The sequence below is a fragment of the Misgurnus anguillicaudatus genome, chromosome 23 (genome assembly GCF_027580225.2).
Source record: "Misgurnus anguillicaudatus chromosome 23, ASM2758022v2, whole genome shotgun sequence".
NCBI lineage: Eukaryota > Metazoa > Chordata > Actinopteri > Cypriniformes > Cobitidae > Misgurnus > Misgurnus anguillicaudatus.
Window position 1 is genome coordinate 29,154,188 of NC_073359.2, and position 136,110 is coordinate 29,290,297.

General features: G+C 37.7%; 2 protein-coding genes, 1 long non-coding RNA gene and 1 other non-coding gene across 19 annotated transcripts; 2 read left to right on the forward strand and 2 right to left on the reverse strand.

Moving 5' to 3' along the window:
• Positions 1 to 9,656: 9,656 nt before the first annotated feature.
• Positions 9,657 to 11,350, reverse strand: LOC129430286 (uncharacterized). Its single transcript, XR_008639487.2, has 2 exons — positions 10,374 to 11,350; positions 9,657 to 9,873 (listed from the first exon to the last, which is right to left on the reverse strand). It is a non-coding gene; the product is annotated as an uncharacterized lncRNA (long non-coding RNA).
• Positions 11,351 to 53,849: 42,499 nt separating this feature from the next.
• Positions 53,850 to 54,779, forward strand: LOC129452953 (uncharacterized). The gene is made up of 3 exons (XR_012365902.1): positions 53,850 to 53,965; positions 54,297 to 54,340; positions 54,428 to 54,779. It is a non-coding gene; the product is annotated as an uncharacterized protein (transcript).
• A 1,385-nt stretch (positions 54,780 to 56,164) lies between these two features.
• Positions 56,165 to 111,441, reverse strand: LOC129452723 (myosin IXB). Of its 16 annotated transcripts, none has more exons than XM_055216737.2 (44): positions 111,132 to 111,441; positions 98,978 to 99,874; positions 85,785 to 85,879; positions 82,037 to 82,099; positions 81,671 to 81,770; positions 80,007 to 80,107; positions 79,771 to 79,900; positions 79,569 to 79,658; positions 79,374 to 79,490; positions 78,997 to 79,131; positions 78,780 to 78,901; positions 78,559 to 78,700; positions 77,144 to 77,339; positions 76,614 to 76,689; positions 75,591 to 75,683; positions 74,740 to 74,853; positions 74,028 to 74,067; positions 73,361 to 73,477; positions 72,884 to 72,964; positions 72,669 to 72,779; positions 72,425 to 72,544; positions 71,720 to 71,869; positions 71,455 to 71,612; positions 70,302 to 71,291; positions 70,048 to 70,111; positions 69,172 to 69,291; positions 68,587 to 68,705; positions 66,895 to 66,989; positions 66,639 to 66,817; positions 66,357 to 66,464; positions 66,017 to 66,187; positions 63,258 to 63,299; positions 63,065 to 63,176; positions 62,724 to 62,797; positions 62,444 to 62,636; positions 62,169 to 62,297; positions 61,972 to 62,077; positions 61,004 to 61,135; positions 60,669 to 60,792; positions 60,481 to 60,528; positions 57,932 to 58,047; positions 57,680 to 57,807; positions 57,531 to 57,580; positions 57,187 to 57,326 (listed from the first exon to the last, which is right to left on the reverse strand). In XM_055216737.2, the coding sequence occupies exons 2-43, from the start codon at positions 99,812 to 99,814 to the stop codon at positions 57,534 to 57,536; spliced, it is 6,285 nt and encodes a 2,094-aa protein (XP_055072712.2). In that variant the 5' UTR covers positions 99,815 to 99,874; positions 111,132 to 111,441; the 3' UTR covers positions 57,187 to 57,326; positions 57,531 to 57,533. The 16 variants fall into 16 exon arrangements, 15 of the variants coding, with proteins under 15 accessions (XP_055072705.2, XP_055072707.2, XP_055072708.2 ...); XR_008647224.2 differs by having other exon boundaries at positions 57,252 to 57,326; positions 57,668 to 57,807; XM_055216730.2 differs by lacking the exon at positions 57,531 to 57,580 and having other exon boundaries at positions 56,165 to 57,326.
• Positions 111,442 to 115,208: 3,767 nt separating this feature from the next.
• On the forward strand, positions 115,209 to 118,059 carry s1pr4 (sphingosine-1-phosphate receptor 4). The gene is made up of 2 exons (XM_055218324.2): positions 115,209 to 115,305; positions 116,232 to 118,059. The coding sequence occupies exon 2, from the start codon at positions 116,352 to 116,354 to the stop codon at positions 117,513 to 117,515; it is 1,164 nt and encodes a 387-aa protein (XP_055074299.2). The 5' UTR covers positions 115,209 to 115,305; positions 116,232 to 116,351; the 3' UTR covers positions 117,516 to 118,059.
• Positions 118,060 to 136,110: the final 18,051 nt, after the last annotated feature.

The window sequence follows — 136,110 nt, forward strand, 5'->3', positions numbered from 1 at the left end:
TTGGTTGCCTCCCTGGATTTCCAAAAAAAGCAAAAAAGAACATTTACTTAATGTCTTTTTCAAACTGGTATATATTTGTAATGCTTCAGGTGTCTGATAAACATATTCCACATTAAAATATTGTGCCAAGTTTTTTATTTAGATTGGAATCAATTTGAAACTTAGAGCAATAAGTGTGGTCGAAAGTTAATAACTCTGAAGGCCTTCAGAAAGTCCAGACTTAGCAAGCCCAAAATACAAAAAAAGCTGTTTGGAGTAATCCAGTGCCACCCTGTATCAGTGCTGGCCCCATCTTCCCAGCTTCTCTTTTTTTGCAATTGATGCATGCTAATCATCCTCAAAAAAGAGAAGAGTGATATCGATGGTGAGTCTGAAAAATATACTCCTCTACCAAGTTTGAAGCTGCCTTGAAGACATTAAGGAAAAATAAAATCAACACTGTTATACTATAATAGCTAATTGGCTAGTTGGTGATCGTTGCTAATCATGCCCAAGTCAAAGAAACACAAGGAAGAAAATAATACTGAGTCTGAAGAGTTTAATCCTGCTACAAAGAAATCCAAGAGAGATGATGGTGTCAAATAATAATAATAATAATAATAATAATTTGTTACATTTATATAGCGCTTTCCGGCAGCACTCAAAATGATTTACATATGAAAGGGGGATTCTCCTCAACCACCATGTGCAGCATCCACCTGGATGATGCGACGGCAGCCATATTGCGCCAGAACACCCATAACACACCAGCTTATTATTGGAGAGGAGACAGAGTGATATAGCCAATTAGTATGGGGGGATGATTAGTAGGCCAACGGGCAAGTTTGGCCAGGATGCCGGGGCACACCCCTACTCTTTTTCGAAAGACATCCTGGGATTTTTAATGACCACAGAGAGTCAGGACCTTGGTTTAACGTCTCATCCGGAGGACCACACTGATGGCCATGTGAGAAGGACTAGTTGGATTCAACCCAGGAAGAGACTGACAACCGGGTTGTTCTGTACTTGCTGTATGCCGCTCAACTGGGCCACAATGTGGCTGTGGTGAGGACTGCAGACACAGATATTTTCTTCATCCTCCTACACCACGCCCAATCCGTCCCGCTGACCATCTACGTCGACATTGGGATCGGAAAGCACAGGCAGATCCTAAATGTCAGCGAACTGGCAGAATGTAAGGGGGCAGACTACTGCACAATACTCGGCCTCTACATCTTCACAGGGAAAGCTTTACAAAGGGAAGGTTGGGTCTCTGAAAAAGCTGCAGAGTAATCCAAGTACCATGCAGCCTTCAAGTGAGTTTTTTCAAGGCAGATATTCTGTAGCATGTAATGGCAATCACACACAGCAAAATCCCCGGTGTTAAATTAACACCGGCTCGGTGTTTATATGGGTACCACCAGCAGGGTGTTAAAAGTAACACCGAAGCAGTGTTAGAGTTAATTACATCCTTAAGCAATCATTTGAGTGATAATTTGATTACTGAAGACACCTGACGACAACGAGCCGAACCACAACCACAACCCCCAGCCACTTAGACAAAATCAACCGAAAAGACATCTCTCTTATTACAAACCAGACTGACTTTTGTATACTTTGAAATTGTTTGGTCACCATTATGGTGATCTGTGGTTCCTTTAGTTGGGTGGTTTGACTCTTGTTTCTGTCTTCGAGATCTTTGCAACAGTGTTTACTGAACACATTATTTGTTGTAAAGGATGTTAAAACAAAGTTTATATAGTTTTTATAACAGAGATTGTAGATTTAATTAAGTTGTTTACACAGTCAAAAAATTCAGTGTTCATAGAAAATTAGATGTTGATCAAATATATTATTCTCTATTGGACATCAGTACCATAGCTTTCAAAGCTTTTCAAATTGTATTGTTAAATACTTGCTGGAAATACTTTTTTGCCTCACGTGCAGATATCATGAATCACCCCACTAATCGGAATCATGGTGACAAACATAATGTTGCAAAGCATGCTGTGATCCACCATAGTATAAAACTCATGACTCCCATCATGCATTGCAACATAAATTATGTCACCCTTGTTGCGATTAATGGGGTGATTCATGATATCTGCACATGAGGCACAATATAAACTTTCCGGCAAGTATTGTTAACAATAAAATTTGAAAAGCTCTGTAAGTTAAAACCAATAGAGAATATATATTTGGTCAACATTTTATTTTCCATGAATACTGAATTTTTTGACTGTGTAAACAATTTACTTCAATCTACAATCTCTGTTATAAAAACTTTATAAACTTTGCTTTAACAACCTTTACAACAAATAATGTGTTCAGTAAACACTGTTGCAAAGACATCAAAAGGAAAACAAGAGTCAAACTGCCCAACTAAAGGAACCACAGATCACCATAATGGTGACCAAACAATTTCAAAGTAGACAAAAGTCAGTCTGGTTTGTAATAAGAGAGATGTCTTTTCAGTTGATTTTGTCTAAGTGGCTGGGGGTTGTGGTTGTGGTTCGGCTCGTTGTCATCAGGTGTCTTCAATAATCAAATAATCACTCAAATGATTGCTAAAGTATCTAATTAACTCTAACACTGCTTCAGTGTTACTTTTAACACCCTGCTGGTGGTACCCATATAAACACAGAGCCGGTGTTGATTTGGCACCGGGGATTTTGCAGTGGTTTTTTACAGATGCTAGGACACATTTCTCAATACATAGGTCACTTTTGCAAAACTCTTCACACAGTTCTCCTAACCAACTTTCAGCTTGGCAAAGCAGTTCATTTCACATTGAAAATGCACTAAAACTACCAAAACACTTTATTCAGGTCTCAAATCAACTCATTCTTCCAGAACACTAGCAAATGTTGACAGCCAACAAACACACTTTGTCACCCACAAAACAATGACCTAAAAAACACTAACAACATGTAGCATCATACATTGTTTTCTTGTGTAAAACAAGGACACATCTCTGTTTATAATTCACTGCGATATATGTTACTGGAATGAATCAGACATGATGCAGAATTCTTCAATATTTTATGTAGTTTATTTTTTATTTTTTGCACTGAGTAATTTCAGAATACAAGAATTTGTATACACACCATCCACTGATACAGATACAATAGTAATGCTAATCTACTCGGTCTTCAATATTTGGCCAATTGTTTTAATAGCATTAAAATATTACTGTAGAAATGTCTTATTCAGTTTTGTATTACAGTTTTTTACGATTGCTTACACACTATAATTAATTTTTTCCCACAATTATCAAAACCTAACACTCAAGAAGCAAAACACATGGCTGGATTTGCACAACTGTAAGCACATTGTCAGCTTCACACTATTTGCAAAACCTTACACACAGTGATTTGCAAAACATTAAACACCCCAGCTAGAAATAAAAAGTTCTAAGAACGTTCCCTGAAAGTTCCCGAATGTTCCCAAAAACATTCTGCCAACGTTAAAAGCGGCCAGTTTTTTTAAGTTCTAGGAACGTTTCTGTTGTCTGAACGTTAGAGTAATGTTACATTTTACCATTTTTAAACATTATGACAATGTCATGTTTTAATGTTCAAACAATGTTTAAAACAACAACTGTTTATTATATTGACTTGTTTAATTGTTATGTAAATGATAGAGAAACATTGCATTTTATTATTTTATAAAATATTATTTCTGAATGTTCAGTTTTCTACAGCAATATATTTACTGAACATTCAGAAATAATGTTTTATAAAATAATAAAATGCAATGTTTCTATATCATTTACATAACAATCAAACAAGTCAATATAATAAACAGTTGTTGTTTTAAACATTATGTGAACATTAAAACATGACATTGTCATAACGTTTAAAAATGGTAAAATGTAACATTACTCTAACGTTCAGACAACAGAAACGTTCCTAGAACTTAAAAAAAACTGGCCGCTTTTAACGTTGGCAGAATGTTTTTGGGAACAGTGGGAACTTTCAGGGAACGTTCTTAGAACTTTTTATTTCTAGCTGGGACTCCGCCTCTGGTAATGCATATGTAGAATTTTTTTGTCCCTCTAAAGATTGCAACGTCTTCACCCTCTGGGGGAAGAGGAAAGCTCCACAAAAATGATCAAGATCAATACTGTAAACTTTTTTCTGTTCTATCATATTTTGTTTCTACTTTACCTCCTGTTGTCAGGGAAAAACTGTTTTACTGAAATGCTTTTGAATGTGAACATTGCTGTACATGTGGACACACAGACAATTAGCGTATAAACGGTGGATTGCATGTTTTGCATGCAAATACCTGTAAAACTGAAAAAAGTCTATGCAGTTTTCGTAATGTCAACAATAGCCAGTATTTTGAAACCTGGTGTACTTTAATTGATTGCATGTACCTTGTAAAGTGAAAATAAGTGTTATTCTTTGAAAGAATAATTTCATTTTGAGTCAGATTTCCAGTGTTTTGGTAAAGTTCGTGTGTGCAGAGAAAGATGTGTTCTGTTTTGAAATGAAGAGTTAGTAAATATTTAACTAAATGTGTTTTTGAGAAGAAAATTTAGCATTTGGCCAATTGTGTTTTGTACACTGCAAAATCCCGGTAGTTAAAGGGGTCATATGATGAAAATGTTAGCATTGCCACCCTGCAGGTGCGAGCAAAAATAGGTCATTGAAATTTGGCTTTCATTATGATGTCATAAGGATATCTTATTAGAATAATACCGCCTCCTTAATCTGAACTCTCCAACCACTGCACTGCCGTTTAGTGCAGAGAGAAAGAGAGAGAAAAGAAGGACTTGACAGCACAATTGAGTTTGAATTACAACAAACCACCATCATTGTGATCAGTGTTTGAACTTTATCCGCTCATTTGCATTTTAAAAAACACACCCAAAACGACACATTTTTGGACTTGCCAGCACAATAGAGTTTCAATTACAACAAACCACCATCATTGTGATCAGTGTTTGCACTTCATCCGCTCATTTGCATTTTAAAAGACACACCCAAAACGACACATTTTTGCTCAAACCTACAAAGTGGCAATGCTAACATTTTCATCATATGACCCCTTTAAATTAACACTGCTCGGTGTTTATATAGGTCCACTCTCCAGAGTGTTAAAAAAGTAACACCGGAGAGATTTAAAAGCAGCAATCTCTGACTTTATTCTCTCTATCACCATCTCTGTTTGAAAACTGAAATTGCATTTTAGATCTTACTTGTAGAGATATTTTTTCTTATCTTGGAATTAGATGTTGGCTGTTTCATTTAAAGTCACCATTATTGTGATCAGTGGTTGTTTTAATTGGACTTTGAGTCTTAGTCTTAACTTTTCAGCTTTGTTGGCTGTTATAATTACATGTGTTTAAAACATGTTTGTTGTGGGCAAAGAGGAAACACTAATGCATTTCTATGGTTGTTAGGATATACTTTCAAATAACACTCTCTTTAAAAATGATTTCTTCAGTGATTTCTTACTAGAAGTGTTTATTTCTGTTAATAATATGATTCTGTAGTATGAAATCCAGCCATCTCAGCAGTCTTTCATTCTGAACCATTTTTAAACACTGACACTTACAAATTAACTGCTGCATAATGTAGACACACAAACATTAAGAATCAGAGTATAAATCACAATGATGGTGACAATAGAATGAAAAGCTTCATGCTGCAATGCATGCTGGGTATCAACAAATTACATATCTCATCCAGGACTCCCAGAATGCACTGGGACATGAATAAAGAATGAACTTTTTTACCATTTCCTTTGTCACCATCATTGTGATTCATACTCCGATTCTTGATGTCTTTGTATCTACATAGTTCAGCAGTTATTGCTTTATGTGCACACTATCAAAATCCTTCCGAAAAACAAACTGCTATGAGAGTTCTGGACCTTAAACTGTAGTATTTCATTATTAACAGATAAAGACACTTTTGATGAGTGAAGAAATCTATATTAATAAATCATTAATCACTGTTCATTTAAATGTTTATGTTTGACATTATATATTAACCATCAATATTCAATTACACAATTGCTTTTTCTTTGCTATAACTTATGTTTTATACACACTAAAATATAGCAGTTAGAAAAAAACTAACAAGTTAACAGTCAAGAGTCAAGTCCAACTAAAACAACCACTGATCACAATAATGGTGACTTTAAATGAAACAGCCAACATCTAAACCTAAAATAAATCTACAAGTAAGATGTAAAATGCAATTTCAGGTTTCAAACAGAGATGGTGATAGAGAGAATAAAGTCACAGATTTCAGCTTTTAACTCTCTCTGGTGTTACTTTTTTAACACTCTGGGGAGTGGACCTATATAAACACAGAGCAGTGTTAATTTAACTCCCGTGATTTTGCAGTGTAGGTGTGAGTCTGTGTTAAGTGTTTAGAAAAAGTAAAATGGGTAAGCGCTTGTTAGCGATTGAAAAAAACTGTATTATTTTTATTGAAACACAATTACAAAAACATAGTTATAAAATGTATACAAACGTGCTTTTATTTAACATATATTCTTGTCTTTATTTAAGACAAAAAAATGTTTTACAAATGAACAAATTAATGTTTTTCTATAAAAATGCAAAACAACATTGGAACAAAACACTGTAACTATTACAGTTTTTACGATTGGTTACACACAAAATCTTTTCATGTCACACGATTTTTGAAAGCTCTCACTCAAAGTGCAAAACATGCCAAATCTTTAAAACCATGAGCTATTTCTCAGCCTTTGACTCAGTTTTCAATTGCATAAAACACTTTTTTCAAAACACTACACACAATTCCCTACCTAAAACACAAATATCTATGTGGAAGTGACTTGCTTTCCTTTTTCCAAACACAGCCAATCAAAATGCTACACTTATTCACCAGATCACACAGACACACTCCTCACATGTGCAAACACTAATTGGTTAACTGATCACTAACCAATCACTGCTTTACTTTACAGTAGTATAGATAGGCCTATAAATAGGTCAAAGGTCACATTACCTGTTTTGGCAGTCTGCACCCCACCCCCTGCCCATTCCTGGGCCGGGACCCCACACACAATTTACTGTATTGTACTGTAAAGAATATATTTTTTGGTTTACATGTTTATAGTTTTGTTCTATGCTAATGTATACAACAGTAATGTTTGGCCTAATAAATATTTTCTGTTTCTACATTGCATTGTCGTTTCCGTTGTACTTCCCAGCCAGCAGTGCTTGGTGGGCAAAATGTAGGCCCCATATGGGCTTGCAATATGGGGCCCAAGCTGGGCTTGCACCCGGGTTTCATGCTGGCCCCATCTGACTTAGCCCACATGAACCTTCTGTAGAAACTAAAGTCAATGTGGACTAAACCAAAGTCAAGTATGGGTGTGGTTGGGTTGAAGAAGTGATGAAGTTAATTAGATAATGAAGAGATGAACGAAGTGATGATTGACCATTAATGATAAACACCTGCTGTTAATAAACAGAATCACTAAAGAAAGATGCACAAGAAAAGAAAAAAGACAAAATACCAGCAGAACCACAACAACTACAAAAAATAAATAAACATTTCTTGGTGGAGCTGATGTGGACTGCAGAGTCCCCAGTGTTAAATTAACATTAACACTGCTTAGTGTTTATATGGATCCACACTACAGAGTGTTAAAAAAGTAACACTTGAAGCATTTTACATCTTACATCTTACTTGTAGAGTTATTTATTGGCTTGGGTCTGGATGTTGGCTGTTTCATTGGGGGTCGCCATTGTTGTGATCAGTGGTGTTTTTGGTTGGACTCTTTGCTGTTTTTGACTTGTTGGTTTCTGGTCGCAGTAACTTGGTGTGTTTAAAACCTGTTTGTTATGGCAGCGAAAGAGACAGAAGTGTCCAGTGTGATTCTATGGTAGCGGCGGCCGCGGCGGTGGTGGTGGTTAGTGTTGATTGTCATGTAAAAAAACTGATGCTATTTTAGTTTGCTTACCAAAAATATTTTTCTGTCAGTAATGTGATACTGAAGTATGACATCTGGCACTCTCATATCAGTTTATCATTTTAAAGAAAGTTGAAATACTGTATACTTCAAAATTAACTGTTGTCTAATTTAGACACCCAAATATAAAGAATCTGAGTATGAATCTCAATAATGGTGACCATAAAATGAAAAGCTTCATGCTGCAATGCATTCTGGGTATCAACAAATCTTATCCAGAACTCCCAGAATGCACTGCAGCATGAAAAAAAATCATGAACATTATGGCATTTTTCTTTGTCACCATTGTTGAGATTCATAATGTGACACTTGATGTTTGTGTGTTTAAGTTACAGCATGATTAATCTAAGTACACATTGTTTCAAAATCTTCAGAATGACAAACTGCTTTGAGAGTGCCAGATATCATACTGTAGCATCACATTACTGAGAGAGACCAATACACCTGCTAAATGAGCAAACACTAAATGAATAAATACATTTTCTAGATGGTCAACACTACGTATCAAACATCATAACAGAATTGCAACATGGTCTCTTCTTTACCATAACAAATATAACACACAAAGTTATAGCAGGCAGAAAAAAATAAACAAAGAGTCAAGAGTCCAACCAAAACAACCAATGACCACAACAATGGCGACTTCAAATGAAACATCCAAACCTAAAATAACTCTACAAGTAAGATGTAAGATGTAAAATGCTTCAAGTGTTACTTTTTTAACACTCTGTAGTGTGGATCTATATAAACATTAAGCAGTGTTAATGTTAATTTAACACTGGGGATTTTGCAGTCTACATTAGCTCCACCAAGAAATGTTTATTTATTTTTTGTAGTTGTTGTGGTTCTGCTGGTCTTTTGTCTTTATTCTCTTCTTCTTCATCTTTCTTTAGTGATTCTGTTTATTAACAGCAGGTGTTTATCATTAATGGTCAATCATCACTTCTTTCATCTCTTCATTATCTAATTAACTTCATCACTTCTTCAACCCAACCACACCCATACTTGACTTTGGTTTAGTCCACATTGACTTTAGTTTCTACAGAAGGTTCATGTGGGCTAAGTCAGATGGGGCCAGCATGAAACCCGGGTGCAAGCCCAGCTTGGGGCCCATATTGCAAGCCCATATGGGGCCTACATTTGCCCCACCAAGCACTGCTGGCTGGGTTGTTACCCCTCTCAGCAGATTACTTTCACTGTAGAACATTGTATTGAAATGTAGATATAAGCCTATAAAAGACCAAAGAGCTTTAGATTTAGAACAGCAGTACATGGTATATCCAAAAATGTATTATTATGAAAGAAGTGTTTGCCATTTGATGCAAATGCTTGATTTTGACACACTGTAAAAAATAAATTGTTGGCTCAATGAATTATTTTTTAGTAACTAGTTCCACAGAAATTTTACGTTCACTCAATTTCTGTCACCAAAGTGTTAACTGGATTGATGTTTTTTAGTTGGCCCAAATTTGACTCAAATATAAAAAAGTATGTTGGCTCAATTAGCTTTATAGTTCATTCAACTAAAATGTTTTAATCAGTTGAATCTTTAAAAACTTACAGCAAAGACTCTGTCAATTTAAATTTAAGTATTCACTCAATGTTTTATGTGTTACTTCAATTAATATTTATTATTTGGGATTTTTTTAATAACATTTTTTAACTATTTATCAAATAATTTATGCTGGTGTTGTAAACAAAATAATTAACTTCAGTCACATAAAAACAAAAGCTTTTTATTCACTTATTCACTTATCATACAGACTGAACATACAGAATTAAGTCTTCTTTAAATAGAGGGCATAAAACAGTCCAAAAAGCCTCCAAAGTCAGTCAGAACATCTCCAGGGCCATTTAGGAGACTTTCCTCAGCCAGTCCAAGCGGAGACTGTCTCGCTATGTCTCGGGTCTGCCTCTCACATCATCTCCGCTCTGGTTTGATAAACAGAGGAATATAAACACACACACATACATAAATAACATGTTTAATATAATAAAGTTTGACGGTGAAAGACTTTATTCCCTAAATAACGTTAATGTTAGGCCAAATTTCCCTAAGACATCACACATTAAACACTATTGGGCGGTTTTCGCGGACAGGGCTTTTCACTGACTAAAATAACTTACTGACATCTCTTAACATATGAGTGCTATTGTTTTGTCTCAAAATGCACGCCAGTATTGTATTATATAAGGTTTGTTTGTAAAAATGTCCCAATTATAATAAAGACCGAGTTCTAAACTCTGTCCGGTAAACCAACCCTATAACGTTATCCAGGCTTTTTATCTTAACTAAAATAGCTCCACTTCGGTCACATAACATAACACACTTCTAATATATCTTTACAAAAATATAATTACAAAAACGTCGAGTATTTGCGTCTTTGCCAATTAATATATTCTAAAATTAACATTTAATTACAAACACTTACCTGACGTGAACTTGAGAAAACGGCTGACTTGTGTGAATCAGTAAGTGATTCCAGCTGTTGCGTGCGGATTGATCTCAGATGAAATGACCTGTGATCCAGATCCTTCCGAGTTAAAACATTTTAAATTCAAAATACACAGACGCACGTGCATACATACATACATACATACATACATACATACATGCACACGCGCGAGCACGCGCGCGCGCACACACGCACGCGGGTACACACACGGGTATATTTAGAAGTTTTAAGATTGTTATGATATTGGGACTATTTCTCCACTCGCACCTTCAGCTCTGAAGTTCAAATTCACAGGCAGTACGCAGCCCAGTTATAACAAATGTGAAAGATATGAAATATCATTCAACAGCGATATCATTTAAGTGCAATCCTAAAATATGATTTAAAACATACCGGTAAACCTTTTATTATTAAGTATAAGAAATTAAAATGAATTAAATCGCATGTTTAAACGCCACAGAGATATCAGAGCCAGCAGTCGATTTCTGATGGGCTTGCCGAGGCGAGGCTGCGCTGGGCGGGGTGTGAGCGCTTAAGTGTCTGTGATTTTCTGGAGCTCTTCTCCGTCCGAAAGTGTCCGAGCACATTTTTAAATATACGCTATCTATATTAACCGACCGCATATTTAAACTTAAAGCACATACATTCACGCCTGAACAACTCTTAAAATTACATTTTGTTACCAAATAACAGTAATATTATGAGCATTTTGTTGTCAGGAAACATAGCTGTCATAAGTCCACATATTGACCAGATTTGTCTTAATTAGTTCAGTCAACATAGCCATTCCGAATGTTGACTGAATTTGGAAATAACTATTCACTTAATGTTTTAAACACAGATTTATCTAGACTTAAAATAATATGTCTACTCAACTAAGCCCAAACAAGAAAATTGGTTTAACTTATATATTTTTGCCTTTCCAACATTTCATTAATTGGATTTTTTACAGTGCATGTGTTTGTGGCATTTTGAATGCAGTGTTGCATTTTGAAGGAGTTGTGAGCTACCTTGCATTTTGTATGTGCAGTTCCGAGAATTGTGTGCAGAGTCCCGAAAAATGGAGACTTAGTTTAAAAAGGTGTGTAAGCAATTGGTAAAAACTGTAATGTATTTATTAGCTTGAGGTGAAGTCTTAACTTAAACCATGGCAAACGCGGACAGACTTAACCCAACTACTAAAAAAAGCAGTTCTCATACAGTCGGTGTTCTTTGATCAATAAGGCCAAACAAACTTTGTATAAACCCTTAAAATGGAGGTGGTACCTTCACAGGGGGCGATTCCCATACAGTAAAAATATATAATTTTCAAATATAATTTTAAACATATTTCAAAATATGCAAAAAATTGCCAAAAAATATATGTACTGAAAATATTTTTTGAAATATGTTTACAAAAAAATCTTTTTCACCAAATATATATTTTGACCATTTTTGTATATTTAAAAAATAAGTATTTGAAGAATTCACGTCACATTGGAAGAAAAACTTTGTATGATACCAAACTGTAGGTGTAAAAAGATTCAATTTTAATAAAAAAAATTCACCTGCAAAAATCTACTTATATATATTTGTTTAACATACATACATTTATACTCATACTTTATACATTTTATATCAACTTTTATAATTTGTCCAAGAAAATATATGTTTTGTTGTATGGGTTGTAGAAATGTGCGTTTGCCCCTGAAATATATTTTAAAATATGTGTTAATATATAAAGGTTAAAACTAAATATTTTTTAAATTCAAAAATGTATTTAATTAAGCTTTAATTTCTACAAAATGTATTTAGCATATATTTAAAAATATTTTTGGCCAGAGAAATGTATTTTTGCTGTATGGGTCACGATCTCCCTTCTCTGTTCAGTTGTTGATAGTGAAACTAAAACATACTTTTAGGGGACATAGTAAGCAAATTGAGACGCAGGCAGAAGATAAACTGAATGAATAAACACAAACATCACCTGAAACTCATCTGAATACAGCTGACAGATATGAGTGATGTTGAGTTTGTATACACGTTTTGTATCATATCATGAAAGTCAGACTTTTTCCATGTTTAAGTGCTATTATTGGGTCCCCAGTGCTTCTATCATACTAGAAAATATGAGAAAAAATAACAACTCACTAATTTAGTTTTGGTAAACTATTCTCTACAAGCACGTGAAAAAATAGCTCATTGAAATGTGGCTCCCCTAGTGATGTCAAAAGGGGATCTTATTGTAATAATACCACCCCTTAATCGGCACTGTCCAATCATGACACTGCCATTTAGTGCAGAGATCAGCTCATTTGCATTTTAAAGGACACACCCAAAACGGCACATTTTTGCTCACACCTACAAAGTGACACTTCACATACGTACTCGCAGGACACCAAAGATTTATTTTTTTTATCTTAAAAAAGTCTTAAAAACTTGGAAACCCGCAGCTACTTCTAGGCAAGAGAGTCAATTGTATTTGAATATAGGAAGTTATATAGACTATAACAATGCTATTTAATCAGGCGTAAACAAAGCACAAATCACCTTCACATCACATAACTTTTTCCCCTCACATTACATAACTATACAGCTCTTTGAATGTGCAGGCTAGGGTAGGGCGTTGTTATCACAGATCAAAGTCTAAACGAGCAACTAAGAGGAAGGACATAATACAACTACAGGCAACCCACAACTAACCAGTAATCGTAGACGTAAATGTCGTTTTGAACATTATACACCATGGACCATACGACAGCGTTTTGTTGTAAAGCTGCATTTCACACACACTACAGTTTCAGCATAAACCGGTAAGTTGCACGTTTGCTGTCTCGTGCCATTCTTCCCGAACGCGTTGGGATTTCATGTGCGTCTTCCGTAAGTCGTATTTGTCGACCGCATACGTCATAGAGGATTATTATTATTATTATTACAGAAAAGCAACCCTTACATTTTATGGTAAGAATTAAACTACGATTGTATGTATTATGTTCTTAACTGAATGGCGTATGCCATATGTCGCCTTGGGGTTCTAAGCAGGGCAGGACTTACCAAGGTGTAGGCCCCTGGGCTTAAATAAATTTTGGGCCCTACACTCTCAGAATAAAAGGTACAAAAGCTGTCACTGGGACGGTACCCTTTAAATGGGTCCTAATATTTACCATTTAGATACAGATATAGGTACATTTGTACCTATTATATGCACTCTTTAGGTACAAAGGTGTACTATTTGAAAGGGTACCACCTCAGTGACAGCTTGTGTAAATTATCTTCTGAGAGTGCACATACAGTAAACAACCTGAAATAAAAAAGATATCATAGAACTATATTATAGGGAAGTATAGGCCTATTGCTAGGTTATATTAGGGCATTCAAGTAGTTTTTACAAACAAACCTTGCAAAAAACATTACTGGTGTGTGTCTTGAGACAAAACAATGGCAATGATATATGCTAAGATATATCACTGCAAGATGTGTTTAAATTAAGACAGATCAAACATGCATTTTAGTATTGGACTAGGATAAGACCAGTCTAGGAAACTGCCCCTATATCTCTAAAGCAGAACATAAACCCAGTATAAAATTAAATCATGTATTTTTTGGGATGTCACAAATCCAAATTAATCGTGCACATTAAAAAATACCCCATAACAGCATTTAAAATTTTTGTGGTAGACTTAGCTTGATAAACAATGTCTTGATAAACATTCACCTTACACACCATATAATGTAATGTGCCCAGATAGCATGCAACCATTGAAACAATGTTAACAATTGTTGATTTGTCAATGTTAATACCATTGAATCAATATCAGGTTTGCACCCTCCATTAATATTGAAAAAATATTGAAATTTCAACAACAGTGTTTGCTTTAGTTGGGCCCTTGACTCTTGTGTTTTAATGGCAAGTTTTCTTTAGCTGCTGAAGCAGTGTTTTAAAATACATCTGCTATGGCAAAGAAACAAAGATTGAATGTTATCAAGTAGCTTAATTCTTATAGATATACCTAAATAATATTAATGAAATACTGTTAAAGTTGTGCAAGAAATGAATATTACAGTACTAGGTGGAAGCAGGGTCAGGTCTGTTATTTTGAGAATTATAAAAACACATTAAGAAGGTTAAAGTACTGAATCTATCTCTGACATCATGAATCGGTCTATGAATCTCATCAATGGTGACGATCAACAAAAGAAAGCGTCATGCTGGGTATCATCGTAGTACTAAACTAATTTATGACTCCCAGCATGCATTGCAGTTGATCGTTTTACCTGAATTTGTTTGATGATTGTCACCATTGTTGAGATTTGTAGGATGAGTAATGATGTCGGAATGTGTCAGCATTTTTTCTGTTTGTCTTGTCACAGTGTATTTACAAACCAAAACAATTATAATTGTCAAAAATGGATCAACGTAATCATGTAAAGCTGCTTAATTTTATATCATCTTGACATCTTCACAAAAAGCAATCGGTTTCAACTTAACTTTGAAATACATCTTTCTTTACCAATGCACATGTGTTTCCACATAAACACATACAAACACTAAAGAAAAGAAAAGAAAAAATTAACTTAGTTATTGTCAAGAGTCAATGACCCAACTAAACAAACACTGATCACAATAATGGTGATCTGTTGCAATTTCAATATTTTTTTCAATATTAATGGAGGGTGCAACATGATATTGATTCAATGCAATTAACATTGGCAGATCAACGATTTTTAACATTGTTTCAATGGTTGCATGCTATCTGGGGTGTAAACATAATCAACAAGTGTATTTTTTGCATATATACTTACTACACTGCAAAATCCCGGGAGTTAAATTAACACTGCTCAGTGTTTATATAGGTCCACTCCCCAGAGTGTTAAAAAAGTAACACCGGAGAGAGTTAAAAGCTACAATCTGTGACTTTATTCTCTCTATCACCATCTTTAGTTGAAAACTGAAATTGCATTTTAGATCTTACTTGTAGAGTTATTTTCTTAAAGGGGACATATTATGAGATTTTTTTTAAGATGAAAACTAAGTCTAAAATAGGTCTGAGCAAAAGTGTGCCGTTTTGGGTGTGTCATTTAAAATGCAAATGAGCGGATGAAGTGCAACCACTGATCACAATGATGGTGGTTTGTTGCAATTGAAACTCAATTGTGCTGTGAAATATTTTATCTCTCTCTTTCTCTCCCTACTAAATGGTTGTGCTGTGGTTGGATAGTGCAGATAAAGGGGGCGGTATTACCTTATTCTGACATCACAATAAGGGCCAAATTACAATGACCTATTTTTCACATGCTTGCAGAAAATGGTTTACCAAAACTAAGTTATTGGGTTGATCTTTTTAACATTTTCTAGGTTGATAGAAGCACTGGGGACACAATTATAGCACTTAAACATGGAAAAAGTCTGATTTTCATAATATGTCCCCTTTAACTTAGGATTAGATGTTGTCTGTTTCGTTTAAAGTCACCATTATTGTGATCAGTGGTTGTTTTAGTTGGACTCTTGAGTCTTAGACTTAGCTTTTCAGCTCTTTTTTTGGCTGTTATAATTGCATGTGTTTAAAACATGTTGTTTTGTGGCCAAAGATGAGTCACTAATGCATTTCCATGATTATAATGGTTGTTAGGATGTACTTTCAAATAACACTCTTAAAAAATAATTTAATTAGTGACTTCTTACTAGAAGTGTTTATTTCTGTCAATAATATGATGTTGTAGCATGAGGTCCAGCCATCTCATAGCAGTTTTTCATTCTGAACAATTTTAAGCACTGACACTTACAGATTAACTGAAATTTTATGTAGACACTTAAACATCAAGAATCAGAGTATGAATCACAATGATGGTGACAATAAAATGAAAAGCTTCATGCTGCAATGCATGCTGGGTATTAACAAATTACAAATCTCATCCAGGACTCCCAGAATGCACTGCGGCATGAATAAATAATGAACTTTTTTACCATATTCTTTGTCACCATTGTTGAGATTCATATTCCGATTCTTGATGTCTTTGTATCTAAATTGTTCAGCGGTTAATGTTTTCGTGCACACTATCAAAATCCTTTAGAATGTCAAACTGCTATGAGAGTTCTGGACCTTAAACTGTAGTAATTTAATATTAATAGAAAATTATGCTTTTGATGAGGGAGGTCAAACTATATTAATAAATCTGTTCATTAAATGATTATGTTTGACATTTTGTTTTATTCAATCATACAGTAATCTTTTCTTTGCTATAAAAATGTGTTTTAAACACACTAAGATATAGCGGTTAGAAAAAACTAACAAGCTAATAGTCAAGAGTCAAGTCCAACTAAAACAACCACTGATCACAATAATGGTGACTTTAAATGAAACAGACAACATCTAATCCTAAGTTAAGAAAATAGCTCTACAAGTAAGATGTAAAATGCAATTTAAGTTTTCAAACAGAGATGGTGATAGAGAGGATAAAGTCACAGATTGCTGCTTTTAACTCTCTCCGGTGTTACTTTTTTAACACTCTGGGGAGTGGACCTATATAAACACTGAGCAGTGTTAATTTAACTCCCGGGATTTTGCAGTGTACTACTTACTTTACACTTTATTGTCCCCTTAGGGAAATTTTTCTTGGGCAGTAGTGTATGCTGCATCTTGACGTTTACAATTCACATATCATCTGACATTCGCATGGATATGTAGTTACATATACAGCATCACAATCGCACAATCCATGTTCCACTTCATCATAATAACCCCTTAGTTAAGGGATTCGCAAGAAAACCACCACATGGTCTCATAATAATAAAAACTAAAAAAATCACCTAAGCCACCTTACAATCAAATAACATCATGATCGATCATATATACCACCTCATTATCACACAGTTAATAGCCCCTCTATAATCACATGATTAAATCACATATACCACCCTATAATCACATGATTAAAAAAATCACATATACCACCCTATAATTACATGATTAAAAATCACGCATACTATTGCTTTTCAATATGTATTGAGTGTTTTATTCATTTATTTAATTTTTACTATTACTTATTTTCTTTTCATTTTTGTCTTTTTTATCCAGTTTGTTTGAATTTACTTTAATATAGTTTTCTATTTGTTTTTCTTTCTTTCTTTTTTTTTCTCTTTCCTGTTTTTGCTCTTTTGGGGGGTGGGTCAGGGTTTAAAAAAAAATCTTGTTCATGATTCTCCTGTATATTTTTGTAAAAGGTCAATAAACAAATAAAATAAATCACGCATACAACCCTATAATCACATGATCAAAAATCACATATACCACACTGTAGTCATATAATCAAAAATCGCATATACCACCCTATAATCATATAGCCTAATACAAGTGGTGCAGTGTTTGAAAAAGAAAAGATTTTAGGATGTTATTTAATAATTATGACAAGACCATCATGTAATATTAGACACCAAAAACTAAAGTGGAGAAGATGGTCATTAATTAATTTTTGCATCTGATATGAACATAATACATTAAAACCTTGAACATAGATATAAAAATGAAAACTTTTCAGAAGTTTAAACTGTGATTCTGTTAAGCACAAGCAAACATGCTGAGAGAGGTAGGCTAGCTACTAGTGGATTATATCAAAAAGCATCAGGACATCAACATGGCCATAATTTAGTGCATCCTCACCTCCAGATGAAGTAATAAACTGGACTGATTTAAATGTTGACATAATCATATGTGCGTTGTTAACTCTCCGGATTTTGTTATGTTTTGTAGCTCTGCTCCACTCTTTCAATAGGCTTTATGCCCAGCTGCACTACTTCCTGAACTTCAGCCAGCTCCCCGTCCCCTGCCCGCCACCACCGGACAAACCGACCAATCCAGGCGTGCCCGACCTCAGTAGTCACAACAACAATAATCAGACACACCTGGATCAGTTTGTCCACGGTAGGGTACATGCCACAGATCTGGTAGCTGTGTTGAAAAAGTTGATAAAGTCAACTTTTTAAAATAACTTTCTCTGTCTGTGTTGCTTCACTGCTAATTCTTGCCATACATCCGTTGCCTAAATGCATACGCATACGCTGCCACATCATCATTGTGTACAAACAGTAAAAGCACCGAAATCCTGGCCAGGACGCGTCGGGGAAGAATGGCATGTATGGTCACCCTAAATTATGTATGCATTCACAGAAATATTGCAGTAGGCCAATAGGTATTAAGTATAATAAACTTCAACAAATTTATACAAGCTGTAGTGAACTTCATCATAAAAACGAACTTACAGTATTTACTTCTGCATGTAGGAATGACACCGACATTAACAGGGTGTTTAGCTATATTGAAAATTAAAATAAAATAAAAAAGTGCATTTTAAATCCATCACAGAAACATATCTGCACGCCATCAAAAATGATATCAACATAATTTATATTTTTGTCCTTCTCTGTTGTACCTTTGTTTACAGATGCTGTTTCATCTTTGTACTGTTAATAATACGTACAGGTAAAAGCAACATATTAATGATAACACCTGTTTTAAAGCAGTTCAATAATACAAACATGTAAAATGTTGTGTAATATTAAACCTGTGATCATCTTTTTTCTAGCTTCTTCACCACATGAAGGTGTTGAAGGAGAGTCCATCACTTTGCCATGCAGTCACACAAACGTTAAACTTACACGCAAAAATCTTGTGGTTCACTGGAGACACAATGACATCAGGAACGTGCATGATATTATTCAGGGAAGGATTTCTGTACAGGAACAGGACCCGGTGTATAAGAACAGAGCATCTGTAAAACATGAGGAGTGTATTATGGGTAATTGCTCTCTGACACTTACCCAACTTCGGACTTCTGATGGAGGAATGTATTTGTGTTACATTCCCGCCATGGGACATTTCCAGAATGCAGAATTGATCATCAAAGGTGTGTGGCATAAATCTTTTTCAATCATTGTAAATACAAAAGTTTTTTCTATGGTAAATAAACAAGGTTTAAGTAATGTGTGCACATGTATATAGCATAATGAAAAGATATAAGGAAACCAAACACTTTGTTAATAATTGTGTGTGAGTGTGTGTGGCGATCAAAAGTTACCTGGCCTACACCCTGCAGAGTTAAAAAAAAAAATGCTGAAAATTTTGAAAAGAGGAATTTTAAATAATAACGTTTGTTTTTAATTTAGTCCTGGCCTGAACAAGTTACAAGAGAAATGTTTACAGAAAGTTTGTAGCACATAATTCCAAAAAAATAACCCAGTTCAACAGTTTACATTCACCTGATTCATAATACTGCACTGCACAAAGTCACCTGGATAATCAATGACATGTTATGGTAGTTGTTTAAATGTCACGTTCTTCCTGATCCCATTTTTTAAACTTTATTTAGTGTGTTATGTCGCTGTTAGAGCATAAATAATACCTGTGAAATGAAAAAGCTCAAAGTTTACTGCCAGGCGTTATATTTTTTTTACATAAGTACCCTTTCAAAGCCTACAGCGAACAGCCTGTTTGGACTACAGCCCTCTAATTCCCGATTGAAGGACGTCAATAGGTATAGAGGGTATGCATTGATGTCACTTTTCCACGTGACCATGCCGGAGCACGCACTGTTGAGTGGCAAAAGTGCAACTAATTGGCTGGTTTTCAAAGCGGCTGCTGCGAAAAAAGCCAGTCAAAATGACTATTATCAGCTTAAATTGAATTTAGTTAGACTTGATAGCAGAGGTGGAAAATACTTAGTTACATTAGTTACATTTTTAAAGCATCTGTGCTTTATTAGGGGGTTTGTATTAGAAAAAACATTACTTCACTACATTCTAAAGCATAGAATCATACTGTATTCTTTTATATTGCATATTTAAATTTATTTAATACCTAATTACATTTAAATTGTACAAAACCCCTAAGGGGACATGGAGCAAAAATTAAATAAAGTGAAACTTTCTCGTGCACACGTGAAACTATCGCGCAAGCACGCGAAACTAAACAATTTAAAGGGGTCATATCGTGAAAATGTTAGCATTGCCACTTTGTAGGTTTGAGCAAAAATGTGTCGTTTTGGGTGTGTCTTTTAAAATGCAAATGAGCTGATGAAGTGCAAACACTGTTCACAATGATGGTGGTTTGATGTAATTCAAACTCAATTGTGCTGTGAATTATTTTTTCTCTCTTTCTTTCTCTCTGCACTAAATAGCAGTGCTGTGGTTGGATAGTGTACATTGAGGGGGCGGTATTATTCTAATAAGATATCCTTATGACATCATAAAGAAAGCCAAATTTCAATGACCTATTTTTGCTCACACCTACAAAGTGGCAATGCTAACATTTTCACGATATGACCCCTTTAAAGGGGACATATTATGAAAATCTGACTTTTTCCATGTGTAAGTGCTATAATTGTGTCCCCAGTGCTTCTATCAACCTAGAAAATGTTAAAAAGATCAACCCAATAACTTAGTTTTGGTAAACCATTTTCTGCAAGCATGTGAAAAAATAGGTCATTGTAATTTGGCCCTTATTGTGATGTCAGAATAAGGTAATACCGCCCCCTTTATCTGCACTATCCAATCACAGCACAACCATTTAGTAGGGAGAGAAAGAGAGAGATAAAATATTTCACAGCACAATTGAGTTTCAATTGCAACAAACCACCATCATTGTGATCAGTGGTTGCACTTCATCCGCTCATTTGCATTTTAAATGACACACCCAAAACGGCACACTTTTGCTCAGACCTAGTTTAAGACTTAGTTTACATCTTTAAAAAAATCTCATAATATGTCCCCTTTAAGCTGCCACTATGAAAACCAGTCATTTCGTTTAATGTTTTGCCACTCAACAGTGTGAGCTCCGGCGTGGTCACGTGGAAAAGTGACGTCATTGCATATCCTCTATATGCGCAACTTATTTCCACATTCAAGGTGGTCTTTATTATCCCAGAGGGGCAATGTTTTATGCAGCAAGCAGATAGTCAGGGCTTCAGACTAACTTTTTTCACTAGGAGCACAGTGGCCCCCAACTGAAAATATTAGGGGCAAAACCACCGTAAATCAACATGCTAACCAAATATTCACATTTCTACTAATTTCCACTGTAATAAATACTTTGATGATAGATGCAGAAAGTACCATGTGCTGTTTCAAATTCAGTGTCACATCACAAAAAAGGGTCAAATTTACTGGTCGCACATGTGCGACTGGATGTAAAATTCAATGGCACACTCTCAAATTTTGGTGGCAGTCTGGAGCCCTGAGAGTAATATACATAGACATAACAACAACATAAAAGCACACCAAACAGTAAACATATGAACAAAAAACATATAAAACAACATAGTAAGAGTACAATAATAGTAAGTCAATCAAACAATCAATCAAGAGGAAGTGTTCAAAAAACTGGTCACAATGGGTATAAAAGAGCTCTTATATCTATTTGTCTTACATCTCTTGGACACAAATCTACGGCCAGACAGAAGCAGTGCAAACTCTGAACACAAGGGATGACTAGAAGCATCTAAGATTGACCAGGCTTTTTGATTGCTCTATTCCTGTGCAGGGAAGGAATGTTAGCTAGAGTAGCCCCAGCAATCTTACCACATTCATTAACTATGCATTGGAGATGGTTTTTGTTCTTCAGAGATAAAGACCCATACCAGCAAAGAAAAGAAAAAGTAACAACAGATTCAATAAAACAACTATAAAACACCTTCATAAAAGTGCTGTCCACATTAAAATATCCAAGTTTACGGAAAAAGTACAAACGTTGGTGGGCTTTCTTACACACATTATCGACCTGAAGCTCAAATGTAAGTTTATTATCAATCACAGTCCCAAGATATTTGTAATTCTGAACAGGTCTCCACAGCCTGACCATTTATAAAAACAGGGGAAATGACATCATGTCCCTTCCTAAAATCAATGATCATCTCTTTGGTCTTACTGACATTGATATCTAAAAAAGATGAATTGCACCAGCTAATAAAATCTGACACCACAGGGCCGTGGTCCTGATCATCTGAATTTAAAAGAGACACAATGATGGAGTCGTAAGCAAACTTAAGTCATCTTGGATGTTGACTTTGGCACATATTTGTATATAGAACAAATAAAAGAGGCGAAAGGACACAGCACCTGTGGTGAGCCAGTGGAAGAGATAAGAGTATCAGATAAAACATCATTGACCTTTACACGTTGACAGTTAAGAAGTCCATCAACCAGCATAAAATTCCCAGGTCAATGTTATGTGTGCTTTTTAAACTTTCCGCTAAAATGTGTGGCTGAATACAATTAAAAGCAGAAGAGAAGTCAATAAAAATAAGACGTACAAATGTCTTAGTCCCCTCTAAATTGGCATATACCATATTCAATAAAGTGTATAGTGCATCATCAACCCCCCTGCCTGACATGTGTGCAAATTGGAGTGGGTCCAGATCCCCTCTTACAGTATTCAACAGAAAGTTTTTCACAATCCTTTCAAAAGGCTTCATAGCTAGAGGTCGACCGACATGGCTTTTTCTCTGGCCGATGCCGATATTTAGAAATCAGGGCAGCAGATGGCCGATATGTTTGGCCGATTTTCTATATGTACATAATAATCAAAATGTTCTCATCATTAGCAAATATTTTAGATGTAAAAATGTCACTTTAAGTCAAAGTATTTTAAAAAATTATGACTGGTCTTTCTGAAGAGTTTTACAACCTCCTCTGCACCATGCATTTATCAGACACAGATCTTACCTGACACTCTGCTGTCATCATCTTTGATCAGTTTTTTACCAAACGTGTAAGTCAAATGGATATTTTTCCAAAATATTTATCATATTAAATCTACAGTTTGTGTTTGTTTTAGATTCCTTTGAAGTCACCACTATGGTGATTAGTGTTCCCTTTAGTTAGGCTTTTGTCCCTTGACCTTCCAGAACTGACTCTGCTCTTTTAACATTACAACAGTGTTTTTGCTTGAAGCAATTACAACTTGTTTGTGGCTTGAGGAAGGAGAATTGTCTATGGTGTCATATAAGCTTAGTTGTTTTTATGTTATGCTGCCTAACATTTTAATATGAAATGATAAAAAAAAGATTAAAGAACTTAAATGTATAAGAGTGACACTCTATGCTGACCTAAAGACACACTGTATTGAATAAGATTGCTGTAAATGTGCAGGCTGTGGTTTTTGCTTCAGAGACATCAACACTTTGGATACAAATCTCAACAATGGTGAGAGTAAATGTTAAGAAAGAGTTTTCTGTCCTGGTACCCAGCATGCATTGCGGCATGAAGCTTTGTTGTTGATTGTCACCATTGTTGCGTTTCATAGGCAGATTGAAGTGTCCCTAAAGGTTACGGACAATGTTTTGTAAATCTACGGACAGTGTTCTATTAATCTACAGAATGTTCAGTTTTTGAATAAACAGAAATGTTTGTAAACATAACGGAAAAGGTACCGGTAATTTTCTGCCAGGACATTATCCGTTTTTCTACTGATTTTTTTTTAGAGTGCAGCTAGAAATAAAAAGTTCTAAGAACGTTCCCTGAAAGTTCCCAAATGTTCCCAAAAACATTCTGCCGACGTTAAAAGTGTCCAGTTTTTTTTAAGTTCTAGGATCGTTTCTGTTGTCTGAACGTTAGAGTAATGTTACATTTTACCATTTTTAAACGTTATGACAATGTCATGTTTTAATGTTCACACAATGTTTAAAACCACAACTGTTTATTATATTGACTTTTATAATTGTTCTGTAAACATTGCATTTTATTATTTTATAAAACATTATTTCTGAATGTTCAGTAAATATATTGCTGTAGAAAACACAATTCACTTATTAGGTTTAGATGTTGATGTTTTGTTTCATTTTAAGTCACCCTTATTGTGATTAGTGTTTGTTTTAGTTGGACTCTTGACTCTTGACTCAATGCTTGCTAGTTTTTTCCCTGGTTGTGTTAACTTTGTGTTAATGCACCACATTTTTATGAACATGCAAAGTTAGTAGTGTAATTCTGTGGTTGTTGGTACATAATGGTAAAGATCATAACCTAATTCATTTACTAATCAAAAGATTATTTTCTGCCAATAATGTATATTAGATCCAGCCCTTTCACAGCAGTTTGACATTAAGGAGAATTATAAACTTTGGACAAAAATATTCGCTGTTTAATTGGTATGCACAAACATTAAGAATCAGACTATGAATCTCAACCATGGTGATAAATAAAATTGTTAAAAAAATCTTTTTTATCCATGCTGCAGTGCATGCTGGGAGTCCTGAATGAGATTTGTAATTTGTTAATACCCAGCATGCATTGCAGCATGAAGTTTTTCATTTAATTGTCACCATGATTGAGATTCATACTCCGACCCTTGATGCCTGTGCATCCCAGCTATACAGCAGATATTTTTGTCCAAAGTTTCTAAAACTCCTTAATGACAAACTGCTGTGAAAGCACTGGATCTCATTTACATTTTTGACAAAATAAACTTTTGGTTAATGAATTAGGTGATGATCTTTACCACCATGCACCAAGCACCACAGAACTAAATTATTAACTTTTCATAACAAATGTGGTGCATTAACACAAATTAACACAACCAGGAAAAAACTAGCAAGCAGAAAGTCAAGGGTCAAGAGTCCAATTAAAACAAACACTAATCACAATAAGGGTGACTTAAAATGAAACAAAACATCAATATATAAACCTATAAGTGAATTGTGTTTTTTACAGCAATATATTTACTGAACATTCAGAAATAATGTTTTCTAAAATAATAAGATGCAATGTTTCTCTATCATTTACATAATAGTCAAACAAGTCAATAAAATAAACAGTTGTTGTTTTAAACATTGTGTGAACATTAAAGCATGACATTGTCATAACGTTTAAAAACGGTAAAATGTAACATTAACGTTCAGACAACAGAAACGTTCTGAGAACTTGAAAAAAACTGGACACTTTTAACGTTGGCAGAATGTTTTTGGGAACATTGGGAACTTTCGGAGAACGTTCTTAGAGCTTTTAATTTCTAGCTGGGTGATTGTGCTGACAGTGGCGTCTTGTGAGTTTAGTGTTGGGAAAGATCTGTTGTTTCAACCGTTCATTCGAACGAATCCTTTCAAAGGAGTCAGTTCGCGAATCGGACGCGTGGTGTTGTAATCCAGGCTGAGCAGCGCAAAACTGTAAACAAAGTGTTACTGTAACAACACGTAAAGCATTTCCTCGGTGGATATGATTTGGTCTTCCGACCTTTCGCCATCGAGTCAGTTTTGTTTTGAGTAATAAAAGCAGGGAGACAGTTTAAAGACAGAAATCGTTTGCGCGTGGCTCTGCTCTCTCTATCATGCAAACAAAGATCATCATCATTCATTAATCAAATGAAATGAGCCTAATCTTTGCACGGACAGTGCACCGCGTATGGCAAGCCGTTTTAACTTTTATTCATTGTGTTCTTGATATCAACAATTCAATTTTCACTAGTTAGAATTGTAATTCTTGATATCAGATATTACATTTCTACTAGTAACAATGTTAATTCTTGATATCAACAATTACATTCTTGAAATCAACAATTCAATTCTTGATATCAACAATTCAATTCTTGATATCAACAATTAAGTTATTGATATCTGTAATTGTATTTTCACTAGTGAAATGTTTTCACTAGGCTGCCATTCAAATTCAATTGTTGATATCAAGAATTACTGGGCCAACGTTTCGCCAGTAAGCCTACGATGGCCCTGTATGGGCATAGCCTAAGGGCCCCGCGCAGGTTTGCTCACTGGCGAAACGTTGGCCCCTTAGCGCTGGCCGGGCAGCCCTCACTTAGCCCCCAGGAAGTCCTCATACAGCAAAATCCCCAGAGTTAAATGAACACTGCTGGATGTATATATTGTCCCATCTTACAAAGTGTTAAAAAGTAACAATGAAGCAGAATTAAAAGCTCTGTTATCCTCTTTCTCAACATCTCTGTCTGAAACCTAAAATTGCATTTTACATCTTACTTGTAGAGTCATTTTCTTACTTAAGGTTGAGATTTTGTTTCATTTAAAGTCACCACTATTGTGATCAGTGTTTGATTTAGTTAAACTTGACTCTTGACTTGTCCAGTCTTATGATTGCTATAACTTTGTGTGTTTGTTATGGCAGAGTGCAATCGTTTGGCGGAGATCAGTTCAGTAAATAAAGTCTAAACATCATCATATAAGAACTTATGTATCAATTTATTGTTTGCACACTTATCAGAAGCATCTTTCTCTAGCAATGTGATACTGTAGCATGAGATCCAGCTCTATCATCATAGCAGTTTGTCTTTCTGAAGAATTTTGAAACACTGACACTTAAAATTAACTGCTCTGCAATGTAGACACACAAATATCAAGAATCAGAGTATGAATCACAATGATGGTGACAACAAAATGAAAAGCTTCATGCTGCAATGCATGCTGGGTATCAACAAATTACAAATCTCATCCACGACTCCCAGAATGCACTGCGGTATGAATAAATAATGACCTTTTTTTTTTTTACAATTTTCTTTGTCACCATTGTTGAGATTCACACTCTGATTCTTGATGTCTATGCATCTACATTATACAGTGGTTAATGTTTATGTGCAAACTATCAAAATCCTTCAGAATGATAAACTGCTATGAGAGTTCAGGACCTTACACTGTAGTATTTCATTATTAAGGATGCTTCTGATGAGGGGGGGAAACTATTTTAATAAATCTGTTTATTAAATGATTATGTTTGACAATGTTTATGTATCAACCATCAATATTCAACTACAATTGCCTTTTCTTTGCTATAACATGTGTTTTAAACACATTTAGATATAGCAACCAGAAAACACAAGCCAATGATCAAGAGTCAAAGTCCAATTAAAACAACCACTGATCACAACAATTGTGACTTTAAATGAAAAGGCCAACATCTTAACATAAGTTAAGAAAATGACTCTACGAGTAAGATGTGAAATGCAATTTTAGGTTTTAGACAGAGATGTTGAGAAAGAGGATAACAGAGCATTTAATTCTGCTTCAGTGTTACTTTTTAACACTCTGTAAGATTGGGACAGTATATACATCCAGCAGTGTTTATTTAACTCTGGGGATTTTTCTGTATGAGGACTTCCTGGGGGCTAAGTGAGGGCTGCCAACGTTTTGCCAATGAGCAAACCTGCGTGGGGCCCTTAGACTAGCCCTAAGTGGGCCCATAAAGGGCCATTGTAGGCTTACTTGCAGGGACCTGGGTAAAAGTCCACTCGCGAAGTCAGAAAATTGCTGAATAAAATCCTTACTTGATCTTGGAGGCCGATATATTAAAGCACACACAATAGGGCCAGTATCCAACCTTATTTGAAACAATTGCAGTTCACAGCTGGAGAACTCTTCACCACGCAGAATCTTGCAGTTAGAGGTGTTTTTAAATAAAGATGCAAGGCCTCCTCCTTTTCGCCTTACAAAATCACATGTATCCGCCTGAAGTTCACAAGCGTGTTGGATTGAACGCAGCTTTTATCAACCATTGATTGTTTTTCGGAGTTTTATGTAAGTAATCTAAGTATTCTTGATAAGTATGCGTTCAAAATAATACTGGTGCACACTGCACACGCGCTTACAAGGACTATCTCGAAGGAGGTTACTCAGTGGTAGTGGGGAGGGAAATGAAATTGTAAATATTTGGAAACTGCTCAATCCTCCAGAGTTGCCGACGGCAGCTTTAATTACAGTAGATTGCTTTCTGTTCTCTATGCTCTACGCCAGTGTTCTTCACTCCCAACCCTGGAGAGCCGGTGCCCTGCAGAGTTTAGCTACAACCTTAATCAAACACACCTGCAAGCTAATCAATGTCTTCATGATCACTAGAAAATCACAGATAGGTGTGTTTGATTAAGGTTGGAGCTAAACTCTGCAGGGCACCAGCTCTCCAGATTGGGAGTGAAGAACACTGCTCTACGCTGACCAGAGGTGTAAAATCCATGTGCCAGGAGTAAAAGTCCTCTCCAGTATTTTGTTCCAATCACCTGGATTTGCTAATTAGCACAGTTTTTCAGCAGGAGGTGACCTCCTGACTCATTGGTGTTTTAAGCCCTCAACGAAGCCTTCAAGGCAGCGCTGCCTGGAAGGCTCTCCCTGTGCCCCGAGCGTTTCAGCCAATCACAGCACTGGTGCTAGATATTAAGCCTCAGCGCAGATATGGTAAGATAGGAATGTCACTGTGTTTGAATTCAGCTCAAAATGTTTTGAGCGTTTAAGGCAGGGGTGGGCAATTCCTGGTCCTGAGGGCCAGTGTCCCTGCAGAGTTTAGCTCCAACCCTAATCAAACACAGCTGAAAAATCTAATTGAAGTCTTCAGGACGCGTGATTTTTTCCCCAAACCAGTTCAGATAGGAGTTTTACTTAAACATGAGCTCAGGGGCAGAAAGAAATTTGATTGGTTCACAAAAATGACCAATGAAAGTCCTCAACCGGAGCCTTCAAGGCAGCTTCTGCAGTGAAGCAGTTCGAGCTCACCGTTGGTCAGGTGAGTAGCGCAGATGGTTAGATAGGAATGTGACTGTTTTGAATTCAGCTCGAAATGTTTCGAGCGTTTGGGTTGCGTGTTGCCGCGTTTTCGCGTGTCCGTGGCGCGACTTTCTTTTTCGTGCCGGTTTCACGTAATGTTTACTCAATTGTTTTTCCTATTTTCTTACCATTGTCGTTTGGGATTGGGGCTAGAACAACTTTCTGTTACGTAAAATGACATCCAAACCCAACTCTAACCCCAACATCAAGTGAAAGCAGTTTAAATTTCTGACAAATAAATGTATAAACCACTGCCATTCTAACCCAAACCCACCTTCATCCTCGCGCGAAAACAGTTTAAAAATAAAAAACCCCCACAAATCTAACCCCAATCCCAAACAACAACGGTTTGAAAAAAGGAAAAAAAACCGAGCAACCACCACGTGAAACTGGCACGAAAAAGAAAGTCGCGCCACGGACACGCGAAAACGCGGCAACACGCAACCCAAACGCTCGAAACATTTCGAGCCGAACTCAAATAGTCACATTCCCATCCAACCATCTGCGCCACCCACCCGACCAACGGCGAGCCCGAACCGCCCCACCGCAGAAGCTGCCCCGAAGGCCCCGGTTGAGGACCCCCACCGGTCATCCCCGTGAACCAATCACACCTCTCTCTGCCCCTGAGCTCATGCCCAAGCAAAACTCCCATCTGAACTGGTTTGGGGAAAAAAATCAAGTCTTCAGGACTGTTTGCAAATGACATTCGGGTGTGTTTGATTGGGGTTGAAGCTGAGCTCTGCAGGACTGTGGCCCTCGATGCCCACCCCTGGTTTAAGGGATGTGTTACTGCATTTTCACATGTCCGTGGCACAAATTTTTTTGTGGCAGTTTCATGTATTGGTTGCTCAAGTGGTTTTCCTATTTTTTACATTGTTGCTTGTGATTGGTGTTAGAACAACTTTCTGTTACATAAAATGACATCCTCACCTTAACCCCAACTTCTGGGTTATTGTGATAAATAAACATATAAACCAATGCTTAAAATGACATCCGCATTTATGCCAAACGCACCGTTATCCTTGCACGATACAATTTTAAAAATCAGACGAAAGCCACAAATCTAAGCCCCAAGCAACAATGGTAAGAAAATAGAAAAACAATTGCACAACCACTACATGAAACTGGCACGAAAAAATTCTGCTACGGACACGTGAAAACGCAGTAACACGTTCCTTAAACGCTCGAAACATTTCGAGCTGAATTCAAATACAGTCACATTCCTATCTTACGATATCTGCACTACTCACCCGACCAACGGCGAGCCCGAACCGCCAGAAGCTGGCGGAAGGCTCAATATCTAGCACCAGTGCTGTGATTGGCTGAAACGCTCCGGGGACAGGGAGTGCCCTCCAGGCAGCGCCGCCCCGAAGGCCTCGCCGAGGGCCCAAAACAACAACGAGCCAGGAGTTCACCTCCCGCTGAAAAACTGTGCCAATCAGCAAATCCAGGTGACCGGAACAAAACAATGGAGAGGACTTTTACTCCTGGCACATGGATTTTACACCTCTGACGCTGACATGGTGCTGTTTTCATACTTGAAACCTTTAGGAGCTATCAAAGATGAAAATAAAAGATGTCCAGTGAATATGCTCATTAACATCTTAAACTTAAAGGAACAGTATGTAGGATTGTGGCCAAAACTGGTATTGCAATAACAAAACTTGTGGCTAAAACTGGTACTGCAATCACACAACTAGTGGCCAATACACAAAATGACAACATAAACATCAGTTGAGGGCTGCAACTCCACTTTTTAAATGACAATATCCTGGCCAGAACACTGTTGTCAGTGTTATAAGTATTTGAAATGAAAAAGATTTTTAATGTCTAGTGACATATCAGGGCCATTTTATGATTAATTGATATACATTTCTTACATACTGTTCCTTTAAGTAAATTTTTTTTTTACTTTTTTACTTATAGCTTTTGACAAAGGGATTTTCTTCTTACATATATTCAGATATTACATAACACTCATAATACTATGAATAACAATAACAAGCTACGATAGCACATACCTGCAACTGGAAGCGATCGACCCAGTTTTCCGGTTTGGTCAGTTTTCCCAGCTGTTGGTTCTCCGCCCACAGGAATACATCAGTCGCCACTTACCCTAAAACAGCTCTGCAAAGCTAAGCTGCTATCGAATCACAACACACTAAACAAGCTACACCAGGGGCCCGTACCATGAAAATGGTTAAACAAACTCAGGGTTACAGGATTAGTTTCAGGTTGACAAACCAAGCCAATGTGCAGGCCTTGTTGGTAAAAGCTATTTTCATGGTACCCAAAACCCAGGATTTGCACAAACTTATCCTAAACAAAGCTGGCTAACCAACTAAACCAGCTTCATGGTATAGGCCCCAGGGCTATTCAATTAGTTTGTTGTGGGGGCTAGTTCATGAAAAGCATCTCAAATGAGGGGCCAGAGATATATCAGTGATGATGAATACATTTTCCTACATTTAAACATACTAATGTTATATTTTGAAACTGCATAAAAACAAAATCAGTGCATTGTACAATAGGCTTTTTCTACAAAAATGTATTTTGAAACTGCATTCAACAACATTAGTGCATTGTTAGATGTCAAAGTAGGCTTTTTCTACATCCAGATATGTTTGTATTTTGTATTTTAAAAATTGTATAACAACATAAGTGCATTGTAAGATGCCCAAGTCAGTTTTATTCTACATTTAAATAGGTAAACAAGATCCATATCAGAGAATTTAACTCATTTACTCACTTCAGTGCACATAACAAAAACGTTTATAATATGGAACATAATTGTTTTATGCTGTTTTTGTCGAAAACTAATTATTACAGTAGCCCTATTTAAACCACAACAGCCATCTTAATTATCGGCAAACATTAGGCTACCTTCTAATAAGACAAAATATGTTTTTGCGCAAGAGTGAAATCAGGTGTATGTTTGTCAGCACGATACGCATACAGTGATGCAGGTGCTGTGAGCAATGGGCGACTAACTCTTACTCGTTTTAATTGTATTCTTGTGTGAGAATGATGACTCGCATAAAATTTGTCTGCTTTGAATTTTGGATAAACGGCAGGATCTTTTGGTCTAGTTCACAAAATCGTTTCACGAGTTTCCTTTATTAAGACATCTAACGTAAATGTCATTGTGGATAAGCATAAACATATCAGACAACAATTGTCGCAAAAGGCAGTGTTTTTAAGTTGGAAATACAACAAAATAAAGTTAAAACAGCCATAGAGTACGGTTTCTTAACTCACCACAGTCAGCAATCGCGTCTTGAGACGCGGGCACGAACGGGGGAGGCGATTGCGTTGAACTTGTGGACCAAAGTGCGAATATAAACACGTGACACAGCTGCTCACACCAGTCATGTGACTCGCGCTCTGCAGCTCATGCTGTAGAAAACAGACGCATGCGCATCAACTTTTACTGTAGGGCCCGTTGTCTGACTTACTAAATTTATTCTAGAGATGTCTTTTTTACAGACTACATAAAGGGCCGGATCAAATTACCTTGGGGCCCGGGTTTGGCCCACGGGCCGCCAATTGAATAGCCCTGAGCTACACAATCTGAACTCGTTAGGTATTCCTGAAGGAGGGACTTCATAGAACAAGGAAGACATCAGGCTGTTTTTAGGACAGTGAAAACAGCGGTATAGAGTTAAGTAAATTGTGTGAAAAAAAAAATTTACACGTGAAACATGAAAACATGTTATATTGTGCACTGGTAAGATAATCAAAGCTTCAAAAACACAGGAAGAACAGGACCTTTAAAGGTTTCTGTTACAAACTTTCTGTAAACATTTGTTATGCAAAATGACTTTTTCAGGGCAGGACTAAATTAAAAACAACCTTACATTTTAAAATTCCTCTTTGCGAAATGTTCTGCAAGGTGTATGTAAACTTTTGATCGCCACTGTATATATATATATATATATATATATATATATATATATATATATATATATATATATATATATATATATATATATATATATATATATATTAACATAACTTGTATCTTGTTTTTTATTAATTACATTTTTTTTTGCTTCAGCAAAAAAAACCTTTCAGAGAAGATGGTGTTACTCATTTTAGAAGCCATGGTACAGAGACAAGACCGAGTCTGATCCTCATTTCTGTTTTTGGATTAATTCTGCACTTTATTTAGTTATTTAAATTGTCTGTTCTACTGCACGTGAAGACTGATCCAGGATGCAAGCCTACAAATCAGTTGTAAATTTGTTGTTAATCTAAATTTTTGTTAATGTAAATGTTTTATACACTACAATGTATGTGCATATGCAGATTTAGTGATTTGGGGGCTCAAGGCGAAACCATGTGTCGGGGCCCTAACTATGCACCCTTTATGCAACCTTTACTGTTTTTTTCTATCTCTCTCATCGCTATCTCTTTTTTCCTCTAGGTTACATAAGTTTCAACCCCCAATGAGGTTGAGATTACACACAGCAAAATCCCCGGTGTTAAATGCACACTGTGGGTGTATATATAATCCACTCCCAGATGGGTGTGTATAAAGACCGGTGTTAAAGTTTAACACTGAAGCAGTGTTAAAGTTAATGAGATAATGAAGTGATGATTAAGACATTAATGGTGAACACCTGCTGGTCATTCTGTGTCAAATTAACTAAATTTTCCTGGATTCCTGGAGAAAGTAATACTAAAATTATGAAGAAAGACAAAATGCAATAGATGAATACAGTGAAATCCCCAGTATTAAATGAACATTGTTGGGTGTATGACTCCAAAACCTGCAATCTTTCACGTTTGCCTCTTTATCATCATCTCTGTTAAAAAAACCAAAACCACAACTTGCAGCGTTATTTTCTAAACCGGGATGATAAGTTTAACTTCTAAAGAGCTGTCAGAACAAAATAAAAGCATCCACACACATGATTTAGTAGACAAATCTTCTTTCTGACATGATGTAATCACAGAATGTATCACATTAAATCTTAAGTTTGTGTTTGTTATGGGTTCATTTGAAGTCACCATTATTGTGATTAACGTTTCCTTTAGTTAGGCATTCTTCCTTTAACCTTCACTAAACTCATTTTCCTCATTTCCTTCAATTGTAACAATGTTTTATTAAGACTGTTTGTTCATTGCTTGATGTAGAGGGAAAACTTTTCATAGCATCTGAGTTTGGTTATTTATTTTATTTTTTACCAATCATTAAAACATTTGATCATAAATAAATGATAATACAATGCAAATACAAAAATGCTCTATGAAAGACACTGTTCTGTAAGACTGCTGTAATGCTTTAGTTTTTTTGTCTTTTTTTTTTGCTTAAGAGAGACATCATAACTTCTGATACAAATCTCAACAAGGGTGACAGTAAATGGTAAGAAATTTGCACAATTTTGTCATGTCACAATGCATGATGGGATTTATAAATGAGTTTTCTACAATCCTGGTACCCAGCATGCATTGCGGCATGAAGCTTTGTTGTTGATTGTCACCATGATTGTGTTTTATAGGCTGATTGTTGATGTCTCAGTGTGTCGACTGACACCACAGTTTAGATTTCGGTGAAAAATATTAACTCTTAAGGCTATATGGATTTCATGGGGTAGACCAAATATAAAATTATACACTTATATACGGTGATTATTTTTTTGTATGAGATCATTGAATCGCAACACTTATGTTTTCATAATACTTAACATTGTAACAGTTCTAGACTTCATTTCTCTCATCTTTCTCTGTTCTAACAGAAGTGTTTAATAAACACACTGCCACAATGAGCAGAAAAAAACTAACAATATACTTTAAGACCCAAGTACCCAACTAAAGGAAACACTAATCGGAGCAATGGTGACTAACTTTATTAACCAGATTTACAGCAGTTGTATCGAAGTTATCCATGTAACTCTGCAAGCAAGTTGTAATTTTAGTTTTCAAACAGAGATGATGATAGTGTTTATTTAACTGTGGGGATTTCATCTATTACATTTAAATATTTTGTCTTTCTGCATTATTTTAGCATTACTTTATCCAGAAAAAGAGTCATCAAAATAAAACATTAAAGACAGGGAAAATTGATTGAAGTTGATTTGACACAGAATGACCAGCAGGTGTTCACCATTAATGTCTTACTCATCACTTCATTATCTCATTAACTTTAACACTGCTTCAGTGTTAAACTTTAACACCGGTCTTTGTGCACACCCATCTGGGAGTGGATTGTATGTGCACCCGCGGTGTGTGTTTGACACCGGGGATTTTGCTGTGCAGTTTTTCTGAATTGCTAAAACACTACACCCCAATCTCTGAACCAAATTCATAGTGGCCTAAACCCTTTTGTCAAATCATGCACTCTTTTTGCAAAACTCTACACTCTTAAAATGAATGTGTTAAATTAACACATCTTGTGTCTAGTTAAGGACAACACATCTAGTGTGTTGTCCTTAATTTAACACATCTCTGTGTTATTTTTGGAACAACACACTTTGTGTTGTTTTAAAACATCTTGTGTTGTCCCTTTTATATTTTATGAACTTAAATGACACTTAATGTGTTAAAAACAACACATAATGTGTTAAATAGTTTAACACAAAGCAATGTCCCAGCTAGAAATAAAAAGTTCTAAGAACGTTCCCTGAAAGTTCCCAAATGTTCCCAAAACCATTCTGCCAACGTTAAAAGTGTCCAGTTTTTTTAAGTTCTAAGAACGTTTATGTTGTCTGAACGTTAGAGTAATGTTACATTTTACCATTTTTAAACGTTATGATGACAATGTCATGGTTTAATGTTCACACAATGTTCAAAACAACAGCTGTTTATTATATTGACTTGTTTAATTGTTATGTAAATGATAGAGAAACATTGCATTTTATTATTTTAGAAAACATTATTTCTGAATGTTCAGTAAATATATTGCTGTAGAAAACACAATTCACTTACTAGGTTTAGATGTTGATGTTTTGTTTCATTTTAAGTCACATTTATTGTGAGTAGTGTTTGTTTTAGTTGGACTCTTGACACTTGACTTTTTGTTGTTTTAAACATTGTGTGAACATTAAAACATGACATTGTAATAACGTTTAAAAATGGTAAAATGTTACATTACTCTAACGTTCAGACAACAGAAACGTTCTTAGAACTTAAAAAAACTGGACACTTTTAACGTTGGCAGAATGTTTTTGGGAACATTGGGAACTTTCAGGGAACGTTCTTAGAACTTTTTATTTCTAGCTGGGGTGTTAAAATTAACACATCCAGGGTGTGTTAATTTTAACACATTGCTTTGTGTTAAACTATTTAACACATTATGTGTTAATTTTAACACATTATGTGTCATTTCGTGCTGATTTAGAGTTCATATAAATAAAAGGGACAACACAAGATGTGTTAAAACAACACAAAGTGTGTTGTTCTAAAAATAACACAGAGATGTGTTAAATTAAGGACAACACACTAGATGTGTTGTCCTTAACTAGACACAAGATGTGTTAATTTAACACATTCGTTTTAAGAGTGTAAACACAAACTTCTCACTAAAACACACATTTCACACTGCAATGCACTTGTTTTATAAATGCTAAACACAGGCAGGCAAAAGTTGAACACAACTACAACACCGTTATCATCGAGTAAACACAACAACTCAAAATTCTACACACTTTTATCTAATGGTATTGTTTACCAATTGTGTGGATTGGAAACAGTCTAAAAAAAGGACACCAGAGACGATGCAATTGGCAAAAAAACTGGACAAAAATTGCAGTTGGATTGCTGACTTTTTACAAAATACTAGTGCTGCTTACAGTAATATTGAAAACTTACTATTACTTGCAGTACACTCTTAAAATGAATGTGTTAATTTAACACATCTTGTGTCTAGTTAAGGACAACACATCTAGTGTGTTGTCCTTAACACATCTCTGTGTTATTTTTGGAATAACACACTTTGTGTTGTTTTAACACATCTTGTGTTGTCCATTTCATTTATTTAAGCCACAATCTACACGAAATGAAACACAATGTGTTAAAATAACACATAATGTGTTAAATAGTTTAACACAAAACAATGTGTTAAAATTAACACATCCTTTCTGAGAGTGTACTTACATTAAAGTATTCACTATATTCACTGAACTAAACTTGTGATTACAGTAATAAAGATTTTTAACAGTATTTGTCAAGTGTGTTGTTATGTACAATAAACATGGATTTTTCTGTAAGCAGATGTCCTGGATGTTGTGTTTTCCATTTTTTAAGGTAGTGTCTGATGGTGCATTTACACCAACCGCGGTAGAGGCGTGAAGCGCGAGTGATTTCAATGTTAAGTCAATGTGGAGACGCGTTGACGCGCGTCAGGAGGTCCCGCGGCGCGGAAGAGGCGTTCGGCGCGGAGCGGAAGACGCGTTTCCGCCTCATTCGCGCGTGAAGCTCGCGTGAAAGGCGCGAATTGAGCGTTGTGCGCGATACGTGCGAATAGTGCTTTTTGTGCATCTTGTGTTTCACGCGAATTTGCGGCTGACGCTCGAGTTGAAAAATTTGAACTTTGGCGGAATTTCGCGCCGCGTTAACCAATCAGGAGCCTGCCTGCTGCTGCGGTGGCAGCCCCGCCCGGAGTCACTTGCTCAAGCAGTCACTCGGAGCTATATGACACAAGTTGTTATTTCTATAGAGGAGACAGGAATAAAAAGGACCTCGCTTGGAAGAGTGTCAGTAAGGACTTTGGGCAACCTGGTAAGTTGTAGTACACACTTCACTTTTGAGTCACGTGACGTTTATCGACCCGCGCCGTTTATTTTCCCCCTATAGTAAGGTTACCCAATACAATCTGGTAACTGTCTTGATAAATGCAAATCAACATCAGTCATCTTGCAAACAGACACTCGCACAGCAGTTGCCCCTCCCACAAGAAGCGGATTTTGCCTCGGACGCGCGTCAATGCTTGCTTTTTCCGCGCGTCTACTCCGCTCTACACGCGCGAATGCATTCAAAGTGTTCAAGCGGCAAACTAGGCGCGGTAGACGCGATTTTGACGCCCAAAACACGTTTGGTGTAAACCCTGCATTATGCAGTGGTTTTCAACTCCAGTCCTCGGGCCCCCCCTCCCAGAAAATTTTAGATGTCTACTTTTATGAAACACCTGAATCCACTCACCCAGCTAACAGAAAAAAGTTCTAAAAACGTTCCCTGAAAGTTCCAAAGGTTCCCAAAAACGTTCTGCCAACGTAAAAAGTGTCCAGTTTTCTTGACGTTCTAATAACGTTTTTCTGTTGTCTGAACGTTAGAGTAATGTTACATTTTACCATTTTTAAACGTTATGACAATGTCATGTTTTAATGTTCACACAATGTTTAAAACAACAACTGTTTATTATATTGACTCATTTGATTGTTATGTAAATGATAGAGAAACATTGCATTTTATTATTTTATAAAACATTGTTTCTGAGTGTTCAGTAAATTTATTGCTGTAGAAAACACAATTCACTTATTAGGTTTAGATGTTGATGTTTGTTTCGTTTTAAATCACCCTTATTGTGATTAGTGTTTGTTGTAGTTGGACTCTTGACTCTTGGCTTTTTATTTGGTAGTTTTTTCTCTGATTGTGTTGACTTTGTGTTAATACACCATATTTGTTGGGAACGTGTGGGGTTGGTAGTGTGGTTCTTTGGTGGTTGGTACATATTGGTGGGGAACATCGCCTGGTTGATTTGCTGGTCGGAGGTTTGTTTTCTGTCAGTGATGTAAATGAGGTCCAGCGCTTTCACAGCGGTTTGTCATTGGGGGGTTTTGGAGGCTTTGGACAAAAGGTGTCTGCTGAAAAATTGGGACGCACAAACATTAAGAATCAGACTATGAATCTCAACCATGGTGACAAATAAAATAAAAATAAAAAAATCATTATTTATCCATGCTGCAGTGCATGCTGGGAGTCCTGAATGGAATTTGTAATTCGTTGAGACCCAGCATGAATTGCAGCATGAAGTTTTTCATTGAATTGTCACCATGATTGAGATTCATACTCTGATTCTTGATGTTTGTGCATCGCAACTATAAAGGGGATATTTTTTGTGCAAAGTTTCTAAAACTCCTTAATGACAAACTGCTGTGAAAGTGCTGGATCTCAAACTTTATTGACGGAGAACAAACTTTTGATTGGTGGATTAATAACGTGATGAACTTTACCGTTATGTATCAAGAACCACAGAATTGCACTATTAACTCTACATGTTCATAACAAATGTGGTGTATTAACACAAAGTTAACACAACCAGGAAAAAACTAGCAAGCAAAAAGTAAAGAGTCAAGAGTCCAACTAAAACAAACACTAATCACGATAATGGTGATTTAAAACGAAACAAACATCAACATCTAAACCTAATAAGTGAATTGTGTTTTCTACAGCAATAAATTTACTGAACATTCAGAAATAATGTTTTATAAAATAATAAAATGCAATGTTTCTCTATCATTTACATAACAATCAAATGAGTCAATATAATAAACAGTTGTTGTTTTAAACATTGTGTGAACATTAAAACATGACATTGTCATAACCAGTCGCGTAGCTATGGGTGGGCCTGGGTCCACCCACCTGTCAGCCAGGCCCACCCACCTGCCTATCCAGTAAAGCCTAGTTATCCTAAAGAGTAAATTATGTTGCATTTATCACTATACTTGACCTATAAAATAAATATTACAATAGCAAACAATAGTTTTAAAAAATAAGAAATAAGTTAATTTTGTAAATAGTAGTGCAATAAATAGCGCATTTCGAACAGCCTCCTGGCCCCTCCTACACTCCACATCATAGAAATTAACGCCCGGTTTAAGGCTTACACGTAAGGAATAATGAGAGCTGCGCTGCTTCATTGTCTTAGAATGAAGGTCACGAAGACCTTCGGTGAGAAGACTTTATTACAGCTTGATGGTGCACCCTTTAACATTACCGTTGAGGTTTCTGAACCTGAGGTGTTTGTTCAGCAGCTAAAAATGGAAAAGTCTTTGCAGATAACATTTGCGCCCATGAGCCTTCTGGTCTGAAAACGATGTGTGTTGCGCATAGTTGGTGCTTTGCTATTTTGAGGCAAATAAAATAGACTAGCCTACGCCACTGACCAACTAAAACCTGCCAATGGAGAAATATTGCTTTTGTTATTTAATGAGCGCATACGTGCCTATAAACGGCAACGCGCATTTGCGCCTATAAACGGCAACGTGCATTTGCTTATCACATGGATGCGCAGCAGCACACAAACGTTTAAAATATGAAAAATCAAAGGATAAAAATGTTAGAATGTTTTAAAGATTATTATTGTGTGTCTTGGACATAAATGAGGCCCGATTATGAGACGTTAGAAGGCGTAAAAACCTGCTTCACCTGTAGCCTGGTAAGTAATTAAATGTTTTGCTTTAAACAAATGCAAATATTGCATTTATTTAGAATTTTTTTAATGCTACCCCAAAGATTTATTATATATGATGACTTTGTACCTGTGGATATGATGAGATGAGAACCGTTTTTATGTTATGCTTAAATTTCAAAACACCCACAGCGCTGTTCTAGTCTAGCGTTTATAAATGATTTATTGTTACAAATAAACTATTTTTAAAGTACAACCCTTTCCTTGCATATTTGTAAATTATTCTTTGAGATTACCTATCATGTAGGCTATCCATACATTTACAATAATTAAAAGCCTGCTATTTTTACTTCCATGACTGAAAGAAAACGACTTTTAAAGGTTTAAATGAAGAATTTCGTTGCAAAACGAGAAAACTCCGTTTTTAACATTTTTGTCAAATTATTATATGTTATCATGTTATTATTTTGTTTTATGGTGCTACTTAGCTGTATTTTTTAAGTTATGAAGGTTTAAATCAAAACAAACCAACCGCAGTTGAATTGATATTAATTGGAATGCACAACCAAAAAACGAGATTTCTTTTGCAACAAAACTTTTCAAATACCAACAAATTAAGCTACTATTTAAAGTATTTTTAAAGTAGGCCTTAAGCTTTTCTTGCATATTTGTAAACTATTCTTTGAGATAACACGGATCATCTGGGCTATCAATACATTTACAGCAATTAAAAGCCTGCTATTTTTACTTGAATGATCATGACTGAAAGAAAACGACTTTTAAATGTTTTAATACCAAAGAATAACAATTTCATTACAAATAAAAACAACGCAATTTTTTAATATCAATCTTAAACTGGTGGTCTTCTTCCTCTGCTCAGTTTTTTAGTTTACAAATTCTGCCAAAATATGGAATCGGGATGGCGCAAGCGCAACTGCCTTGTAAAGGAGATGACACTCTTATTGGTTTATTGCACATTGCGCTTAGATTGTTAAAATAGGGCCCATACAGGCTTTTGTTCTTATTAAACGGTGATATATTGAAACTGGTGAAGTTGTGTGTTTGTATATTTTGATAACAGATGCTTTTTTGGTTAAGGCCCACCTGATTTTCTCTGGGCCCACCCACATTGTAAATCCTGGCTACGCTAGTGGTCATAACGTTTAAAAATTGTAAAATGTAACATTACTCTAACGTTCAGACAATAGAAAAACGTTCTTAGAACGTCAAGAAAACTGGACACTTTTTATGTTGGCAGAACGTTTTTGGGAACCTTTGGAACTTTTTTCTGTTAGCTGGGTGAGTGGATTCAGGTGTTTCATAAAAGGAGACATCTAAAATTTTCTGGGAGGGGGGGGCCCGAGGACTGGAGTTGAAAACCACTGGCCTACACAGTAAAATCCCCGGTGTTAAATAAACACTGTTGGTGTATATATAATCCACTCCCAGATGGGTGTGTAAAAAGACTGGTGTTAAAATTTAACACTGAAGCAGTGTTGAAGTTAATGAGATAATGAAGTGATGATTAAGACATTAATGGTGAACACCTGCTGGTCATTCTGTGTCAAATTAACCTTAAATGTAATAGATGAAATCCCCACAGTTAAATAAACACTATCATCATCTCTGTTTGAAAACTAAAATTACAACTTGCTTGCAGAGTTACATGGATGATAAGTTTAACTTCGATACAACTGCTGTAAATCTGGTTAATTAAGTTAGTCACCATTGTGCCGATTAGTGTTTCCTTTAGTTGGGTACTTGGGTCTTAAAGTTTAGTGTTTGTTTTTCTGCTCATTGTGGCAGTGTGTTTATTAAACACTTCTGTTAGGGCAGAGGAAGATGAGATAAATTAAGTCTTAAACTGTTACTATGTTAATTATGATGAAAGCATAAGTGTTGTGATTCAATGATCTCATACAAAAAAATAATCACCGCATGTAAGTGTATAATTTTATATTCGGTCCACCCCATGAAATCCATATAGCTTAAGAGTTAATATTTTTCACCGAAATCTAATCTGTGCTTTCAGTCAGACACACTGAGACATCAACAATCAGCCTATAAAACACAACCATGGTGACAATCAACAACAAAGCTTCATGCCGCAATGCATGCTGGGTACCAGGATTGTATAAAACTCATTCATAACTCCCATCATGAATTGTGACATGACAAAATTTTGCTAATTTCTTACCATTTACTGTCACCCTTGTTGAGATTTGTATCAGAAGTTATGATGTCTCTCTTAAAGGCGGAGTCCACGATGTTTGAAAAACGCGTTGGAAAAGGAGACGGGCCGACTACAAAAACACACTTATAGCCAATCAAATCAAATCAAATGCCTGGTTGCGTATGTGTGGGGCGGGTCTATCAACAGAAGGTCCAGATTCTATTGGGGGTAGGGGCGTGTTTGTTTGGAATTTATTGTATCATTTATTTATGATCAAATGTTTTAATGATTGGTAAAGAATAAAATAAATAAACAATCTCAGATGCTATGAAAAGTTTTCCCTCTACATCAAGCAATGAACAAGCAGTCTTAAAGGGGGGGGTTTAATGGTATTTCAAGCATTCTGACTTATTAACACAGTTATAGAGTTGTTTCCTCATGCTAAACATAGGCAAAGTGTCAAAACCGCAGTTGGGCGTGTTTCAGAGTATTTCTGTGCCGAATGCACTTCACCAGGGTTCGTACAAGTTTCGGCTAGTTTTTTTCGTTTACGGTTCTAACTGACGTTTCAGGGGTTTTCGATACGTATCACTTCTTTATATGGGCTTCCGCCAGAAAACTTTCCCCGGAAAACCCCGCCCAGCCGTCAGTCAGCGGGAGACGCTAGAGCTTGCTAACAGCTTATCACGCCACTCAGCTTTGTTTAATTTCAAAAGTCAACAATGGCACAACAAGAAGTGTGTTTTTGGATGTAAGGAGAAGACATCCAGCCTTATGGAAACAATGGATATAGTTTATTATCCGGATTAGCAGCAGAGTTTTGCGTGTGTGTTTGATGCTGTGGATTTTCAGAACCGGGTCATGACGAGTTAACACGTGGTAAGTAAGACTTCTGTCTTATGTTGGAAATAGGCGCGTGGATATTATATAAATGACACGAACATGTAGTGAATCATCAGTTAAAACAGTGTTGTATAGTGTTACATGACTCGTACTCGCTCCTCCTGCGGTAGTAACTCCTCCTTCTTCATTTTTTCGTACGTTATTGGAACGATTCGGTAAAGCTAATCTTTCTTTTATAAATCTGATTAAACTAAAGACTCTTCAGAGATATTAAGGATGTCATACTACTCTATAGGTACTCCAGATTAACATCAGAAATGCAGAAACAGCGTGTGTTACGTGAGCTTTAATAAAACAATGTTACAATTGCTAAAAGAGGAAAATGAGTTTAGTGAAGGTTAAAGGAAGAATGCCTAACTAAAGGAAATGTTAATCACAATAATGGTGACTTCAAATGAACCCATAACAAACACAAACTTAAGATTTAATGTGATACATTCTGTGATTACATCACGTCAGAAAGAAGATTTGTCTACTAAATCATGTGTGTGGATGCTTGTATTTTGTTCTGACAGCTGTTTAGATGTTAAACTTATCATCCCAGTTTAGAAAATAACGCTGCAAGTTATAATTTTAGTTTTTTTAACAGAGATGATGATAGAGAGGCAAATGTGAAAGATTGCAGCTTTTGGAGTCATACACCCAACAATGTTCATTTAATACTGGGGATTTCGCTGTATTCATATTGCATTTTGTCTTTCTTCATAATTATACTTCCAGGAAAATTTAGTTAATTTGACACAGAATGACCAGCAGGTGTTCACCATTAATGTCTCAATCGTCACTTCATTATCTCATTAACTTCAACACTGTTTCAGTGTTACATTTTAACACCAGTCTTTTTACACACCCATCTGGGAGTTGATTATATATACACCAAGCAGTGTTTATTTAACACCGGGGATTTTGCTGTGTACTTAACTGAAGCTGATGTATCAGTGCGGCTGCCATCTTGGATGGGTCCCCAATATGCCACCCACTTTTCTTACTACTGAGGAAGATGTATCCCCAACTACAATAATCATAACTTCCCAAATTTTTATAGACTTTTCACACGTAAATAATGTTTTATTACATATGACGTATTTATGACGTATTATTACAGTGTAATTAGGGTCCAATTATTGATTTTATGATTATTTAATGCACTGGACTGTAGAAATAGGATGATATATGCATATGTATGTGTGTGTGTGTGTGTGTGTGTGTGTGTGTGTGTGTGTGTGTGTGTGTGTGTGTGTGTGTGTACCTGGTAATTATCACGTTGTGGGGACCAATTGTCCCCACAAAGATAGGAATACCAGTGTTTTTGTGACCATGAGGAAACAAGCTTATAAATCACACAAAATGATGTTTCTTGAAAATGTGAAGTAGTAGAAGGGTTTCTGTGATAGTTGGGGTTAGGGAATGGGGTAGGTAAGAAGAATGGAATATACAGTTTGTACGGTATAAAACGCATTACGTCTATGGAATGTCCCCATATAACAAGGAAACCAGAATGTGTGTGTGTGTGTGTGTGTGTGTGTGTGTGTGTGTGTGTGTGTCTTATGTGCTGTTCCTGCTTATGGATGCATCATATATGGTTACTGGCAGATACAGAACTCGCCATGATTAAAAACTCTCCCCATGAGCCTTTATCTCACTGTTAGTATGTGGCTTTGAAGTTAACATGTTTAATTATCAGATTAAACTTGAAAACCTGCAGCTACCTTGATTTCTATTTTCAATTTTATATATTGGCTACAATATCGGTGTCATTTAATTTAGGTGTAAACAAGGCACAAAACGCCCTCACATTACATAACTTTTTCCTTACATAACTACAGCTTCTCCTGGCGGGCCGTTGTCATGACAGATCACAGTTTAAAACGAGCCAATCGTTGCGTCTGAAACCGCCTACTTCCATACTATATAGAGGGTATGCACGTGACGTCACCTTTGGCAAAAGTGCCTGCGGTTACGCCCACTGAGTGGCAAAAGAAAGCGCGGCAGCATTTGAGTACAGTGTGAAGTCAGCGAAAACATGGGGAAAACACATCTAAATGGGAAAAAGCTGTTGTGCGATAGACTGTACTAACAAATTAAAAAGAATTCGGAGCTATTGTTTTACTGACTGCCAAGAAACATCGAAAGGAGAAGTAATTCGTTCATTCCAACGTCCACAGAACACAGGTGGGTTGATAAGTTGCTAGGGTCACCAATCAGAGGTTTTACTTTCTACTTAAACATATTTTTTCAAGTATTTGTATTTTATCCGTGTTTTTCTTTGGAAAACATACATTCCAAAGCATATTATCATAATTTTTACTCTATTACATTTCATAAATACAAGTGTTTGTTTTACATTTACTACCCACATAGCAATGTTGTTCCAGCCCAGCTCCGGCCCACACAACCAGTTTTCCTCGGCCCACATACAACGAAGAATGACGGCCCTTCAATGGCCCAGTTCTGGATTACAGACAATAGCACATAACTGGCCCAGACCTGGGCCAGAACAGGCCCTACAAACAAGCATATGATGGCCCTTGCAGCCCTTACTTAGCCCCCAGGAAGCCCTTATGCAGCAAAATCCCCAGAGTTAAATAAACACTGCTGGATGTATATATTGTCCCAATCTTGTGCACTGTTAATAAAGTCTAAACATCATCAACTAGAAAACATATGTAATCAGTTAATGTTTGAACACTTGAAGCATCTTTCTCTGACAATAAAGTGATACTACAGTATGAAATCCAGCTCTCTCATAGCAGTTTGTTGTTCTGAAGAATTTGGAAACACTGACACTTGAAGTTAACTGGTTTGTTATGTGGACACACAGGCGTCGAGAATCAGAGTGTGAGTCACAAAGATGGTGACAATAAAATGAAAAACTTCATGCTGCAATGCATGCTGGGTATCAACAAATTTACAAATCTCATCCAGGACTCCCATCATGCACTGCAGCATGGATAAATAATGAACTTTTTACTATTTTCTTTGTCACCATCATTGTGATTCGTGCTCTGGTTCTTGATGTTTGTGTGTCTGCATGGCACACCGGTTGATTTTGGGTGTCAGTGTTTCAAAATTCTTCAGAATAACAAACTGCTATGAGAGAGCTCGATCTCATACTGTAGAATCACTTTATACATTTTCTAGTTGATGATGTTTAGACTTTATTAACAGTGCTACCACCATCAAAGAATTGCTTTATTGTCTTTTCCCTGCTGTAAACATCAAGTCTTAAAACACAGAGTTAAAGCAGTCAAAAAACTAACAAGGGAAGAGTCAAGAGTCAAGCCCAACTAAAACAAACACTGATCACAATAAGGGTGACAACAAAATCTAAATCTGAAGTATGAAAATGACTCTACAAGTAAGATGTAAAATGCAATTTTAGGTTTCAGACAGAGATGGTGAGAGAGAGGATAACAGAGCTTTTAATTCTGCTTCATTGTTACTTTTTAACACTCTGTAAGATTGGGACAACATATACATCCAGCAGTGTTTATTTAACTCTGGGGATTTTGCTGCATAAGGGCTTCCTGGGGGCTAAGTAAGGGCTGCAAGGGCCGTCGTGGGCTTGTTTGTGGGGCCTGTTCTGGCCCGGGTCTGGGCCAGTTATGGGCTATTGTCTGTAATCTAGAACTGGGCCATTGTAGGGCCGTCATTCTTCATTGTATGTGGGCCGAGGAAAACTGGTTGTGTGGGCCGGAGCTGGGCCTGAACAACATTGCTATGTGGGTAAGTACATTTACATACTTTTACTCAAGTAAAAGTACACAATTTTAATGTAATTAGGTATTAAATAAATTTTAATATGTAATTTTTAAAAGAATACACAGTATGATTCTATGCTTTAGAATGTAGTGAAGTAATTTGTATTTGTATTTATTCCGATCTCCATTAGCTGTGAAAACACAGCTATTCTTCCTGGAGTCGATACTTCACTACAAAAACATTTACATGAATAATGTGACAAAAATAACCATAATACAAACACAAATTCATAACATCAATAAAAACAGCACATAAATACATACTCACACCCAAACTCATACATCCACACACAGGACCTAGTTTATGTTAGAGTAATAACAGAGAGATACGCTTACTCATTGCAATTCGTAGAAATTTTTGTGATAAATAATACTATAAAGAATCCCATTTTCTTATTTTGAAACATTTGAAGCACTTCGATATAGGAAGCAGCATCACAGGACCAAATCTCAGGACAATAGTCTAATTGTGAGAGTACAAGTGTTTTTCTTCTTAGGTGTTATTGGAATAAAAGAAGATGCCTCTTCAGGAGGACTTTAAATTGTTGTTTGCTATTTGCATTAATAATTTCACTTGGCAATTTGTTCCAAGAATACATGGATCTGTATTTTACAGTATTTTTTCCGTGATTTGTTTTTACTTTGGGTAGTTTGAATCTGCCCTCTATAGCATGTCTGGTTTCATAATTATGCTCGTTATAACTAAAACATAACTCCCGATAAAGCACATTTGGTAATTCAGATACTACAATATTTCTTGTCAGATTAAGCAATGAGGCTTTAAATCTCTCTGTTACCTTTAACCAAGACAACATAGCGTGCATCCAATTTACATTTGTTCTATACAGACATCGAAGAGCACATCGCGCTGCCTTGTTTTGAACCCTTTGAAGCACTTTGATATGAGAAGCAGCAGCACAGGACCAAATCTCAGAACAATAGTCCAATTGTGATAGTACAAGTGTTTTTATAACATCTGCCACCATCTTAAAAGGCAATAAATGGGAGCACCGTTTAACCATCACAAGACTTCTGCCCATCTTGCGTACAACAGTGCGGATGTGTTTGGACCACAACAGCTTGTTATCAAGTTCTACTCCAAGAAGTTTAACCTCTTGTACCTGCTCGACATTTGTATCCTTCACAGTTATACACAATTTAGGCTCATCCAACAGCATACATCTGGTTCCAAACACAATACTTTTTGTCTTTTCAATATTTAGTGCTAACTTATTATTTATGATCCACTCATATACCAATTTTAATTCTTCCACTAAAACATTTTGAAGTTCACCAATTGTACTTTGTGAAGAATAAATTGTTGAATCATCAGCATACATAGATATTTTTGCTTTTTGTAACACTAAAGGCATATCATTTGTGTACATAGAAAACAGTATGAAATGTAATGTTTTTTCTAATACAAACACCCTAATAAAGAACAGATGCTTGAAAAATGTAACTAAGTATTGTCCACCTCTGCTATCAAGTCAAACTAAATTTAATTTAAGCTGATAATAGTCAGTTTTACTGGCATTTTCGCAGCACCTGAACGTATATAATATATATAATAGAATATAATAGAATAAAAATTATGATAATGCTTTGGAATGTGTTATCCAAAGAAAATCACGGATAAAATACAAAAACTTGAAAAAATAATTTTAAGTAGAAAGTAAAACCTCTGCTTGATAGTGACTCTAGCAACTTATCAACCCACCTGTGGTCTGTGGTCGTTGGCATGAACGATCAACCCAGCTAACAATTTTTGGTTCCCAGAACGTTCTGGGAACGTTAGCTCATGGTTCCCAGAACAGTTACCCTAACGTTCCCTGCTGGTTCCCCAGGAAAGTTTTCTTGACGTCAATAGAACGTTCCCCGTTTTGAGAACGTCCTCATAACCTTGTGCGAACGTTAGGGCAATGTTCTCCTAACGTTGCGCTAACGGTCCTCTAACGTTGCGCTAACGTTCCCCTAACGTTAGCTTAACGGTCCCACAACGTTCTGATAGCGTTCCCCTAACCTCTATATTGTTATATGCCTATATGCAAATAGTCAAACTAAAAATGCTAAATTAAAGTACATAACTATATAAATAACAACCTCTATATTGTGATATCCCTGAATGAAAATAATCAGACTAAACATCATGTGTTAAACAGTGTTTATTGTTCAGAGAACATGAACTGGAGCTTATTTTTAATTAAAAAAATACCTCAACATCGCATATTGTATTTAGATAACATTGTACAATATATAAATAATGACTTCAAGATATAGAGGACATAAAACAGATATTTATTGACAGATAAATATACACTTTACAGATCTTACCATGCAGTTAGTCGCCAATCCGTTTTTAGATACAATATTAAAAGCTTTTCCCTTACATCATATTCTCTCCATAAGCCGTGTCAAATCGACCGGAAATCGTTAAAATATAGTTTTGTTCACACATATTGAAGTTAACGTTATAAAATGAAGAAAGAGGTAAAATGATTAGCTAAATAATGTAGTCTTTGAGGTTAAAAAAAGACAAATAAAACATTTCAGTCAGTTTAACGAATCTTACCAGAGCAGTTAGCCGCCTAGCTGTATTTCTCCTTTCGGTGCTTTGTCCGTAAAATGATAGCTCAGAATTCTTGTTAAATCTGTTAGTACAGTCTATCGCACAACAGCTTTTTTGCATTTCGATGCGTTTTCCCGGTGTTTTCGCTGATTTCACACTGTACTCAAATTCTGCCGCTCTGTCTTTTACCACTCAGTGGGCGTAACAGCAGGCACTTTCGCCGAAGGTGACGTCACGTGCGCCAGCCGAACTTTGCCACGCCCGCAACATTATAGTTAATTGTACCTCCAGCGTGCGTGTGCAGTTGAGTTCTGTTGGCTGCGACCTTCTAAGGACATATTTTAAAGCCGCAGTTCCACTGCACACGACATAAGGAAACGACAGTCGGAGTTCGCCCCCTAGTGGCAGTCGTAATGAAGTTTCAGTGGGAAAGAAGCTCATTCCAGCGCAAGAGGCTTCATTCTAATGGTGCGTTTACACCAACCGCGGTAGAGGCGTGAAGCGCGAGTGATTTCAATGTTAAGTCAATGTGCAGACGCGTTGACGTGCGTCAGGAGGTCCCGCGGCGCGGAAGAGGCGTTCGGCGCGGAGCGGAAGACGCGTTTCCGCCTCATTCGCGCGTGAAGCTCGCGCAAAAGCCGCGAATTGAGCGTTGTGCGTGGTACGCGCGAATGGTGCTTTTGTGCATTTTGCGGTTCACGCGAATTTGCGGCTGACGCTTGAGTTGAAAAATTCCCAATGTTCCCAAAAACATTCTGCCAACGTTAAAAGCGATTCGTTTTTTTAAGTTCTAAGAACGTTTCTGTTGTCTGAACGTTAGAGTAATGTTACATTTTACCATTTTTAAACGTTATGACAATGTCATGTTTTAATGTTCACACAATGTTTAAAGCAACAACTGTTTATTATATTGACTTGTTTGATTGTTATGTAAATAATAGAGAAACATTGCATTTTATTATTTTATAAAACATTATTTCTGAATGTACAGTAATTATATTGCTGTAGAAAACACAATTCACTTATTAGGTTTAGATGTTGATATTTTGTTTCATTTTAAGTCACCATTATTTTGATTAGTGTTTGCTTTAGTTGGACTCTTGACCCTTGACTTTTTGCTTGCTAGTTTTTTCCCTGGTTGTGTTAACTTTGTGTAAATGCGCCACATTTGTTATGAAAGTTAATAGTGTAGTTCTGTGGTGTTTGGTACATAATGGTAAAGATCATCACCTAATTAATTTACTAATCAAAAGTTTATTTTCTGTCAACAATGTAAACGAGACCCAGCACCTTCACAGCAGTTTGTCATTAAGGAGTTTTAGAAACGTTGGACAAAAATATCCGCTGTACAACTGGGACGCACAAACACCAAGAACCAGACCACGAATCTCAATCATGGTGACAGTTAAATGAAAAACTTCATGCTGCAATGCATGCTGGGTATTAACAAATTACAAATCTCATTCAGGACTCCCAGCATGCACTGCAGCATGGATAAATAGGGTTTTTTAAGGATTTTTTAAAACAATTTTGTTTGTCACCATGGTTGGGATTCATGGTCTGGTTCTTGATGTTTGTGCATCCCACTTGCACAGCGGATTTTTTTGTCCAAAGCTTCTAAAACTCCTTAATGACAAACTGCTGTGAAAGTGCTGGATCTAATATACATTGTTGCCAGAAAATAAACTTTTGATTGGTAAACGAATTGGGTGATGATCTTTGCCATTGTGTACCACAAACCACAGAATTACACTATTAACTTTTCATAACAAATGTGGTGCATTAACACAATGTTAACATAACCAGGAAAAAACTAGCAAGCAAGAAATCAAGTGTCAAGAGCCCAACTAAAACAAACACTAATCACAATAAGGGTGACTTAAAATGAAAAAAAAAACATCAACATCTAAACCTAGTAAGTGAATTGAGTTTTCTACAGCAATATATTTACTGAACATTCAGAAATAATGTTTTATAAAATAATAAAATGCAATGTTTCTCTATCATTTACATAACAATCAAACAAGTCAATATAATAAACAGTTGTTGTTTTAAACATTGTGTGAACATTAAAACATGACATTGTCATAACGTTTAAAAATACTCTAACGTTCAGACAACAGAACTTAAAAAAAACTAATCGCTTTTAACGTTGGCAGAATGTTTTTGGGAACATTGGGAACTTTCAGGGAACGTTCTTAGAACCTTTTATTTCTAGCTGGGTAGTCTCGCGTAGTCAGACCTTGTAAACCGGGTGACTTCCGACGGCACGAGCGAAAGTGACCGTTGGCGACCTTATGGATGTGTCCAGCGACGCGAGAAAGTTAAGAAAAGTTTAACTTTATGCAAATGTCACGTCATCCTTCTCTCGTCAGTTACTGGCGTGAATGGTACTCATTTATGACAAGCAGATAAAGAGACGGGCGACACACAGATAACATCGCCGGCTAAGCCAACAGTCTGTGGGTGTAACGTCTGAGGCTGAGACTTCTGGTCGGAGCCTGACTCCACCCACTGGCAATATTTGAAAAATGCAAAGTGGGCAGACCCAAACTGAGATAGAGGGGACGAATTGAGCTCGTAAACATTTTTACACCATATATTGTAGCATTGAAACCCTTTATACCCAAATGTCAAAAAAGTTACTCAAATCAATGAACAGCACTTATAACACTCCATTCTTACAGATAATTAAATTTAAAAAGTTGGTTTAGGGTTTAGTTACTCTTTAGTAACACCCTGCAGAAATTGGATAATGCTGAAAAATTTGGAAGCAATTTTCAGGGCAGGACTAAATTAAAAACAAACCTTAATTTGCAATAAACCACTTAATTGTACAAAATTTTCAACATTTTGCAAGATGTTTGTAAACTAGGGCTAGATTAATCGATAACAAAAAAGTTTTGTTTTGCATAATTTATGTGTTTGCACTGTATAATCATTTATATAGTATAACTAGTCGTTTGACAGGTGTTTTGTTTATTTTTCGTAAAAGAGGAGGTTTGACTTTGAAACTGCCCGAATTTGATTGGTTCTCATCTCTGCTGCAGTCGGAGCGACTGATACGGAGTTGTCTCACCTAGCACTTTCCATACTAATAATATATTGGATTTTTTTTAAGACGTTCGTGCGGCAGACAGACGTTGATATGCATCAGCGTTTTATGCTCAATTCTTTTTTAAATTCATTTTTAAAGCACCTTTTGCCTTTTTCATCATCATCAAACAATAACTCATCGTATTTGAGGAATCACGGCTTGAAGATTTTTGTGGTCAGATTAATTTTACTAGCAAGCCTTCATCCGACTGTTAATAAAAATATGATTGGTTCAGTAACTTTAGTTTAAAATCTATTATTTATATATTATTTATTTTAATATTATTGGATGATCTAATATTATTGTATGAGTATGAAATACTTATATACGTATTATATCAATTTATTTATATGCATATGTACTTATATTAATATGATTGGTTCAGTTTGAAATTCATAATTTTTTATTATTAAATAAAATAAATTAATTAAACGATAATTGAATACCCCCCCCCCCCCGTCCTGAATTTCAGCCAATCTCATACGGTCACCCTACTTTCTGGTGAATTTCCCAATTGTTTTAACAACCTTAAGGTTCCGGTTGTAGAAATTTGGCAAAGTATACTATACTAAATACTTAAGTATAAGTGCAACTTACCTGTATATGCTGAAAGGTCCATGTCTAATGTTTAAAATGAGATTTTAAAAACACGTACCAGATATTTAAAGGTCTGTCGGTGTCCGCCTCTTTTAACTTCCATCGCTAGACGTTAAAGGCGGAGTCCATGATGTTTGAAAGCCAATGTTGATATTTGAAATCACACAAACAAACATGCCCCTACCCCAATAGAATCTGGACCTTCTGTTGATAGACCCGCCCCACACATACGCAACCAGGGATGTCGGTTAGTAGACACGCTCCTTACTGCTGATTGGCTATAAGTGTGTTTTGGTAGTCGGCTCGTCTCCTTTTTCCAAAGCGTTTTTCAAACATCGTGGACTCCGCCTGTGTCTATCCAATTGAGTGCAGAGCATTTTTTGTCCTGCTTCGGTTGAAACACGCCCCATAATAACTGCCCAATGATGTGACTTAACGTCTAGCGATGGAAATTAAAAGAGGCGGAGCGCGGGACATTTAAAACAGACCTTTAAATATCTGGTGCGTGTTTTTAAAATCTAATTTTAAACATTAGACATGGACCATACGACAGCGTTTTGTTGTAAAGCTGCATTTCACATACACTACAGTTTCAGCATATACCGGTAAGTTGCACTTTTGCGGTCTTAATTATGCATGCATTCACATAATAAATACTGCAGTATACTTAAGTATTTAGTATAGTATACTTTTACAAATTTCTACAACCTGAACCTTAAGGTTGTTAAAACAATTGTGAATTTCACCATAAAGTAAACTAACTTACTGTATTTACATCTGCATGTGACACCGACATCAACAGTGTTTAGCTATTGGTGAAAATGAAACTAAGAGTGGATTTTAAATTTAGCCGTTGGACCATCACAGAAACAAATCTGCACGCTATTGTAAACTATATCAACATATTTTATATTTTTGTGCTTCTCTGTTGTACAGATGCTGTTTCATCTGTGTGTTTTTACTGTTAATAATAAGTACAGGTAAGAGCAACATATTAATGATAACACCTGTTTTAAAGCAAATTAATTATACAAACATGTGAAATAAATGTTTTATCTCTTTTTTAGCTTCGTCACACAAAGTAATAGAAGGTGTTGAAGGAGAGTCCATCACCTTGCCATGCAGTCACACAAACGTTAAACTTACACGCAAAAATCTTGTGGTTCACTGGAGACACAATGACATCAGGAACGTGCATGATATTATTCAGGGCAGGATTTCGGTACAGGAACAGGACTTGTTGTATAAGAAAAGAGCATTTGTTCAACCTGATGAGTGTATGAAAGGTGACTGCAGTCTGAAACTTACCCAACTTCAGGCTTCTGATGGAGGAATGTATTTGTGTTACATCCCCGCCATGGGTGTTTTCCAGAATGCAGAACTGATCATCAAAGGTGTGTGGCAGAAATTGTCTCTAAAGAGTAACCAACCCCTAGTCTCGCGTAGCCAGACCTTGTAAACCGGGTGACTTCCGACGGCACGAGCGAAAGTGACAGTTGGCGACCGTATGTGTGTGTCCAGCGACGCGAGAAAGTTAAGAAAAGTTTAACTTTATGCAAATGTCACGTCATCCTTCTCTCGTCAGTTACTGGCGTGAATGGTACTCATTTATGACAAGCAGATAAAGCTGAGACTTCTGGTCGGCGGAGCCTGACTCCACCTACTGGCAATATTTGAAAAATGCAAAAAAGTGGGCAGACCCAAACTGATATAGAGGGGACGAATTGAGCTCGTAAACATTTTTACACCATATATTGTAGCATTGGAACCCTTTATACCCAAATGTCAAAAAGTTACTCAAATCAATGAACAGCACTTATAAAGCTCCATTCTTACAGATAATTAAATTTAAAAAGTTGGTTTAGGGTTTAGTTACTCTTTAGTAACACCCTGCAGAAATTGGATAATGCTGAAAAATTTGGAAGCAATTTTCAGGGCAGGACTAAATTAAAAACAAACCTTAATTTACAATAAACCACTTAATTGTACAAAATGCTCAACATTTTGCAAGGTGTATGTAAACTAGGGCTAGATTAATCGCATACAAAAAAGTTTTGTTTTGCATAATTTATGTGTTTGCACTGTATAATCATTTATATAGTCAGTTAGATTTTATATTTATAAATAATAAACAATTATACATAACATTTTTCCTAAATTCGTACATGTATGTGTGCATTTATATATGCACACAAAATATTTACACACAGTACACACACTTGCAAAAACAAACTTTTACTTTGTATGCAATTAATCTTTTGACAGCCCTAATGTAAACTTTTGATCACCACTGTACATTAAACATAACTAGTCGTTTGACAGGTGTTTTGTTTATTTTTCCTTTTCTTTTCTTTTATCATTTATTTTTTATTTTTTTGTTTGCAGGTAGATCTTTCAAAGAATACAGAGCTGATCCGTTAAGAAGCCATGGTACAGAGACAAGACCGAGTCTGATCCTAATTCCTGTTTTTGGATTTATTCTGCACTTTATTTATTACTTAATTTAAATTGTCTGTTCTACTGCACATGAAGGACTGATCCAGGAGCAGCTATTATATTTTGACCAAGTCTACAAATCAGTTGTAAATCTGTTGATATTGTCTGTGTAAATATTTTTATGTATGTACATATGAAGAGTTTCTACCTTTATCAATAAACTTTGAATCAACTACAAGCTTCCAATATTATCTGATGCTGATGTATTATCCCTTATATTGTACACTTAGTCATTTGCAAATACATACAATTAAAACCTTGAAAAAAATCCAGTTAGACTTCTGAATGGGACACATTAAAACACACAGTTTTGCGGCCAGTACAAATTGTATTGTAAGAAAATAATTAGTTTGTTTCCTCCAATAAATGCAAAAAATGTATCATTGATGACAACCATACTAACAGACACGTACAGTCCAAGTGACGTAATAATTTACATCATACCCATCCAGACAGCATTCGTTCCTTACTTTCCAAACATGACAACAACAGTTGACTTTAGTATTTAATACAATCGCTTTGCCACTAACTGCGTTTATTATTCTCAACAGACATCCATAAAAATCTCAAGTGTCATATCGCTTGACGAAGCATCAGAGTTTAAAACTATTTATTCTGAAAAATTCAGTTATGGCATTTCGTCCAAGAGGAAAGTGGCTTGTGCTGCGTCCTTTCCCCGCACATGTCCGAAACTGGTCCAGAGTTTTCATGCAGAAACTATAAGAACTAGAGTTTAACAGTCGGATGAAGGCTTGCTAGTAAAATTAATCTGACCACAAAAATCTTCAAGCCGTGATTCCTCAAATACGATGAGTTATTGTTTGATGATGATGAAAAAGGCAAAAGGTGCTTTAAAAATGAATTTAAAAAAGAATTGAGCATAAAACGCTGATGCATATCAACGTCTGTCTGCCGCACGAACGTCTTAAAAAAAATCCAATATATTATTAGTATGGAAAGTGCTAGGTGAGACAACTCCGTATCAGTCGCTCCGACTGCAGCAGAGATGAGAACCAATCAAATTCGGGCAGTTTCAAAGTCAAACCTCCTCTTTTACGAAGGCAACGTCCGGGTTTGAGAAACGTCGGGTGACGTCATTGTGGGTCTTGAGCTCCTTTGTGTCGGGGGCCGCAGAGGCTGCGGTTGGGGACTGGAAAAAGAGTTCGGTTCCTGCCGCGATGTAAAGGGACTGGATGCTGTCTTTGCGGCGGCCGGGTTGCTCTCGAGGCCGGACGAGGGTCAGAGACTGGGCTTTGCGGGGAGGGAGGGACTGTACAGCCGGGTGGCACAGGAGTCCTGGTGGCAGTTTGACTGTTCCAGGGATGATGGGGTAGCGACGCTGGAGCTGAAGCCTGAGAGAAGATAGCGAAAGGAGAGATGAGCCATCAGGCCTCGTGTTGGCTGCCTGGACCGGGACAGAAGATGTAGGAAGGCTTGGTTTGGACAACCTTGGCACTAGCTTTGTATGTCCTATGATAGGAGAAAGAAGCAAATCAACCCCAAAGCAGAAGACCAGAGAAAGCAAGAAACCCCAATGCGGAAATCTGCACATGCTTCAAATTAAAGACGACATGCAGCATGTCTTCGTCAATCACCGCAACCATGCATATAACACAAGCACGCTCAGGCTTTTGGGCCGACATGCACATGGGTTGGGTTAGATTAGATGGTAACCTGTTACACCGCCACCTTCTTTAAATGCACCAGAAGCGACCCATCCAGACCTGCGCCACACACAACAGGACCCAAACATGGTTGACTACTGCAGAAGAAAGAAAGGAGATCGGTCCGAAATGAAAAGGAGTCTGTACCTTAATACTGACCTTCCGTGTCCGGACAGACACCCCGCTCATCCAGCAGGCTTTCGGAGCTCTCCGAAGCCTCCGAGTCCAGGTTCTCCTGGTCTGAACCGGGCTGTTCTAGTTCAGGCAGCCTGCACGCCAAGTCCTCTCTGTAACACAGATAGCAGCCAATAAAAACAAGCCTTCAAGGTTCAAAACAAGGTTTTTGGTGCACATCACAGCCATGGCATATTGATGTCTCAAAGCATTGTTGTGGACGCTACATCTACTAACTTTTCCTGCTTGATTGATTTGATCCGCTCCATCAGGTTTATCTCCGCTTCTGTATCCGAATCCAGAGGTTCATTCTCAGGCACCACACGAAGGTCGGACGGCGGCTTCTCCCGAACCTAAATCCCGAACAGACGGCAACTTTTATTCAGATGAACACCTGAAGTCTTCCCTCTTACAAAAGTTGCAGGAAAAGGCTAACATGGTACTCAAGCTTTGGGTGTTAAGAAGTGTTCTCTCATAGCAATCAAAACTGTTTGGGAAAGACTCAAGATGGTTCCAGTTTGGTTAGTATACTAAGAAATAAGGAATGCTACATTCTTGACCACAACATGCCGAGAGTGCTAATAAAGTCAGAATATTCTGGAAAAGGAAAAGTTTAACCAGTTCGGACCATCAACCACTTAAATGTGAGTAAAGTCAACATGAAACACCTTTCATAACCAATTTAACATTCGTACTGGTGCCATATTTCAAAAGGACACAAGCAAAAAAAGTGGAACAGGACTTGATTTCATCCATTAGGAATGAACTCAGAACTAAATGTGAGTCTGCAGTGGATTGTGGAAAATTTTGTCACTTTCACTGACTATAAAGCTGAATTTTCATGGCCTATGCCTGAGAATGTAGTGTACACTGTACATTTATAAAAAAATTGTTAAAATGCATAAAATTAATAAACAATGCCAATAAACGGCTGTTTAAATTGTAGTCTCAGATGAAATCAGTGGAGGCTTGGACCCGGAAACGACATTCCTTACGTCACAACAAGCGGATAACATTTCGAGAAACGCAAATAAAAATTTAAAGTGACAAACAAAACCCCTGAAATCCATGACTTGGACAAGAAAATAACTTTTTAATGTTTGGAATAGACCTTTTAAAATTCCATGATATTCCAGAAATTCCATGACCCGTGGGAACACTGTATCTGCTATGATGAATAACGAATCAGTCCTTCCAGAAAAATGCGGGCAAAAATCCTTGATCTTGTGGCACGTTTTCTAAAAAAATGTGATGAAATATATGGGATATTTATGCAATTTTATGCGATGAAATTACGGGAACTTGCCAAAATTGTGAGAACTTGCAAAAACAGCTTTGCAGCTTTTCATTGATGTTCACGTTGCGTAATTACATCACTTCCTAACATTCCCATGACAATGGGGGACATGGCTGTGCATGTGTTAAGTAAATGCAACATTTTTCAACTTTATGCTAAGATATATATGACTTTTTGCTACGAAAATGCAAGAATTATGAAATCATGCAAGCAGAAATCTGCAATTTACGCGGCGAAAGTGCGGCGTACCTAAAAAATGTGGCCTCCACATAAAATATGCAGACTTTGGCTGATTATGCATTGAATCATGCGATCGCATAATCGCGTTTTTCCAGAGGGACTGACTAATGGTTAACTAGTGGTTATCAAATACCTAGAACAATAATCTTAATATTAGAATTTGCATAAAAAAATGTATTGATAAAAAATATTGACAAATGGTATCCAGAAAAAAATGTGCTGATGAATCGTGCATAAAAACAGATTACCGCATTTTCCAGACTATAAGTCACATTTTTTTTCATAATTTGGCTGTTCCTGTGACTTATAGTCAGGCGCGACTTAATTTTGACATATATGAACCAAAAGACAACATTACCGTCTACAGTCTAATATGTACAATCGCGATAGTCTAATATGTATTTATGTAATTCAATGAATTCAGTGACATGGAATGACGAGCCTGCGAACTTGATGCTCAATGGCTTGTTCGGTTAATTTAGCCTATTGAGCCTTCCAGGTATGTTCAGTATGCTATTGTGTATCGTGTAAATAACTGATAATCTTACGTTAACGTACAGATATCTATTCAGCCTGCTGTTTTGTCGGCTATTGTTTAGTTGAATAACTTACCTTTGCAGATTAAATGTCTGTTCTTAGGCTTGGATTTTGTGAAATATTTTTTTAAATAAATACAACGTGTCGTCCATTGCGACTTATATACGTTTTTCGTCTTCATGAAGCATTTTTGATTAATGCGACTTATACTCCGGAGCGACATATAGTCTGGAAAATACGGTAGTATTAAAAAGTAAATAGGGTCTATTTTGATTTCATGTTGACTTACTACAAAATAACAAAATATTTGCATTTAAAGTTCAGAGGTCTTCATGGTGTGCATTTCAAAGCTTTGTACTACTCAAACAATCAAAGAAATAAACAAACTTTGACTGTTTAGTGCAGGTTGTACTAAGCTTTTAAGTAAAATAACTTACCATACCAATTTAGGAAATAAAAAAAAATCACCTACTGGTCACCAAAAGTCAAATTTTCATAAAATTTTGAAATTCACACCACCTTCTCCAAAAACACCACCCGCACACATCTACACCAACAACATCCACCCGACACCGTACCGAACGTCTACATCTACTGTGATATATGATGCAAATGCACGTGCAGTGTTAGTATTAGTGGGTAACTTGTGAGGTCTACACTGCATGCACACTGCAAACCACACCGAACTCCAGGAGTGACATACTGTACGTACCGGCACTTCTTTGTAAGGAGAGATAAACCTGAGAGGCAAATGGCAGCACTACAGGGAGATAAAATGACAAGCAAACAAAGCTTAACCATGATGTTACACTCTTCATGTGCCTTGGGAAAAGTCACCGTTTTGACCGTCGCATGAAGGCAAAATTTTGAAATAACGAAAAGACATCGATCTTAGTTTACCGTGTTCTGTCTTTTGAGTTTTAGTTGATTTACAGCCAGCGCCTCTGCGTACTCCAGCTGTTCGATCTCCTCCATTTTCTCGTTGTATCTCCGGATCTGTTCATTAAGAAGCATCTCTACACAACTAAACAAAGAAAATAAAGATTGTTGAACTACTTTATTATAACAAAACTTTCTTGAATTCATGTTTGTGTCACTCCCGTACCAATAAACCAACTTTAAACAAGAAATATGTATGCATTAGTTCAACCAATCAAAGTACACTAAAATGGGATTAAAGGTTTAGAAGTGGAGTGACACCCAGATTTAGCTGCAATGTGAACAGATGATCTCACGTTGTGGTTTTGGCGACATCCTTCATGCTCATAAGCGGGTCGGCGCTGTCCGGACAGCGGAGGATGCAGGGAGCGAAAACGATGGCCAGAGAGTTCGGTGTCATACGATTGCTTTTTTCTTCTTTCGCGACCCTGAAGAGCAACACAAACGTTAGCAGACGAAAATAGACTTATGAGGTGTCATGAAACATTTTGATAAAAAAAGTGAATGCGAAGTAAGAGTATCAAAATAAGATGCCAATACAAACATCTCTTAACGTATTATTTTGCACATGATTTTAAATGACATCATAAAAACAATTTTGTTGTTTTTTCCACATTTAAGGGGAAAATTGTCATTACCGCAACGTGTCCATGACTAGATTTGGGTTCTTTGACATGGAAATATTTATAATTAAAGTATCTAAAAAATAAAAAGCTTCAGTGCATGTTATACTATAAACATTTACAGTAAAGAAACATGTGGTATTGGATGATCATTGATAAATGTAGAGACAACAATAAGGAATATAAATGTGTCCAAGACCAATTTTCTCATCCTCCGCAACAATTTTCAATAATTGTTTAAGCACTCAATGAACTAAAATTTTCAAAAAAAAATTGTTGGAAGGGACATAATTGACTTTGACACTCAAGATGGCTACCAGGTAAATAGTTCTTAATTTTTCTCTCCAGATGAAATTTTGTTTGTCATAGTACCTAGACAACTTTTTAGTTCTCATTACCGAAACATGAGTTTGTTGCGGTAATGATCATTTTTGATAATGATAATCTAAAAAAATTAAATAATTCTATAGAAAATATTTTTAAATCATCTAAAAATAATGGTTATACTAAGTTCAGACCTTAATCTTATATGTGCAAATATGTGTTTTTTAAAAATTCTGATGCTGGACACTTTCTAAATCTGGATTTCGTGAGAATCACCCCAATGTGCTTTTCTGACATGTTCGTGAACTCATCCGTACCTGACAAGATGGAAAATGAGTCTCTCCAGGGTGTTGAAGTTTGCTGTGGGAAGCTGCTCCAGGACTTTGTAAATGGCGAGCAACTGTTCCTGCTTTTCAGGCAGTTCTGCACACACACAAAAAACACACAAGTGTGTTAATACAGAAACTCAGAGGTAGTACCGTAAAAGCAGATGAATGATGGGGTAGATACTGACCTATAGCCCGGAGGAAATCGTTGTAATGGGTGAAGGTCATAAGAGGTTCAGGTAACTCCCTCAGCCACTGTTTGACCAGACCTGTGATCGCATGGATGGGGTAATCCTCCAAACACACAAACTCCGGACCTTCACAAACACACAGTCATTACACAACCGGGTTAGGTTACTACTAGCAAGGCACAACTGATGGCACAGGACCTTTAAATGGATATAGGTTAGTCTTTGGCACATTTAACCCTTGTTAACACATTTTATTTGTTCCCTCAACTTACCCATTTCCAACAGCTGGTGTAGTTCCTTCATGCGATTGGCTGAGCCGGACTTTCTGTAAATGCCCTCGGTGTACAGTCCATTCATCTCCACGTGTTCCAGCATTATCTCTAACACGATCGGTACAGGCGCCCTGTCGTTGACCAGGTGACATACGCGCACACCGAAGTGATGCGATCCAGGCTCGTCTTCACACTATCCAACAACCAACGAGTACGACAATCACGCACATTTACTCCAAAATGCTTGAGATTAATAAAATAAATCAGATTAGCTTCTTACCTTTTTGGAGGAGAAAGTAGAGCAGTCGATGATGATTTTACAGATACATTTCTTATGACAAACCATTTTGCAATCTGAAATACAAAGAATGGATAACATGTTTCATTTAGCCTGAATATATCAAGGTATAAAATAAATGTTTATCACATATATATTATAAAATAATGTAACAGGATAATCATGGTTCATGTGTGTTTGTGTAGTGAATTATTGCATTAAACCATAAGTTAAACATTACACATGTTTACAAGGAAACATCTGTACAGTAAACAATACGGTCACTACTTGATGTCTAGTTTAAATTTGTGGTCGTGAAGTGACAGCACATGACAGATACTCACAGCTACACATGTAGGCCTTCTCCATACCCCAGATGTAAGATGTGCACTGGTCACATGACTGCATGATGTTCACTTGATAGTGCGAAAACACGTGATCCAGCGGGCTCTCCAACTAAATTTAGACAAACTGTTAATACTTCCTACATCTCAGATATGATGTAGATTATACGTGATGATTGACAGAAATACTCACACTTTTGCTTTTCTTTCTCCTCTTCTTACCACTTTTGGGGGGCTGCGACAAAATTTAAACAATGTAAGTGCATTCAAGAAGTGATACGTTAATAACAGCTGGGTTTACAACTTATACATTTTAGATAAACCTTTGATTGTAAAATTTTCTGATATGATTTTTTAAATAGATTTAATAGTTTTATTAATTTATATTTTATTTCTATACATTTTCTTTTTTAATTATTCAGGTCACTTTAAGTTGACATTCATTCATTCATTTGACTGATGCTTCGACTCAAAGTGAATTCAACGACTTTTTACACTGCAAAAAAATCTTAGTATTTTTGTCTTTTTTTCAGTAAAAATTTCTAAACAATTTTAAATTAAGATGCCTTTTCTTGATGAGCAAAACGACCCAAGAAAATAAGTCTAGTTTTTAGACCGAAAAAAATCAAATTTAAGTGAATTTGTGCATAAAACAAGCAAAGAAATCTGCCAATGGGGTAAGCAAAAAATCTTGAACATTTTTATGAACACAAAATTCAAGAAAAATTAGCTTACCCCATTGGCAGATTTTTTTGCTTGTTTTAAGCACAAAATCACTTAAATTTGATATTTTTGTTCTAAAAACTAGATTTATTTTCGTGGGTCGTTTTGCTCATCAAGAAAAAGCATCTTAAATGTAATATTTTTTAGATATTTTTACTGAAAACAAGACAAAAATACTAAGAAAAATTTTCTTGAAAATCATTTTTAAATTCTTATTATTTTTGTCTTGTTTTCAGTAAAAAATTCTAAAAGTTCTTAAATTTAAGATGCTTTTTCTTGATGAGCAAAACGACACAAGAAAATAAGTCTAGTTTTTAGACCAAAAATATCAAATCTAGGTGATTTTGTGCATAAAACAAGCAAAAAAATCTGCCAATGGGGTAAGCAAAAAAATCTTTAAAAATTTTTCTTAAACACAAAATTCAAGAAAAATTTGCTTACCGCATTGGTCGTTTTTTGATTGTTTTATGCAGAAAATGACTTAAATTTGATATTTTTGGTCTAAAAACTAGACTTATTTTCTTGGGTCATTTTGCTCACAAAGAAAAAGCATCTTAATTTAAAGGGATACTTCACCGATTTGGCATTCAGCTTTGTGTCTGTGGAAGCCCGGCAGTGTTGCTGAATGACCATGTTTCCCTCCATCGTTTCCCCCTGAGAGGGGAGGTATCTGCATTTTGGTTCTGCAAAAAAAGTCCTCCGATGATGCAAAAATCGTCATATTACATCATCGGAGGACCTCTTTGCAGAACCAAAATGCAGATATCTCTCCTCTCAGGGGGAAATGAGGGAGGGAAACATGGTCATTCAGTAATACTGCCGGGTTTCTACAGATACAAAGCTGAATGCTAAATCGGTGAAGTATCCCTTTAAGAATTTTTTGATATTTTTACGAAAAAACAAGATAAAAATACTAAGAACATTTTTCCTTGAAATTTTTTTTGCAGTGTATCCGTATGTGTTTTTCTGGGTCTAATCACAGCCGGGATCGAACCGATGACCTTCTCTCTACCAATTGAGCTACAGATATTTTTCTTTTTATTTGTTTGCTGCACTGTAAAAAATATCACTCAGATCTGAAATTAACACCCACCAATGGACGAAAAGCAAATAATAACTACACTGTTAAAATTCTTTGTTAAATTTACATTTTTAAGTTTCAACTTGAACTTACAATTAATTACAACTTTCTTGACTTAGTCAAGAGTTGCTATAAATGATAAAAAAAAATTAATAACTTAAGCTAATTCAACTTTATTTTAATAATTTATAGCAACTCTTGAATAGTCAAGAAAGTTTAAATTAATTGTAAATTCAATTTGATTAAACTTAAAAATTTAATTGCAACAAGTTTTTTTTACAGTGTAGTTATTATTTGCATTTTGGCCATTGGTGATTGTTAAAGAGCACCTATTTCATTGCTAAAAACAACGTTATTTTTTGTCTTTAGTATAATACAACATAGTTAATGTCGCGCCATCTGAAAACAGCTGTTGGCAATTTAATACTAATCAAGGAACCGGCATTACTGACGTGATGCGCGTGGTATCGCATGCGATTTATCGTGCAGCCCTACTCCTTACCATGTTTGAAAGATTCGGTTGCTAACAGGAGTTAAGTTACAGGCTGTGAGTCAAAACGGGATTAATTATGATAATGTCGGTCTTCTCTACATAACCAATCCCAAAAAGTAAACTGTTGCCTACAATCCGTGTGTTTGTTGTAGTCCAAGAAAAGAGATAACTTGCGTCATCGTTTACTTTGGGGTTTGTACCTTTTGCATCTCGTTAACATGTACTAATACACACCTACACACCAAAGGAAATGTAAAATCGTGAATCGGACAATAGGTGCTCTTTTAAAATGTAAGCGCAACAAAGATTTTTTACAGTATAGTAATTATTAGCATTTTGGTCATTGGCGATTGTTAATTTCAGATCCGCGTTCAACCTTCAAAATCAATTAAAGGCGGAGTCCATGATGTTTGAAAGCCAATGTTGATATTTGAAATCACCTAAACAAACACGCCCCTACCCCAATAGAATCTGGACCTTCTGTTGATAGACCCGCCCCACACATATGCAACCCGGCATTTGATTTGATTTGATTGGCTATAAGTGTGTTTTGGTAGTCGGCCCGTCTCCTTTTCCAACGCGTTTTTCAAACATCGTGGACTCCGCCTTTAAGCGAAAAAATTAGACCGTGAATGTCTTGTAGGTAAACATTTACCTTGGTTGGTTCAGCCTCTTCTTTTTTGATCTCGGCTCTGATGAACCCGTCCAGAACCGACTGGAACAGATTGACCACCAGCACCACCTCTCCTTTCTGCTTCTCTCCGGCCAAACTGATCACTTTTTTCTGATAGCAATTCATCAAACCCTTGTAAGCGATCTGAGGTTTCTGCAAGAACAAATCAATAACATTAGATCAACTACATTTTGACATTTTTCAAAATCCGGCGCTCTTTAAACTTATTGCTAGGGTGGTCATCAGGGATTTGTTATCTTTTAATAAAAGTCTACATGAATATGTTACGATATAGTTTGATAGGGTATGTGATTTAACTTACAGGTATTGAATACATGTTCTTGATGAACTCTCTGAACTGCATGGTAGCGGTGATAAAAATGTGCTCTGTTCCCGATAACTGCTTTCCACGCGAACGTAGGTCATTCACCTGCACCGCAAGAGACAGAAGATCCAGTATGAGCAAAACCCAAAGTCAATAAAGCATTCACTAAAACTATCTTTTGTTACTTTTCTTCGGCTTTGAATATCCATTCAAACACCTTTATAACTATGAATGTCTACAAGTGTCCAAATACTTTGTAGCGTCACTGTATTTAGAGACCTGATTGCCCAGAAACTCGTCGAGGTGGCGCAGCTCGTTGGCATTGGTTATCATGCGGTTTAGCGAGGCGTTCCACTGCTCAGAGGAGCGTCCGGCCAGATGACTGATCTTGATGCTGGGCATCTGACCCGACCGGGTGGAGTGAGGCTTCGGATTATGCGAGCGTGATGGTAAGGTTGCTGCGAACGACAAACAACAGCATGTAAACGAGAAGTATTTTAACCGTGATGAAGGAATGCATGTGACAGATATGTACCTTCCTTCACAACCAAGCTTAGGTCTTCTTCTTCAGGCGTCTGAGCTTCCTTATGCGGACGTATCTTCAGGATCTTTTTGAAGAAGCCTGTTGTCCTGTAGACAAATTATATGAAAAACACACATTTGAAACAAAAGCTAAAGAGGCTTATAAATATTTATTTTAAACTACGTCTGTCAATCAAATGTTAATCTTAATATTTAAGACATTACTTAAGCAACCTTTATGTGACATGCATTGAAAGGTAAATTCTTGACCGAAGCCAAATTTAATGAAATTGTTTTTGCACAAGTTACATTTTCAGAATGTGCTTTTTACCATTTTTGACATTCCAGTAGAAATTGCAGGAAATGTTTAATAATTTCTCTTATAGGATAGCTATCCGACTCGTTAAAGGGGACATATCATAAATATTTGACTTTTCCATGTTTAAGTGCTATAATTGGGCCCCCAGTGCATGTATCTACCTAGAAAATGTGAAAAAGATCAACCCAGTAACTTAGCATGTGAAAAAATAGGTCATTGAAATTTGGCTCCCCTTGTGATGTCAGAAGGGGAAAATACCGCCCCTTAATCTGCACTATCCAACCACAACACTGCCATTTAGTGCAGAGATCACCTCATTTGCATTTTAAAGGACACACCCAAAAACGGCACTCAACACTTACAAAGTGGCAATTTTAACATGCTATAATAACTTCTCTGTGGGGTATTTTGAGCTAGAACTTCACAAACGTACTCTACACCTAAGATCTTAAAAAAAATAAAACCGTTTCAATTACTTTCGGCCACATAAATGCATCTTGAATAAAAGGATATTAATCCGATCTTCTATTCCTGCACAAAATGCAAATACACGGTTCTTTACTCCGCCTTAAGAAACAGAACTGTTGTGACAATTTATGCAACAGTCTTGTTATGTAAATTTATTCTGTCTTTTTACTAATTTAGCAGAATACAGAATAATTTCGTCTGCCGATCAATTTCGTCTGCCGATCAATTTCGTCTGCCGAACTATTTCGTCTGCCGAACTATTTCGTCTGCCGAACTATTGGTGCATCCCTAACTTTATGTAAATAAATTATTTCTTTACATGAGAAACATCACAGATTGACAAATTGTTGGGAGGTTACATCAACCATGACTCCTCTATCAAAAATCCACGGAGAACAGAATTTGAGGAATCTCTCTTATCCCACAGCAGAAGCTTTGCATCTATATAAGGGAGTGAGGAACCACCGCCAGACGTCTGATATATGAGGGTTGCTGATGTGAACCAGGGCCAGTGTTTTCCCACAAGCCCTGATTCACATATCTCTATGACTACAGATAAGACTTACTATCGTTTAAGGGTGTTGAGCAGCGGTGGCCTAAAAGGTTTTAGATAGTTAGTCTTGCTTGTGTGGGGAGTTTACCAGATAAGATAAATCAAAAACTTCCAAAAATAACCTGGGAGGTGGGGTCAAATGAATATAAAGGTTGTTGCCATAGAGCAGAGTGTGGTCCTGTTGTACACGTGTAATGTAAAGTCTTGCCTCACTGTGGTGCATTACAGTAACACCTTTGGTCCTCCAGGGGGCGACAGAGTTTCAGGTATAAATGAGCCTAAACTGACTGCAACTAACTTGTTTAGCAAGATTCTCTTCAAACTTGCTTAGCTAGAAGCAGAAGTTATGTATGTTTTGGCTTTACCTCTCAGGAGTGGAGGGCTGAATCGGCAAGACGTCCTGGTGGGCGTGACTGTCATGGCTTCGCTCCTTTAACGTGCTGTTCTTTGCTCCATCGAAAGAGTTCTCGATTCTGGCCGGCTTCTGTATCAACATTTATTAACACAACAAATGTTATTGTTTAAACAGCAGGAGACTGGATTTTAGCCATTTCTTTGTGCTGAAGATACATTTGCTGGAAGCTTAAGTAGCGTGCACATCAAATTCGATAAATATTAGAATTTATTGGCAGTTAAATAAATAAAATTAACAGGATGATTTTTGCAAAAATTTTAATTATATGAAGAGCCCATCACCGACGTTGAGTTAACCATGCACCCATGAAATTTACCTTATTAAATTTATCTTTAATTGATGTTTTTCATTTAAACAGAAAAATAACAATTAAGACATGTGTGTATTAAAAAATGAACTGCAACCATTTTATTTATTCAGAAAAATACAGGACTTTAAGCGTAGTTTTTCTTCACTCATTAAAGCGTTAATTCCAGCAGCAGCCCCCACACCATAGCTTCTGCCCAACATCTAATGTCAGGCAACGATACGACACCTGCAGTGGACTCGTGGAAGACAAAGTCCACAAATCTGCGTCCTCCATTTCAACACTTTTAATCGGCAAACAGATTCGTGCGAGGGCATATCGCTTTTTGCGTCTCGGGCGACTTTTGTCCTGAATCAGCCAGAGAAGCAAAATCACATTTAAGTAAAACTGAATCCTCAACAAAAATTATAACTGGAAACGGGACATGACTTTATTCATTAGGAATAGTCTGCAGTAGAGTGGAGCCAATATTTTACATGTACAAAATAATATATAAATAAATATAAATATTAAAGGTGCCCAAAATAGTCCTCTGCTATTAACAGTTACCAAGGGGGCTATTTTCGTGTGCTCCGTAATATCATTGCGCTCCTGCAGCAAAGTCCTTGATTATTACGCCAGAATGAGAGTATAGTTCCTAGCCATATCGGCCTAGAAAATCCCAACTTTTAATTTTCTGTCGGTCTTAGTACACAATGTTACTACAGAAGAGTCAAGTTTTAAATAGGAAAAATATCAAAATTCATTTTTTAGCTCAATGCTAATGGTCTAATCAGATTCAATGGATTGTGCTAAGCTATGCTAAAAGTGGTACCACCAGACCCGGAGATCGACCGAAATGATGATTTTTTTTTACTTTAAGCAGAACTTTATAAACATACACTACCAAATATTTAAAATAGCAAATGCGATTACCTGGTTAAGCCAATTTAGCACTCAGATCAAGAATCAAGACAAATTTACCCCATGGGAAGCTTTGCTGCATTACCTTTAAACCCAAAGCTGTGATCAAATCGGCCAAAAATAAAAACAAACAGCAAGGTACAGAATCAACGCATTCAAACTTCACCATGTTGTAAACCAGCTCAACAAACTCAGTATTACCTGTGATGGACTATCTGCACCTATCCTTGACACGTCATCTAGCGACACAGAGATTCCTCGATTCCTGAAGAACAGTGAAAGAAAAGTGTCATTTTAATGGACGTGTGTCCTACATCAACTGACTACTTGATAAATGCACTTCAACATTAATAAATCATTTGTCAATTTTATGATGCTTTAGTGCGCTTTAGTTCATAAATCATGTAGTAAAAGTCAGAAATCAAGTATGTATGATGAACACTTGAGAGTCATACTGGAGAGTTTTCATGTTCCTGTCCTCCAGACTGCGAGGTCCCGCTATGAGGTTCTCCGGTTGAGTGTTGCTCCTAGAAGGTTCCTTTCTCTTGCTGGCCTCTTCTTTCGCAGGAGAAGGTTTGCTGATGGCTGGGTCACCGTAGCCGTTTCGACCAGGTGCAGAAGCAGGGATGTCTAGGGGTAAGGTGGAAGGCCGGACAAGCTCGTCTTTCTTCACCTTGTCACCCTTCCAAGCCACGAAGGTGTACTGGTCCAACTCTTTACTGTCTGACCGCTCCTTCAACTTGGTCTCCGATTTTCCGGGACTCTCAAGAGTTTTGCTCTTGAAGGATGTATCTTCTTTTATGCCCGAAGCCGCCCGCTGGGTTTCTCTCTGATTGTGTTCTAGACCCCGTTGTCTCCTTTGCTCCCGCTTCTCTAGACTTTTGGAGAGCGACGGAGCTTTGGTTTCAGGTGGTTTAGCTTGTGTACCTTCTTCACTGGGATGTGGGGATTTGTTCTCGTTCTGCTGCTGCTGGTTCTTCTGGACCTCAGGCTGAGGGCCAGCCTCTAGCCAAGGAATCAATTCTGAATCTTTTTGCTCCTTTGAGACCTGGGCTCTGGCTGTATCTTCAGTCTTAACATTCACAAGGGTCTTATTATTTTGCTCTTGGACTAGTGTCTCATTCTTGTCAGGCCGTTGGCCTGATGCTTTTACAGTTGGTTGCTGTAGTGCAGGCTTCTCTTGCTGTTCTGCAGCTTGACGTTTAGCTTCTAACGCAAGCCGAGCTGCGTTCTCCTCAGCTTCTTTGGCACGCCTGGTTGCCTCCTCTGCCTCTTTGACTCTTCTGGCTTCCTCTTCGGCCAATTTTGCTTGTCTGATTTCCTCTTCGGCTTCCCTGGCACGCCTCGCAGCCTCTTCTTCTTCTTTCCTCCTTCGAGCTTCCTCTTCCCTTCTCCTAGCTTCCTCTTCCTCCTCCTTCCTCTTTTCTTCCTTTAGGAACTGGTACCTACGATAACCGAATAACAAATTTAAAAGTGAACGTTTCATCAAAGTGAAACTGTGTTTAGTAAACAACCCTTAATTGTCAGTCAATATAGGTATTAATAACAAGGAAATCAAAGCTTTTTAGGAGACATCCAACATAATGGCAAATTACTTGTAGCCCATACCGTTTTCGAGCCGATTGGCCTCTTACAAGAGCCTGCAATGTTGTGACGGAAGCTCGTGTTTTTTGATATTCCTCTCTCTGTCGGCAACCTCGCCATGCTGCCTGGATCAGAACCGCCGCTCTGTAAAATTTCTCTTTGCGGTACCTACGCCACGAGCGCTGTAGACGAGGTCAAAGCAAGGTTATACACAAATGCAAATGTGTTTCAACATCTTAGACAACCCGGAAGTATCTTTAGCACTTTCCAACGTAGATTTTTGATATACCTGGATCAAGACGGCTGCTTCTCTCATTCGAACGAATTCCCACCTCTGCAGTTTAGCTCGAAACCAGCGCTGCAAGAAAATGATTTTGTGCATGACATCCTTATGCAAGATGTCCTGTAGCTTTTGCCTTTCAAGCTCTTTCAAGTACACCTGGAGAACAGGAACATGAACAATGTGAGACCAAAGAGCACAAAACTTCAGAAGATATTAAAGGCACACTCCACTTTTTTTGAAAATATGCTAACTTTCCAGCTCCCCCAGAGTTAAACATTTGATTTTTACCGCTTTGGAATCCATTCAGCCGATGTCCGGGCCTGGCGGCACCACTTTTAGCATAGCTTAGCATAATCCATTGAATCGAATTAGACCATTTAGCATCGCGCTCAAAAATAACAAAAATAGCAATAGAAAATCGCAACTTTTATTTTCAGTCTTAGTACATGATGTAACTACAGAAGAGACCAGTTTTAAATAGGAAAAAATAAAAACTCTTTGGTTATTTTTGAGTGCGATGCTAATGGTCTAATCAGATTCAATGGATTATGCTAAGCTATGCTAAAAGTGGTACCGCCAGACCCGGAGATCAGCTAAATGGATTAAAAAACTGTCAAAATCAAATGTTTAACTCTAGGAGAGCTGGAACATGAGCATATTTTCAAAAAAAGGGGGAGTGTCCCTTTAAAGTACTAGGAAAAGAAATCAGACCTTGGTTTTTCCAATCTGGTAGGTAGTGTTGTCAAAGCCAAGCCTGTGCAACAGAGACGATATATCCTGCAGGGATGCATTGTTCTTCGGTAGCAACACACGAAACTGCTCAATGAACTCCTATAATGCAGAGAAAGACCTCGGTTTATTTACACGTCTTTTGATGGTATCCTTTTTTAAAATGCACTTTACAGTGCATCACAGACTCGCTGCTGATACGAAGGGTATCCACAACAGAACATACCTGAAAAGCATATTTGGCTCCGTATCCCGAGCGTCTGATCCGCACCGTCTCCAGCATGCCCGTGTAGCGCAACTGCTGTAGGATGAGAGCCTCATCGAAACACATTTCCTTCTGCATATCACACACAGAAATAACACTCATTATCAGGAAAGGAGTCCTGTGCATTTATCATGAAGTAAATACAGTCAATTTAAACTGATGGTAACTTTAGTAACCTTCTCAGCATTGGAGCGGAGGCATCGGATGAAGAAAGGTTCGGCTTTTCCCAACGTCTCCAGCAGCTTGCTCAGAGATGTCTGCATGATATAGATCATAACATCAATCTGACCATTTCCAGAAGAGATACACAAGTAATGTTTTCCACCTATGCTATCCATTTGTCTGTCGAACACGGCATGATACTTGGGTTTGAATGTTGGTGCTTCAAAATAGCTAACATCAGGTCTTTCACATAATTTAAATTGTTTCATCTCCATTTCAAAATCTAGGAACCTGATTTTTGGTTGAACTACCCCCTTAATTTTCATAAGTGTTATGATGCAGCAGAACCAGTCGGCCATCTTTGAAATTAACTTCACATCTAAAGCACAACTATGATTCCTAAAAAGTTCCCAACATGAGCAGCTCACCAGACCTGTGGAACACAAGGTTAATCACGAAGGCTAATTTAATTTTGTGAGTGTTTTTATTACTTGAAACTGGGCACTGATGCTGGGAGGGCGTTTCTTCTTGTGGAGATGAAGCAGAGACTTGGTCGTGCGGTCGTGAAGGCCAACTACGAATTTCAGAGATCGAGAATCCAACAGGTTCTGCCCAAGACACACAAACAGAAAACAGCGAGTGAGTCAGACATACTGAGACTTTCTTTTGCCACTCGTTTGCATTGGATACATGACGGCATGGAAAAACTTACTCCGGTGGGAGCTACTGCGGTAGAGCCTTCAAAACATTTACCCAATAGCGCACATTTAAGGGAAAGTCATAAACAAACGCGGCTGGACTTTACGCTTTCGCAAATGTTGATGGAAAGGAGAGCATACCAGCTCTGCTGCAAATGCAAACATGCTAAAGGTGCTTTAAGTATGCAGAAAAATCCAGATGCAAGACATCTGCCACAGCGTTGCCTCTTTAAAATGGGTGTGGCCTGCATTGTTCCAGCCAATCAGAAATGCGAAATTTAGACAACATTGTACCTCAATTGGTCGAGTATTAGCATTAGCTGTATAAAAAGTAATGGGTTCAAATCCCATGCGATACAAGTCGCTTTGGATAAAGCATCTGCCGAATGCATAAACGTAACCGACACGTCGTTTGTTTTAATTAAACTAGTCGGATGAATCCATCAAATGAAATTCTCACCTTAGGAATGAGTTGCTTACTCTTGGGGCTCTTGTTCTTCCTGTGGAGGAGAAAGAGGAGCATTGACAGTTTGTTAAGATATGAAACGTCTGCATGCGGCGTGTTAGTAGAGTGAATCATGCGACGGCCAATTGGACGCGAATAACGGCACCTAAACGCTAGAGATCAGCTCTGATGTGTGTTATACAGATGGAAATTCCTAAAAAGAATTTCAAGCGTGACTCCCAATTTAAAAAAAAAGAAAGAAAGGACAAAATTACAGATCAGTGAAGATTTAAAGCAAGCTTCGAGCTTGAGTATAAGAGGACACTACGAGTGAATTAGCCTTCGTGGTCTATACAAGCAATAACAACAGCTCATAAAACATTACAGACTTGACATGTGGGCCTCGGGATCCATTAAGCCCATGCGGCACGTTAGCATATGGATATCATTCCGAGCTAGCGTGCTAATTAAGCTCACACTGTTTTTAGCTCATAAAGTTTGCGTTGCTGTACCATACGCCGCTAGGAGCTCCAGGGAGTCATCTAAATACGCAATTGCAATACTTGTTAGATGGGTATTATTAAAAGCAGGGTTAACAAGAGCTTGGGTTATGCGGTAAATGGCAAGCGCAGCCGACCGCTAACGCTACTAATTCGGTAATGGCTCTAAACTAAGCTTAGCAAAGAGCTCGTGACGTCATGGATCCTGCGCCGGCGTTCGAACTCACTGGAGGGCGTGGCGCGGGAACCGCAGGCGACCCCAGGACTGCAACAGCTTGCGTGGATCTTCTCCATCCAACTGCAAGTCTTTAATGGAGTTGATGATTTGGGCATGCATGTCCCTGATTCAGCCCCGAGAAGAGGTGCGTTGTGGGAGAAAGGAGGAGTGAGATGGAACAGGAAAGGAACACCAATAACGTTGTTAGGGATAAACAAAAACCCTCCACCAAAATAAAGGAAAGAATCCAACTTGAAGCGGTTCGTCCTAAACGCTCCGGCGTTGTTTGTCCACCCTCATGTCTTTACAAACCCGCCTGATGATTTTTTTTTGTGCCGTGTAATGCAACCAGACAAATTCTGAAGAGTCATTGTGCAACTTTTCTTAAAACCTGAAAAACATGCATGATGATTCTTCAGAAATTGTCTTTTATTATTCAACCACGCGAGTTTGGACTGACATGAGGATGTCTACATGATTGGTTATTTTCGGGTGAAGGAGTCCTTTAAGAATCATGCTGGTGTTACCTAATGGTGTGTTAAACTGTGAGTGGGCTCTCGGCTTTGTGAAGACCCTTATCATGCACTGCTTCACTTACCGCAGGGATCAGAACTATAGGTCAGACGGGGTGGACTCGCACGGGGGTTTAAAAATTGCTTAAAACTTCATTCCCAACGTGGATTTACCATTGCGGATTTTTCAAACAAACCAGGTTTAATGCAAACTCTTAAAAAAGCTCACGCTGACAGTTTGGATCGTAAGTGTGGTATTCGAGTTCGCTCTAAATACCAGAAACCCAGCATTCCCGGACTGCCAAGCTCTCCCCGTCTGACCTCAACCGTTCCTCTTCAATCCACTTACTTTTTACTCTCATAACTAGCAAAGATGTCTTCAAAAACCTCTAGGGGGCGCTCCTCTGAGTGATCAAAGGAGAAATCAAGCATAGGGGCATGGCTGTAAGAACAAACACCACACACACAGTCACTCACGAGGCGAATGCGGCCAGCAGGTGCTGATCTGTGACCATACCCGGTTTTTACATAAAGAATACTGATCACAGATCAGGAACTGTGGGCAAACCCTTGACAAACACCTGGGAAGAGCAAAGGGACCTTGCAGGCAGCTATTATCTGTAGCTTTAGATATAAAACGCCAATAATGACAGGATCTAAAAATCTAACTGCAGTGAATCTCATAAAAAATAAAAAAATTCTTGCAAAATCAAAAAATAAGAAATTATATTGTTAAAAAAATTACGTTTTTAAGACCATTAAAAGTTTTGCGCTATAATGTAATATAATATTAGTAATATGTTATTTTAAGAGGGTTAATTATTATTGATAATTTAATATATAATATTTACTAATTAAATACTTAATCACTCAAAATTCTTTTAAAAATTAAAAAACATTATTATCGCTATTGTTATTTTTTTACTCTATTTAATACTAATAAAAAATGTTGCACTCTTATTTAATATAACATTAACAATATATTATTTTACTTACTACTATCTTGACACATAATATTATTAATTCATAAATAAATATTCTCGCTACAGAAATGCATAAATACACTTATTGTACATTTATTGTTATTTATTTTATTATTATTTATCTTATTTATTTTCATTATACCCATGTCTTTATCCAAAATATAATTTCATCGTTTTGATTTTGAGTGAAATATTTTATTGAGATTCATGCAAATGTTAAATGGTAAAATAATGGTGGTTTGACTTTGACTGTGAGAACCGGCCTGCAACGTGCCTATTGTGGAGAGCTTGGTCACATGATCACCTGCCACACAAAGGCAACGGAAGCACAGGAAGAGATCAAGTTCCGTTTCTTTCCTCTAATCGCACCAACCGAGTCCAAAACTTACCGGTACATCTTCTCGATGGGCACGTTGGATCTCTGCAGTTCCCCGAGGGGAACCCTTGAGTTTGGTCTCACTACACCTGTGGGTCCAAAAACCAACAGTTATGACAATTTTAGTTTAATGTAGATGCAAATGGTAACATTGTTGTAAACCGTCTACAGTTGTCTTTTGTAAAGTTGAACTACTTCTTAAGGCAAATAAGTAAGTAATACCCGTGGGTGGAGTTTGCCCTATATAAACTGCGTTATTACACTTATTGTGTTAAACTTATCAACTTTGTCACTGTGATGACAAAAAGTTAAGACTTGAAACAGACACCATACAACTGTACACAGATGAGATCAATTACTCTCACTAGTTTGATGTTATAATATTAACCACACTTAATAGATCTGTTTATACATAAAAAATACACTTCACTTTTAATCTCTTAATCCTATGCGTCACTGAAGAGCTTTTGCACATGCCGGCTTCAAACAACAACCTCCAAAGTTCTGGATTAATCTGGAGCTAATCTAAAATGTTTGGTTTACCCGCAGTCTTGGCAGCCCACCGGCGGCCGGCCTCGTTGAAGGCGGCCATTGCGCGGACGGTGGCTCGAAGGATTCCCCAGCGGAACATCGCCACTGGATCCATCCCGATCAACTGCCGGACGTAAGCACGATCGCTGCTACGGAGGAGAGCCACGATATCCGGACGCATGTGATCTGTATTCTTCTCACGGAAATCCTGTCATACGTGAAGGTTACAAATAAATGAAAGGGGAATGTGAAGGTTAGGAGGGTCATACTAAAAAACGGACAGCTTTTGTGTCTTTTATTAATGTGCATTTAAAAATGACTTGAATTGCTGAAAATGTATAAAAAACAAACTACTGTTACTGTCAACCCTTTTACTGTTCCGGTCAACCCTTTTACTGTACTGCCAACCTTTTACTGTTACTGTCAACACTTTTACTTTCAACACTTTTACTGTTACTGCCAACCTTTTACTGTTACTGTCAACCCTGTTACTGTCAACGCTTTTACTGTACCGCCCATACTGTTACTGTCAACACTGTTACTGTCAACACTGTTACTGTCACTGTCAACACTTTTACTGTTACTGCCAACCTTTTACTGTTACTGTCAACCCTGTTACTGTCAACGCTTTTACTGTACCGTCAATACTGTTACTGTCAACACTGTTACTGTCAACACTTTTACTGTTACTGTCGACACTTTTACTGTTACTGCCAACCTTTTACTGTTACTTTCAACCCTGTTACTGTCAATGCTTTTACTGTACCGTCAACACTGTTACTGTCAACACTGTTACTGTCAACACTGTTACTGTTACTGACAACCTTTTACTGTTACCGTCAACCCTGTTACTGTCAATGCTTTTACTGTTACTGCCAACCTTTTACTGTTACTGCCAACTTTGTTACTGTTTCTGTCAACCCTTTTACTGTACTGTCAACACTGTTACTGTCAACACTTTTACTGTTACTGCCAACCTTTTACTGTTACTGTCAACTTTGTTACTGTTTCTGTCAACCCTTTTACTGTATTGTCAACCCTGTTACTGTCAACACTTACTGTTACTGTCAACCCTGTTACTGTTACTGTCAACCCATTTACTGTACTGTCAACCCTGTTACTGTCAACACTTTTACTGTTACTGTCAACCCTTTTACTGTACTGCCAACCTTTTACCGTTACTGTCAAAACCCTGTTACTGTTACTGTCAACCCTGTTACTGTCAACCCTTTTACTGTTACTGTCAACCCTTTTACTGTACTGTCAACCCTTTTACTGTACTGTCAACCCCGTTACTACTTTTCTGGCCTATTTCTCAACACTTTTGTCCAGTAGACCATTTAAAATCTAAGACAGGAAAACTAAAATAACCCCTTTTCAAAATGAACACCGAACAAACATTTAGGCTCTAAAATGTGTGCCATTACCTTAATCTGGTATTTGACCTTCCCAGCGAAATGCAGAATGACAAAAGCCGGTTCCATCACTGGAGTCGCCACAAAGTACTGGTTCTGCTGGTGCTGCTGTTTGAACTTCGCCAGTAAGGTTTTATCAGTGGCGTGAGGGAAACTTAAAAACAACAGCATTTGGTGTGTTAACAAACCCCTAAAACCTCACAAATATTCTCTATAAAAAGAAAAGATCATACTTGCTCTCCTCGTCGAGTAAATAGAGAAGCCCAGTTGGTTTTTTGCTGATTAAGTGAATACATCCAACATTATCGGTGTAGTCAATGTTGTGCCAGGTAATGCCTTCAGTCTGATACTCCTCCTGCAGGGGAAACCACATGAAAGACCATCACAAACCAAAAATTATCACAGGGCAAGAGTTCAGGAAACCATATGGAGGTCAGAGGGCCTACTAACCTGTTCAAGTTTAAAAATGTGCTGGTTGAAGTAATACTGAAGTTGTTCGTTGGCGTAGTTGATGCAGAACTGTTCAAAGCTGTTGGTCGGGAAGTCTTCAAAGCCGAAGATGTCAAGCACGCCGATAGACAAACACTGCATTGATAAGAAATATAAGTTAAGTCCTTAGTTTGGGGTGGGACTGACAAATAATAGCAGATATAAGGCATTTTTCAGTTCCCAGACAGCAGCCGAAGTCGGCAGATCCGGTGCTGCTCTGGCTCGGAGTCATCTGCTGTCTGGGTTGTAAACAATTCTTTTCACAATTTTGTGCATAATTACTAATGGTCAAAATGTGTAATTTAAGAAAAATGTAAAATCTGCACTCAATTCTTTACCGAAACCTCCTCCTCCATATCTTTCTTATTCAGCAGAGCATGATTGATGCGCAGGACGATCCAGTCGAACAGTGCGCTGTACAGGGACTTGGCCATCGAGTCTCGTGCCGTGATCGCCTGAGGAGATGTCAATCAAGTTAGCTTCAAACATCTGGACGATTGGGCTATAAGAGGTATAAGAGCGAACGGTCATACCTCACTGTGACTGTACGGCAAAATTAGCTTGTCGTTGACGGTCACCGTTTTCCTCTTGGTGAGAGCCTCCACCAACAACTCCATCTTAACCTGAGTATACCAACACAAAGCTTTAGAAAATACACCTTGATCTGATATAAACCACAGTTTTTACTACTTTAACATCAAAGGTGTTGAAGAAGTTGATGAAATGGTAATTTACTTTAAGCAGGTCTGAAAGGGTAGAAAGGACCTCTGGAGGTCCCACATCCAAGCCTTCTTCTCTTCCTGTGGACTTCTGACTGTACGTCACGTTACCCAAATATAAGATGGCCGACAGAACGGAAAATATCCTACAGGAAAGACAACAACAAACTGAACTTCTCTGACACTTTATTTAAGTTAACACCCAAGTTTGGGTGTTTTTGATTGATGGGATCCTACGAATAAGCTGCTCACTGTCTCTTTGTGGCCGGTAGAAAACCGACCATCTCCATGGCCTGTTGTAGTCGCTCAAAATCGTGTCGAAGATCATCAGCATCTTCTATCGTAAAGTTTTCCTGCAAGGAAAAAACAATTGATGTTTTAAACTAAAATCCAATATTAAACAAAATAAATAAATAAAAAAAAACAGTCGAGTGCGGAACATTGGTAGTTTTTCAACAAATGTCAAGATAAAAAGGTAAACGAACCTGCAATTTTACGTTTTAAACTGAGATGGTGATATAGCTGCAAAAATGTAGGATCACAACTTTTAATGTTTTTTTTTATTTCTAAAGCATGCAGGCAGTGTTTCTGCATGGTAAGCTGATTATCAACTTGTCCAACCTGATAGACCATCATACACCATCAACAAACAAGCTACCAGCTTTTCAAGACGTATTTTATATGCTGGCCACATCAACCAACCACTGATTATCAGGCATACCTACCAATTACAAATTCAACGATTTGCGCAAGTAGATACCTACAAAGTCAACGCGAAGACGCGAATAGACGGTATAGACGCCTATAGACAGGTATCAGGGTTCCCACACCTTAGTTAACTTCAAATTCAAAGACCTTTCAAGGACTTTCCAGGTCCAATACCCTCAAATTCAAGGACTAAATGTGGGGAAACATTTCAAGTGAGAGCAAGGTTACATCATGTTATCTTTTAAGATACATTCTTACAGTTCCTTTTCAAGGGAACTCGCGCTGCGTCACTGCGGTGACACTTTGGGGACGCCTCCAGGGGTAAGTGCGTCTGAATGTGTATATCAAATTCAACGGTGAGGCTTAACGACAAAGACAGGGTGACGCGAGAGCCAGGAAGTATATCGCTATCTAAAATATTGCCAAAGATGGCGTTACAGGGACGCAGGAAGTATGGCAAGGGAGACGCAGCGTCTCGTTCCCTTCTCAGGGAACAACAGTTACATACGTAACCCGAGACATTTTCATGTGTCAAACACAACTATGCAAAAAAGCATTTTGGTATGAATCAACATTCGCATACAGAAGATATAAGCATTTAAAGTGAACAGTTTGGCAAGTGTGCTTAAAAAGTCTAGAATTATGATGATATTATCCTACACTACACAGGGAATAATATGGATGCTACTCATCTTCGCGCAAGTTGAAAAAATTAAAATGACACAAAGTTAAATCCCGCTAGTAATCTAGAGAAAGGAACATGACGCTTCGCTTTTGGTGTGTATGCATTAGGCCAGCCAATGAACATGCTGCAAAAATAGCAATGCCATGTCTACCAGTCCCATAAAAATTGGACCTTATATCATATTTGAGTGTTTTTTTAAGTGATGCACCTTTCTTAAAAGAAAAAAAAATGTGGTCCAGGTTTGCCAGCGCAATGCTAGTGTGGTACTGGTGTCTGTCAGGAAACTGTAGTTACCAATGTGTCCTTTGTGGTTTCAGCACGCGTCTATGCTGTCGCTAGGGTGCTGAAAGTGGTTTTTCGTAAAAAGCTGTGTGGTTGCCAACTGGCTCAAGTGAAAATAGCTCAAGTCTATCATAGCCTGGTCTCTTGATACGTCTCGGGTCCCTTTGTTAACTTTTTTGTAGAGGAACATTCTTAGGGTTATTATCAGGGTTAGTGATGTCATCAGACCATAATTGCTCACCTGTTTGAGGTAGAAGTATTCTTCAGGCTGGAGGAGTTTGAATTCTCTCCGCTCCTCCTCGGACGCGCCCACCAGCAGGTAATAAAACACGTGGTAGTTCCTGTGTGACGTTGAAAAGCCAGACATTTGTTTTAGTGTTTGTGAACCGTATTGACTCAGAACCGCACCGCAGCACAGGACGTAGCAGAGTTGTCTTTCCTGTTCTGCTATCAGATCTATTATATTACTCATGCAACAATGAGATAACAGCTAAAATTGTTACACAAAACAACTAATTTGTGTTTCTCACATACTCTATGACTAATACATCTAATATAGGTTGTAATCTTAACACACTTTTTGCACTAGAACAGTTCAAAATGTTACCTTTCGTTCTTCTCTCTGGACACCAGGCGAGACTTTTCCAGCAGATATTTTTCGACAACAGCCCTGAAAGGCAAGAGAAATGTGACCGTCAGATGTAAGCAGTGTTGGGGCTAGTTACTCAAAAAAGTAATATATTACGTATTACATATTACTCTCAAAAATAGTAATGTCTTACTTTACTTTATTACTCCCTGGAGAAAGTAACTAGTTATATTACTAGTTATATTACTAGTTACATTTTTTTCTGGACAAGAATGTTTATTTGGGCAAGCCACGGCCAAGAAAATGCTTACTTCCTTACCCGCTACCGGACGCGGGGCACAGCGTTCGGAGAAACATTAAAGAGTGTGCACTTCACCGTCAAGTTATTTTCCTTCCGTTGAACATAATAAAATATGACTGAATCTCCACCCGTCGAAACTAGCTTTCTGTTGCTGGGAACCTTCCTCTGAAAAAGAGCTTGCCGTTGTTGACGCTTCCATTTTCCCGATCTGTCTTTGAGTGTGCCGCTGCCGCTCTGTGCTGCTGGCTGCCAGGTGTCGACCAATCGGTGATGGTAAATGATACCTCGTGCCAAACTTAGACCCATCACTGTTCCATTCACGCCCACCTCCCCTTCCCTTTTGTTCTCTGTGTTTTGTGCCTTGTGTGATGAAGGTGCTACTGGCGAATGTAACTCAAGTAACTAGCTCGGGAAAACTGTAATAATATTACCATTTTCAGACGGGTAATGCCTTACACTACTAGTTACTGAAAAAAGTAATATTATTACAGTAACTAGTTACTTTGTAACTAGTTACACCCAACACTGGATGTAAATCACAGCTTTGAAGAGGTCAGATGTCAATCAAAGGGTCAATGAGACAGATGGCATGAACAAAAACTCTCTCGACGGAGCATGACCGCCCACTTTTCAGCGGCTTGATTCCTGAAGTATTTTTATCCAATCAGTTTTCTCCGAGGTGAATCACCACTTTACAAACTTAAAGAGAGCATGCAGGTGCAGACAGATTCTTTAAATCCTTTGTTTTCATTTATCCCATGATGCATTGCAAATGATGTCAAAGTATTATTGACACATAATGAAAATAACAATTTAGCCATTTTCATTTTCTGTTGAACCACTTCAGTTAACCCCATAGTAGTTTTGGGTAAACAATCCCTTAAAATATAGAAATGAATCATAACTCTGTTGTCGTGCACTACGTCATTTCTTTATCTGGAGCTAAAAATAGAACGCGTTTCTGTTTTTATTGCATTGGTGTGATCAAACAACCTGAACTTTAATCTGCTTTGGCAAATAGTCACACCTACAGAAGACAAACAAATGTTCATAAGCGCTTCTAAAATATCAAACAAACACATCTATCGCACTTAATGTGTAGCATGCAATGAAGTGGGCTACAGTACACAAACTCAGATAAACAACAGGGTGACTGCTCAGTCTCTTAGGCACAGTATCGGCTTTATTGATCTGCCCAAATTGCATTACACACATCTGGTGCCTTTGTTTCTGACAGAGCCAGCATGACCCAGTGACTCTAGGTCATATTTACCCAAAATAAATTGTAATTTAATTGTGTAATTTTAAGAAGGATCTCTAGACATACATGAAAAATAATATACAAAACTATATGATCAGGGGTGTATAAAGACCTTTCATAATACACCGTTATGTTTTTATTACCTTAGAATGAGATGTTTTTATCTACATACCCCGAGGGTCCCCTTACATGGAAGTCGCCATTTTGTGCCTCCATGTTTCTACAGAAGCCCTTAACATCAAACGGTGACGGTGTATAGAAAAAGTTTTGCTCATAAATGCATGTAAAATAAAGTAATGTGAACTTGAGATTTTTATTCTATTATTAAACTGCAACACAGCCGGTGTGAAAGCACAATGGCCATGCACTGCATACGCGCTCCTCACGCCAAGCATACGCGCTCCTCACGCCAAGCATACGCGCTCCTCACGCCAAGCATACGCGCTCCTCACGCAACCCATACGCGCTCCTCACGCAACCCATACGCGCTCCTCACGCAACCCATACGCGCTCCTCACGCAACCCATACGCGCTCCTCACGCAACCCATACGCGCTCCTCACGCAGCCCATACGCGCTCCTCACGTTTGCGGTGTGAAACCGGAATAAAGGCTAACTGTCCAAGACAAATTTTTTTATATTTTGTCATTTTAAGACAATTAGACAATTTATCAAAAACAAAACAAATTTTGCAAGCAGTAAATATAATATACCTAATCGTAATGCATTTCATTAATCATTTAAACGATTTAAAATTATTAAAAAATGTCTAAAATATGTCTTCAAAATGTTCATTTTGGGGCACACAAATATTGCACACTGCACCAGAAAATTGCAAACTTCACTGCATTTCTATATTGGCCCAATTCACTTGGATTTAGCATGTGACTTAAAATCTAAGTCTTACATATAATAATATCACAATCCAAATAAAAATCTAGGTAATCATAAAACAAGCATCCCGTCTTTCAATGTTTGATTTAAGGATGCAATATGCATCCTAATTTGCCTACTATGCAATCTAAATAGTATTCGAAATAAGAGTTAGTACACACTATTATCCTTGAAGTACCTGGATGGTCTACTGTGAAGTGCAGATCAATGTACACTCGAACGGCTGATATTACCCACAATTCATCGTGAGAGGGAGGAGTTTAGTAACGCTGCACTGAATAATTAAATCAAATAAGTGGTGCTTCATTGAACTATTAAAATAAGCGATATAGTGTCGGAGACGATGGTGTAGTGGGCAGCGCTCCGACATGTGGTGCTTTCGCACTTTCGGCAACCCGAGTTCGATTCCCGACTTGTGGTCATTTGCCGATCCCATACCCCTCTCTCCTCCATGTACTTTCCTGTCCTTACACACTGTCAAATAAAGGCAAAATGGCCAAAAAATATAACTTCAAAAAAACAAAAAAAATAAGCGATATAGTAAATAAACAAATTTTGATGTGTGTTATTGTTAATGACCAAATTGCTGTCTAGGAAACAACGTTTGCTTCCGTTACGCATCAGTATGTCCCAGTACTTGCATCCTCTTTAGCTAAGTGTTAAAATCGGATTACTTTCACACAGTAAAAACATGACATACTAGTTTAAGGGCATAGTATAAGATGACAGATTGGGAAGCAGCATTGAATTTCTTGAAAGGTTTCGTGAAATTCACCCCAATATGTGTATACAAGTTATATGATCTCCCTCTGCGTTAGGTCTGAACTCGAACAATTGGAATCACAGAAGCATTATTTGCTTCAGAAATAAATATTCAACCAATCACACGAGAGGAAGGAAACCAACCGGGTGCTTGCAAAGCAACCCAGGGTTTACTGATAAAAGTATCTGTGTTAAAACATCTTTAAACAAGAAGCATTTATCTCTCCAAAACAAGAAAGACAACAGAGATGCTGTTTTAGATAAAACGTGTGATACTGAAGTCAGATTCCCAGAATGCACCACAGACCACAGCTAAGCGGCAAACACAACAATCTTTGGTATCAGCCCGAACTAGAAGAAAAATAACTCTTTTCTACTTATATGGTGTCTTTCACGGTGAAAGAGGAAATGATCCACATGACCGAGATGTCAGCAGATGTCGGGTGTGGGAGCTATGCAGATGTTGATAAGACGGTCAAAGCAAAGACAAGGGTCAGTTTCTAAGCTTACAAAAACCTGCGCTAGATGAAACGCAAGCAAGATACTCACCCTCGTACGACTCCGCTTTCCAGATAATTCACCTGAATGAACTTTCCAAAACGGCTGGAGTTGTTGTTGTGTGCGGTCTTTGCATTGCCAAATGCCTGTTAATAGAAAAGACAAGATCAATGAGTATCTACATACATCACAAACAGACAGGGTGACAAACAGACAAACACATAGATAGGCAGATATACAGGGTGACAGATAGACAGGCAGATAGATAGACTTGACAGACAGACAGACAGGGTGACAGATTGATAGATTGATATACTGACAAACAGAGAGACATATAGATAGATAGACAGGCAGATATACAGGGTGACAGACAGATAGAAAGGATGACAGACGGATACATTTGAAAGACAGACAGATAGATCTGACAGACAGACAGATAGCCAGACAAGGTGACAGATTGATACAAAGATAGACTGACAAACAAGTAGGCATATAGATAGATGGACAGGCAGATACACAAGGTGACAGACAGATAGACAGGCAGATACAAAATGTGACAGACAGATAGACAGGCAGACACAAAATGTGACAGACAGATAGACAGGCAAATACATAGGGTGACAGGCAGATATACAGGGTGACAGACAAATAGACAGGCAGATATACAGGGTGACAGACAGATAGACAGGCAGATATACAGGGTGACAGACAGATAGACAGGCAGATATAAAGGGTGACAGACAGACAGACAGGCAGATTTACAGGGTGACAGACAGATAGACAGGCAGATATACAGGGTGACAGACAGATAGACAAGCAGATATACAGGTTGACAGACAGATAGACAGGCAGATATACAGGGTGACAGACAGATAGACAGGCAGATATAAAGGGTTACAGACAGACAGACAGGCAGATTTACAGGGTGACAGACAGATAGACAGGCAGATATACAGGGTAACAGACAGATAGACAAGCAGATATACAGGGTGAGAGGCAGATATACTGGGTGACAGACAGACAGACAGGCAGATATACAGGGTGACAGGCAGATATACAGGGTGACAGACAGACAGACAGGCAGATATACAGGGTGACAGACAGACAGACAGGCAGGCAGATATACAGGGTGACAGGCAGATATACTGGGTGACAGACAGATAGACAGGCAGATATACTGGATGACAGGCAGATATACTGGGTGACAGGCAGATAGACAGGCAGATATACAGGGTGACAGACCGATAGACAGGCAGATATACAGGGTGACAGACCGATAGACAGGCAGATATACAGGGTGACAGACAGATATACAGGGTGACAGGCAGATAGACAGGGTGACAGGCAGATATACAGGGTGACAGACAGATAGACAGGCAGATATACAGGGTGACAGACAGATATACAGGGTGACAGGCAGATATACCGGGTGACAGGCAGATATACAGGGTGACAGGCAGATAGACAGGCAGATATACAGGGTGACAGACAGATAGACAGGCAGATATACAGGGTGACAGACAGATAGACAGGCAGATATACCGGGTGACAGGCAGATATACTGGGTGACAGACAGATAGACAGCCAGATATCCAGTGTGACAGTCAGAGATTCAGCGTGACAGACAGACAGACAGGCAGATATACAGGGTGACAGACAGACAGACAGGCAGATATACAGGGTGACAGGCAGATATACTGGGTGACAGACAGATATACAGGGTGACAGACAGACAGACAGGCAGATATACAGGGTGACAGACAGGAAGATATACAGGGTGACAGACAGACAGGCAGATATACAGGGTGACAGGCAGATATACTGGGTGACAGACAGATAGACAGGCAGATATACAGGGTGACAGGCAGATATACTGGGTGACAGACAGAGACAGGCAGATATACAGGGTGACAGACAGATATACAGGGTGACAGACAGATATACCGGGTGACAGGCAGATATACAGGGTGACAGACAGATAGACAGGCAGATATACAGGGTGACAGACAGACAGACAGGCAGATATACAGGGTGACAGGCAGATATACTGGGTGACAGACAGATAGACAGGCAGATATACAGGGTGACAGGCAGATATACTGGGTGACAGACAGAGACAGGCAGATATACAGGGTGACAGACAGATATACCGGGTGACAGGCAGATATACAGGGTGACAGACAGATAGACAGGCAGATATACAGGGTGACAGGCAGATAGACAGGCAGATAGGAAGTGTGACGGTCAGGGAGACAGTGAGATATACAGGGTGACAGACAGGTAGGGCGGCAGATATACAGGGTGACAGGCAGATAGACAGGCAGATATGCAGGGTGACAGACAGACAGAATTTACAGCCAAGCAGATAAGACAGGCAGATAAACAGGATTTACAGACAGACATATATATATATGGTGACAGGCTGACAGGCAGACAGACAGACAGACAGACAGACAGAGAGACAGACAGACAGACAGATAGATTTTACAGACAGACAGATATACATGGTGACAGACAGACAGACAGACAGGATGACAGGCATATAGATAGTTTTGATAGACAGACAGATAGACAGACAGATATACAGGGTGACGGACTGATGAACAGACAGGTAGAAAGACAGACAGATAGATAGGATGACAGACCATTTACAAATAGACAGACAGGCAGGCAGGCAGATATATAGACAGGGTAACAGATTGATAAACAGACAGATAGACTGACAGGCATAGAGGTATGTAGACATATAGATAGATAGATAGATAGATAGACAGAGAGACAGACAAAAAGACAGACGGATAGTAGGGCTGCACGATAAATCGCATATATAGAGAGAGATATAGAGACAGACAGAGATTTTTTTGTTTGCACTTCATACAGTATTTTTTATAAACTGTATTTATATTTAATTCAAAACTGGCCCTTAACTTTTCAGGTTTACATTCAAACAAATCAAATCGTGTTTATCATTCAAATGCAAATACTCCTCTGACTGCTCCAAAAACGAAGCGCTACCAAACAAATGCACTACATTTGCGTAAAACCACTAAAACGTCAGTTATGAGTTCAGCACTGTTTGATGTTATCAAGCGCGTTATCACATTACAAAAACACAACAGTGAATGGCTGCCGATCCAACGGGACATGTTGCCAAAAAGCCCATCTGCATGAAAAAAACAACAGACCCGGTTTGATTTATGAGGCTTTGGTGTTGAATCCTCTGAGGCCAATGCCAACGTCATCCTGAGCCCACAGGGCAACGACCCTGAATGTGAAATACTGTGAGCCCAGCTCGGGCAACAAAAGCTCTGCCACGGGAGAAAAGCGGGTGCTGTGCATTTTAAAGAGGAGAAGCATTGTGCCCCACACAAGTGGAAAAAAACAAACCGGTCGTTTTACTGAAGCAGATTGGAAAGGGGGTGGGGTGCTAACCAAATTAAGATTCACTGCTATGAACCCTTGACCCGTTTCACAAAGCATACTGAATATTAGGGGTTACATGACAGTTATACTGTAACCAAGGAGTTTCATGTAGCACTTTATGGGTATGTGAAACACAAAAGTGGGATTTCTTCAGGGACCTATGCTAACACACACAACTTCATCACAATGAACTTCTTTGAACCTTACTTTAAATAGTTTTGGGACATGACAAAATTCAAAAGTCATAAGATTGACAGCAAAAAAACTGAAACAAAACAACTTCTAACCCTGTTAAAAACTTTTTTACATGATTACTCGGGGAAAACATGCATGTGTCAAAGCAGTGGTGCCTTACAAACACGTCGGTCCAGCAGCACGCAATTTACATTTTAATCGCACAATAATTGTTTTATCTTGATTTTGGTATTGTTTGAATCAAAAACAATTAACCGCACAGCCATAACAGACAGAGAGACAGAGGCAGATAACACACAGAAAGATAGACAGATAGAAATATAGATAGACAGACAAACACATAGATCGAAAGACAAACAGATAGAAAGGACAAAGGTAGAAAAACACACACAGACAGACCGACAGACAGATGTAGATAAACAGGCATAGACAGATGGATAGATAGACAGACAGACAGACAGACAGAAATACATAGATATTGATAAACACACATAGAAAGATGGACGTTGATAGTTAGATGAACACATGTAGACAGACAGACAAATTGACAGAGGTTGATAAAGAGACAGACAGACAGACGTAGATAAACACACATAGACAGACAGACAGACCGACAGAGGTAGATAAAGAGGCATAAACAGACGGATAGACAGACAGACAGCAAGACATAGATATTAATTAAAACACAAATAGAGAGACAGACAGATAAATGTAAAAAAACACCATAGATAGACGAATAGATAAAGATAGATGGATAGACAGACAGAGGTTAATAAACATGCACACACAAACAGACAGACAGCAAGACATAGATATTAATAAAACACAGATGGATAGACAGACAGACAGACAGACAGAAAGATGTAGCATAGACAGAGAGGCAGAGGTAGATAAACAGGCATAGACAGAGGTAGATAAACAGGCATAGACAGACAAATAGACGGATAGACAGACAGAGGTAGAAAAACAGACATAGACAGATGGATGGATAGATAGATAGACAGTCAGACAGACAAAAATACATAGATATTGATGAACACACATAGATAGATAGACATTAATAGTCTGACAGAAATGAATGAACACATGTAGACAGACAGACAGAGGTAGATAAACACACAGACAGACAGACAAATTAACAAAGGTTGATAAAGAGGCATAGACAGACAGGCGTAGATAAACACACATACACAGACAGACAAAAAGAAGGTAGATAAACACATATAGATAGGTGGACAGACAAAGGAAGATAAACACACACAGACAGACCGACCAACCAAGGTAGATAAAGAGCCATAAACAGACGGATAGACAGACAGACAGCAAGACATAGATATTAATAAAAACACAAATAGAGAGACAGACAGACAGATAGAAGTAAAAAACATCATAGATAGATGGATAGATATAGATAGATGGATAGACAGACAGAGGTAAATAAGACACACAGCAAGACATAGATATTAATAAAAACACAAATAGAGAGACAGACAGACAGATAGATGTAAAAAACATTACAGATAGACGGATAGATATAGATAGATGGATAGACAGACCGCGGTAAATAAACACGCACACACAAACAGACAGACAGCAAGACGGTGATATTAATAAAAACACAGATAGACAGACAGACAGACAGACAGAGGTAGATAGACACAGACAGACAGACAGATGTAGATAAACAGGCATAGACAGATGGATAGATAGACAGAAAAAAAATACATGGATATTGATAAACACACATAGATAGATAGACATTAATAGTTAGGCAGAGGTAGATAAACACACATAGACAGACAGACAAATAGACAGAGGTTGATATAGAGGCACAGACAGACAGACAGACATAGATAAACAGGCATAGACAGATGGATAGACAGACAAACGTAGATATTGATGAACACACATAGATCAATAGAAAGAGGAAGATAAACACACACACACACACAGGCATAGACAGATGGATAGACAGACAGACAGACATAGATATTGATGAACACACATAGATAGATAGAAAGAGGAAGATAAACACACACACACACAGACAGACAGACAGACAGACAGACAGACAGAGGAAGATAAACACAGACAGACAGACAAATTGACCCAGGTTGATAAAGAGGCATAAACATACAGATAGACAGCAAGACATAGATATTGATAAAAACACAAATAGACGGACAGACGTAAAAAACAGGCATAGATAGATGGATAGACAGACAGAGGTAGATAAACACACAGAAACAGACAGACAGCAAGACATAGATATTAGGGCTGTCACTTTTGTGAAAAAATCATTTTCGATTTTTAATATGTAAGTGTTCATTGAATCGATTGTAAAATCGATTTTCCATGTCTAAAAAGACTTTTCCTTTTTCAACGCCAAATAGCGGATAAATGTAAAGAGAGCGCTGGAAACGCATAAGTCAGTAATATTTCTTATTTATTGTCATTACGTTTCGTGCAGAATAACAAACAGCAACAGGAGTGCAACATTCTCGAAAAAAATATGCAGAGTGGACTGCTGCCATAACAAATGAAAAACATTACTGCAGGCTTCGAACCGGCTGCATTTATGATTTAGGCAATTCAAAAATTATTTTAAATAATGATTCGATCCATTTCAAACAACTGTTCAAAAATGAAACTTTAAATAGACTTACTTGAAGTTGAGAACATGCTGTGTGTTTTTTTATTAAACGTAACCGACACTTAGGCGGCACTAGGCAGGCATAATGAAATGCGCAAAAGGCTAGGGCCATTACAAATTATTGGTCAGGAAAACAAGTCGATCAACCTTTTCGGGGTCCAGAGCAGAGCGTTATTCACAATATGTCCATCTGTTGAGAAGACGCGCTCCGACCGCACTGATGTCCCAGGAAAACTCAGGTACTTCGTTGCCAGCTGCGCAAGGTGGGGGCATTTCGTATCTTCCACCACAAAAGCGGATCGCTGTCAGCTGGCAATGGTGGCTCCTTGTCATAAATCATCATCTCTGTAAGGTCGCAATTTCAACGCTCTCTCGTGTTGCACAGGTTTATTGATGTTGTCCTCCATTTTCTTTGCAAAACATTAGATACAGCGATTGAAAGCGTGAAACTACAGGTGCGTAAAATTGCTGGGTATTTTCTGTCTAGCTTTCGCAACACCTACTGCACTTTCGTAATTCTTTATTTTCTTTTTCTGCTTGTTTGTAAGTTTTGTTACTATATTTTAATTGTTTAATTATTTTCAAATTAATAGTGTACATATTTGGTTAAAATCGATTACCTATTTTCATTTTCGAAACTTTTTTTGGTTCGTCCAATCGATTGTGCAATCGATTTTCGAACGAAAAGTGACAGCCCTAATAGATATTAATAAAAACATGGAAGATAGACAAGACAGACGTAAAAACCGGCATAGATAGACAGAAACATATTTATATTTGCTAACAAACAGACAGACAGCAAGATGTAGATAGATATTAATAAAAACACAGATAGATAGACAGAAATACAGATGTAGATAAACACACATAGATAGACAGACAGACACACACACACACACATATTTAACATTTATATTTGCTAACAATATTATAAAGCAAAATGTAATTGGCACGTAGTATTTTTTAAAAACTGTGGATGGGCTTGTTAGTTACAGTTTAAAGTAGGCTACTTATTAACACTATAATCCATAATACAGCTGACATTGTACCTTCATAGAGAGAAAAGCAACATGAAATACATTTCAGTTATGCCGTCCGTCAATTCTAAACGTGCACTACTGTCAATTCAGATTCAAACATGTCTTTAATTGATTCTAAAACATCACGCAGCCAACAAAGTGAAGTATCTCCCTGTCTGAATGTTGCAACAGCATGCATGCTTAATCTTAGGCCGTCAGACCTGGAAAGAATATAAAAAAAAGAGGAGAAACAAGGGGAGAGAGAATTTTTTGGAAGTCAACTTGTCTGGACTGGTTCTTATTCTTCAACGTTATTTGGTAGTCAAGGCCACACAGATTTCAACAGCAAAGCCACAAGTTTTAGTTCCGTATCTAAAACGCATCGACAATAAAACCTATTTAAGTTAATTGGACAACTGCCAAACACACCCTTACTATAACCATTAAAAAAAACTATAAACAAATCGGCAAGCAAACCTTTCCTTTCTGGTTTGATCTGCGCATGGTTTAAAGGACGTTCATTGCAAAATGTCTCACGTGTACGAGAATTAATCTCTTCACAAACTGAGTGAGGACAATAAAGTTTACTCATCTAGCCAATGAAATCGAATCCATCTATACAATGTCACGCAAAACAAAGACGAGAGGTTTAGCAGAATCTTATTACTCGTATATAACAGTATGGGACATTCACATGACTCTTAAATATAGCTGCTTCTCCTTTTATATTCAGCCGAGACCATCTCGACATCTCCAGCTTGCTATGAGGTCATTCTTCATGAGATGCTTTCAGTGTTTATACAAAGGGAAGGTTCGGTAAACTGGTGACATTAGGAGTACGGACTTAAATAAACAGTCAATAGTCTTATTTAAAACAAGTGTCCTTAAAAGAAGGACAAGGGCTAATTCATTGCCTTACTATAGTAATCGTGAAGTGTGAGAATTGCACGTGCAAAACTGCAAGAGAGCTCGAGCGCTTGTTGCTAATGTACGGCCAATTGCTTGCTACTAGGGCAAAAAAAACTTCACAATGCTTGCATTAACGAACAACATCGGTAAGCAACAATAACCGAATCTGACGGCGATGGTCTCCATTATTAGGACAAATAAACGCTGTTGTCTATTTAAATAAATACAGAGTCTCTGTTTAGATTGTTAGAAACGTGAGATCATGATGCCATTTTGTGGCCTGTAAACGTCGCAAATAGCCCGTCTTAACATCACAAAAATACCCACCTAAGCATTTTAACATGAAGCCCAGAGATAAACAATAGCCATGAAATTGATATTACAGCTCTGGACTTCCCGAGTGACAGCACGCCGGCCCCCGCATGCAGACCGGCCAATCAGGGCTTGAGCCTTCACCGCGACCACTTCCTGTTGCAAAAAAATTTGCTTCCTGTACAAGCAATCAGCTTTGGGGAAGTTCCTGTCTGTAGGCAGCAAAATAATGACCTCAGAGGTTTCAGATACGTGTAAAAAAAGCCATGCGTCGATGCTTGGCGACGACAGTAAAAACAGAAAGCTGTTTGCAGACCGATGACTGTTTTTGTAGTGCCGATAAAAAGCTCCAAGCAGTTTAAATGTCTGTGGCAAAAGTGCTCTGCATTTATATGATCCTCAAATGACGTAATGCCCTAAAAACAGCTTGGCTTTGCAAGAACCGTTTGGGTTTGATGGATTCCAAACTTTAAAATCCTGCAGGCCATTTCAAGAAAAAATTAAATTGTGCTGCACACAAATAGGTCAATTACCTTGACTCACTTTTAAAATATGCCGTTACTGAACGGCGCACGTTTACAATACATTCATGCTTGCTTATATAACGTGTCGAGTACCATTTTAAGTATTTAGAATGAAAGTAATTTGACAAAAGTAAAATATGCATTCAAACATGTTAGACAGAGGCGACTTAGACGAATAAGAAAAGGAAAACAAGCAAAAACTGGTTTGGCGTGTCAGTCAACGGCAATAGGCCCCAAAGAGCGCTTTGTTTACATTATAAAAACGAGTTCGTATTCAGCTCTTAAGTTGTTTTGACAAAAAGGGCTGTAAAATTTCAGCTCAAACTCAGACACTCTCCAGGTTAAAGTTAACTTAACTAAAAAAAACAAAAACTACTTGCTAGTTATTAATATCTATTCTTAGAAGGCCACATGCTACGTAGTATAGTGTCAACCCTTTTCAAACACACCTCATCAGCCGATCAAGGTCCTCAGGATTACTTGGGAATTGCACAGGTGTGTAAGGCTCTTTTACTCAATTGTAAATGCATGGGTTCGATCCTCAGGGTACACACACATACTGATAAATTCAAATGTACAGATTGAATGCATTATAAGCCGCTTGGGTTAAAAGCATCTGGCAAATGTATTAAAGCGTTACTTCACCCCAAACATCATCTGATTGTCTTCAGAACACATTTGTTGATATTTTTGATGAAAACCGGGAGGCTTATTGTGACTGGCACTTAGACTGCAGTCAAGGCCAGAAAATATTGAAAGACATAGCCAAAAAGTTCAATATTAATATTATAAAGCGACAAGAAAACTTGTGCGCGCAAATAAAGCAAAACGAAAAAATTTTCTCCACAATTTGTTCTCCTTATTGGTTGTTCAGTGGTCGTTCAGGAGCAGACTATGGCGCATACTTCTGACGTGACTGACGTAGTTGCCAAAGTTTTTTTTTTTTTTTCGTTTTTTATTTAAGCCATGCAAACATTGTAAACAATGCTTAAACAGACCATATAAAATTTAGGGGTGTAACAATACCGATATGGATCGATACATCGATTTAATTTCTAATGATACGATGCCACGATGCCACACATAAAAAACTATTTGAGGTACCTTTATTTTGACACTCTCCATTTCCTCATTCCTTGACGTAACGTCAGGGTTTTCCGCAGCACTTTGCAGTTCAGGCAGCCCGTCTAAGCTGGGAAACCCTACCGCCTTAACTAGGTCGTCCAAAAAAAAAAAAACATTTCGCTGCACAAAGAGCAGTCAAGTGCATCTCGGAGAATAGCGCGGACGCACTTCACACCGCGAGCGGGCACGTGTGCCACATGGCCGAAATAAGATAAAGACGTGGTCCGTCATGTCTGGAGGATAGCCAGTAGATAAAACGCGTGTCCGTGAAAACTGTAAGTGGACTTAAGTTTTGGATTTATTTAAGCCTGTTATTGTATTAGTCTATAGTTCTTGCAAATTTAAAGAAAGTTAGCTGGTGATTTTGTTGTTTGAGCAACCTGCTAGATGGGTTGCACGTGCCTGTTGATTCCATACAATTTTTGAACGCTCTTGCTTACGTTGTTTATGTGCATTATTTACATGCTACAGTAGTTACATTCCTTTAAGATAATGTAATTAATAGTGGGAAATAATCTTCACGCTATTAATCATCGTTCGCCAGATTCAACAACATCTGCTTCAGTTTGTGTTTATTAACCCTTTAGTTTCACGCAGCTACTCCCGTAAGAGGTATCTGTTAAAAACATTTCATTTATTAATAATCTAGTATGTGTTCATTTTCTGTCATAGTTTCTTTAAAATTAAGTTTTATTTGAGTGTTTTAAATAAAAATATTTTCATTTTCATCATGGCGCATACGCCCGCCCATTTGACTGCCACGCCCCTTAACTAACAAATTTTCTGCGGGAAACAATTAACGTCCATCTTAAAGAGATTTCAAAGAGTTTAATTACATGTTAATTACATGTTATATTTTGGTTGCATTTGTAAGTTAAATGTAACTGCTTAAAGGTTCTCTAAGCGAATTCACGCGTTTTAGACCATAAAACATTTTTTGTTACATACAGCAACCATCTCCTCACTATCTGCTTGCTTTCTGTCCGCTGATCAAACTGTAAAAAAAACGCGATCTCTGTAGACAGCCCAGCCTCCACAAACTGCAATAACAAACTGGCCAAACCTACACCAAAAACCATAACAAAGTGTTCTAACCAATAAACGCCAAGAAGGATTTGGGGGTTGGGTTTGGGCACCTTCATGAAAGCACGGAAGGGAGGGGGAGGGGAAGAGTTAACTAAGCTCAGTTTGTTTGAAAAAACATTTCAAAAATCAACACACAGATTCGCTTAGAGAACCTTTAACTAAGCACATAATATAAAATATCTATAAACAAATTGAATCGGACCAAATTGTAATCGCATGTTTGCACACAAAAGTGTTCTTGTCGCTTTATAATATTAATATTAAACTTTTTGGCTATGGCTTTCATTCTTTTCTGGGAATGATTGGGAAAATAAAACTGCAGTCTATGTGACAGACACAAGCCTCCCAGTTTTCATCAAAAATATCTAAAAATGTGACTGAAGACAATCAAAGGACTTGGTGGTGTAGAACGATACAAGGGGTAAGACATTTATGATAAAATTGTCATTTTGGGGTGAAGTAACGCTTCAATGAAAACAACATAAACGGGGAGTTAATATTTTCCAACATATGCAAAAAATAATTAATAAACGACATAAACAACCAACACTGAATATTATGCATTTTTAACCAAATAAAGGATCTTGGAAAACACAAACTAGCTTATAAAACTAAACAAGGAATAGAAACCTCAATAAGATCCTATCATTGAGAATCTAGATGTCGTCTCGTTCTTCTCTTAACACTCGATCGAGCAGTTTCACAAGCTTCTTCCACCACAAACGCACAGAAGCAGAAATACTCAAACTCATCTGTCACAAAACTTTGACAGAGAAACGACTTCTAATTTTCACAGACCGCAAAAATGAGCGTCAGCAGAACCTGAAGTGTTTTATCTTCTCCATGGCTTGTTTTAAAAGTGACCTTTGATCTGGTAGAGATAAGAAATAAACCATCGTGAATTTACAAATTCACATTACATCATGCACACAGGAAACATTTGAAATACAAGAGAGGTGGCAGTCTCGGAAGCCATGTGGGTTGGTTTCGAAGCAGAAATAATTTGGATGAACACAACTTGCAAAACATTTGCACGCACAAACCTACAGATAATAATACACCTGGTGAAAAGTGTTGTATTACTGAGTGTATTACGTGTTTTGAACATTTATAGTCTCACAAGTGCAAACTTCGCTGTTAATTCACATCCTAAACGTTGTTCATAAACAACAGGTAAACGTGATCTCGGGGTGGTTGATATTTTTACAAAATAACAGAATGTGCTCGAACAGGTTTATGGAAACGAGAAATAACTGAAGTAAGTGACATGAGAAACCAGAAAAAACGGCAACAGACACAAGGAAAGCCTGCGGATGCAGATTAGCTGCTATTGCGAAATAGGCTATGAAAGTAAAGCATGTTGTGACCCTGCGTTTCAAGCAGAGGCTTGTGGGAAAAACTCACTGTAAATACCTAATCCACGTATTTACAGTTTAGAGTAAAGAGAGAAACATGATGGGAAACGTATCATTATGTTGTTACGAAGTATTTTTTATAGCCGATTGATTCTCCAGACGGCACAACAAGTTTGCAAAGGTTCAACATTGCGCAAAAAAACGTATAAAAAAGATTCTCGTGAAACATTAAATGGAGCAAAAATCTACTGGAAAAAAACAACTGACAATCATTATTTGCATTGCAAACAACAGCAGTAATAAAAGCTTGCAAATTGTTTTAAATGGCGGAAACGCATTACAATAAGGTTGTAATAAAATGTTGAAAAAATATATTGCTCATTACTAGTTCACATTTGCTAATGCATAACTATTGCAACCTTATTGTTAAGTGTTACCAATACATCACCTGACGTCTGAAACTTCTTTAAGATAAAGTGTGAAATATCTTTAAATATCTAATGTCTAAATAAAGCCTCACAAATTTACACCAAGCTTAATTATGGTATTCGACTAACTCACACCCACCTTATGAAGGACTTGTTAAATAAGAAACTGAAAACCATTCTGCAAAAACTAAACCACATTTGTGTAACAATCTTACCTCCAGCACAGGCCCAGCACCCAAAATGGTTCTCTCCACTCCGCTAGCATAACCCTTTTGGCTTAGGGCGGTAAGGCAGTGAATGAGAAAATTAGTGCTTTGAGTTTTTCCAGATCCACTTTCCCCTGAGATAACAATGCATTGGTTGATGTGCTTGCGCAGCATGGCGTAGTACGCCACATCAGCGATGGCAAAAATGTGGGGTTCCAACTTTCCCAGCTGATGGTTCTCGTACATCTTGACGTATTTGGGGTTGTAAATGGGCAGGAACTTAAAGGGGTTGATAGCGACCAAAATGCTTCCAGCATAAGTGTAAATCTTCTTCTTCCGAAATCGATTGCGGAGGTTCGCCAAGATGCTGTCTTCGTTGAGGAGCGGGAGGTTGCAGAGATCCTCGAAGTCCTCCTGCTGCGGAGGCAAGAAACCACGAGCGACCAGTCGCTTGGAATCTCGCTCGTTGGCAACGGCGGGAAGGTGAACGTAACGGATCGAACCATCGTGGTTGCGTTCCTGCAGGAGAAAGTAAAATCCTTCTTTCTGCGAATGCTGTTCCTGGGCTTTCCGTGGCCAAAGAAGAACCCTATGGACCGGAATATCGGTAGATTCCAGGACCCATTCCTCTCCGCCGCATTCCTTCACCTCGGCCAGGACGTAGCGCTTACTGGCGTCCAGTCCGAGGGTCGTCGACGCATCCTGGATGACGCTAGCTGCCGTGGCCTCCTTGTTGACTTTGAGCGTACAACACGACGATGTCTCCACAGACAGTCGTGGATATATCTGAAGTTCGTAGGCCTTTCCGTCTTGGTTAGTCGTCCCATCGCCATCTTTAACACTCATTCTGACTCTGGACGAGCCCCTTCAGCATTACGTACTACCTTCACAAACACCATCTAGCACCTGGGAAAGAAGACATATAGAATTAGGAATGCAAATAACGGTGTTTATTTAAAGCTTCAAGCTGTAATTTTTACCCCAACAAAAAGCTGCACGTTACTTTCCATACTCACTTTTTTGTTGTTTTGCAAAATAAAAACACTTGCACTACATTACTTGGAATTTATTAGACTTCGAAATAAACTAAACAGGCTTTCACGCAGCACTTTGCAGTTCAGGCAGCCCGCCTAAGCTGGGAAACCTTAACTAGATCGTCAAAAAAAAAAATTGCTTCACAAAAGGCCTACAACATCTGCTTCAGTTTGTGTTTATTAACCCTTTAGTTTCACTTCATCACGCAGCTATTCCTGTTAGAGGTAAACATTTAATTCATTAAAAATCTAGTATGTGTTAATTTTCTGTCATAATTTCTTAAAAGTTAAGTTTTATTTGTGTGTTTTTAAAAATATTAAAATTTTTATCATGACGCGTACACCCCTTTGATTGCCACAACCCGGCCCCGCCCACCCCCAACCCTACCACCTTAACTAACAAATTTTCTGCGGGAAACCCTGCTAAAGTAAAATAAGTTACAGAAGACGTGCGCTGCATGACGTGCAAGCGTTACCAGCGAAACCGACCACATTTTACATACACTGTTCGCATGCATTGGACATCACTTGTGCTTGCAATGAAATGTATTTTTCGTAGTAAAAAAGACCAAACATCTCTCTCATACCTCAAGTCTTTTCCTGCAATGAACTCTGATCATCTGTAGATATTTTAAACATGCAGTCAAGGGTCGTGCATGAAAACCGCAGGCACGATCAAGGTCATCATGCTTACTAACTCACATCACATCTCTATAAATACACAGCACAAAACCACAGTTGCTACATTAAAAATGATGATATCAACGTGGCAACTGCATCCCTTGCAATTTGAAAGATAAAGAATGTAATCATGTGCTTTTTACGCTCCACAAGGAAAGAGGAATTAAGGAAGAAAAAACACCACGTCGACAACCACACAACGGCTAAATATATGAACACAAGTAACACCTGTCTGCTTGCCCTTGATATTTTCGACCTTTGTAAGATATGCGATTTATAGCATGATTTTTTTATTTTAGAATAAGTTAGAAAGAGTTTCCACCACCGTTAACCGATTACAGGATTTAGGTTTGGCACAAAACAACAAATCACATGAAACACTATGACGCTTGTTCACTGAGGATTTATTTCCTGAAGTTACCAAGTCCAGATCCAAATCTTACCCTCTTAGCTTTTTAAAATTTAAAAAAGTCCATTATTTTGATGGTTTGATGGTCCGTCCACACGGGCATAAACAAATCATTGCTCTGAGCATCCTGACAACCCGGCATCAGTTTGAGCAATTGCAGACGGTTTGACTGTTTTTGCGATTCATGTTGTTTTTCTTCATGCTAAAAATATTAACAATATCCATATTTGTTGGCATACGCAAACCATAATGACTAAGATGTTGAACCTTGGCATGGCTCCCCAATAAGGAGATATTCGTGAAAGTAGGCCAGTCTCTGAACCTGGCTGCTGACCATAACCACAATCAATAACATTTTAAGACAGGCAGAAAGTCTCGGACCACAAAGACAGAGTCATCATTACAGTTCATTACGAGCGGGAAGACATTGAGACAAGCCAGGTTAACTCTTCAATACAGAAAACAAAGGACCGAGTTTGAGGATCCAACACAAACTCATGCAAGTCGAACACTTCTGAGGTAAAGGCAGAGGTGGACCAGACAAGGTGCACCAACAAAAACCTAGTGTACTGCTTGAATGAGCAGTAAACTTCATGAAACATTTACATTTATGCATTTATCCAAATTCATATAACATTTTGCCTGAAGATGACACATATCAAATCTTTACATGAGCAGTAGAGTTGACTTGAAGAGAAAAAGCTTGAAAGAAACACACACACAAATAGAAAATGGTGTAAAGTTGTCTAATGTAAGCTAAATGACATGAGTTCATTGGCATGGTGCAAGAAGACCCAATAAACTGCCAAAACAAAATCACTGGTGGGCTATCAAAACCATCACTCTTCATTGAGATTACTTGCACCAATGTTTTCCCAGCGAAATCTCCAAAGTCTCTCGCAATACTTTTTTGCGAGGGGGGTTGGCCGAGGGGAACGATTTCTCAGTAATTTCAGTTTGGACCAAGCGGAGCCAGTGCCTCATGTTTCAACGTAAAAAAGCGCAGCACCATCGAGATCTCCTTCAACACATCCCTCACAATGAGATGCAGGCTCCCACGGGAGGAAGAAAACCCTGAGGTAAATCACTCGCAGGTTTCAATATGCAGTCCAGATGCATCTGTGAACAAGAGGGCCGTTCGACTGGAATGTGTAGCTGAAACAAAAACGGCGCTTTTGTTTAAAAATCACCTCCATTTAGAAACTCTTCTAGCAGACGCAAGGAGAGGAAACACAAACCTCCACACCGCAAGGGGTTCCCTGTGGACGATACTTCCGTTATTGTACACCGGTGGATCTTTGCACATTCATAAAACACTTTTAAAGCTTTCAATTTAATGTTTAGTTACTTATCTACCATTATAAGCTTATAACATTGCAATATTAGTATGAAGCTGAAAGTATAGTCCCATTATTATTACAAGTTTGCAAGGGTATGCGTACAGTGCGCGTGATGCAATTTTCGTCATCAGAAGTGCGCGCTAGGGTTGTGCCGATAGACAATAGTATTGTGCATAGACGATCGTCAAACATATCGGTAATAGTGGGCTTTAATGAAGATAGTTGGAGATGGTTATTATTATTATTATTATCGTCAAAGTTTCCCATTAACATGCGCATTGCGTGCTATTCCTCGCATGAGAGGGTTTGTGGGAACTTGTACGTAAAAAAGCGCTTCTAAAAAAATTGGCTACATTTTTTCTGCATAATATAAATTCTTAAAGGGGCAGTGTGTAAATTTTAGCGGAATCTAGTAAGGTTGCAAATTGCAACCAATGGCTCAGTTCACTGATCACCCCTCGCTTTTGAAACACATAGAGAAGCTACGGTAGCCGCCACCGGACAAACATGTCATCGCCGGAGACAATTTAGTAAAAAAAGTTTGTCCGTTAAGGGATCTGTAGAAACATGACGGCACAAAAACGCGACTTCAGTGAAAGGGGACGTCTCATTCTAAGGTAATAAAAACATAACGGTTCATTATAAAAAGGCCTTTATACACCCCTGACAATATAGTTTTGTATATTATAGTGTTGTCACGATACCAAAAGAAAAAAGAAAAAAATTCTGGTACCGATACCATGTCAAGAAATTTGATTGCGATACTTTTTTTGATACTTTTTCCTGAAAAGGGAGAAACACTCTCAAATCTCACTGCTGTCCTTTATTTTAAAAACGGGACAACATTCTAATCATATAACACACTAATAAATGAACATATGAACAGTAGATATATTAAACATTTAAGCAAATGAAATATATCAAAATATAAAAAATAAATTAGAGCAATGGCATTCAAGGTATAAACAACGCACAGCTCGTCTCAGAGTATCGATTCCGCGGGACACGAGTATTGGAATTATTTTAAAGTTCAGCATCGATATGTATCGAAATATCAATATTTTTGACAATACTAGTATATTATTTCGCATTTCTGTCAAGAGATTCTTCTAAAAATTACACACTGCACCTTTAATTTGTCTTTTTTATGTTCTTGGTATTATACCCTTTTTGAAAACCACTTTACTGTAAAATAACCATTTATTAAACAATTAACAGAGATTGCATTCATGCATTAGACACAAAACAACTTAAAGTGCATTCACTCTTGTATATTGGGATTAAACCCATAACCTCTTTGTTAACGCAATACTCTACCTATTAAGCCACAGAAACACAAGGATGAACAAATGTTAAAAGATGTGTCTCCAAGTTACAACCTTTCAAGACACTAAAAGTTAAATACAGCATAAAGCATTCAGAAGAGAAGTTCCCTAGCCATCATTTCCAGTTTCATGAGAGGAAGTTCAAACTACCATTGGTGCCATTATGAAGAAGAAACAGTAAGTCAATGTAAATACCAGCCTGTGCTCAATAAAACGCTGTCAGGGGTTTTCACAGCGGGACGTCAATCTAAACGGCGGTCACAGATGTGCTTCGGCTTTAGTTTCAACATCCAGAGACCTCCTACCCCTACTCGCCCCATCAGATGAACAAACACTGTCTAGTCAGGGTGGACTGTACGAATGCCTGCTGTCACTTAAATATATCTATAGTAGAGAGCAAAACATCAATAACACTTTGAGTCTGTGTTCAATATACATGCTCATATTATTGTAGCTCAATAGATGAGCATTGCATTAGCAGCGCAAAATGTTGAAACACGAGGAACGCTGATATACTGATAAAATGTAAAGCTTGTAATGCACTACGAGTCACTTTGGATAAATGTAAAAACTTAAAAAAACAATGGATGCTAAAAGTAAGTCTTAGTGTTTTAGATATCCGTTTATTGGATAATGGAGATTTATTAAAAACATGCATGCGTTCAGATTTCCTGACTGTTTCGAATTTCACCAAATCACTGCAAGATGCCTGCAATATTTGTGACCGGACGACAGGCTCGCTCTGAAACATTTGCATGCAAACGGTCTCCTGTGCATGCCTGAAAAAACATGGGCAAATGTTTCAAACACCACTTGGAAATGTGCAGCTAGTTAACGTAAGTGGTCACATATACGGTCTCTCTCTCTCCATACAGAACGGCATTACGTCAAACAGGGATAAGCTTACATTTCTAATCCTAAAGGTCACGATTGTCCAGAGGGAATTGGCAATTATGTTTCAAAAGCACCATGGAGATTAAAGAGAGAGGAAGTTAAAGAAACAGTTCACAAAAAATTTAAATTCTGTCATTATTTGATCACCATAATTTCATGAACCATCTTTGAGAAATCTGCATTTTTACGCAGCTATTTTTTAATACAAGGACTGTTCGTAGCAACCGTGCTCAAAAATATTAAACATAACACTTCTACTTCTCAAAAGACTTAAAGCGCTACGGACAACGATGCGGTTATGATACATTTACAGGGACTTTTTGCACAGCTATGATCATTATGATTTTGTGTTTCATAAAGGACAAAATGGTTTCATCATTGGAGTAAAAAAACAGAAGTTGAATCTCTGGGTAAGTGCCACGGTATCTTTAAAGGCAAAAGAAAAGCAGAAGCGTTTTTCAGCCCGGGTCATCAGTAGATTGCTCAGCAGGACACAGGGCACATGACCCATCTGTGACAAAACCAAACCTGAACCCAATTCCTAGTAATGGATTAAAACAACTCTGGTTTGGTTAACGTGGGGGCATTGTTGGGAGAAGCACAAAAGAATGGAGGTTTGAGAAGTTTAACAAGTTTTCATTGCTTTGAAACCAAATGGGAGCTTAATCCTGTATCTCATTACGTATCTTTGGTGTTTGGGAACCCTGTTGAATTTACAGAAATAAATGGAAACATGACTGTGTTTTACACCCGAACCAAGGCTGCTTTCATCCAAAATAGCATTTAAAGCTTGTTAGACAGAAGCAACATCATATCCATTGAGAAAACATCTTGAAGATATTAACTGCGTCCCTCCTAAAACTCCTGATGTTACAGCTCCAGCCGTGATGAAATGTTTCTGGAGCTCTTGTTCATCATCTCACAGCATTAAAATTCTCATTCAAAAATGGCTTATGACTGTAAACTTGGGAGTCTAAGTTGGGAAAAATTAAGTTAAAGAGCACCTATTTCATTGCTAAAAACGACGTTATTTTGTGTATTTGTTATAATACAATGTGTTTGCGTAGTTTATGGTTAAAAATGTAGCTCCAAATTTCACTATCTTCCTGAAACGCACGAATTTGAAAAGCTCTGTGTCCCTGATTGGCCAGCTAATCTGTACTTTGTGATTGGTCCTTACCATGTTTAAAAAAAATTGGGCGCAATGCAATGCTAACAGGAGTTAACTTACAGGCTGTGAGTCTGGAGCGGGAGGAATTATGATAATCTCGGTCTTGTCTACATCACCAGTCCCAGGAAGTAAACTGTTGCCTACAATCTGTGTGTTTGTTGTAGTCCAAGAAAAGAGATTTACGTGATAGACGATAACTTAATCGTTTACTTTGGGGTTTGTACCTTTTGCATACCGTTAACATGTACTAATACACACTTCTCACCAAAGGAAATGTAAAAATGTGAATCATTGGTGCGCTTTAAACAATTTCAATTTAATTTTATAAGTTATGTCAACTTATCACAAGCCAAAACTTTAAATAGTAGATTGAATTTACTTGCAAAACCAGTTGTTTTAAAGGTGCAATGTGTAAATTTCAGCTGCATCTAACAGTGGGATTGTGAATTGCTCAGTCCACCGTTCACAGAAACGCATGGTAGCTGCCACAGGACAAACATGTCATTGTCGAGACAACTTAATAAAAAAGTTTGTCCCTTAAGGGCTTCTGTAGAAGCATGGCAGCACAAAATGGTGACTTCCATGTAATGGCGCTTTTCCATTGCATAGTACCCCACAGTTTAGTTTGGGTCGGGTCAGCTCACCTCACTTTGGCGTGGTTAGCTTTTCCATGGAGTTTAGTATCACTTTCAGAGGGAGGGATTATAGGCGTGTCGTTATATTTGCGCTGCATACTGCTGTGACATCATACAAGTGAGAGCGTCCTTGTACATTCCCATTAATTTATTTATTTATTTATCAGTTCGCCACAAAATTAAAATTGGCCACCACAAATAGATGTTTGCACATCGCGTTTATCACCAAGGTTACCTCTATATCTCTTGACAGTTTCGGTTTAAACACCCGTGGCGTCAGTAGTCGACGGCGCTTCGCTGAGCCTCATTGAAGTTGCATTTAAGCATATAATACTGACGTGCTCGTCGCGAATGTTCTGTCACAAACTGCAAGTTTGGAAAAAACTGTTATGGTGTCCCTGATTCTCAACCTGTGGATGTTTTTCATCGCTAAAAGGGAGTTTGGGAACTTATAGCAGAGCAGAGATGACAAAATTTTTCCTCGAAACAGCGCAAGCTAGCACTAAAGGTAAAGCTAATATTTACATTATAGCGATGACACTTGTATCGATTGACCAATCAGTGATCTACTGTGTTTTCGCGTCACGTATGGTATCAGCTCGGGTCGCTCGGAACCCCAACCGAGGTGGTACGAAAAAAGTATCGGGTACTACGTACTGCACCCAACGGAAAAGCTCCCAAAAGTAAGCTGACCCACCCAAACCAAACCAAACCGCGGGGCACCATGCAATGGAAAAGCGCCATAAGGGGACCCTCGATGTATGTATATAAAAACGTCTCATTCTAAGGTAATAAAAACATACACTGCTAATAATTTTGTTTTGTATACTATATTGCATTTCTGTCAAGAGATCTTACTGTAATAATCATGTTTTTTATTTATTTTAGGGCTGCAAGATACATTAAAACATCATAAATGCTGGAAATGTTAATACTTCAAAAAGTTATGTATAGTCAAAGTTTTAGGTCATTGCAGAGACTGAGTGAGTTTTGATTGGCTTTTCAAAGAAATAATGTAAAAGTGTATGTTTGCCATTTTTAAATACATTTTAATATTTTACTGCATTGTAAATCGCATTATAAAGTAAGTTATTGCATATAGTGTAGCCCTATCCTTTTAAAAAGTATAAATGATAAAAGTATTCACTATAATGAGAAATACTTTTTAAATTTAGCTAGTCTGCTGAGAATTATGGGGTTTCTTTGTCATGAAAATAAGGTCACAGCAATCTTTGCAAAAATGTATCTTTTGGTTTCAGGGTAAAATACGACCCGAACGTTAAGCCAGTTTTCATTAGACTCCCGCAGCTGTCTTGCAGAGTCTAAAAATCTCAGACGTCATATTTACATCAAATGAATGGTTGGACGGAGCAATGTTTGCACATCAACTAAACAACCGGCATCAAAAATCAACACTGTAGCAATCTCACAGCTGCGCAGACGTTAACAGCCACAGTTAATGACCTCAGTCTCTGGTAATGGTTGGGGATGGATGGGGGGGGGGGGTTTATGAAGTCACGGGCACTCAAACCATCACGTCCACTTTCCACTTCAGACAGGACACATCCTGTATGAGATCAATGGAGTCCACAACTGTGAGTGGGTGAACATCAAAACCCTGCCATTACTGACCCGTTGACCTCTGCTCTTTGTTCTTTATCCCGACAGTAGCACAAAAGAAGAGTGCCATTTATCTTTTGGACAGTATGAGCGAGTACACTGGTGATGACTGATGAGCAGTCAATAAATATTCCATTATTGCACTACACTAAAACAACTTGCCATCACCTAATGACCAAAACAACAGAACAATTTCAGGGCAATGTTGTTTAGCCTCGCTAGAAGAGGGGTTGATGGAAAACAGCGAGCGAATGCGTGTCAAACCATCTCAAAGTCGTTTCTTCACGGGCTCTGTAATTAAAGTTATTTATAAACTTGGAGTGCATTGGAAGCGCAGAAACTGCCAACAAGACGGGCCTAGAAAACCGCCTGATCCCTTCACTTACAAGCGCGTCTTAAACGTTTTCCGTCCACATGACATGCGTGCGTCATCTCCAATCCACACACCGCACAACTCGGCGACTCCTTGATGCTAAAGTATCTTTTATCTTTCCTCACCCTCCAAAAAAGACACTCCTATTATGCATTGCTGTTAGCTTACTTTGGTGCATGTCTGAATTAAAGAGCCGTCTTTACCACAGTAAACCAGATGATGGATGTTTTACCGAATTAGGGAAGCATTCCAATGCAATCTGCACAGCCTGCAGATTTTTCGAGAGGAAGGTAGCTACTTTGTAAACCTTACGCCGGAGATACAATCTGTACCATATGCTGCTTGTCAATATCAATTTCTGTCCAGTAATCAGTTCAAACTGTTAACTGCAACCCCTTCTGTATTTTTAATGAAATATTGAATGTTTAAAATAAACACATACATATAAAAATGTGATCAAATGTTGAAGCTATTTCATTCAGTTCTAATTCCATTGGTGCTATTTCAATGCCATCCTATCCACATATGGTGCCTTTCAGATGTAACAACAACAAAAGCTTTGTTGGTAGCTCTCTCAACCTCTCAATAACTCTTTAAAACAAAGAATAAGAAAGTGAGTGAGAGAGAAAGAGAGAGACAGGGCGAGACAGAGGGAGTGTAGGGAAAAAGCCAACCGTCTAACCAACATGAATACTCTATGACTACATCGACATTCATCAGCAAATATGAACTTCCTCTTAAGGACTCACTGAAGTTCCTGCTAAGGAGTCATTCGTTTCCCAAATCAAGTCAACACGAAACAATTATAACCCATCACACTTCCATAATGTGCCATATTTTCCAATGAAAAGTCATATTAAACAAGAAAATTAGCGTTGCGGGAGGCATTGAACAGAGCCGATATGAATTTGTAGTCAGTTGTGAAAGACTCCTTAAAATTTCTGTCTGTTGGTGTAATAAGAGTAACACAAAATCCAATAGATGTGTCTGTGCATAACTACTTACTTTTATGAACTACTCAACGGCTCATTATAGTTCTGCGTAAGTTCGTAGGCTAGGCTACGCGCCGGTTTCATTCATACTTCTGCGTTATCGTCCGCGTCGACATGCACTTACACATGCAGACCGCTAGTAGGCAGTATCCATGAGTGTAACCCAGAGTAGCAGTAAAACACCCGAAAAAGGTGCTTGGCCAGTAAGGGGGCGTGAACACCAAAGCTTTTACACCCACGGCCGGCGCATGTTTTCAATTGTTTCCAATGGAAGCTCTGCGTTTTTCAAATACGCCGGAAGCTCTGCGTTTTTCAAATAAGCCAGCAGCTAGCGTTTTTTCTGCGCTGAAAACCGGCGCTCGTCACTGAGCGTCGAGAGTTGAAAGAGATTCAACTTTGGATAAAAGTGCTCATACGGCCGTCCAAGAGCTATGTATAGCCTTCGAAGAGGTTACGGCATAGCTACAGCGCAGAATCGACTATAAATCGCGCTTAAGTGCTTTACATGAGCAACTACATGCCAAAAACTTCGTTTAAATATTTTGACAATCGCAACTTTACATTTAGGAACAGTGCAGAATGCAACATAAACCATCCAACCTCAATTGTTGTGAAACAATTAGACGACTTTTTAGTCAACAAACATGCACGTTTCAATATTAGCGACTATTAATTAATCGGCTCTTCTACTCGCTTGTGCTACCTACGTGACGTCACCAGAAGGCCGTTTTAGAGGCAGGGCGACAACAAAAACGTATACAACTAAATAAATGAATAAACAAACAAATATTGACTTTAAATATTGCTTGGCTCTAAATTTCTGGGTGTTCAATGTTAAACGAGGCGAAATAGAGTTCACAAATCTATAGCAGACTACACCAACGTGATACATTTCCAACAAAAACACATCACGAGCCGAAAAATCTCTCCTCTAGCTTCCTGTCCAGTTTCTCTTTTTTGGTGATGATGATGATGATGTTTTTTCCACCTCTGCCCTGTACAGACAGCAGACACAGACAGGAGGAGGAAAAAGCGACCACCATTCCCATTGGTTTTCCACAGATGATGATGATGATGATGATAAATTACATGGCTATACACTGTGTTATGACTCTATATGCAAAACTTTGTGACAACTAGTTTCACAAAATTGCTAACATCCTATGGGTGGGTGAGAACTGTGACACATTATAATGCAACCAAGCCCAATGCAACAAGTAGGAGGTTTCAACATATTATGATGGTTTATATTCATTTAGTAGATTTATAAAGCCCATATCGTGCCACGATCTATCATCAAAGACGAACATAAAGAGTAAATGTCAGATTTAGATCAGAGTTTAAAAATAGAACATGGCGGGAAGTTAAAGATAAAAAGTAAAACACTGTAGCCGGATACATTGTATCACTGAACAAAAGCTCAATCCGGGAAGTTCGTTTGATTTGTATTATTCTCACCGCCATCGACATTCTTTTCTTCACTAATGTTACTTTAAGTTATTTCTCGCAAACCTGACATATTTTCGCGATTATATTTAAGGTTTTCGATTCAGAAATGTTGTGTGGGGAAACAAAAGCCTTTTCACTTCCAGCCAACCGTCCGTCAAGTTTGGCGAACGCGGATATTTACTTTAGTCAGAGACTGAAATAAACACAATGTAAACACAGAAAAACAGTTAGTAAACTTACCCGTGTGTGTGTTTGTCGTTTAAAATGAAGCGTCTCATCTGTACGAAGTGAATAAACGCGGATGGGTCGCGTGTGTACGTGAATCCAGTAACGTTAGGTCCGGTTAACGCTTCGTAAACCTCATCCAGATTGATTTATTTCCACCCCAGAGAGCTCTTTGAAAACACAACACACATATATGAGTCCGGAGAGGACACTGTGTTTGAGATCTATGAGCTTTTGTGTCGTTGATCTTCACAAACACACGCGCTGGGGGGTAAAACTGTGAAGTCTGTAGTGCACGCGCTCAACTGCGACCCCGCGCGAACTGCAGCCACCACTGCACGAGTCTTGAGTTATACATACTTTTTTTTACTGTTTTAAAGGTTTACAATTTTTTGTTTACTGTGCAATTAAAAATTGTTACATTGCGTACAGTTATTGCCTTCCTTTATTTTTTTTATTTTTTTTGCATTTATTGTTATTAACATTTTTAAGGTTATCTTTACACATAACGTGCATATATTTGGCAGATGCTTTTATCCAAAATGACTTACAGTACATTCTATTTTTATTAGTATTTATAATGATGGTACGAATGAGGATTAGGGCCAAGAATCAACTCGAGATTAAAGTCATTATAATGCGAGATTTTACTAGTATTTTTAGATTTAAAAAAGTCAAATAAATAAAATTACGAGTTAAAAGTCTTAATATTTCGTAAATAAAGTCAATATAACGATAATAAAGTCGTAATATTTCAAGAATAAATTCAATATAACGAAAATATAGTTGTAATATTTCGAGAATAAAGTCAATATAACGAGCATAAAGACAATTTAAAGAGAATAAAGTCGTAATATTGACTTTATTCTCGAAATATTTCGCCTTTTTACCACTATATTGACTTTATTCTCGCAATATTACGACATTATTCCCGTAACTGTACTTATTTTGACTTTTTTTCTAAAAAAAAATATAAATAAAAAAAACTACTAGTTAAATCTCGCATTATAATGTTTTTATTTTTTATTTTATCTTGACCCTAATCCTCCTTGGTACATGTTTGTTGCTAACGCAATGCTTTACCAAATGATCTACAGGAAAGCTAATTTGACTTATTTACACTATTTAGTGTTAAAGTTATAAACAGAGGACGTAAATTCACAAAAATATAAATAAAAATTTGTAAAAAAATATTTTTTTAACTTAATATTAAATATATATTTTGCTAATATATATTACATTTATAAATAGTTTTATAAATGATTTATTTTTTTAAGTTAACTGACAAAAATATAAATAAAAAATAGTAAAAAAAAAAGTTTAATTAAAGGTAAAAATAACTGCTAATTACTCATGCACACATACACATTTTTGTCATAAAAAGGCCCAATTCATTATTTGGCTTGAATTTATTTCTACAATTACCTTTTCAATTACCTAGAATTAGTCTACTTTTATTTTCATTCATTCATTCATTCATTTATCCATTCATTCATTCATTACTGGATTTGTTTATTAAATTATTTATGCTAAAATGAATGCACTTATTTGTCAAAAAGATAAATAAATAAATATTATAGGGTTGGTGATGTTATTATTGTTATGGTTGTAGAAACTGTTGGTCAATTTTCAGTTCTGTGCTGACATAAGTTTTAATATATAAACAATTATGTGTAAATTCTTGTTATACTGTATTTCCTATTATTAAATATACATTAGACATCGTACATATATGCCAGTCTTTAATCAGTTTAGTTTCATGGAGAATACAACGAGTGTCTTGTAAAGGTGAGCAATGAGCAAAGCCTTGTGGTAAAATATCAGCAGTACAGCTTGTCTGAAAAAAAATCTGTTGTAATTACAATAACTTGCCAAAAGGTGTCAGTGTAAAGACGAGCTGGACCATTTGTAACTCATTTCAATACAGAAAACTGCATTACTGTAAACAAAATTTTATTTAATTTTAATCTGACTGATAGTACAGATTCTAAATTTTATGGACGTCAAAATTAAATTACATGGGAAGTGATTTAGAAGTTGTTACCTTTGTTATCATAACCATATATGATCATAGTTATTTTTATACATACAAAATAGTAAACATACATCATAGTTACAACCACATAAACAAGAAGACATAACACAAAAATAAAATACATAAAATAAAAAGAAAGGAAGGGCCATCATCTGAACATGATCAGATAAAGAGATGCAAATCCTAAAAGTTCTTACAGCTTTCTTATTAGTAGATATTTAAAGTACATTCAAATAATTTTGGATTTCTTTCATGAAGCCCGGATTAGAGTTAGAAATGTGTACATAATTTATTTTTGTATTCAGCACTTTCTCCTGTTGTCCCGTTCACGTTTGTGCTTAAAGGGCACCTATCGGCAAACAAGGGTACTGCAATACTTTGAGAATAGCGAGAGAGTGCGGGCTCGTGGTTTTTCAAAATATGATTTAAATCAATGAAAACTGTTTTAGCCTTAAGTTAGTCAGTCTACCTATTAAAATATCAAGAGTAGACAAGTAAAATATAAAATCTTATTTTTTTATTTTATTAATAGCTCAGACAAAATCATAAATGGATCTGGTCTGGGGGGCAGTGCCCCCCAAACTCCACCTTTGCATTCTGGTGACCCATCAACTGAGAATCAGTGTTTTAAAGTATTTGATAAAGATACATTCATCTACGTGGACAATGTATGCATCAGCTCATATTAAAAATAATTGTTATCTGCTATCTGATCAGTGCTATACGTATTTCAGACTCTTTGGTGTATATTCTTCTTTGATTTTGCATCCAACGTCAAATTGTAAAGCTTTGATTCATGCACTTATATTTTTTCAGGTGAAACAAACAAATAAATCCTTTTCTGTGGGGTGCACACAACAGACCAAAGTATTTGGAAACTTGAGATTTTAAATTGTTTAAATTGCATGGATAACAAAACATCACACAAATAATGCTAAAATGCAAAATACAATTATCTTTACTTTTCTTCATGCATCTGTGTTTTCCCTATCACATTTAATTGTGACACACTTTTGGTTGTTTAGTGGCTTTCTCACTTTTTTATTCTTGGTGCGGCGCGCGTATTGACAGGAGGGCGTTAGCAGCTGTTAGGGTGTAACTACTTACACAGGACGTGGTAGTTTCAGAAGTCCCCCTCCTTTATCTCACCCCAACAAACACATAAACACATAAACTATGTACATCTATTCTTATAGAAATTTTATTGCAAAACAAAAGATACATTTCATTTATTAATAATCAACAGTCAACAGTTGAGTTTTGCATGTTGTGTATATATTCTTATATGCTAAATCACCCTAAAGTGTAGAAATAAATGATGCATATCAAAAAAGACCAAATCAGGTAGTTTTCACTCCTTACACATAAAAGTTATTCATGCACAACTCAGTTGTTTCTCACGACAATCAGGGAAAGTTTTGCAGATGATTATACAGTTTTGATTTGTGTGCATATGTGTGTTTTTAACCAGCTGGTTGAGGAGGTGAAGTGAAAACAGTTTAAGGGAGGGGTCCCCTAATACTATTACTAGGTCATCAGGGTTTCCTGTTTGCTGACGAGATTCGGAGAAAAGCTGTTGTAAGAGCGTTGATGCAGCGTAAGACATTTAAAAGACTCTTACAACAGGTCTTTACTGCAACATGTGCCTAGTACAAACTGACTGTGAAACACACACAAAAAAAATCTTCCTTACTGATGTCAACTTTTTGGGATCTTTTTTATTAGTTTTATTTATAAATCTCAGTTTTGCATTTTTTTATACAATTTTAAAATATTTAACAATAATGTTTAACGAGATGAATGCATTATTTATGTATGTATGTATTTTTGTAATGCATTAAATTGTTGTAATAATTTCATGTTTTCATGGCAAAGCTAAAATTTTTACGGATCTTCGCTGCTAAATATGATATTTAATACCAAATTGCATTGCACGTGCCACACATGGCAGTCCATTTGTACACATTTTGGGAAGATGTCACAATTATGCATTTTTGGAAATTGAGAAAATTGCTTTCTCCGCTGGGTGTGTCAAGAAAAGAAAGCTAACTTCCTTCTTACTACAGGGTATATAATAGGCAAGAGACCCAGTACTCAAGCTTTTTGCATCAGGGCATGGCTCAAAACCAGTTACACCACCATCACTTTTAAGAGGTGAGTTAATGCACGCAAACACCAGATTACTTTTATATTACAAACACTTTTATAATTTAAAAATATATATATTATTTACAGTATCTACCAGTATTTTTATATATAATAATCATTTAAGCAGTATTTTAATTAAAAGAAAAAATTGTGTTCATAGAACTTTTCAAAAGACTTTTATTTTGTCAACATTATAATTACTTGCAATTATATTAAGCAAATTATTTTTTTATTGTGCTAGTATTTTGTGCACGGTTATGTGTAGCCCTTTAAACATACCACAGTTAAACACCCTTCAACCGCAAGAGCAGTAGTGAAACTGGGTATTTAAATTTGCACGTGGCATGATAAAATCAACAAGCTTGCGCAATTTACTATTTAAAGTAATTTTTTGTAAATTTATAATTTGATTTTTTTATTATTCTGTATTTTGGGGGACGGTTATGCAACCTAGCAGTCAAAGATCTGAGGTAGTAACCAACAGGTTTCAAGTTCAAATAGCGCAAGAGTCAATTCATGAGATGTCAACACTATGCGCTTCAGTAAGTGTAGTAAACCGGGTCAGTCCCTTAATAAATGCAGAAGTCACTTTAAATCCTGTAGATCAACTAATCTGGCGAAACATTGTGTTGGCAATGCATAGTTCATGGGTTCAATTTCAGCATACACATTAGAAATGTATTTAATCCGTATGCACCGAGTCTTTTTAGGAAAAGAGCAATGGCCAAAATTAATCCAAAATGGTTCGGTTAGATGTCTGCATCTGTAATAACAACGCAACTTTTATATTAAAAATCCTTCTTGCTGATTCATGTGGTGGTATAATTTATTTGTGCCTTAAATAAATTGGTGATGGGACTGTTTAGGCAGTTCGTGGACAAACGTTAATGTTAACAGGATCTTATAAATTAACACTTTTAAATGTCTCACAGGGTATTCAGTGAGCCCAAGAATCTCCAGTAAAGGTGACTGATCTTGGAGTTGGAGTTTGATTGCTTCAAAGTCCGTGTCAACCGTAGTGAGATTACACTGAGCACCCGATTCCTCGCACCATGGATTTCAGGCATTCCTCTGACTCTTCCTGCCCAGACATCTACAACTGGAACGTCAGCTACAATCTCATACTGGAGCACTACAACTTCACCGGGCGCCTGCAGCATCGAAAACCCTCCAAGTCCAGCAGCGGCATCATCACCGTCTTGTTCCTGTGCGTCAGCATTTTCATCGTCCTGGAGAACCTCATGGTGCTGCTGGCCGTTCTCTTTCGAGGCCGTACGCGTAACGGCTGGATATTCATCTGCATCGCCAACATCGCTCTCAGCGACCTGCTGACAGGCATCGCCTACGTAGTCAACATCTGCATGTCTGGAGAACGCACCTTCAAGCTCAGCCCGGTTCTTTGGCTCTTCCGTGAAGGACTTTTGTTTGTAGCGCTCGCAGCTTCTATTTTCAGCTTGCTTTTGATTGCTGTGGAGCGCTATGCTACTATGATGAAGCCCGTCCAGCAGAAAACCACCACTAAGATTTATCGGGTCTACATAATGATAGCACTGTGCTGGGTCACGGCTCTTGTTATCGGCTTCCTGCCGCTTATGGGTTGGAACTGTGTTTGCAACTTAAAAAACTGCTCTACGCTTCTCCCCTTATACTCCAAGAGCTACATCCTCTTCGCTTTGGTCATATTCTTCATCATCCTGCTGACCATAGGTGCTCTCTATTTTGCCATCTACTGTCACGTCCGAAGCAGCACGGACACGGTGGCCTTACGCAGCAATAAGCGTTCGTTGCGTCTCCTCAAGGCTGTCATCTCCATCGTGGGGGTCTTCATGGTGTGTTGGGGTCCACTGTTCATCCTCTTGTTGGTGGACTTCTTCTGCTACTCCAGGAGTTGCAGCACGCTCTACAGTCCCGGCTGGGTCATCGCCATGGCTGTGCTCAACTCCGCCATGAACCCGTTCATCTACTCGTTCGGCAGCTTGGAGCTGCGGAAAGCCATCTGCTCCCTCCTGTGCTGTTGTTGTCTGAAGACGGGTCTGTGCGATATCAAGACCTTCATGTCTAAAGAGACCTCCAGCACTTCGGGAAGCCGACACAGCAGCATGCGAAACAGTTTCAGCAAGGTACGAAATCTGAGCACCAGCCCACCTCCACAAACGAAAAACAAGAAGACGCGCCTCAGCTCCACCACATCTTGTTTGTCTGCGTCAAGCGGTTAGGTTGCGGTGGGCAGGTAAGTTTCACACCTTGCCACAGGAATTGCACCTCCTATTGCTCGCAGTCAGCATAAGGCTGTTTTGCTGTTTGGCACGTGCACACCCATGTATCTGCTCCGATGAAGTTAAATGAACGAATGGAAAAGAGACAGTTGTGCAAAAAAAATACAGTAATTTCAGTCAAGTTCCTGTAACTTTGCAAGCGTTTCACAGGTTTGGATCGTACGGGGAACACATGAATTGCTCAAATATATAGGACTGCCATGCATAAATGTTTATTAGGCTTAATGAATGTATTTTTATATGAGAAACTGAACTGATGCAAGCAATATGAATTTTAAGATGTTTGACTTATTATGTTTTCTAAGAGAATGCGAAGGTAATACAAATATTGTATTTAAAAATTAAAATGTTTATTTTTTTATAAGATACAGATGATGTTTATATTTTGTACATGCAATTTTTTATTTTCTTTATTGTTTCAGAGTATTATTTGTAATTGTACATTGTCCAAATTTTAAAATGCAATAAAAATAAATCTACTGATGTTTTTCTCTGTGAGATCTCGTGCATTTCAAAAATTCAGGCAAGAATATTATTCACCGCACACAAGAGGGAGACATCACACAGAAATATGTTTCAGTACTGTAACGTTAACCAGGTTAACTGTTTAGTGTTATAGGATGTAATTTAGCTTCAAGAGAATAAACATTCAAAGGTTTGCATGAAGAAAGGAAGCAGAATGAGTAGTAGTTTATACACAAACTTCATACAGCCTTGTTTATAAAAATTAAATAAAAAAAATTAAAGTGCATGTGTTGATTTATGTCTGTCTCTTCAAATGATATGAAGGGTTAACTGCATTTGCGTGCAGACAGATCTCCCCTTTGTGTTTACTGCGCATCGCCTGCAGGAGTTCAGAGATCATGATCAACTTCACACGAACTGCACTTTGTGAACATCTGTGTTTGGCTTGATATCAATTCAAACCATTTTAAAATGAATGCAAACAATTTACAATTCCAATTAATTGTCAGATTCAATCTCATAATCTATGGAAAATGGTAAACAAAGTTTGCATGGTGCATGTATTTCATTAGGATCAGTAAGGCACTACAGTATGAATATGGAGGAATTGCATGTAGCTTAACAGCATGCTATAAATTTACTTCAGACTTTATAAACAATGGTGTTTTCTTTATAGGACAGAATGAGAATTTAAGCATGTGTTTATCATTATTCAGTTGCTACATGATTTAACTTGAGAAATGCTTTCGTGATCCTCATAGATAAACGAACCCCACTGGTTGCCTGAGGAAACTGGAGTCCTTTCCTAAAAAGATGAAGACGGCTGATGTTATCTAAAGTTTATTGCGCAATTCTCCTTTCAGTTCAAGATGCACAGTCGCATGCTGATTGGATAGTAAAGCAAGATGTATGCTAATTTGCAGGCAGCAATGCATATTAGTAGCTTACTGACTCGCATTTTGTTTGGACGATAGGGAATGTATGGGACCCCATCTCCAACCTTTATAAATTTCTTTAGTCTGCTGAACACAAAAAAAGATATTGAGCAAGATTGACCTCCACAGCAGTACTTTTTCCTACTATGGAAGTCATTGGTGCCCCCAATATCTTCTCTTGTGCTCAGCAGAACAAAGACACCTATACAGGTTTGTAACAACATATAAGGTGATTAAATAATGACAGAACTATCCCTTTAAGAGCACTTGTGATGGTGACCCATGGGTGCCGGTAACTGTGGGTTTCTTCACATGGCTTAGTCGCTTTATAACACAGCTGGTACAAGTTATAATAATTATAAAATGCAGAGCTCTGTGATGGATATTAAACGACATTAAAGGGGCCATGTCACAAAATCGATGAATGAATTTTGTCATGCTGTGAAATTAATATAAAAGGATTTTTCATTTTATCGCCACACTTCCTCCCCACTAATGCTTTTATGAGCTGTAATTGTTTTTGAGTGGTGCAGATGTCATTGCGGTGGCCTGATGTACAGAAAGTTCAAGTAAGGCTACAAGACTCAGTGCTTTTATGAGAAATGTATAGAGCTGATATTTTCAGTCAAAATTTAATTTGTTTTTTTGTTTTAGATGAGCTTTTTCGACGTATGTGCAGCAGGCATGTATTTTGACAAGACGCATGATGCACATAGGTTCACACATAGGGCTGGGTATCGAATCGGATTTTCCTGATCGATTCGATTTTTCGATTCACAAGCTATCGATTCGATTTCGATTTTCGATTCAATTTTCGATTCCGGTTCTCGGGTAGGTTTTTATACTCGATTCAACTCAATGAATATAGATTTAATACAAATACTATATTAATAAAAAAAGAATAGTGAACGGCAGTTTACAAGTGGGTAATTAATAAAAAAATTAAAAGCCACAACACTAACGTTGTCGTCTTGCTTGCGACTTTGACTTTTTATGTGAAGGTGGCATCAACGTCGATGAAGCACCTGAAACCGCCATTTTAAGCACTGAATGAATGAATGACAGGCTCACCTCTCGCTCCTTGGTAACATCACGCAAGGCAAAAAAGAGGGTGACATCTAGTGAAGAAGACTAGTAATTAGATTAAAGTTAATCTTACGTTCAATGTTTGTGGAAGTAAATATGAAAGAAAAAATCTATTCTGCTCTCTGGGAATCGATTTTTAATCGACCACCTTTAAAAAAAAAATGATTAATCGAAAAATCTATTTTTTTGCCCAGCCCTATTCACACATGATGCAGGAATACATATTTTGACAAGACGAGCAACACACATGACACTCTAAACACATATTTTGAATTCACCGGCCGCCAATGTAGAAAAATATACATGAGTTATGGATGTGACAAAAAAGGACACACGTTTTTGGGAAACAGCATACTTTGTAGGAATTTGTGAATTAAAATGCACAAACCAAAACCAATAAAACTCAAAAAATAGAGGGGACGGCTCTTTAAAAAACATTTATTTAAATTTTCATGTCGCATTTATAAGGATAAAAAGCATTAGGGATGAACTCTGAATTCTGTGCTTACCTAACTAAAAAATACTTGGAAACTTAAACACAGACCTCATAAGGGTATAAGTGTGGTTAAAAACATAAGGTTAAAAAGGTTTTCGTGGTAAGGTTGACTTTTGCATGGAATTGCTGTCATAAAGGTAAATTTTTTTAAATTAAGATTTATGCATCATCTGAAAGCTGAATAAATAAGCTTTACATTGATGCATAGTGTGTAGTTGTGAGGATAGGACAATATTTGTCCGAAATACAACTATTTGAAAATCTGACATCTGAGGGTGCAAAAAATCCAAATAATAATAAAATCGCCTTTAAAGTTCAAATTAAGTGTTTTGCAACACAAATTGCTAATGAAAAATATAGTTTTTATATATTTATGGTAGGAAATTTACAAAATATCTTCATGGAACATTTTTGGCATTAAAATAAAAAATATATAATTGTGACCCATGCAGTTGACTGTTGGTTATTGCTACAAATATATCAACCCTATATCACGAAATTGCGCGACCATTCCACGCATGGACCAGCGCGAAAATGTCACGCCTTGCCGCGATCGAGCGCGAGCATGTCACGCTTTTCTGTTTGTGTCACTGTCACGTATTGGTTACTCAACTTTTTTGTCCTATTTTCAAACCACTGTCGCTTCGGCTCTGGGCCAGATTTGGTGCTTGTGTTATATGTCACTTTAAGTATTTGTCACTTTAAGTATTGGTTTATAAAAAAAAAGATACAAGACTTATTCTTTTATATTTTCTAAACTTTACCCAATTGTCACCTGACGTTGGGGTTAGAGTTTGTTTAGGTAAGGATGTCATTTTATGTAAATCTAACCCTAAACCGAAGCGACAATGGCAAGAAACTAGGACAAAAAAGCTGAGCAACCAACACGTGACAGCGACACAAACAGAAAACCGTGACATGCCCACGCCCAAACGCGGCAAAGCGCGACATCCCCACGCCGGTCCATGCGTGAAATAGTCACGCAATTTTGTGATACTGGGTTGAAATATATACATGCTGACTGGTTTTGTGGTCCAGGGTCACATAAGACCGATCATTGAACTCAATTTGACTCGATTTTTATAATGTGGGTCAACCACATTGTAACAAATTCAACAACTTTTTTATCTAATCTGAGGTACTGAACAATAAGTTTTACGTCTTTTCTGACTTCTGGCGCGGACACATGGCGAAGAGCGCTGTTTTTAGCCTTTCATTGATAAAACTAAGGCGATTGGTCTCCCCAGTTTCATTTTGCAAGCGTGTGAAAGTTGCGCGATCCTATTTCAACAATTGCGCTGAAAATTCAGAGAAAGCTCTAACATACACATGTAGAAAACACTGTGCAGCATGTTTACTTACTAAACAAGCAGTGGACTCTGACATAATATTAGTTCGCATCCAAATAAACTCATCATTACTCCCACTCACGTTTGAATGACAGCGGAGAGACTCGCCCACCGTCTCGACAGACCACCCCCTCACAGTATTCAGGACAGAAGCGGTCGAAAGTGGACAAAAGAGATGGATTTAAATACCAGGTGTAAACGTAATGTGTCTCTCTCGTCCACTTGTGATCCGATCGACGAAAACACATCTTAATACCAAGTGTAAACAGCCCCTTAGGTTACATATCTCAGTTAAACCAAAAATAAATTTGGTATATAAATTTGACTTTAAACATTGTAATGTAAATTATAATCCATTCGAACCTAAGCCTGGCCATCTTTCATTTCTTTCAATATCTCCAGCATTTTCTTTTAATCATTTCTAAAGGATAAGAAGCAGTTTCAGTAAGATATTAAACTGCAGAAAGCGAAACGTCCGAAGTAGATTTACGACCTACCTGATCTCTTCAATTTTTCATACATGCAAGTGACAATGCGGCCTAAAAATAAGTCTCTCATCATAATTCATTTTCTGCTATCTTTAACACAGAAGACCGCAGGGACACCGCAGGGATTTCTGACCGTTGTGAATATTCAACATCTTCATGTATTTCGGCATAAACACTGAAAGATCTTTGCCGTGAGAAAATATTATGCATTCTTGTGGCCTCGCTTGTTGTGGAGAACAAAATGATATGGCAAAAATATGGATATGACTTACATCAGTATGCAAAAGACACATCATCTCTAATGTCTTGGCCTTTCGTGGTTACCATTCATATTTCATCAAGGCCGATGTTTTATATTCAATGAGGACAGATGGAAAGAAGCATACTTTACATTGACTGGACATTCAAGGCACAATATGTAAGATTTTTGCATTGCAATATCCAAAACCTACTAGCATATTTTTTTAATACACTTGATGCACTATATTTTTAAGTAAATCCAGCATATTATTTTTTACAGTGTATGTATACTTACATTATTCCAGATGTTTTTAACAATGGAAACAATACATTAATGTAATGCAGGCTTCAGACCAGACGCGGTAGAGGCGGCAAGCACGAGTGATTTACATGTTAAGTCAATGCAAAGACGCGATTAGGCATCCTGCAGCGTGGTAGGTGCAGCGCGAATGGCGCGTAACGCGCGGAAGGTGCAGTGTGGAATTGAGCGGTGCCTCAGGAAACGCGCGCGCGTTGAAAAATCTGAACTTCGGAGGATTCTGCAGCGTTAACCAATCAGGACCTTGCTGTAGTAGTGACGTGATTACAGAAAGCGAGCTGAATCTCAGCGGAATCACAGAAGCCCCTCCCATGACGCAAATTTCCGCGTGAATGTCTCGATTTGACTAGACTTTCACGTGCGAATAAAGCAAGTAAACTAAAATGTTTAAGCGTCCAACTACACGCGAATAGCGCGTTTTTGCAGCCTCTACCGCGGTTGGTGTGAATGCACCATAACGATTAAATCGTTATTTGATTACGTCATCCATAAACATGATTTGTGAGTCCTGTCAGATTGATTCCTATCGACAGTGAAAGTTAAGACTACAACTCCCATCATTCCACGCTCTTTAACGGAGTCATCAAACTGCACCACTGTTGTTGTTTAGAGACCTCTAGTGGAGAAAAATTACATATTGTGGCTTTATTACAGCAAACTGCATGCTGATTGGAGGAGAGCTGTGGCGGTAAGACCTCTCTCCTGTTCCTGCTGAACTGAGCCAGCATTTATATATGAACTGATACCAGTTTAGCAGGCACAAGAGGGTACGGCGGCCCTTTTGTCAACATCATACCCATATAATACTTAAGACATCAGAGATAAAGATTGGTCTTGACTAGGGCTGGGTATCGATTCAGATGTTCCAGATCGATCCGATTTCGATTCACATGCTATCGGGTCGATTCGATCTTCTGTTCCGATTCTCAACTTGATTTTTGTACTCGGTTCTCGGTTCACCTCAATGAATATCGGTTATATATAACATTTTATTATTATATTATATTAGAATATATTAGAATATAGACTGAATGCCAGTATTTTAACGTCATTTGTTTTTAAGTATGGCAACTTTTTAAGTGCAGATCTAAGAGCACAGCCAAAGATGTGCCAAACCTAAAGGCAACGGGAAGCCTGCATGCCCTAACTGGTTTCATATTTACAACTATTCCATCATGCATCACGTCAACTTTCTGCTCCGTCTCATCTTGGTGCCTGCGCAGGTGGGCAGATATGATTCAGCTCCTATTCACCTGCATGACAGGACGAGCAGATTTCCTTGAAATGTCAAATAGTTCACTTCTGGCACTGAACTTAGCCACTGTGAACAGTATTGTAAAGAGATAAATGCTCATCAATTAGCTAAGCTCTGTGCCAGAAATAAGTGATGGACCTGATGGACAAACTGAGATGGGCGTGAAGGTCTGTATAGACAAACGTAATTGGAGTTTAAGTTTAGTTCAACTAAAGCAACTTTTATAAATGTGTCTTCTGTTCTCTCACTGCACTGCATTTAGCTGTTGAATAATGTAAGAGTGTCAGATTTGAATATGAAACATTATTTTACTTTTTACAATGATCATTACAGACGATCATTACAGACCTTCTGGTAAAAGCAAGTCTGGTGTAAGCGCTGTTAATGTCAAATATGTTTTGCTGCTTCATTTCTGAAATTTGCCAGATGCCCTTTCCCTTATTCTATATTCCAGTAAGACATAAATCTTTCATTTCTGAGGATACATGATATTTCCAAATTGATGAGTCAGCGTTTGTGTTATTGAGTTTAAAAAAACATACCGAACAGCTGCATGAATGATAAGAGATTAACCACACACGCTAAGAGCAAAACTCAATTTGTTGCAGCAAGTGCTATTAAACTGATGATAATATTTTATGCTTGCTTCTAGTACGTTGCTATGGAGTTGCTAGAATGGTCTGGATGGTCTTTAGCAAATTGCTAAGGTGTTTTCTGGGAGGTTTCTCAGACGTTGCTATGGAGTTGTTAAGATGTTTTGGGTGGTCTTTAGTATGTTGCTATGTAGTTGCTAGGGTGTTCTAGGTGGTTTCTAGCACATTGCTAGGGTGTTTTTCTGGGAGGTTTCTAGTGTGTTGCTATGGAGTTCCTAGAGTGGTTTCAAGCACAATGCTATGCAGTCGCTAAGGTATCCTGTGTGTTTCTAGCACATTGGTATGGTTGCTAGGGTGTCCTGTGTGTTTCTAGTGTTTTGCTATGGAGTTTCTAGAGTGGTTTTGGGTGGTCTTTAGCACGTTGCTAGGATGTTTTCTGGGAGGTTTCACACACGTTGCTATGCAGTTGCTAGGGTGTTCTGGGGTGGTTTCTAGCACATTGCTAGGGTGTTTTCTGTTAGGTTTTTAGTGTTTTGCTTAGGAGTTGCTAGGGTAGTTTCAAGCACATTGCAATGCAGTCTCTAAGGTATTCTGTATGTTTCTACCACGTTGGTATGGTTGCTAGTGTGTCCTGTGTGTTTCTAGTATTTTGCTATGGAGTTTCTAGAGTGGTTTTGGGTGGTCTTTAGCACGTTGCTAGGGTGTTTTCTGGGAGGTTTCTAGTGTGTTGCTATGGAGTTCCTAGAGTGGTTTCAAGCACATTGCTATGCAGTCGCTAAGGTATTCTGTATGTTTCTACCACGTTGGTATGGTTGCTAGGGTGTCCTGTGTGTTTCTAGTATTTTGCTATGGAGTTTCTAGAGTGGTTTTGGGTGGTCTTTAGCACGTTGCTAGGGTGTTTTCTATGAGGTTTCTAGTACATTGCTTTGCAGTTGCTAAGGTGTTTTGGGTGGACTTTCTAGTGTGTAGCTTTGGAGTTGCTAGGGTGGTTTCTGAGTGGTTTTAAACACGTTCCTATGCAGCCACTAAGGTATTCTGTTTGTTTCTAGCACATTGGTATGGTTGCTAGGGTGTCCTGTGTGTTTCTAGTATGTTGCTGTGGGGTTGCTAGAGTGGTTCTGGGTGTTCTTTAGCACATTGCTAGGGTGTTTTCTGGGAGGTTTCTCACACGCTGTTATAGAGCTGCTAGGGTGTTCTGGGTGGTTTATAGTATGTTGCTATGGAGTTGCTAGGAAGTTGTGCGTGGTCTTTAGCACATTTCTGGGGTATTTTCTGGGAGGTTTCTCACAAGTTGCTATGGAGTTGCTAGGATGTTTTGGGTGGTCTCTAGAGTGTTGCTATGGAGTTGCTAGGGTGTCCTGTGTGTTTCTATTATGTTGCTATGGAGTTGCTAGAGTGTTTCTGTGTGGTCTGTAGCATGTTGCTAGGGTGTTTTCTAGGAAGTTTCTAGTACATTGCTTTGCAGTTGCTAGGGTGTTTTGGGTGGTTTCTAGCACGTTGCTAGGGTGTTTTCTGTGGACCTTCTAGTGTAGCTATGGAGTTGCTAGGGTGGTTTTAAACACGTTCCTATGCAGTTGCTAAGGTATCCTGTTTGTTTCTAGCACGTTGGTATGGTTGCTAAGGTGTCCTGTGTGTTTCTAGTATGTTGCTATGGGGTTGTTAGAGTGGTTCTGGGTGGTCTTTAGAACATTGCTAGGGTGTTTTCTGTGTGGTTTCTAGTGTGTTGCTACAGAGTTGCTAGGGTGTTTTCTGTGAGGTTTCTCACACGTTGCTATGAAGTTGCTAGGGTGTTCTGGGTGTTTTTTAGTATGTTGATAGGATTTTCCAGATGGTCTCTAGTATGCTGTTATGCAGTTGCTAGGGTGTTTTTTTGGGTTGTTACTCACGCATTGAAGTAAAGGGTGTTTTGAGTGGCTTATACTAAGTTGCTAGGGTTATTTCTGGGTGGTTTCTCACACATTGCTGTAAAGTTGTTAGGGTGTTTTAAAAGTTTTCTAGCACATTGCTATGCAGTCACTCAGTATCCTTCGTGTTTCTAGCACATTGCTATGCGCTTGCTAGGGTGTTCTGGGTAGTTTCTTACTGGCCCATGCGGTAATGCTCGTCTTGTCTTCTTATACAGGACTCGGGTAGGTTTTTATGGAAATGTATCAATAAAAGCACTGTGTAGGGGTGGAAATCCCTGGCAATGTGATTTTTATTTTTTATCCACCAAATCACGGTGCCAGGAACCCTTCCCACCACAGCCTTGATGTAAGAATCTCAACCCACCCACCTGCAGCTCCAAATGCATCACAGCTGCGGTCCAGCTGTGTCCTGGGGCAGCCATCACCCTACAGAGAAAGAGGAAGAGATTGTCAGCTTATCTTTGTAAGTTGCTTTGGATAAAAGCGTCTGCTAAATGCCTAAATGTAAATTAGAGCCAGGGGAATGGTGCAGGGTTCGACCTCAGATGACACGGGACGCTGCTGGTCTCTGGTCATATTGCATCATTATAGGGTTTCATAATAAGTTTAGCGCTATTTGTAGCACAATGTTTATTATCATAAACAATAATGGCCCTGAAACCAAAAAATGAAACCAATAACTGAATCGCTCAAATGTCTGTACTGTATCATAGCACAATAAAATGACAGTATAGACCTCAAATGCAAAACAATTTAATTACATTACAATACATTAGATTACATAAAAATACATTTTTGTATTTTATTATTACTGGCTCATCCAACCCATATTCATTTTTAAACCACCAATTCAGCAAATTAACTGGACTTTTGACAAAAGCGAGTGAGAACACGGTCTAAAAACTCAATGTGCATTAAACCCGGTATGAAACAAACTGTTCCTGAACACATATACTCTTGTTTAACTGATAAAGATCGATTGTCTCAGAAGAATCCAACATGATTAAACAGCAGATGTTACTTTAGACAGGAACAGATGCAGCGGTCCAGTCAAAGTTCATCGTTTGAAAGTGCTCGGTGGAAAAACATCCCTCTTGTTTTGAATGGCCCAAGAACTGACCGCAGCAAACAGCTACCGGAAAAATCTTCCCAGAATCCTATTTTAAGATTGAGGTGGTTTTTTCCTTCGTATGGGCTGAAGTTACGACGGCAAAAGAGAAATGTCAATTTATGTCTATATCACAATTAAACATATTGAACAAATGTTGGCCAGTGTGATGAACAACTTAACTGCAAAACCATACATTATCATCATTTAAATTAAATATGTAATAAATACATACATTAAATACCATAAAAAGCATCAGTAGAATACAGTGTAATAACCATCATTGATCATATGCTAGACCAAAAAGATGCGTTTTTAACATAGATTTAAAAATAGATATAGATGAACCAGATCTGATACTAAGTGGTAAAGCATTTCAGAGCCTATGGAAAGCTACGGTCCCTCCTATTTTTCAGCTTTGATTTTGGGATGGACAGCAATCTTTGATGGGAAAAGACAAAAGCGGTTTGTGGAAAGCGGTTTGTCCTTGTACATCTTGTAGAAAGCGGTTTTTCTTTCACAAATGTGGCCCTGAACGAGCGAGGTATGTCGAATCCTTTCACAGAGTGAATCAGAACAGACTGATTCATTAAATCCAAACATTCCAGACTGGGGAACAGAGAAGCAAATTTCAAAGCGGTGACGTACGTTATTTTTTAAACTGAAAAAAATGTGATGTGTTACTGTTGTTTCCACAGCGGAACATTCCTGCGCCGCCCTCGTAATGACGTCACAATGCTGCGATTGTGCTCCTGTCTGCAGCGCTGCTTCATATCGATTTACTAAGACGAATGAATGAATTTCTTATGTTTTTGATCGTGAACACATTCAAAGACAACATTTTGGATGGCATACATTTATGCATTTGGCAGACACTTTCATCCAAAGCATGTTTTTTTTTTAATGTGTGGGAATCAAATCCATAACCTTTGCATTATTAGAACAATGCTCTACCAATTGAGCAGAAACACTACAAGTCTTAGACGGTAAATGTAGATGATATATTGCATTATATAATGCCTTAGGCTACATCCATATAAATGATTCATTATTAATTGTAAAGTTTTTCTCAAACATAGTTGTACCTAGTTATCCATAACAATACAGTGTGCAAATCATTTTAACGATTGTACAGACAGTGTTGGTTTATGATGTAGCAAGAGTTTGTTAGTTGACTTTCTCCAGGAAATTGCTAAAAGGCTTCAGGGTTTGTGACAGTGAGCTGCAAGAGAAACACTGCATTGCCAAATTCTTCCAGATGAGAAGTATGTACAGTGCATGTTCACACCTTGTCTACTTTCCTCCATTACTTTATCAGTAATTTTGATTGACTACCCAAGTGAAAAAGAAGTACACTTCCATTATGTACTTGAAGGGGTCTATTTTCGCATACTACTCCATATATTAAAAACTTGTTAAACATTTGTTTTTTTACTGTTTTGGAATCCATTCAGCCAATCTTCTGGCGCTACCATTTTTAGTATAGCTTAGCATAATTCATTGAATCTAATTAGACCATTAGCATCGCGCTCATAAATAACCAAAGAGTTTTGATATTTTCCTATTTAAAACTTGACACTTCTGTAGTTACATTGTGTACTAAGAACGACGGAAAATTAAAAGTTGTGATTTTCTAGGTAGATTTGGCTAACTATACTCTCATTCTGGTGTAATAATCAAGGACTTTGCTGCCGTAACATGGGTGCAGCAGGCGCAATGATATTACGCAGCACCTGAAAATACTTCCCTTGGTAACTTTCAATAGCTGGGGATTATTTTCGGGCACTGCGTAATATCATAATGCCTGCTGCACACATGGTACGGCACCAAAGTCCTTAATTATATCGAAAACATTTTGGTTATTTTTTAGCGCGATGCTAATGGTCTTATCAGATTCAATGAATTATGCATAGCTATGCTAAAAGTGGTACAGCCAGACCCGGAGATCGGCTGAATGGATTCCAAAACGGTAAAACTCAATTGTTTAACTCTAGGGGAGCTGGAAAATAAGCCTATTTTCAAAAAGTGGAGTGTCCCTTTAAACATATCTAAGTGTACTTCTCTTTGCTATTTTGACTAAAATGTGCTCAAATCTATTTTAAAAATGTATTTAGGTACCACTTGGAGTAAACCCATCATTGTATGAAAATTATAATTATATTAGAACTAAAAAAAATGTAATGTAGAGATAGTATGTTAAAAGCGCATTTTAGTTAATTTTCATTGTGTCTCAAAATAGCACAAATACGTAAGTATGCATAGATAATCTTAAAAGTAAGTACTAAAGAAGAATTATATATTAAGTTCAAAATTAGTGCTCTCACTTTAAGCATACTGCTTTTTACCTGGAATCTAGACAAAGTAAGTATATTGAAAGGGTTTGAAATGTAAAAGATATTTCAGAAAAACATAAGCAAGGAAAACGCAGACAGACTCCTTTACGAGAGATGTACTTTTGAAATTTGGTTTTACCAAAGATTATAGTTTCTTGTTGCCAAATACGTTTCAAAAGGTTACTGTAAAATACTTTTGCATTGCAATAAACAAGAAAACATCCAGAGGTTATGGCCGTAACAGTGTTCCGTTAGGTCCTTGAGTAGAGCATTAAGTTGCAAAGCAAATGCACACATCGATTTATAAAAAGCACATTAATTTATAACATAAATTAACATTTACATCAACAATTCCCAAAATACAACAAACTATATGAAAAAACATGTTTTTGGAACCAAAATGAAGTAAAATATGAGCCACTTATCAGACGATGCTGGCAATCTCAAAAGGGCCAAATTGGTCAATAAATCATCCAGGCTGACAAATCGCTCCATCACCGCATCAGACACATCAAGCCTCTCCGGGCTCCAGTCCGACAGCACAACACTGCTCCTGACTGGACGGGTTCTGCTCCAGCGTGCATCTGTTCAGGAAAAGGTCACAAGGGGACTGATTGGAAAATGGTCACATCAAGAGCTCTTAAGGCGAAATGGTCCGTGGTAAAGATATCAGATTTTAAAAACATTTCTGTCTGGTTTTTGTCACTATGTCTACAGTGTTGAGTTGGATGTATTTCATTTGATTTTCAACCTTTAGAATGTGAACTAATAAAGAAAATTAAACGGCTAGGAATTTGTGACCCTGTCTGTGAAATTCCCGTTACAGTCTCATTATCTAATGATGAGATTAGGGGCATCAAAGTTGAAGAGGGTTTATGATAAAAAAGAGACGCTCATTTTCACGAAATACTCACAAGACACTAACTTAACAGTAAAATCTGATTACACATGAGATTAAGCGTGTATCTGGCAAACGTGAACGTTTGTTTTTATTATAAACCCCTTTGAAGCGTTTGCAGACAGCAGTATTTTGACAAGTCGCGTGATGCACATAGGTTCACAAGACGTGCCGAATACATATTTTGACATGACTAGCGGCATACAAGTTGGGCTAAATACACGTTTTGATGAGCTTCGCACTTAACACTAAACATCAGCTAACACATTGAGAATCACGGATTTAAATTGGGACGCAAACAGAAATTTAACAAAAATTTGTTAAACAAAGAAAACCGCAACTTTTCCCAATGTGTTACGACGATAATAGCTTTTAAAACACGAAATGTACGAAAAAGCATTTTCACTGTGGTTCTTCGACTTTTGAACCCCTAAAGTTTGTAGCATCTCTATTTAAAGCTTTTAAATACGGTGAAAAATGTTTTCACAAATATACAAACCGCACATGGAAGCATTTGACCAAATCCATTCTCTGGGAACCAACCGCTAATATTTCATCTTCATAGGAGACCACAGTTTCAACTGATTCTAGAATAAACACCATTTAAATGTAACTTCCTTTGAAATGAGATTGGCAGAGACAGCCGCAATGCAAATTAAACTAAAGCATGTTGACTGAGCTTGTGGGTAAAATCCATCTATTCCAAACACGCGAGGTGTTTCCGATTACAACCGTTTCTCATCCGTGACATATTTTTTATTGCATAGCCGAGTGACACATCAAAGCATAATTGTGCACTGACCTGTAGATACTTGCCAAATTTTATATACATTTTTGTACATAAACCATTCAGAGACGACCGAGCATCCCGGAAGGTGTCTGAGGGCCTGAAATGCATTACAGGCGTGCGTGTGTGAGCTTGTACTTCATCACCCACACCAGAAGTTTCCAGAAGGGCTGTTTACAGCACGCCTGTAAAGTTAAAACGCAGCCGTGTCTGGCCCATCAAAGCCTTCGCTGTTTCTCGGTGCGATTTGAAAGCATTTAGACACCTTGATTCAATCTGACCGCATCCTATTTGAGAAGGAAGTGTCTGCAAATAAAAGTACTCCTTCAGATTTTCCAAACTAGTTAGATATCTAGACTCTTCTACACACTGTCAGAGTATTTAGTCAATGTGGTTTACACTTCATTGATTCAGATGTTTGTTGGTTGTAACTTGGGTCAATGCTGCATCTATGAGCACTGTACTCAGTGGTGTAGTATCCAGGTATTACGAAGTATACCCACTTCTTTATTTGATGGCATGAGGTATACCCACTTCTACTTTTTTTTTAATGTGGGCATACATTTTTTTAATGTGGGCATAAATTAAGAGTAAACCCACTTCTTCAGGCACCACTATACACCACTGAGTATCCCAATCCATACTATATCACGAAATAAAATGCATTTGAATGTCTATGAAAACTAAAATTAAATTAAAATCAAACCAAAAATGCTAGAATGGCTTTAAGAATAAATAAACAAATTAAACAGACAAAAAAACACATGGATACAATCACTTGAATGTCCAGACTGTAGTTTAGATGTCAAAACAGCAATTATACTTATTATTTTAAAGAAAATAGGTTGAATTCGGGTAAATTGGAACACTGACGGTTAATTACCTCATTTCACCCCTAACGTTACCTCAACAACATCTATTGATAACATCCTATGATAGGCGTCAACGACGTCATAAAAACGACCAAAACTAAAGTCGTTCGTTTCAATTTGCACGTGTTAAAATTGAGATTAAGTAATAAAAGATCACTAACCTTATTAAATAGTGTTTTTGTGTGTGAGGGAATAGCGCGGGATTCACGTGAGGATGTTGGAAATGAAGTGCACGTCACTCACCGGATCACGGACTTCAGGTTTCCAATCCTACTATGGTACAGACTTGTATGCTAATATTCATGATCCAATCGCTATCCATTGGACGATTACAACCAAAACAATAAATAAATATTAGTGTTTATTAATTAAAACTATTTAGTATTGAAAAATCGCCGAGTAAGGACCAACTTTATTAATATTCATAAGAGAACGCTCGTCATAGAGAGGTAACTGGCGTACGTCAGCGCAAACTGATTAATATTCATGACACCAGCGGCGCGGCGAATTCGCGTGCAGTATTTGTCTGACGGGGAATTCATCAGAGCTGCAGATCAAACTAAAAAACTGAATAAACAGCTATAACTGACTAAAAACTGATTAATAACTAAATAGAATCCACGAATTATGTCAGTCCATCAACGGAGAAAGAGAAAAAGAGAGAGAGAGAGACGTCTCATTGTCGTCCAAAAAGATTCCAACAGTCCATTTGTGAATCAGCTCAGCGCGTCTCTTCAGTTCTGCAGATTTCTTCTTCACCATGCCGATATCATTAGACTTTAGAAAGAGGAGAAAAGCTTTTAGTGCCTTAATGCTCTCTCTCTCTCTCTCTCTCTCTCTCTCTCTCTCTCTCTCTCTCTCTCTCTCTCTCTCTCTCTCTCTCTCTCTCTCTCTCTCTCAGGGCACACACCTCCTCACAAACTCCCTTTGGCCTCCTGACTTTTATTTCTTAAAGGAATAGTTCACCCCAAAAATGTAAATTCTGTCACTGTACTATAATAAACCTCATGATGACTGTTCTGATACCATATACCTTTGTGTAGCTACAAAACAGACTAAACGTTAATAAAAAGTTGAAAATCTGATAAAGAAGATTCTGTTCCACAAAAAATCTGACAGCTTTGGCAAGATACGGCAAAAAACATGTTTTCAAATACAAATTTTTATATAATTCAAAATGTACAAAAAATGGCCAAAAAAGTATTTATTTGCTGAAATATATTTTGAAAAATTTATTTTTCACCAATATATTTTTGGCCATTTTTTGAAATATATTTTAAAGAATTTATATTCACGTTGGATTGGAAGAAAAACGTGGTTTATGTTATAACCTGTAAACATAACAGGTTTATACGGAGCCCTAAGGGGACATGTGAAACTATCGGATGCTCACATGAAACTATTGCGTGCTCACAAGAAACAATAGCGTGCGCACATGAAACTACCGCGTTTAGTTTGGCGTGCTCATGGGAAACTTTCGCGTGCGCACATGAAACTTTCGCATGCGCACTTGAAACTTTTCACGTGCACACGCCATTGTTTCACGTGCGCGTGTGAAAGTTTCACATGACCACGCGAAACTAAATGCGGTAGTTTCACATGCGCAAGCGAAAGTTTCACGTGAGCACACGAAACTAAACTAAAAAAGAATTCTGCACATGAAGGTTTCGCGTTAGCACATGAAAGTTTCACCTGAGCACATGAAACTAAACTTTGGATTTTTTTACTCCAATGTCACCTTAGGGGCTCGGTAGGATTAAAAAAGGTTAAAATGTAATATATTTTTAACTGCAAAAATATACTTTCTAATCTTTAATATTTTGGCCAGGAAAAATATATTTTTGACGTATGGGCTAAATATTTTTAAATATATGATGATATATGAAGGTTAACTAAATACATTTTCAAATTTCAAATAAAAAAAATAATTAAGCTTCACTTTCTACAAAATTTATTTAGCATATATTTAAAACATATTTTTGGCCTATATATATATATATATATATATATATATATATATATATATATATATATATATATATATATATATATATATATATATATATATATATATATTGCCTTATGGGAAACGGCATGGGATGATGTGAATGTTAGCTGTGGAAAATAAACAGATTATTTAAGATCTTAATTCAGATGATAACAACACCAAATTTAGATTTACACTATTAAAAACAAAGCATTTGTGGGTACAAAATCGTTTTTTTAGTGTGGAATACTTATAGTGACTTGGAGAGACCAAACTTTTTGCTCTCGGCCTCTGTGCCAGGGTAGTGATGGAGAAATAATCTTGTTTTGGTCCGGGTGGGCTGTGGTCGTCAGGATGCCGTGCCAGCCCGTTGCTCTGCCCGAAAGCAACCCCCACAAATACACAATCTAACACTGACACACAAAGACACGTATGCATGTGGATCGGAGACCTTGCCGGCATGTGCCAGATGCCCAGACTGACAGCCCACTCCAGTATGCCAAGAAGAAGCCTTCTGTTCACTGACCATCATAACAGACCAAACAAAGGAAAAAATTGTTCGTTTAACCTGAAAAGATTGACAAATATGGACTATTTCTTTTAATTTGATTGGTGCATTATACATGAGCTTTTAGACTTCCCATCAACTTCATACCACTGTTTGGGAACTACACAAATGTGTGCGGTTTCACAATGTGGTCAAGAGGCAAAGTTGTTGCCAAATATAATAAACCAAAGCGATTCCCAGAAGCCCGTGCTTATTGTCTGAGCTGCACCTGGATGTTTTTTCATCCAGGTTTGGTTTGTTATGCTTTTAAGAATCACTCAGCACAAGCACATCCACGTCTTCAAGCAGGTAAGTCATGCATATTGCTTGCATGTATGATATTTATTAGATCAGTGTAATCTGTGCATATTTTGAGCCGATCAACATAAATTTCAATGGACTTGCAGACAACAGATGGGTTTCACCATGTGGCAGCCACCCATTCTCTAACATCACAATCCTATCCAGGCCTATGAGGACAGGTGGCATATCCAGTTCAGAAAGGCAATTCGACGTACATTTCTCACTACGACTGCTCTGTGATGAGTTTTTTGCCTGTTCTGCTGGACAAAGTGTACTTCGACCCCCTACAATTTTAGGATCGGGCATAACGCAGCCTAATTCATCATTCCTCCCTCTTTGCAATGTCATTTAAACAGGCAATCCATCAAGACCAGACACTCAGACACAGAGAGCAACTCGGAAAGAGACACTCATACATTCTGCAATCATTGCTTAAAGGAAATGCATTGTTACCACTTTAAGCATAGGGTTGCCATTTTAATGCGGATGTAAATCATATCTCATATAAGGCTCTAAACACCTGATTGGATTCCAAGAAAAACTTTTTCATCCTATAGGAATATTTTA

Coding starts and splice junctions, on each gene's coding strand:
- LOC129452723 (XM_055216730.2), bottom strand. CDS start 99,814: ATGAGTGTTAAAGATGGCGATGGGACGACTAACCAAGACGGAAAGGCC. Junction 74,068..74,739: donor TTCCCGCGCCACGCCCTCCA/GTGAGTTCGAAC, acceptor TCTCCTCCACAG/GAAGAACAAGAGCCCCAAGA. Junction 68,706..69,171: donor CTTCCACGAGTCCACTGCAG/GTGTCGTATCGT, acceptor ATGTTGATACAG/AAGCCGGCCAGAATCGAGAA.
- s1pr4 (XM_055218324.2), top strand. CDS start 116,352: ATGGATTTCAGGCATTCCTCTGACTCTTCCTGCCCAGACATCTACAAC.